Source organism: Neoarius graeffei, chromosome 9, assembly GCF_027579695.1.
Source record: "Neoarius graeffei isolate fNeoGra1 chromosome 9, fNeoGra1.pri, whole genome shotgun sequence".
In the NCBI taxonomy this organism is placed as follows: Eukaryota; Metazoa; Chordata; class Actinopteri; order Siluriformes; family Ariidae; genus Neoarius; species Neoarius graeffei.
The window spans coordinates 61,359,392-61,483,599 of record NC_083577.1 but is presented as its reverse complement, the minus strand read 5'-3'; the positions used below and the strand labels follow the sequence as shown (position 1 = coordinate 61,483,599).

The following is a 124,208-nucleotide window of genomic DNA, read 5'->3' as shown; positions in this document are numbered from 1 at the left end:
TGGTTATATCAGCTATAGATGAATGATGGTTCTTGATGCAGTGCCCTCTGAGGGATCAGAGATCACAGGTGTTCAGCTTAGGCTTGTGCCCTTACCCTTTATGCACCAAAATTCCTCCCGATTTCTTGAATCGTTTAATGATATTATGCACCATAGAGGGTGAAATATCCAAATCCTTTCATATTTTTCTTTGAGGAACACTGTTTTTAAACATTTCAATAATTTTCTCATGCATTTCTGTTGACAAACTGGAGATCCTCAGCCCATCTTTGCTCCTCAAAGATTAGGCATCTTCTGGTTACCAATTTTGTACCAAATCATGATTAGTCATCTGTTGACATCACCTGTTTCAAATCACATCATTATTTAATTGTTTTACCTCATTATTAGCTCTAAATTGCCCCATCCCAAATTTTTTTTTGGAATGTGTTGCAGGTCTGAAACACAAGAATGGATGTATAATAACAAATTAATCTGAACAGATAAAACATGAAATATCTTGGGTTCATACTGTCTGCAATTAAATACAAGTCAAACTAAATTTAGAAATCACTGCTTTCTTTTTTAATTGACATTTTCCATACCATCCCAACTTTTTATGATTTCAGATTGTACATATGAGACAATTATGGCATTTAAGGTTTGCATGGCATTTAGAATCTTGCTGGAGAATTGCACAAACACAGCCAATGCTTGTGCAGTGTTTAATTTTGGGCTGGATGTGGTACTGCTGTAAACTCTGATCCGTATCTTTTACATGACACACAGTATCATTAGGGATAAGTTGTGGCTGTGTTCTCACAGCCAGATTGAGATGAGTTCATCACCATCATTGCACAGCATTATGAGGCCAGATGAAGTGGTAGGTGTGGGCCAGCACCACGCCATTACTGGTTTGCAAGGTTCACATTTTAAAAATGAATGAAACCATGTGAATGTCTCATCTCATCTCATTATCTCTAGCCGCTTTATCCTGTTCTACAGGGTCGCAGGCAAGCTGGAGCCTATCCCAGCTGACTACGGGCGAAAGGCGGGGTACACCCTGGACAAGTCGCCAGGTCATCACAGGGCTGACACATAGACACAGACAACCATTCACACTCACATTCACACCTACGGTCAATTTAGAGTCACCAGTTAACCTAACCTGCATGTCTTTGGACTGTGGGGGAAACCGGAGCACCCGGAGGAAACCCACGCGGACACGGGGAGAACATGCAAACTCCGCACAGAAAGGCCCTCGCCGGCCACGGGGCTCGAACCCAGGACCTTCTTGCTGTGAGGCGACAGCGCTAACCACTACACCACGGTGCCGCCCCCATGTGAATGTTTCCTTGAGAATTAAGTAATTTAGGTAATTCTTCAAATGTAACAGTAAAAGTAGCCTGCATGTAAGTAATTGATCAATGCAATATATTTAAGCAATTGCACACGCGAGGGAATGCTGTAGTATTTGAATATCAGTACGGCTATGATTCGATTGCAGGCCAAATGCCATAGATAATCACAGCCGTGCTGATATTCAGTACAACAGCGCACCCTTGAGTGTGATATTGCTTTTATAGAACAGTTCTACAAACAAGAAATTAATATTGAATAAGTTACATTCTGGACACAATATGGCCAAATGTTACATTTATTTTTGCTCCGTGATCCTGAAGAAGCCACACTCACTTTATAGCACATCAGCTAACTGGCTGATGCTGATCTGTGCATTCCTGTTAATGGTGCTTCTGGAAACACTGGTGTCCCTTCTTCCTTTTCATTTTCATTTGACAAACTTTTATATTTTAAGTCAAAAGGTATGTTCCTGAAAAGTGTTAATTGCCATGTCTGTTGATGATGTCATTAACACTACCATAGTAACACTTGAGTGGCCCTACCAGGAGCGATAGCTCCCGCCAGCATAGCTCTCAGGATCATCAAGACACACAAGGATCCATCATCGCACAGTGCCATGTTCATTGGCTCAGACACGTCCTGTGCTGCATAGACGACCACCCCATAAGAGCCGCTTGCGAGTTTGATCCACCAGCAGTGGGATGGAGATGCCCTTGCCGCCGACCACGCACCCGTTGGAATGATGCTGTTCATCAAGACCTCTAGCAGATTAATTTGAGCCTAGAGGACGTCCCAGCACTCAACCAAGACTGTGAGAGATGGCGGAGTTTGATGGCACTGGTGGGCTCAACACCATGCTGGCATGAGGTTTAGGAGGGGAGGAGGAGGAGGGGATATTGAACATTTGTTCAACACATCTCATCTCATCTCATTATCTCATCTCTCATTATCTCTAGCTGCTTTATCCTGTTCTACAGGGTTGCAGGCAAGCTGGAGCCTATCCCAGCTGACTACGGGCGAAAGGCGGGGTACACCCTGGACAAGTCACCAGGTCATCACAGGGCTGTTCAACACATATAATAATAATAATAATAATAATAATAATAATAATAATAATGGGGCGGCATGGTAGTGTAGTGGTTACCACTGTCACCTCACAGCAAGAAGGTCCTGGGTTTGAGCCCAGCGGCTGGCGAGGGCCTTTCTGTGTGGAGTTTGCATGTTCTCCCCGTGTCTGCCCGAGTTTCCTCCAGGTGCTCGAGTTTCCCCCACAGTCCAAAAACATGCAGGTTAGGCTAATTGGTGGCTCTAAATTGACCGTAGGTGTGAACATGAGTGTGAATGGTTGTTTGTCTGTGTGTCAGCCCTGGCAACTTGTCCAGGGTGTACCCCGCCTCTCACCCATAGTCAGCTGGGATAGGCTCCAGCTTGCCTGTGACCCTGTAGAACAGGATAAGCGGCTACAGATAATGGATGGATGGATGGATGGATGGATAATAATAAGCTTTTATTTATATAGCACCTTTCAAGGAACCTGAGGACGCTTTACATAGTGAAAAGAAAAGTAAAACAGAAAGCCTGAGCAAACAAATGAGTTTTAGGTGTACTGGTTGATTCAATCGTGTACACCTGTAGATGAGTTAATGATTTGTATTTCAGAGCCACCGAGAAGAGGATAAGATCTGTTTTGGGTCTGGTTCCTCTTCCTCATACCATCTTTGTGACAATGTCTATTGCTAATGCAAATAAATCTGAACGGAACTGAAACTTGGTGTCACTGTTAAAATAATAATAATAATAAATAGTTCATAAAGTAGTAACATTTAGAGAAATAAAGTCGTAGTGTCTGATATTTCTATTTATTTATTTATTTATTTTTGGGTTACCTCAAATGTCTTGCTCACAGCCCCAGGTGCAGAATATGGGCGTGTCATATCTCTTCAGTGAGTGCCTCTGTGCTAGGGCTGCGTACCTAAACGTAACATCAGGTACAGGTACAGTGGTGCTTGAAAGTTTGTGAACCCTTTAGAATTTTCTATATTTCTGCATAAATATGACCTAAAACATCATCAGATTTTCACACAAGTCCTAAAAGTAGATAAAGAGAACCCAGTTAAACAAATGAGATAAAAATATTATACTTGGTCATTTATTTATTGAGAAAAATGATCCAATATTACATATCTGTGAGTGGCAAAAGTATGTGAACCTCTAGGATTAGCAGTTAATTTGAAGGTGAAATTCGAGTCAGGTGTTTTCAATCAATGGGATGACAATCAGGTGTGAGTGGGCACCCTTGTTTTATTTAAAGAACAGAGATCTATCAAAGTCTGATCTTCACAACACATGTTTGGGGAAGTGTATCATGGCACGAAGACAGGAGATTTCTGAGGACCTCAGAAAAAGCGTTGTTGATGCTCATCAGGCTGGAAAAGGTTACAAAACCATCTCTAAAGAGTTTGGACCCCACCAATCCACAATCAGACAGATTGTGTACAAATGGAGGAAATTCAAGACCATTGTTACCCTCCCCAGGAGTGGTTGACCAACAAAGATCACTCCAAGAGCAAGGCGTGTAATAGTTGGCAAGGTCACAAAGGACTGCACGGTAACTTCTAAGCAACTGAAGGCCTCTCTCACATTGGCTAATGTTAATGTTCATGAGTCCACCATCAGGAGAACACTGAACAACAATGGTGTGCATGGCAGGGTTGCAAGGAGAAATCCAGTGCTCTCCAAAAAGAACATTGCTGCTCATCTGGTTTGCTAAAGATCACATGGACAAGCCAGAAGGCTATTGGAAAAATGTTTTGTGGATGGATGAGACCAAACTAGAACTTTTTGGTTTAAATGAGGAGTGTTATGTTTGGAGAAAGGAAAACACTGCATTCCAGCATAAGGACCTTATCCCATCTGTGAAACATGGTGGTGGGAGTATCATGGTTTGGGCCTGTTTTGCTGCATCTGGGCCAGGGCGGCTTACCATCATTGATGGAACAATGAATTCTGAATTATACCAGCAAATTCTAAAGGAAAATGTCAGGACATCTGTCCATGAACTGAATCTCAAGAAAAGGTGGGTCATGCAGCAAGACAATGACCCTAAGCACACAAGTCATTCTACCAAAAATGGTTAAAGAAGAATAAAGGTAATGTTTTGGAATGGCCAAGTCAAAGTCCTGACCTTAATCCAATGGAAATGTTGTGGAAGGACCTGAAGCGAGCAGTTCATGTGAGGAAACCCACCAACATCCCAGAGTTGAAGCTGTTCTGTACGGAGGAATGGGCTAAAATTCCTCCAAGCCGGTGTGCAGGACTGATCAACAGTTACCAGAAATGTGTAGTTGCAATTATTGCTGTACAAGGGGGTCACACCAGATATTGAAAGCAAAGGTTCACATACTTTTTCCACTCACAGATATGTAATATTGGATCATTTTCCTCAATAAATAAATGACCAAGTATAATATTTTTGTCTCATTTGTTTAACTGGGTTCTCTGTATCTACTTTTAGGCCTTGTGTGAAAATCTGATGATGTTTTAGGTCATATTTATGCAGAAATATAGAAAATTCTAAAGGGTTCACAAACTTTCAAGCACCACTGTACATGTACCGGTACAGAGGTTTAGGTACAGGTCCGGACCTGTACCTGTACCTGAACAATTTGACAAATTAACATGTGTTCTTCTGAACTTCTTCAATAATGACAGAAACATTAATAAACTGTTGACAACTTGTCAGTATCTTTATTCAAAGAAAACCGAACATAACTAGGTTTCCTACCTCACTTCTCAGTCACCCTCTCAGTCTCACACTTAGTTAACTTGGGACAAAAAGTCATAAGTTGTCTCACAGCGAGACAACTTGCGTTCTGGCCCCCTGAAAGCTTTGTTACGTGATCCCAGACCTTACTGGTCTTCCCACGTGGCATGACAAACAAATTCACTCCGCGCAGTCCGCGGCCTTTAACTTACATGGCAAAATTACACAAAGCAACAAAGGCCACCAATGCCAGCAAAGATAAAATGGCTGACCTGCTTTTGAGTCTTTTTGACCAATCAGAACTCTGGATCAGCCAAGCTCTCGCAATGTCTCGTGAGACTGTAGCGAGAGGATCTCAAATCAAAGATGGCTCTGATTTCAAGTTTCAGCACGGCATTTTACGTCTTTTCCAGTGCTAAATTTTCGTCTTTGTGGTAGGGTTTACGCATCTTCAGTCACAAAATAAGCATATACTTGGTGTAAATTTATATCGGTACAGTACCGGTACTTCATGATCCGGTATTTTGGACCTGTACCGAATCGATTTTCACGGTACAGTACCAGTCACGGGCGATTGCTCTAAGACAACGAGGGAGGCTCAGCCTCCTCTAAAAATTCTGGATCTGAAATAGCAATGTTATAAGTTATAACATTGCTATTTCAGATCCAGAATCATAGAAATATATGTGCTCAACCCAACTACAGTGCGAAATCATTCCGTTATAACTTTCCCCAGTTCGCCTAATGTGTGCGTGAGTTTTTCCCCCTAGTGACAGCGCGATGCAGCCCAGCCTCAGTGGACTTCAATGGCATTTGGGAGCTATGCGCTTTTCAATATCAAAATGCAAGACGATTATTGGACAAATACTGCGAAAACGCCCGCCTACCGGACTCCCAGCCTCAGTGGACTTCAGTGGCATTTGGGAGCTATGCGCTTTCAATATCAAAATGCAAGACAGTTATTGGACAAATACTGCGAAAACGCCCGCCCACGGACTCTGAGCCTCACAGTGGGAGGGACATGGCAGTTTCCGCGAGGAGACTGGTGATTGGTGAAAGCGGCCGGATATTTTCTTTGATTGACAGCTCGTTTCAAATATAGACAGGCAGCGGTGAATTTCAGTTTAGTCCCATGCGGATTCGCAAGTGCTGTGGTGTATTGTAAGAGATCAGCTTACATTTTGATTTCATTCATTACATACGGTTTCTACCAGCTTTTTTAGTTTGTATATATTTTCATTGTAAATAAAGTGTAAATATAGTGTTGTCAAGTTTGCTATCTTAGTTCCAGAAATGTCGTTTATTTGAGTGACTGAACTTGAACTTGAGGGGGCTAGTCAGCTAGCAAGAAAGCTGCGCACGGATGCCAAGCATTGCTGATTTAATTTTGGCGAAGCCATTTGCCAGTCTTCCTTTCGAGGAAAAAATTAAAATTAAAGAGCAGGGTAGACCAACGCCTCAAATTGACTTGGTGAAAAAGGTAGGGAATAATACTCATTCCTTTCAGCTCTCCTGGTACGAGAAAGTGAATTGGCTAACAGCAAGTGACCCACATCAACAACAGTAAATAGGCTACTTTAGTAATATGTCATGGATGGACCAAAAATACAGAATCTATTTAAAATGTTTATGCTGATTATATTATATTGGAATATATATTTTTCTGGATATGAATTAAACACAGCTACAATTTGGAAAACATTTTTAAACAAAAACGCAGCCTCGAACATTTCACACTACAGACCTGGATTAAAAGTGAAGGGTTATCAAAATTGTCAATAAAACATTTCTCAGCCACAATAAGTAAAATATAGGGAAAGTGTCATTGAATGAAATGTGTGGCACCCAGCTCTATGTTTGGCTCCCCAAGGTCAGTGCTTGTGCCTATTCCAGAACACTCTGCTGTTACTGCTGAGGTTCCTGACAAAGAGCTGCTTTCAATAATGATCAATTTTTAAACAACATGCCACAATTTTAAAATATAAAATGTTAAAATATACCCCCCCCCCCCCCCCCAACACCACCATCATGTATATTAGACAGTAGGCTAATGGGCCAAAAGAACCTGTTATTTCACAGTTTGTGACCCTGCCAACAATCAGCCAGATCAGAGGCAAGAGTATGGGCAAAATTGATGTGTTTTTTTCTTTTTTCTTTTAAAATCTGGAAATATCGTAACCGACCAGCCTCCCCTGTTTGAAAGACTACCAGCCGCCACTGGTACCGGTACACAGTACCGGTACGCAGCCCTACTCTGTGCCCATAAGACTAACTCACAGCACATTTTGTTCTCGAAATAATTATATACATTTATTATTATTTTAAATATTATTAGTATTGTTATAATACTATTCGTATTATTATATTTAATAATGACGCTAAAACTATCTCTTTGAAGATTTCTCAGTTCATGAGAACAAGGACTTTTATTATAGCCCGACCAAAAATAAGGTTCCTGTGTATATTTCCATATTCCCGCCCCCCGCTCACTGTGATTGGCTGAAGTATGTGTTGGGCGGTTGATAAAGTCAAGCACAATCTGTGAGCTTGAGAGCTGAACAACGTGAGCTGGATGTTTAGAGAATAACTGTATCAAGTTTCCTTTTGATATGGATATTTTCCTGCTGACATTAATGACACTACGCTTTGAACAGCCTCTCAACCAGGTGAAGCTGGTTTAAATAGGAAGGAAACTAGCTTTATTTTCTGCCTCTGCTCGCCATGTGGAGCTACAGTTTCATGACCGAGAGGTTCAGCACTTCACTACAGTGAGGTAACAAGTCTGAAATAGGTGACTATGGTGGTTTACATGCTTTGTCATAAAGAAACTCTTATTGGATTGGATTGTATAGTGTTACTATACCGGATATGGCATAGCTGTTTCCATGATGGTCCCAGTGCTGGTTTTGTTTTGCTTTGTTTTCCCCACCCTGCTATACTGAAGTGTCACAAATCAGTAACCATTCAAACAAAATTAACCATTCCTTGTCACATACAGTGGTGCTTGAAAGTTTGTGAACCCTTTAGAATTTTCTATATTTCTGCATAAATATGACCTAAAACATGATCAGATTTTCACACAAATCCTAAAAGTAGATAAAGAGAACCCAGTTAAACAAATGAGACAAAAATATTATACTTGGTCATTTATTTATTGAGGAAAATGATCCAATATTACAGATCTGTGAGGGGCAAAAGTATGTGAACCTTTGCTTTCAGTATCTGGTGTGACCCCCTTGTGCAGCAATAACTGCAGCTAAACGTTTGCGGTAACTGTTGATCAGTCCTGCACACCGGCTTGGAGGAATTTTAGCCCATTCCTCTGTACAGAACAGCTTCAACTCTGGGATGTTGGTGGGTTTCCTCACATGAACTGCTCACTTCAGGTCCTTCTACAACATTTTGATTGGATTAAGGTCAGGACTTTGACTTGGCCATTCCAAAACATGAACTTTATTCTTCTTTAACCATTCTTTGGTAGAACGACTTGTGTGCTTAGGGTTGTTGTCTTGCTGCATGACCCACCTTCTCTTGAGATTCAGTTCATGGACAGATGTCCTGACATTTTCCTTTAGAATTCGCTGGTATAATTCAGAATTCATTGTTCCATCAATGATGGCAAGCCATCCTGGCCCAGATGCAGCAAAACAGGCCCAAACCATGATACTACCACCACCATGTTTCACAGATGGGATAAGGTTCTTATGCTGGAATGCAGTGTTTTCCTTTCACCAAACATAACGTTTCTCATTTAAACCAAAGAGTTCTATTTTGGTCTCATCCGTCCACAAAAATTTTTTCCAATAGCCTTCTGGCTTGTCCACGTGATCTTTAGCAAACTGCAGATGAGCAGCAATGTTCTTTTTGGAGAGCAGTGGCTTTCTCCTTGCAACCCTGCCATACACACTATTGTTGTTCAGTGTTCTCCTGATGGTGGACTCATGAACATTAACATTAGCCAATGTGAGAGAGGCCTTCAGTTGCTTAGAAGTTACCCTGGGGTCCTTTATGACCTTGCCAACTATTACACACCTTGCTCTTGGAGTGATCTTTGTTGGTCGACCACTCCTGGGGAGGGTAACACTGGTCTTGAATTTCTTCCATTTGCACACAATCTATCTGACTGTGGATTGGTGGAGTCCAAACTCTTTAGAGATGGTTTTATAACCTTTTCCAGCCTGATGAGCATCAACAACGCTTTTTCTGAGGTCCTCAGAAATCTCCTTTGTTCGTGCCATGATCCACTTCCACAAACATGTGTTGTGAAGATCAGACTTTGATAGATCCCTGTTCTTTAAATAAAATAGGGTGCCCACTCACACCTGATTGTCATCCCATTGATTGAAAACACCCGACTCTAATTTCAGCTTCAAATTAACTGCTAATCCTAGAGGTTCACATACTTTTGCCACTCACAGATGTGTAATATTGGATCATTTTCCTCAATAAATAAATGACCAAGTATAATATTTTTGTCTCATTTGTTTAACTGGGTTCTCTTTATCTACTTTTAGGACTTGTGTGAAAATCTGATGATGTTTTAGGTCATATTTATGCAGAAATATAGAAAATTCTAAAGGGTTCACAAACTTTCAAGCACCACTGTATAATTTCAGTCACTAATTTCTTTGCTTAAACACACCACCCTGGTTTTGCTTTTTTTTTTTTTAGACTGGATGAAATCTTTAAGCTCTGTCCACATCTGAAGGCTTTAGCTCTCCAACAGGATGGATGTCCTTTCAAACACCGTCTCCATGTCCAACCACATACATGGAGAAGACCTCTCATCTATCCCGCCTCCTGCCATGGCTATTGATAAACTCTTGCCTGCTCTCCTTGAGTGTTTTGGGATCATACTGTGTGGGTATGTTGCTGGTCGGGCCAATATCATAACTACTAATCAAGCCAAAGGTCTGGGGAACTTTGTGTCAAAATTTGCCCTACCAGCACTGCTGTTTAAGAACATGGTGCTGTTGGACTTTGGTAATGTCATTTGGCCATTTCTTTGGAGCATCTTAGTGGCCAAAGTGGTTGTGTTCTTCGTTGTGTGTGTCCTAACGTTACTGGTGACCAGCAAGGAGAGTCGATACGGCAAAGCTGGACTTTTCTCCATATTTGCCACCCAAAGTAATGACTTTGCCCTGGGGTACCCTATAGGTGAGTCACTTTTTTTTATTTTCCAACCAGAGCTAGATATTTTGTTCATTTATTCCCCCAAGAGAAATAATTGGTCCAGCCGTACAAGTTAAGCATTTACAAAACTTGAATGTAAAATAAAATATGAAGCACTCTGATTCATTAAGGATGTACAATTGTAATTTTCTACCTCCTACAACATGTATTATCTTGATATACTGCCCTCCTTTTAGCAATCAAGCCAACTTTCTATTGCCAACTTATGCAAAGGACCAAAAGCACAATGGCAGTGTGCTTTAAGACATGATTTGAGTGCTGTGTTCATATGAAAGATCTGAGCCGTCAGTTAACATCACGTTTTCATGGCGTAAAATGCATCCGTGATTTTAAAATTGAAAATCTAAAACCTGATACAGTATGTCAAACAAACATCAGCTCCAGTATGCTATACTGTCTATTATGACATCCTTATTACACACAGCTGTGTTGACTGGAGTGTGAGTGCTTACACCATATAGATCTAGTTAATCCCTTCTTGGTTTGTGGTTAATCTGTTGGATTGGTCTGAATCCTGTGACTTACCAGTTTCACATGGTTACTGTTTTTTTTTAATTCCTTCAGCTTTATGGTAATTTCCACCAAGATAATAAAACAGGATGTTGGATAGAAATCTTTTGCAAGAGCCAGGTCCATTATGTGTATGACATGTGTATATGTGTATGTAATTTGCTTACAGTTTGCCACTACTTCCTTCTCACTCTAACTGAGGTATAAAAACTTCCTCCACAGTTGAAGCTCTATACAGAAACACCCATCCAGACTACCTTCAGTATATCTACCTGGTGGCACCAGTCTCTCTCATGGTGCTCAATCCTATTGGCTTTGCATTCTGCGAGGTCCAGAAATGGAAATGTGAGCAACGGCAGCAGCAGAGTAAGCTGCATGTGGTCGGAGTGGTCTTTATTCACGTTCTCAAGAATCCCATTGTCTTCATGGTGGTAATTGGGATTGCAGCACACTTTGTCCTAGGCCCAAAGATCCCAGATTTCATGCAGGAGTTTGTGGATGGTTTGGCAAACTCTTTTGGTGGAGCAGCTCTGTTTTATCTGGGTCTGACCATGGTGGGGCAGCTGAAGAAACTAACCAGGTCCACTGTGGTGGCTCTCATACTGCTCATCACTGCCAAATTGTAAGTGTATCTAGTGTTTAGGCCTAGTGGTGTGTGTGTGTGTGCACGCGCATATGGAAGATGCCCAACATCTGACTTGTTTTTGGATATGACCCATAACCATTCCACCTTTTTATGCACAACTTCTTTAAAAGATGAAAGACAATATTCCCCATTCACACTTGCACCAAAAATCATTTATTTATCGCTATTACACTGTAATATGTGTATATACTGTTTTCATGTGGGAATGGGAGCAAAACAGTGAAATTGAAATATTAATCTATCAACTGGGGCGGCACGGTGGTGTAGCCTCACAGCAAGAAGGTCCGGGTTCGAGCCCCGTGGCCGGCGAGGGCCTTTCTGTGCGGAGTTTGCATGTTCTCCCCGTGTCCGCGTGGGTTTCCTCCGGGTGCTCCGGTTTCCCCCACAGTCCAAAGACATGCAGGTTAGGTTAACTGGTGACTCTAAATTGACCGTAGGTGTGAGTGTGAATGGTTGTCTGTGTCTATGTGTCAGCCCTGTGATGACCTGGCGACTTGTCCAGGGTGTACCCCGCCTTTCACCCGTAGTCAGCTGGGATAGGCTCCAGCTTGCCTGTGACCCTGTAGAACAGGATAAAGCAGCTACAGATAATGAGATGAGATGAGATCTATCAACTGGTGACCTAGAAACATTAACGATAATTTTTTGCCATGGCTCCAGTGGGAATTGGAACCAATGGGTTAATGTGTTGTGACCGGTTATGATGTTGCTGGCGGTGATCTAAATAATGATGCAGTGATATTTCAAGGGAACTACTGACACTTAGACAATCTGAACACTCGTATTTCATGAGTATGAGGCAGTACAGGTAGGTGGGAAAACACAGCACCTGTTATTGTACCATTGTGGAAGACTGTGCAGGAATGAAAGTTTATCTATCCTGTGATTTTTTTTTTTTTTTTTTTTTTTTTTTTCAGTGATACATTAACGGGTGTTGTGCATGAAATGGGCTACAGTGTCCTTGTGTTAATTACCATTAAAATTTATTGTTTGTTTTTACATTATTGTGCAGTAACATTTTCTTTCAAATCATGTACAGTAGGTTACAACTTTGTGGATTTCTGTTTTGCATTTGGAGAACTGGCAAGTTTCAAGTTCAGCAAGATTTATTTTTGTCTGGAAACAAAACTGAAACAAAGCTAAGTAAGCGTAACTTCCAGGATAATTTGTTGTCAATGGATGACCTGTTTGTGCTTATTCCTTAAGCACAAGTTGTTGTTGTTAGTGATTTTTGATTTTGTGAAGATTTTTAAGCAGTGGGTTTAGGTGAGTTGAGGCCTGTACGAGAAATACAAATGTGCTCTCCTCCGAAAAGAATAATTTGTCAATCTGTGTAATTCTCCTACTGATTTGTGTTTCAGGTTGATGTAAACATTTAGAGCTCAGTGAAACCAGTGACCAATAAAATACAGAGTATGGTATTGTTTGTGAAGAAATAAGCCAGAACTGTAGATTGAAATTTTTAGCTCTATCAACCCAAACCACTGATTTTCATTAATTTACTGACTTATCAGTTCCTATCATTTGTGATCGGAAAGTCCCAGCAAAAGTGGAAGGTAAGATGTATAAGACAGTAGTGAGACCAGCTGTGATGTATGGATTGGAGGCCGTACCCTTAACGAAGAGACAGGAGGCAAAGTTGGAGGTGGCGGAGTTGAGGATGTTAAGGTTTGCGATGGGAGGTTGGACAGGATAAGAAACGAGCACATCAGAGGGACAGCACATGTGGAGAGCTTGGGAATTAAGCTAAGAGAGATGAGACTGAGATGGTATGGGCACATCCTGAGAAGAGATGCAGAGCATGTGGGAAAGAGAATGTTGAGGATGGAGCTGCCAGGCACACGAAAATGAGGAAGGCCAAAGAGGAGATACATGGATGTAGTGAGAGAGGACATGAAAGTGGCAAGTGTGGTAGAGGAGGATGCGGAAGACGGAGCAATGGAGATGAAAGATCCGCTGTGGCGACCCCTAATCGGGATCAGCCAAAAGAAGATCAGTTCACCATTAACTTAATCTGTAGCATTTTGAACTTTTTCAACAGATAACCTGCATTTATGAGGATTGTTATTTTCAGGGATTTTTTTTTTGACAGATTGTGGTGCTATATATTGTATGATGACAAAAAAGCGATAGTCCTTCGCTCTGTGAACTGTGTGTCTGTTGCCCTTAGACTGGTGATGCCACTGATTTGTCGAGATATGGTGGAGGTTTTGGACAGGCGGAATATTAGCTCCCAAAACCAGAGCAGTCTCTCTAACTATGCCTTCCTGTATGGCATTTTCCCCACTGCACCCAGTGTGGCCATTTACGCCAGTCACTACAACATGGAGCTACAGGTGGTAAGTGCTTGTGTGTGTTTGGCGCTTTACAAGGCCACAAATATGTAGCTGAGTCATGCGTTCTACATATTTCTGTCTGTCTGTTTCTAGGGGAAAAAGTAGAAATATTAAAAACTGCAGGCTATACTAAATGGTGTTGTTGCCAGGTAATGCATTTATGGTAAGGATGGTTGGAGACCTGCATTATGTGGGTTAACTTTAGGTCACAGTGCTGTATTTTTCATGATCAGTACCATATGATGTGTGTATAATAATAGCTTTAGTTTGTATGGTCTGCTTGGAAGGTGTGCAGTCATCTTTGAATATACATGACTTTCATTTTTCCAGATGACCTCAGGGATGGTGATCAGCACATTCCTCTCTGCTCCGATAATGTATGTCTCTGCATGGCTGCTGACTATACCCTGGATGGATCCCAAACCACTAGAATCAGCACTACAAAACATTAGCTTTAACATCAGCATCGTCAGCCTAGTCGCTCTTGTGAGTAGTTCCCTCATACACAGAAGGCATACTGTTCCTTTCCTTTCTTTGTTCCATCCTGCAATTCTTCTTTTTTTTTTTCAAGCCAGATTGACTAATTCTGGTTTTGAGCTCTGTCGTCTAAAGTAATAGTACAGCATTCCTCTATATAATAACTGGATCTAAATTTATTCTTCATCAAACCATGACTAGTATTATAAGAAGCTATGATGGATAAAACTAAATAAATGCCCACTGTGTCTTTTGGACTATGAATTATAAAATGTATATTTTAAAAAAATAGTTTGAGCTTTGTTATGCAGCACTGAAGTACGTTTCTAATCCGGGGGATTTTGTGCACTGCGTTCAACCACAGGGGGCCTACACTTCCTTCCTCTTTTATACTATGCTGTAAAATATTGAGCACCACACACAATCAGGAAACAGAAGTGGGTTAATAACAAAAAAATAAATGTACTGAAGAGATCTCCACCCCAAGTGGTGCAGATTGTGCCACACGCTCATCATATAAATGTTCAAATCTGATTTTCTACTTCCACAATCTGTTACATCATGATGGGCCCATGGAACATTTGTATGGTTTTGAAGCATGTACAATGACACCTGAAAAGATAATAATAATAATAATAATAATAGAATATTAAATACATATATCTTCTCCAGTAAACATTTATTTTTCAAATATAAATGTATACTGCAGTTATGGTGAAGTGTGTGTGTGTGTTGCAGGTGTGGTGTGTTGCTGTCAGTGTAATGAGTAAGAAGTTCCGCAGACGTCCGCACATGTTTACTATCAATCTGTTTGTGGCACAGGTGAGGCAATGATAATCACCCTGATGTATATTTAATCTGACTTGCTGCTCTATTTTGACAACCGTTAACATCACTAACGTGTGTTGTGAAACAGAATATAATAGAAATTTGTTGTGAAAATATGACCTATGAAAGATTAAAATCAAGTATACCACAGTGCTGTTATTCTCAATCCTGATTGGTCAGAACAGAGGTATTCAAACGTTTTCCCCCCATGAGCCCAGCTTTTGGAGACGACCCCCCCCCCCCCCCCCCCCCAAAAAAAAAAAAAACTTTTACAAATCAGTTGTCTAATATCTGTCTTCAAACCATAAATGGTTTCTGACTGTCATAGGAGAGCAAAGTAAACAAGCGATGGTTTAAATCCCTGTCCAGTTATAATTACCATCAACGTTACACTTCATTGTAGGTCTGGCAGCACAGTGATGCAGTGGTTAGCATTGTTGCCTCACAGCAATAAGGTTCTGGGTTTGAGCCTCGTGGCTGACTGGGGCCATTTCATGTAGAGTTTGCAGGTTCTCCCCAAGTCTGCATGGGTTTCCCCCACAGTCAAAAGTTAGGTTAACTGGCTACTCTAAATTGTCCATGGTTGTGTATCTGGGGAGGCTGTGACAGGCCTAGCAAGCCGGTGGTAGATGAAGTGTGCTCACAACGCAGACTTACCAGAATTGCCCTACAGGGTGAAAGAAAGAAAATTGTAGGTCTGTTTTAATGTCAAATTTTTTAGCCTTTTATCTCTTTCGGATGGGTGGTGCAGTGGTTAGCGCCGTTAGCACTGTTGCCCAGAGGTGGACATTGTACTCAAGTTTATTACTTAAGTCAAAGTACAGATCCCGCTGGTTAAATGTTACTCTGATACAAGTGAAAGTTGTACAGTCAAATTTTTACTTAAGTTAAAGTACTGAAGTACTTGCTTTTAAAAATACTTAAGTATTAAAAGTACATTTTCTGTCAACACATTGTTATATTATTGCCACAACACTTACAATATCAAATGCCTCTGAAGCAACCGACTGGATTTACTGACTAGTTTGTAGAACCTGTAGAATAAACACCGGTAGAACTTTTCAAAATGAAATGCAACTGAATTGACAAACAGCCACTGTTACTTTCATTTTTTAAAAATTTTAACACTCCTACCCACCCTCACAAAGCAGCATGGTAGTGCTTTGACACCACTCTGGCAGTATGTGCACACGTGCATGAAGACAGTGAAATAGCTGTAAATGCAACGTGCTCAGAAAATAATTATGCTAAAGCATATTTCTGAAAGGACTTTAGATAAGTTAATGTTATACATGTTAGCGTAACTCTGTTTTTACATGCTAACTAATAGTGTCCAAGTTAACTAGCTATGTGTTAGCGTTAGCCGTGGACAAGGCTACGGCAACTTGGTGGGCAAATCCATAGAAAGGCATTTGACTAACCAAACTGCATAGCTATTGCAACGTTACCGCTAGCTCTAAAAGCACAGACAACTTCACTGCAAGCTTTCTCTTGGAATGAAACGTTTCCATACCTCAATATGCTTCCACAGGTTGGCTAGCGAGTTTTTGAAGACTGTGATGTGGCTCGTTTTAGGCAAACAAAGCAAACATTTAAAACTAAGTGAATCTTTATTCCTTTCAGAAAACTGAAACATGGGTTCGAGGTATGTGCATGTATTCCCCAGAACTGCCTCCTTCCATTCTGCCATCAGCTGATCGAGTTCAAATAATACTGCTGAGAAATCATTGAACTTGATTTTATAGTCTATGTACGTGACGTGACCCTAGTGATTACTGATAGGCTGTCTCAGTGTCACCTGTGGAAAAAAAAAATCACATTTTAGAAAAGAAAAGGGGGAAAAATCCACTTTCAAAGCTGCTTTATAGTAACAAGTAACGAGGACCTTGATAGAAATGTAGTGGAGTAAAAAGTACGATATTTGCCTTTTGAATGTAGTGAAGTTAGTCATAAGTTTCCAACAAAAATAACTCAAGTAAAGTACAGATACTCAAAAAGTGTACTTAAGTACAATACTCAAGTAAATGTACCTCGTTACTGTCCACCTCTGCTGTTGCCTCATCGCAAGAAGGTTCTGGGTTCGAACCACACTGCCAACTGGAGCCTTTCTGTGTAGAGTTTGCATGTTCTCATTGTGCCTGCGTGAGTTTCCTCTGGATGTTCCAGTTTCCTCCTAGATGCATATAGATTAGGTCAGCTGGCTACTCTAAATTGTCCATAGGCGTGAATGAGGGTGTGAATGGATGTTTGTCTCTGAGTGGCAACCTGTCCAGGGTGTATGTCACCTCTCACCTGAAGTCAGCTGGGATTGGCTCCAGCTTCCCCTGTGACTCTGATGGACAAGCAGTATTGGCATCTATAATAAACTAGTCATGAAAGTGTTCTGGGTTTTCCCGGAATTCCGGATTTTTAGATTTTCATGAAAATTCCTCCGGATTTTTCCGCTAATGACAATAAATACCCGGAAATCTGGATATTTGACAAAACTCTTGAAAATCTCCGGTTTTCCGAATTGAGAAATTTATTTTTCGGATTTTTCGCGTTCCTAGACGTGGCGTAATACTTCGCATCGTCCTTGCATGGGCGCAGTCCTTAAATAGCCCAAACATAGTGCATTGATTAAAGACAGGTGTTCTTTGTTAACGGTGCGCGTGCCGGAGCTCATTAGGCGCGTGCGTCCAAGGCGCGCCTTCAGGTGCACGTACGAAGGCGCACAGGACTGACAGTTCTGCGCAAGCGCAACACAATCGCACTAGAAAGCATGTTCAAACTGCCAGTGTAGCTGCAGTCTTTTTAGTTGCGAATTACGAGTATTTTTCTCTTGTGTTAATAATTCGCCATGTCAAAACAAGCAAAACTTTCCTCCTTCTTTCGACGTGAAGAGAGGTAAGCAATTTATTATATATATTTTTTTCCCCATCAAAGTTGCATTTTGTGGTTTCGAAGCTAAGTTTTAGTGCCGTTTCTAGAACACAACATCAAGGAAACGTGGAAGAAACAGCAATAATGGAAGAGCCGGTTTCTAAGCTGCCTAAAACTAGCAATGGTAATTATTTTTTGTTACATAATGTACTCAGGCTGCCAGTCAGTGTGTGACACACACACACACACACACACACACACACACACACACACACACACACACACACACACCCTCCCTACGCCCCTGATTTATATGAGAAATTTGGTATTCATTGGTGTGTTTTAAATTTACAGACAATACCAGCTTGTGTAAACAATTGGCTTCAACTTGCATAAATATGAATTGGAAATTTTTAGTTCACTTTAGCTTATGCAAACGCACAACTCTGCTAAAAGATTGAGCCTCGTTTATCAGTGTCCCCAACATTGAAACCTGAAAGCTTTAGAAACACTAACAGACCTTTACTTTTTAACAGTACTGTTTTGGGATTTTGCTGAGTTTATCTTCAACTGTCTGATTTTTTTTCAAAGTAATGAACTGTGTAGCAGGAAAATCACCGCGTTTTCTAAATGCACTCCTGAAAATTACTCATTAACTAGGGGAATTAAATTTGATATTTTTGACATGTTAATCATTAATGTACATGAAAGAAAGGCTTAAAAGTTATAACTTGTTTTAGTGAAAACAAGTACTAAAATGCACTAGAATGCAGGGTTTTGCGTGTTATGTTATTAAAATACTTTCAGGGGACATTTCCCCCCCCCCCCCCCCCCCATATCTTAGTTTGACTTTCAAAAGTTCAGGGTTTTTTTTCTTTGCTCCACTTTCATCTCTAAATAAACATAGTCACCTGATGTTCTATGCTTATCAGGTTTGAAATGGTCTTTATATATAAAACACACAGTGGTATGCAAAAGTTTGGGCACCCCTGGTTAAAATTGCTGTTACTGTGAACAGTTAAGCAAGTTGAAGATGAAATGATCTCCAAAAGGCATAAAGTTAAAGATGACTCATTCCCTTTATATTTTAAGCAAAAACTATTTTTTATTTTCGTCTTTTACATTTTCAAAATGACAAAAAAGGAAAAGGGCCTGAAGCAAAAGTTTGGGCACCCTGCATGGTTAGTACCTAGTAACACTCCCTTTGGCAAGTATCAGCTTGTAAACACTTTTTGTAGCCAGCTAATAATCTTTCAGTTCTTATCTGGGCATTTTCTCAAACTCGTCCTTGCAAAAGGCTTCCAGTTCTACAAGTTTCTTGGGCTGTCTTGCATGCACTGCTCTTTTGAGATCTGTCCACAGATTTTCAATGATGTTTAGGTCAGGGGACTGTGAGGGCCAGGGCAAAACCTTCAGCTTGTGCCTCTTGAGGTGTTCCATTGTAGATTTTGAGGTGTGTTTTGGATCATTGTCTTATTGTAGGACCCGTCCTCTTTTTAACTTCAACTTTTTTACAGATGGTGTGATGTTTGCTTCCAGAATTTGCTGGTATTTATTCGAATCCATGCTTCCCTCAACCAATGAAATGTGCCCTGTGCCACTGGCTGCAACACAACCCCAAAGCATGATCGATCCACACCCATGCTTCAGAGTTGGAGAGGTGTTCTTTTCCTGGAATTTGGCACCCTTTTTTTTTCTCCAAACATTCCTTTGCACATTGTGGCCAAAAAGTTATATTTTGATTTCATCAGTCCACAGGACTCGTTTCCAAAATGCATCAGGCTTATTTAGATGTCCATTTGCAAACTTCAGACGCTGAATTTTGTGGCTAGGACGCAGGAAAGGTTTTCTTCTGATGACTCTCCCATGAAGGTCATATTTGTTCAGGTGTCGCTGCATAGTAGAACAGTGTACCACCACTCCAGGGTCTGCTAAATCTTTCTGAAGGTGTTTTGCAGTCAAATGGGTTTTTATTTGCCTTTCTAGCAATCCAACGAGCAGTTCTTTCAGAAAGTTTTCTTCATCTTCCAGACCTCACCTTGATCTCCACTGTTTCTGTTAACTGCTATTTCTTAACATCACAATCTGAAGAAACGGCTACCTGAAAACACTTTGCTACGTTCTTGTAGCCTTCTTCTGCTTTGTGAGCATTGATTATTTTATTTTTCAGAATGTGAGGCAGTTGCTTAGAGGAGCCCATGGCTGTTGATTTTAGGGACAAATTTGAGGAGTCAGAGAATTTATACAGCTTTGAAATCTGCATCATCTGACCTTTCCTAACGAAGAATTTGAACAAGCCACAGCTCAATAAGCTAATTAAGGTCTGGAACCTTGGTAAAAGTTACCTGAGAACTCAAATGTATTGGGATGTCCAAACTTTCGCATGGTGTTCCTTTTCTTTTTTCACTCTCCAACTGTACAAAACAAAAATAATACACAAATCTTGCAGAAAACGCTGAAAAGAAATGTCGTCTTTACCTTTATGCCTTTTGGTGATCAGTTCCTCTTCTGCTCACTTAACTATTCACAGTAACAGACATTTTCAGTAAGGGTGCCCAAACTTTTGCATGCCTGTATATGTGTTTTTTATATATATATATATATATATATATATATATATATATATATATATATATATAATATAATATAATTTTTTTTTTTTTTGTATTTTTCATCTCACTTGTGCTCACCTACAATTCCTTCACACCCCACAGTGTGAATACCTCGAGTTCGGAAGGTGCTGATTAATTTCCCATAACAGCAGTAGTTCTGACTGCAAGGCAAATCCCAGGCGTATATTAATGTGTATATATATATTTTTTTTTTCTGTACTAACAGCACAGGAAATAGTATGGCATATGTAGTATAAGAGGAATAAAACGTTACAGAGCATGGCCTTATTGTAAAATAATCAACTTTGGCATGTTTATGGTACTCCGCTTGTTGGGTAGCATCAGACCACCCTGTAACTGATTTTTCTTATAACAGCATGTTCCATTGTGTTTTATTCCTTTCATTAATGCTTATATTTGTATGGTTCTTATATTTGTTTTTGTCACACGTGTGTAGCTGGGGGTGTGTGTCAGTATGATCGCTTGGAATTTTGTGGTGGTTCAGGATAACTACGTTGGTCAGATTTTGACCTTTACTGTACTCTATGGCTCACTCTACAGCACTTATATTTGGCCAGGTAAGACAAAGATCATGCGCGCACACATACTAATTATGCTCATTTATGGAAGTACTGTCGTTAGAACAATACACTGCAAAAAACTGAAAACTGAATTTGAGGAGAAAATTCCTTAATAGTAGTGAAATTATCTTGCTGTATGGACAGATAATTTTACTTGATAAGACATCTTGGAACAAGTTGGTTACAATCTAGAACTAGTTTTAGTAATCTTGGAGTTGGTGTCTTGTTTTCTTCTACACTGCAAAAATGATATCTTAGCAAGTTAGAATATCTTGAATGTAGTTGAAACGATCTAGCATTTCCTGTTAGAATAATACAAGACACCAACTCTGAGATTATTAAAACTAGCTCTAGATTGTAACCAACTTATTCCAAGATGTCCTGGTCAAGTAAAATTATCTGTCCATGCAGCAAGATAATTTCACTAGTAGTAAGGAATGTTCTTCTCAAATTCAGTTTTCAGTTTTTTGCAGTGTACGGCTAAATTTTCCACAGCTGATGTAAATGGTTTTGTTTCTTTTCTAAGGTCTGATAGCACTCTCTCTGTTCTTGTTGAGGAGGAATGAGGAGCTGAAAGTGCAGCCTGGTGTTTTAATGATTACTGGTTGGGGGTAAGGTGTTCTTTTTTTTTTTTTTTTTTTTTGTCGTTCCCCCCCTTATCTGTCTGTTTGTCTATCTGGTAGAGCTGCTACTACTAGGGCTCACACAGTTTTGACTTTTATTGACATATCAAGAATTATTATATTTACTATAATTATTATGGTTTGTTTTGTGTGGGGTTAGCAGACAGGTAAAACTGTTAGTTACTACAAATTGAAAACATTACCAAAGTGATTTGATTGGCTATGAGCTTTCAAGCAGTCTGCTGACTGGACATTCAAGAAGTCAGTATAGCAACCAAAGCAGGATCAGAGAAGTGTTGGAGTGGTATTCCACTAAAGTATGTGCATGTGTGTGTTTGGTTGTCTGTTCATTCTGCATCAGGCAACAGCATGTGTGTATATACATGAGGTGGGGCACCAAAATGATATCTTGCCTCAAGGGGTGTGTGTTTGTTGGGGGTGGGTGGTGTTGGCTATTTGTGCAACCGTCGCCTGCCCTTCCTGCTGAGTTTTGAGATAGTATAAACATATATTCTTAATTTTATTGGAGCTCATAATATTTTAATGCTCACTACATTTATAATTTGCACAGTCAAAAATATTGATAACATTAAAAATGAATACAAAGCACCACTTCACCATTTGTAGAAATATTACTTGTTTGTATTCTTGGTGTAAATGTTAGTGACCGCCTTAGCAAGTGCAAGTCACAGATGCAACACATAAATGCATAGTCATGTTCCTGTTCAGGTTCAGTGTCCTTTTATTTTGCAATAAAAAATGACACACCAAACGTCTACTAAGGTGTAGTGTGGTGGGGTGGCTTTTTTTCCCTTTTTTTTCTTTTTTTTAATTTTCTTTTTTTAATTTTTATAATGGCTGTTGGTTTGATACATTCAAGGAGAAGCATGTCTGCTTATGGACGGTACCAAGTGTCTTGTGTCTCCCATTTACAGAGTGCCATGTGTAGCAATAATTATCCTGCTCATGGTGGGAGAGAAAATGCCAGACACCATTGACTCTGCATTCTTTTTTGGCCCGTCACAGGTAAAAGATTTCATCTTAGATAATCTCATGACATGTAAGAATTGTCCACAGGCAGAACAATTTTGATTTTGATAATGGCTAGTTGTACACGATCAACCTACACCAAGAGCGTGGGCATACAGTAAGTGTTGGTTCACCATCTAGAAGCAATAACTGTGTTCAAGAAACATTAGCCTACAGGCATGATCCTTAGACACTAGCATTATTTTGAGCATACAGCATGCCTTGCCTTAAACTGATCACAGGTCCTAATTCCCATTCCTCTGTCTCTTCCTTTGTGGATGTAGGTTGTGTGTACAGTGATCGTATCAGGCGTAGGTATAGTTGTATCAGGAATTTCCCTCATGCTGCTCAGCAGAGGCACACAGGAATATCAAACCCTTGAGCATGCCACTGCGGAGGACCTCAGGACTGAAAACGATACACAAACCCAAAGCAATATTGAGCAGACCACCATAGAGGATGGTAATAGGAGAGGTAATGCACGTTATCTGTCATGTCGGGTAATGTGTCACAGTATGATCAATCTAAATCTTTTCAGATGAAGTGATGGTCTTTTACATTTGGGGCGTGTCACCACAAAATGAGACCAGTGTGGCAAAATAAGATTCTGAGGTATAGCGAATTGAAATGAGAGCGCATTTTAAAAAATGACCCACATATAAGTATTGTTGTATATTCTAATTTTGCCATAAATACATTCTTTAATCTATATTATTATACATCCAGGAAACTTTTTTTTTTTTAATGGAATAAAAACATGTATTCTATTCCCTTGAAGTGGGTTTCATTCATTTGGTTTGATGGCATGCAATATAGTTAGCATATCGCTTATCCTACATATATTACGTCACTCTACCCAATGGAGAATGAGCATTGAATGATTTACGATATTGCATGGCTGTCAAGATAATGACATCACACGTCCGAGATGTAAAACTTCTGCACTAGCGAGCGACTGTGACGATTTGTAAACAAACATGCCCGCCAGGTTTGCTTCATTAAATGCAGAAGATTGAGAGAATTTTGAAAGGGAAAGACGTTAAACAAACGAAAGGAATGTGTATGTATTGTAATAATAATAATATTGGCTGGCTTTTTTTCGTGATGTACAAGATATATTCCATTCAACTAGCATGATATTGAACTTGTCTTTGCCTTGTTCAATATCGTGCTAGCTGAATCGAATATATCCGATATACCACTCAACGCCAGCCAATGTTATTTAATGTATCTATCACCAAAATATTATACTGAAAAACAAACTGTAAATATTACTTTGTAGGCCAAATAAATGTGTGCTGTGAAATTAATTTGAATTTGCACATCACAAAGTTGACAACTGATTTTCTCCAAACTTGAGTTTCTGTGATGATGATTTGCTTAAACGTTTTAGCTAATTTCTCTGGACTGGCTACACTGAATTTAACAAATGACCCCTTATTTTAAAGATTTCTGACCAACTAAACTCAGTTCGTGGTGACGTCCCATTTGGTAATTAGATGTATATATTAGTTTTGCTCAAAGAGTGCTTCTTTACATATTTCTTTGGGAATTTATTTTGTTGTTGTTCTTCCAGGGTGTCAGGGATGTGAGTGTAACAGTTCTTCAATTGAGACTGTACCGAATAATATTTGCCACAGCCCTGTGGAGGACACACCATTTATACAGCCAGGTAAATGATCACTGCTTGTTTGGTTGCCAGGGCTTGAAATTACCTTTGTAGCTCAGAAGTTAGCGTGGTGTTGTGGCATGGTTTTGTTTGTTTTCTGTTTTTTTTTCCCCCTAGTCATGAGTTCTTTTATTTATATCTTGGTTTGCACTCATTTTGAATTTGGGTGCTGTCTGTTCCATCATGCAACTCCAGCTGTATGGCACCATATTTGGTTGAGCTAAGTGAGATCAGATTCATTTGTATGCCTATCTGCTGATGAGAAACTGGTAGGAATGTTAAACTGAGTGAAGAGAAATTCCAGTGAATCCTATCATAAGCGATGCATACAGTCATGTGAAAAACATAGAAATGAAGGAAGGTGTACTGTTTTTATTTATCAGGGCCTAAATTATTGTCATCCTCACCAAAATCTATAAGCAATCATATAATCTCAGATTTCAATATATAGTCATTTATTCCCAAAAAGAAAACCACCATTCAGAAACCAGGTGAGGGTTGGGGGGGGGATAAGTCCACCATATAATTGAGTTACCTGTAGAACCACTTTAGCAGGAATAACCTCAAGTATATGTTTTCTGTAGGCGTTTAACTGTCTCACACTGTTTTGGAGAAATTTTGGCCTGCTCTTCTTTACAACATTGCTTCAGTTTATTGATGTTTAAGGGCATTCATTTATGCACAGCTCTCTTAAGACTCCATCACAGTTTTCAATGGAGTTAAGCATTTTTCTTTTGTCATGACTGTAAATCTAGGTTATGTAATGCACACCATTTTTACTAGCAGCAGTGTAAGGTTATTCCCAGTGCTACATTAGACAGGTGTTTTATAAAGCCTGAAATTGAATTTATTTTATACAACAGTACTTTAATATTCTCGACTCTGATGAGACAGAAATTGTTGGTTAATTTTCTTTAACAGTGACGCTGGCTATTGTTAATGCACTTGTTCTAATACATTATCGTTTCGATAATAACAGCTCGTTGACCGAGATTGTATGGAGGATGTTGTACAGTGGCGTACAAAAGTTTGGGCACCCTTACTGAAAATGTCTGTTACTGTGAATAGTTAAAGGTCTCCTTGCATCATTTTTTTCATCAATTGTGCGGTGGTCTCTAGTATGAATGAATGCCCTGTGAGCCGGTTTTGGTGAAAAAAAAAAAATGCTGTGGTTCTCCTGTTTCAGGCTGTTCTAGTTTGGTGGAGGAGTGGGTGGCGGGAAAACGACAGGGTTTCAGCTCTTACTCCATTAATATTCATGACATGTAAACGTGTTACCTCTGATTGGCTAACAGCACTGTGACGCTACCGCCAGTGGGTCAGAACCAGTGTTGGGCACGTTACTTTCAAAAAGTAATTAGTTATAGTTACTAGTTACTTTTCCCAAAAAGTAACTGAGTTAGTAACGGAGTTACTTTGTCATAAAAGTAACTAATTATCAGGGAAAGTAATTATTCCGTTACATTTTGTTCCCCCTCAAAAAAAAATCAAATTCAATTAGTGTAATCATAATAAAAGTGAATGTTAAATGTGTTTAATGACTGAAATGGACACTTAACAGAACCAATTAGTAACGTTATCTACACTATATTAATATTTTTGTGGGACAATGTGAGATAAGACATCTATCAAATGTAATATATTTTTGTAGTTATTAAAATTGTTACTAATTACTGGCCACTGACGAGGACAAACGCTTTGTTCCTCGACATAATGTGCATTGCACGTAGACATTTTTGCCTTTTATTTCAAGTAATGAAAAGTAATGGCTGTATTTCCAATGTGAAAGCGCAGTGCTGGGCTGACCGCTCGCCATCGCTGTGTCTTCCGGTTGAAAGAGCGCGCAGTAGTGCAGTAGGCGTGGCCTACCTGCGTATGTTGTCCAAATCTACTCTGATTGGCTTACTGTGCCGTTGTCTCGCGTCTCCCCGCCCCACACTAAAGCAGAGTAAAGAAAGGCTGAACGAGCAGCGTGCCAGATGAGAACAGCTTTAATAAAGTAACGCATAGTATTTTATTGTAAGTAACGGGAACGGCGTTATAACGATGTAAAAAGTAATTAGTTAGATTACTCGTTACTAAAAAAAGTAACGCCGTTAGTAATGCCGTTTATTTCTAACGCCGTTATTCCCATCACTGGTCAGAACAAGCGGATGTGGGTGTCTTTGTAAAAGCTGTTTTGATTGGCTATTATGGTCTTGACCAATAACAATGTAGATAACACAAATTTTACGTCACATTCAACGAGATTTAAATGAGACTAAAGATGGCGACTTACAAATAATGTGTACACATCGTTGGAGTTAATAAAGTTTGAACAGCATGAAGGAACATACCCCAATCCCCCAAAATTAATTTAAAAAAATTCTCAACGCATTTGGCATAATATAAAAAGGTCGATTTTTACTCAGAAAAAGCGGAAATCCGCCGAAAAGCGGAAAACTCTCATCCCTGCCTAGCTTGTGACCATGTCATGCATGCTAACGTGGAGAATATGAACATGCTATTTTGTAACAAAAACCTTCAAACAAAAAGTTCATGTTTTACTTACAGCTTGTGAGCTGGTGGTTGATCGTTTTGACGGTACAGATCCAGGTATTAAAAACAACCTCAAAGCAAAACCACTACTGAAGGCACCGAAGTTTGAAAAGTCACTGTGGTTGAAATGATCAGAACACAGTACTAACATTGCATTATACTTTGCTGGTGGTGCTCCAAAGATAAATTCCAACCATTTCTTCTTCACCTCTTCTATCTCAGGCAAGAAATGCAACGTTGATATGCTACTGCCACAAATAACACCGGCACGAACTTGTTCAGACAAGTTCGTTTGTCTGAACAAACGTTTGTTTGTTTCCATAAAGAACTTCAAATTTTGATTCGTCTGACCACAGAACAGTTTTCCACTTTGCCACAGTCCATTTTAAATGAGCCTTGGCCCAGAGAAGACGTCTGCGCTTCTGGATCATGTTTAGACACGGCTTCTTCTTTGAACTATAGAGTTTTAGCTGGCAACGGCGGATGGCACGGTGAATTGTGTTCACAGATAATGTTCTCTGGAAATATTCCTGAGCCCATTTTGTGATTTCCAATACAGAAGCATGCCTGTATGTGATGCAGTGCCGTCTAAGGGCCCGAAGATCACGGGCACCCAGTATGGTTTTCCGGCCTTGACCCTTACGCACAGAGATTCTTCCAGATTCTCTGAATCTTTTGATGATATTATGCACTGTAGATGATGATATGTTCAAACTCTTTGCAATTTCAAACTGTTGAACTCCTTTCTGATATTGCTCCACTATTTGTCGGCGCAGAATTTGGGGGATTGGTGATCCTCTTCCCATCTTTACTTCTGAGAGCTGCTGCCACTCCAAGGCTACGTTCACACTGCAGGCTGAAGTGACTCAAATCCGATCTTTTCGCCCATATGTGACCTGTATCCGATCTTTTATTGACAATATGAACGACACAGATCCGATTTTTTTCAAATCCGACCCAGGCCGTTTGGATATGTGGTCCTAATTCCGATTCCTATCCGCTCTTTTCACATGCGACTTCAGTCTGAACCGCCAGGTCGCATTCATCCGACTTACACGTCATCAACAAGCCACAAACGTCACTATTCTGCGCTGAAGTAGGTGGCGGGTCTCTCAAAAAAAGTTACAACAACATGGCGCATAATCACGGGCGCAGATAGAGGGTGGGACTCGTCCCACCCAGATTTAAATTCACCTCGTTCGGTCCCCCCCACTTATAGGGAGGAAAAAACGTCTATGCTGTCTTTCTTTGCATAAGGCAAACCTCACGGAAAAATCAAAAGACTAATTAGCATTCGGTTTATTGAGGTGCACGGCAGTGTATACATAGTTGCAACAACTCACATAAAACAAAACAAAGACTGATATTCGGTTAGTTGAGCTGCGCAGACTGCACAGGTTGCGAGCTCGAACTTGGTTGCTATGGTTACTAACAACAAGTTTGACAGGCATATCGGGGTTGGGGTTGGTTTGCTGGCAGCTTTGTCCCCCCCAGTTTTTTGTCCCCCCCAGTTCAAAAAACGTATCTGCGCCCCTGCGCATGACATCAATGCGAGGGACGCTTCGGGCTGTGAAGGTTCTGAATCTTCTCAATGGAAGGACGCAGAGGTTAGGGAGCTGATTTCCATTTGGGGGATGCAGCTATTCAAGCTAGATTGAATGGGTCATACTGCAACCGGGCGGTTTTACTTCCGTAAACACTGGCCATGCTCATTGCGTGTGACGTCGTCGTATCCTGCAATGCGCATGCGGAACACTTTTAGGTCGCTTTTCGTTCATACTGAGGATCACATACAAGTCGCATATATTTGTTAATGTGAACGACCTCACAAAAAAATCGGATTTCACAAAAAAATCGGAATTGAGCATTAAGCCTTGCAGTGTGAACGTAGCGCAAGATGCTCTTTTTATACCCAGTCATGTTAATGACCTATTGCCAATTGACCTAATGAGTTGCAATTTGGTCCTCCAGCTGTTCCTTTTTTGTACCTTTAACTTTTCCAGCCTCTTATTGCCCCTGTCCCAACTTTTTTTGACATGTGTTGCTGTCATGAAATTTCAAATGAGCCAATATTTGGCATGAAATTTTAAAATGTCTCACTTTCGACATTTGATATGTTGTCTATGTTCTATTGTGAATACAATATCAGTTTTTGAGATTTGTAAATTATTGCATTCCGTTTTTATTTACAATTTGTACTTTGTCCCAACTTTTTTGGAATCGGGGTTGTATTTATTATTATTTCTACATAATTTTGACAGTTGTACCTTTTCTCAGTGAAATTGATTAATCCGTTGATATGGTGAAGAGATTTATTGAACACTTTTGGAAGGAGTCTCCAGAGTCAGCACTTTGTAACATTTCAGAAGTGACTCTGTTCCTTTAGGTTTTCCCCCCATTGGAAAGTCTAAGGACTCAGAGATGTGGACATTGTGCTTTTTGTTTTCTTTCCAACAGATGAAGCCTTTTTTTTTCTCATGATTTTTAAGAGAAAAACAGTTAGAAGCCAACACCAACAGTGTCAACAGGGATGCCTCCACAACTACCAAATCTAGTCCTTCTTGTTTGTAATTTTTATGGCAGAAATACACTTGCAACATAAAGAAAGCTTAAAGAAAAATTATTTCAGATACTCTGGTACTAGGTATATAATGTTTTAGGTTGTTAAAGTCGTCTTTATGTATGGGGACCTTTACTTACAGACATACATTTTAGATCTTGGTTCTAAAGGCCAGATTGCAGTTGTGTCCTCTAAAATAACTGTACTGTATTATACACACAGGATACTTTTTCGATGGAATAAAAACATATATTCTATTCCCTTCTAGCGGGTTGCATTCATTTGGTTTGATAGCATGCAATATAGTTAGCATATCACTTATCCTACCTGTATTACGTCACTCTACCCAATGGAGAACGAGCGTTCAATATGATTTACAATATTGCATGGTTGTCAAAACAATACGTTGCACATCAGAGACGTAAAACTTCCACGCTAGCGAGTGACTGTGACAATTTGTAAACACACATGGCCGCCAGGTTTGCTTTGTTAAATACAGACGAATTTGAGAGAATTTTGAAAGAGAAAGACGTGTTGAACACCCGAAAGGAATGTGTTCCTTTCAATAATAATAAAATAATAATAATATTGACTGGCTTTTTTTATGTAGTATATCAGATATATTACATTCAGCTAGCATGATATTGGACTCATCTTTGCCTTGTTCAGTATCATGCTAGCTGAATCGAATATTTCTGATGTACCACTCAACGTCAGCCAATATTTATTTAAATATTTGTTGTAAAATATAATGTTGCAAATGTGACACTGCAAGTTTAGTTACTGGTCTGTTCTATGGTTAGTGTGTGAGATGTAACCATGTTCGCAGATCAGTGTGGGAACTGCTGTGACTCCTCTCATTGCTTGCTGGTAGAAGAGGAACAGAAGCAGCAGACTGCAGACAGACAGGTTGCTCGACATGTACTGCTCTGTCTGCTACTCACTGTCAATCTCCTGGCTGTAAGTATAAATGACATCTCTGCTGCACTTCATGCTTGTTTTGCAAGTAGAAACCAAATCTTCTGCTAAACTGCATGGTGAGTTAATTGTGGATCTGTAATGGCGAGGAACTCTGAACTTGGACTGCAGATCTGGCCAGCTTCTGCTTTCCAGTAGGCAGTCAGGCGGAGACGTGGAGATGGTGGATATTCTGTCACAGTAAGCACACGAGTAAAATGGGGAATTTTAGAGGAAGTTAGGAGAAATGTAAAGCTTTAGTCTTTCTCCCAAACATCAGTTATTTCATAATTGCATTTACATGAAATTCATTTTCACTTTACGTCTGGGGAAAGCTGATTTTTTTTTTTTTTTTTTTTTTTTTTTTTTTTAGTATCTGCAAGTAGGCTTCCGGTAGTTACGCCATCTTTTTATCACTGATTTGAGTACTTTTTTTTTTTTTTTTTCCCCTACAAAATAAAATCAATTATATTCAGCACAATTCTAAATAGACTCTATCAGTCCTATAAGAGAGTTGGAGTTGTTACAACTTCCAAACAGAGAAAGAAAACATGGATACAATTCACCAAATTGGTGAATACATAGCAACTGAGTAAATGATATACATACAATTGGAGAGAAGTTGAAATAACAAAGTGTCATCTCATCTCATTATCTGTAGCCGCTTTATCCTGTTCTACAGGGTCGCAGGCAAGCTGGAGCCTATCCCAGCTGACTATGGGCGAAAGGCGGGGTACACCCTGGACAAGTCGCCAGGTCATCACAGGGCTGACACATAGACACAGACAACCATTCACACTCACATTCACACCTACGGTCAATTTAGAGTCACCAGTTAACCTAACCTGCATGTCTTTGGACTGTGGGGGAAACCGGAGCACCCGGAGGAAACCCACGCGGACACGGGGAGAACATGCAAACTCCGCACAGAAAGGCCCTCGCCGGCCACGGGGCTCGAACCCGGACCTTCTTGCTGTGAGGTGACAGCGCTAACCACTACACCACCGTGCCACCACTGTGTGACACAGAGTCAAAGACCAAATTCCCTTTACTAATAGTCATCCATCAGTATGGGAAAGATAAGAGAACACACAAACCAACTGAGGGAGAAGTGTGTTGACTTTCATAAGTCAGGGAATGGTTTTCTTAAAAAATAGCTACTCGCCAGAAAATGTCCATTTCTACTGTTCGGGCGATAATAATAATAAAAAAAAAAGTGGCCATCAACTGGAACTGTTACAAACTTGCCTAAAAGAGGACCCAAGCTTATTTTGCCCCCATGTACAGTGAGAATGGTAAGAGAGGCAAATAACAAAATCCCTAAGGATCACTGTTGGTGAATTACATGAAAAAGTAAAAGCTTGGGTTTTTTCCAAGTCTTCAAAACCGCAATCAGACTCCACCTCCATGCCAACAGATTACTTGGAAGGTATGCCAGAAAAAAAAATAATAAACACTCAAGTTGGGTGACGGAGATTTGGCATGCTTGCAACCTTGTTTTGGCTAGTTTCAGTTAAATCCTTGAAACTTATCTTTGCTTGCACATCTGCTCCCTGTTTTTCAAAAGGCTGTGTCCCGATCAGTAATTTTCTATCACCTGTTGAAGTGACCCTATCACACTCAGCTTCCTGAAATTACATTTTCCAATCGTATCCCAACACAACACTCTTTAATGTGGATATATACTCATGTTTGTCTTTCAATAAACTGAGAAACATCTCCATACAGCTGTATCTGCGTCAGTGCTGTCGCTCCTGGATCTGTGAGGCAGAATCTCCTAGGTGGCAGAGGAATAGATTTCTAGATCTCTCGTACTTTGTCAATTCAGTTTTCTTCGGTACAGACAAATCAAAACAAATCTGTGAACTTGGCATAAAAAGAAGGATTGCTATAATGAAAAGAACCCAATCCCAACTGTAAAATATGGTGGACTTTTTGTGATGTTTTGGGGCTGTTTTTCCTCCAAAAGGGTCCTGGAAACCTTGTTAGGGTACATGGCATCATGGACTCCATGAAATTCCAGGACATTTTAAATCAGAGTCTGGCTGTCTCTGCCAGAAAACTAAAACTGGGTTGTCATTGGGTCTTCCAGCAGGACAATGATCCAAAGCATATGTCCAAATCAACACAAAAAAGGTTAGCTAAGCACAGAATCAAGCTCCTGCCATGGCCATCTGTCTCCTGACCTGAAACCCACTAAAAACCTGTGGGGTGAGCTGAAGAGAAGAGTCCTTCTCTTGTGCACTTGGACCCTGGGTGATCTGGAGAGATTGTGTGAAGAAGAATGGTCACTGATGTCCTGCTCTATATTTCCCAACCTTATAAAATGTTATCGGAGAAGACTCGGTACTGTTTTACTGGCAGAGAGAGGTTGTACAAAGAATTAAAAGGAGGGGTGCCAATCATGGTGGTACACGTGCTTTTGTAGAAAATTTCTTGATGGATTTGTTTTTCAATGAATAAATTTGGTGGTGTGTGGGTTTCCCCCACAGTTCAAAGACATGCGGTTAGTTTAACATGGGGCAACCTTGGGCTGAAGTGCCCTTGAGCAAGGCACTTAACCCCTAACTGCTCCCCGCACACTGTAGTATAGCTGCCCACTGGGGGGGTGTTCACTGCTTCAGATGGGTTAAATGCAGAGGATGAGTTTCACTGTGCTTGAGTGTGCATGTGACAAATGAAGGCTTCTTCTTAAAAAATTTACTTCTGTTAAAGGTTGGATGTTTGTCATTTTTTCAGTGTGACATGAAGTGACTTCACCAAAAAGTGGATTCCCCCCCCCACACACACACCCCCCAACCCTTTACTAATTTTTACAAGGCGTGCCAGTAATCGTGGAGGGCACTGTATATGTAAACACACATTGTTTGTAGGACACACATTGTGTTTCGATCTCCATCATGCCTCTGATGTATTGCACAACAGAAGCTTGCAGTCTTCTGTGTTACTAAGAATCTGTCAGTATTGGATCAGCATTGGGTATTGACTGATACTCTGAACTGAAATCCATGTGCCTGTACACAGAACCATTCAAACAGTGTAAGCATTTCAAGCAAAGTTTTACCCCGTTTTACCTGTATTTCCTCTTTTGCCATTTTTATACGATAGAATTTTCTACGCAAATGGCATAAAGCAGTAGAATAGTCTCTGAGCATTTTCATACATGAAAATGTGTTGCATTTAAGAAAACATGACCTTAAAAAAAATCTTACAAGACTGATGATAAAAAAATATTTCCAGTGACAGTGTTGGGGCGGCACGGTGGTGTAGTGGTTAGCACTGTCGCCTCACAGCAAGAAGGTCCGGGTTCGAGCCCTGTGGCCGGCGAGGCCCTTTCTGTGTGGAGTTTGCATGTTCTCCCCGTGTCTGTGTGGGTTTCCTACGGGTGCTCCGGTTTCCCCCACAGTCCAAAGACATGCAGGTTAGGTTAACTGGTGACTCTAAATTGACCGTAGGTGTGAATGTGAGTGTGAATGGTTGTCTGTGTCTATGTGTCAGCCCTGCGATGACCTGGCGACTTGTCCAGGGTGTACCCCACCTTTCGCCCGTAGTCAGCTGGGATAGGCTCCAGCTTGCCTGCGACCCTGTAGAAGGATAAAGCGGCTAGGGATAATGAGATGAGATGAGACAACAGGGTTCGTGTTTGCAGTTAGTGCCGTCCAGACACGTAGCGTGGGAACCAAAAACCTTTTCCCAAAGACTGAAAGTCCAAATGCCATTCCAAAGCTAAATAAAATTATTTCTAATACATTCTAAGACAGTTCCTTCAGATGGATGGTTTCAACCCTCTTGCCTACCAAAACAGCTTTACGTGTGTGTGTGTTTTTTGTTTTGTAGAATATCTCCAGCTACCTCTGGTGGCTTTTCAGTCCAGTTCCAGGCAGACTCTACTTAGAGCTGCAATTCTTTTGTGCTGTGATCAACTTTGGACAAGTAAGGACGTCTGCTTTCAGTCTTGCATCAACATTTTTTTAATTCGATACTTACATTATATCTGCCTCTCTCTCCCATAGGGTTTTATATCATTCGGCATTTTTGGTCTTGATAAACATTTTATCATTATACCATTTAAAAAGAGGTATGCACATTTCACATTGCTGAGCTCGCCTTTAAGAGTGCATTTAATGCTCTGTGTTGCTTGTATTGGTTATTTGTACTGTGTGTTCTGTATGTAGGTTAGCACGTCTGATGCAGACTCCGGGACAGGAGGCAGCAGGTTCCACTAATGTGTCCGAGGAGATCAGACTCACCTGCAGTCAGTTTCTTAAGTACCATAAAGAACAATGTGCCCAGGACATTGTCCAGAAAAAGAGGTAGATATTTGCAATAAGATGGTTAACTCTGAAAAGGTTTTTTTTTTTAAACAAGGAGTAAGTTTGTTTACCAGAGCACTGTTGAATTCTCAAATCTTATTGGTCAGAAGGTGTTGCATTATTGTCTATAACATAACGGCTTAAAAAAAAAAAGTTTAATACCAAAAAAATGTCTAATCATTGATATGGTGATGTTTATTTACATTTATAGATAGTATCTTTGTTGAAGTTAATAAGGGGGGACAGCTTGTATTGTGTGTGGGCATTGTGTGTGTTTTGTAAAATTAAAAGCTCTGTAGGGCGGATTTTTTTTTTTTTAAATAAAGATCAAACAAAAAAGGTTGATGATGGGATGACTGTTATAGCTGCAAAAACGTAAGTGATTGCAGGAACGATCTTGTCTGAAAGATGTTCCATGACATTTAAATGCAACTATAACTCTTTTTAAAAATTTTCATTGATAAACTAAAAATTGTACCCTTTGGCAAATTGCTGTGGTACAAGATGGATTCTCAACCTTTTCTGCTTTGAGGCCCACCTATTCATACTTGTAACGAGTCGAGGCCCATTAAAAAAGATCCCCAATTATTCTGGCTCATCTATTCTATTAGAATCTAATAATCTATTGTGAAGTATATTAATAGGATGCAACATCACTCCCTGTTACAGACAGGAGCCCAGTAATTAAATAAATACAATAAAAACAAACTGTTTTTAATTGTAGGTATTGTATTTAAAACTGTATGGATGTGCCAGAAGCCAACATAAAATCAAGCATGCAGGGTATTCTCAGTCTCATCTCATTATCTCTAGCCGCTTTATCCTTCTACAGGGTCGCAGGCAAGCTGGAGCCTATCCCAGCTGACTATGGGCGAAAGGCGGGGTACACCCTGGACAAGTTGCCAGGTCATCACAGGGCTGACTCTCAGTCAAAAGGGATTAATGATCCAAAAGTGGAGTCTGGTCCATTAACACAAGAACTTATTGCCATGTTTGTGTACAGCAAACAAGCAAGTTATTAAAACCCAGAAGTACACTCAGAAGAAGTGGATATAGAAACCACTCAATGGGATGGATCTTTACACGCTAACAAAGAAGGATTTTTCCTATGAAAGAAAAATTTATTAGCTAAATTTGACATTTGCAGAATAAATTCTGATCCTACTGTGGCCGGAACTAAATACAAAGACAATAGATATGCATACTGTTAATTAATTTAATATGAAGATGATTAACAGATTATCAACAGATTTTAAGCTGTGTGGTTTGGGTGTATTTTTAGTCTTTTGTGTTTGTAATCATTTGTATCTGCACATGCACGACCCCACCAGCTCTGCTGATCAACTTAGCGTGTTTTAAATAAAGTTATTAATTCATTCTGAGCTGGAAAATTATCTGTCCGTTTAGTTCCCCGACATCTCAAACTACCTGGTGCTGCAGACATTGTTCTACATGGACAAACAGATGAAAACCTGAAAGAGCATGGAGGCATACAACTTTTTATATGTGGCTGGGTTAAAGATCTGGGGAGGAGGACACTACAAGATAAATCCTGTATCGTTTTTGCCCGGGTAAGGAGGAATTTCTGGGCTTTATGCGCGTCTTTGCGATGGTTGCTAGGACGTAGATTTTAGTATCGGGTGTAAACAAACCACAGCCACTCAATTCTCAATCCTCCATGCTCTTCTCTTCCAGCAGGCATCACAGATCCATATAACTTACCCACAAACATATTTATTTATTCTTCACACGGCACATGCACGCTCTTGCTGTACGTGTGGGCACGTGCGCACACGCGGGTTAAATGCAGCGGAGGAATGTGACAAAAAAATGAAGGCTTGTATATCTTAATTTACCCACAAACTTATTTATTCCACTTGAAAAGCGTACGTCAAACCAGCTACCGGATTTGGGACACTACGACATCCTGAACTATTTAGTATTTGGTTTCAAACTTCAAAAAAATTTGTGGCCCACTAGATTGGCGCTTTTCTAATTTTTCCCTATTACAGGCCCACTAGTTGAGAAACACTGGTATAAGAGGAATAAAACACTTTGCAGCATCCTGTTCAGGATGATAATACATCACAACACTTGGCATTTTGATTATTTTTCTAAAACAGGATGATCCCCAAGCTTTTTATTCCTTATGTAACATATGAGTCACCTTTTTGTTTTTCTCCAACATGATTATCACGTTATTATTTTGTCTCCATGGTGCAAACATATATTTTCATGCTTCCTCGTTTTTAGTTTCAGTTCTGCATTTCACTCAAGAGCTGTTTTCTTCTGAATCCCTTTATACTAATGCCTACCTCCATCCGTGTGTGCACGCATGTGCGTTTTTTTTTGCTATGCAGGTGTGGGGAGCACAGTGTAGTTCACACATTTCTTGGCAGTGAAATGGTGCTGTGGCTGCAGACTGTTGGATTGGCCAGTGACCAGGGGGAGGCACTGCTCTATGGCTCCCATCTGCTGGAAGGCGGAGTCATCCACCACATTACTCATGACTATGGTTTCCAAGACGACAACCTGCATTACTGTTTCATGGAGGGCTGCGTGATTCATCACTAAAGCCGGATGATATCGTACCCACAATAGACAAATGCTGGTTCAGATTTTAGACTGTTGAACGTAACAACTGACAAACTTTTAGTGTGATTCCTGACTTGGTATGCGTTATACTTGGTGTAAACTGGCTTGTTTACAGAAAGAAAAGGGATGCAGTTAACCAAGTGCTGCTTTGAAGAGCAAACTATATATACATTATATTAAGCTGTACAAAGGTACAGTGCACTGAATATTTTGAATACAATCCATCAAGACCATCAGAGCTTTAAGCAAGACATATACTGTAATAGTATATAAGCTGCATCATTTCTGCTAAACCTTAAATTTTATCAAACGCTCTGAAAACGGACCTCTTCTGATAAGGAAGGCTTTTCATCTAATTTTTCCCCATTACAGGCCTTCTAACAGATTAACATTCTACACTTGCAGTCAGAAGTTTACATATACACAGACATGAATGTCATGACAATACTGGGCTTTCAATTATTATTATTATTTTATTTTTTTTAAACTGAGGCCCAGCTTCAGCTCTTGGTAACAGGGTGGGCCAGGGAGATTTTATGAGGGGCAAGTTAAATAAACATACAGTATATCCTTGTGATGGTACTAATTTTTTCTCTCCTTTTTTTTCCCCCACCTCCCCCTCTTCGGTGGGGTGGGCCAGCCTTGTGTTTGGTGGGCTAGGCCTTCCCAGGGAGCTGGGTCCGTTTGAACTGTCCTTTTCATGTGGCAAAATGATTGTACTAACATTTGTCGGTTAAAAAAAAACAATTACTTGGTGCACAAGTTTGAATTTATTTTGGGTTTTCTGAAATCAATCAACACAGGGTCAAAAATATGCATACACCCACTTAATTCAGTGGTGCTAAAGTTCCCAAATGTCTTTGAACTTGCCAAGGCCTCTTTAACTTCCTGTTTCTGATCATGGTTAACTACAGTTGGTAGGTTCTCTGTGCCAAAATAAAAAGCATTTGGTTTACCACACTCAGTGGATTGACCAACACAAAGTACAATGGGGAAAGTCCAAGGAGCTCAGTGTAGAACTGAAGAAGAGGATCACAGATTGATACAACTCAGGAAAGTCTCTTGGAGCCATTTCTAAACAACTGCAGACACCAAGATCATCAGTTCGGACAACTGTGTGTAAAAGCTATCGGGAGCCACTTTGTCAAACCACTTTGCTGGAAGAAGACCCAAATTGTCTCCCTCAGCTAAGGGGAAATTGGTTCAGATGGTCAGGAACCACCAAGGCACAGGCCTGCCATGAACTGAAAGAAGCCCCTGCTTAAAAATCAACACCTTCAAGATTAAGTTTGCAGCTGACCACATGGAAAAAGAAATGGCCTTCTGGAGGAAAGTTTTATGGTCAGATGAGACAAAGATTGAGTTGTTTGGCCACAATGACCAGAAGTACAGAGGAGCACTGTACCAGCTGTTAAGCATGGTGGTGGTAGCATCTTATTCTGGGGCTGTTTTGCTGCCAGTGGAACTGGTGCACTGCACAAAGCGGATGGAATAATGAAGGAGGATGACTACCTTAGAATTCCTCAGCATAACCTCAAACCATCAGCTCAGACACAATTGGGTCTTCCAACAGGACAGTGACCTTAAAATGCACATCAAAGCTGGTTGTGGAACAGATAAAGCAGGCTTAAACTTAAAACAAGTCCTGACTTCAACCCTATTAAAATTACGTGGGCTGTGCTTAAAAGTCAGGTCGGTGCCAGGAAACACACAGGTTCAATGAACTCATCAATTCTACCAAGAAGAGCGGTCAAATATCCATCCAGAATTCTGCCAGAAGTTTGTTGATGGCCACCAAAAGCATCAAAACTTGCTAAGAGACATTTAACTAAATATTAGGTGTGCTGTATGCATAATTTTGACCAGCTAGTGGTTAGCGTGTCCACCTCTTGATTGGGAGATCACGAGTTCTACTCATGGTCAGGTCATACCAAAGAAAGACCATCATGAAAATGGTACCTACTGCTGTCTGGCGAGGCACGCTGCAATACAGATGCGAGTGGGGAGTCAAACTCTCACGGTTACCAGAGGACTAGCCCCCCACTGTAACCCTAGCTATGTAATAGGCGAGAGGCCGAGGGCTATGCGCCACATAGCGTGGGAAGGACTTTGATTTTATTGTATAATTTTGACCCCGTGTTAATTTCAGAAAATCCCAAATAAAACTTGTGCATCAAATTCTTTTTTTCCTGATGAAAGATGTTGTATAAATCATTCTACTACAAAAAAAGAACAGTTCAAAGAAATAATTGAAAGCCCACTATTGCCATGACGTTCATGTCCATATACAGTACCAGTCAAAAGTTTGTACACCCCACTCATTCATAGGTTTTTCGGTATTTTGACTATTTTCTACATTGTAGGACAATACTGAAGACATCAAAACTATGAAATAACATACGGAACATATATGGAATTATGTGGTAAACAAAAAAAAGTGTTAAAAACAAAATGTTTCATATTTTAGATTCTTCAAAGTAGCCAGCGTTTACCTTCATGACACTTTGCACACTATTGGCATTATCTTAACCAGCTTCATGAGATCGTCACCTGGAATGCTTTTCAATTAACGGGTGTCTCATCAAAAGCTAATTAGTGCAATTTCTTGCTTTCTTAATGTGTTTGAGATCAAACAGTAAATAATAAAAATACAGTAAATAGCCCTATTTCACAACTGTATGATGTCAAGAACCGCTCAACAAAGAGAAACATCCATCATTACTTTCAGACATGAAGTGTATATTCATTCATAAAAAAAATAAAGAAAAAACATCGAATTAGAAAGCGTGTCCAAACTTCTGACTGCAACTCTATAACCACAACTTCGTTCGAGCTGCCAGGAAGCACATAGAGGCTCATGCATGATTTTTTTGCATCGCTCTGATGTCACATGATTGGCTGATTAGATAACTGCATGTGTGCGCAGGTATACAGGTCTTCCTAATACAGTGGATGGTGTGTGTACACTAGTGACATATTCCTGAGGTCTTCCACAAAGATCAGTAAGAAAATGTTTATACAGAAACACTCAGGGGAAAAATAAAGGGTTTTTTTCTTTTTAAATAATATTCATTATTATTTCTGACTTTCAGTTTCAATTGAATTGCCATACATTGTCATTTATCCCATTATTCAGAGTTCAAAACACATTCGATAACATAACTATGTAAAACATTGTACGAGTGTGCCATACAGGACATATACTGTTAAGGTTTTACTGATCAACGACATTTCCTCTGAAGACCAAGGAAGCATTTGTTTGTGTGCGCACGCGCATGTGCGCACATCATTTAAAACCACCCTCTTAACAATTAAACCTAACCATTAGTTGCAGGGATTCTGTCAGCGTGTTAGTTGTCTGGTGTTAGCACTGTGTAACACCAGCAACATTATCTGTAAAAAACATATGACTAATAATATTTTTGTTATCTTTTTATTGGAGATACAGCTGTTTTCATGTCTACATTGCATATCACTAATATCTCAATTGTGCATCAAATAAAACCATTTTTTCCCAAAGTGCACTTTGTATAAAGTATGTATTCAATTTGTAGTAGAGGTAAAAATCATAACTGCCACTTAAACCTAAAGAAAAAAAAATAGTGTGTAATGAATTAACTATCAGATATCTTTGTAAAGCCTTTTTTAAAATTACTCATGCAGCATTTTGAGTTACTGATGGTCCATTCTTGCTGGGAAAAACACTTTTTGAGATTTTTATACCCATTTTTAACTATTGTCATCATGCTTATTTGTATAACCGGAGTAATTTCACACAGAAAGGAATGGCTATATATTGAATTATGTGCATTTGGATGACATGCAGTTAAGTACATTTGCTACTTTTTGTTTCTGTTCATCGTCAGTTAATCGTTTTAATTATAAAATAAGATCTAAAAGTGTCTCCAGGCTGTTTCAGACCTTGCTGTAAACCTTCAGCTCTTCCTCCACTGTATTTGAGAAGAGATGAACCACCAGAGTCGAGTCCTCCACACCTGTAGTTAAGTATTTCTCCATTTCTGCCATTTGTTGCTTCTCCAGCTCTTGCATTTTCTGCATGATCCTCTGACCTTTCTCCTAATTTAACAAGGAAGAGAAGGCCTTGGATTGCAGTAGTGGAAAGTAACTGAGAAGGCAGGGCTTTATTAATGTAGATAAATAGGATTTTCTTTGCTTTTGTTCTGGTTAGTTCTGCTTTAATATATATTTAATATTTCAATTCAACTTTAAAAAAAAAACATTAAGCAAGAGCTTAAATGTGGGACTATTATTCTCACAAAAATAGTCCTCGTCCGATATAGAGTTTTCCATTATAACCCAGAACTGGCATATTGTTTTCAAAGGAACATTATAACACAAATTCAGTAACTGATTTTAATTGCACGATGGCATGCTATAAAACTTGTCTGCTTATTTAATCACAGATGTTTACAACAGTTAGTAGAAAAGTTTACATTTTTAACAACTTACCCTTGTGCTGTCAATTATAGCAGCCACGACCTCATGTTTTATGAATAGGGGATGTTTACGGTTGGGTTTGTGCTGAAAGCGAGGCTTCTTCTTCACTGGATCATCCTCTCCAAAACACGGAGAGCACGTATGCTTCAGTGGCTTTATGTCTGCTACAAAGATAAACGGCTTGAAAACAGACCTGAACAGAAAAAAAAAAAATTGGATTAGTTTATAAAAGGAAGGTGAGTCATATTTTTTTTGTGTGTGTAAGTATATAGAAAACTTTATACAGAATTCTTATGTATACCCTCACTGTCCACTTTAATAGAAACACCTGTACATTCATGCAGCTATGTAATCAGCCAATCACATCACCGCAATGCCCATGATAGCCTCGGATTCCTGTTCTTGACTGACAGGAGTGGAAACTGATGTGATCTTCTGCTGTTGTAGTTCATCCACCTCAAGGTTCGATGTGTTATGCATGCTGGGATGCTTTTCTGTTCACCACAGTTGTAAAGATTAATGATATAAGTTCCTATATCCTTTCTGGCAGCTCAAACCAATCTGTCCATTTTCCTCTGACCTCTCTTATCAGTAAGGTGTTTCCACCCACAGTACTGCTGTGCAAACTACAGAAACTGTTGTGTGTGAAAATCCCAGATCAACAGTTTTAGAAATACTAAAAATAGCCTCAACGAGGCTGTAGTTCATACCGGCCACTGTTGTGTGCGAGTTTGAAATCCGATCGAAGAGTAGTGTTTAATGTGACGAGTCACCCAAAAATTTCAGACACCCATAAAATCATAAATACGGCAGGTGGCGCCACCATATTGACAACTTTTATGCACACCCACCTGAGGAACATTGTATACGAATTGGATCAAAATCCGATCAATCCTGTAGGAGGAGTAGCGATTTTTGCAAACTGTGGACGGACGACGGACAGACGATGCGTGATTGCAAAACCATCCCATCTGGTATTAACATGGATGAATTTATGCATTGGTCAGCTGTAGATATACAGGTGTTCCTAATAAGGTGAATGTATAGTAATAGTGAGTTTACAGTGCATTTCTGAACTTCAGTCATAAAACGTTTCACATATTAAACAAAAAGTACACCTCGTGCGTTTACATTATTAGGAACATTTCTGTAGTGTATTTATAATTATACGTTCAGCTAGATGTTTTCATAGTATTCTTATTCACTTGCAAGCCACTTTGTATAAAGATATTGTTCAGCAAGTAGAAGTCAACGCCAACAGCATTGATGGGAATTCCTCCACCACCAAGTCTTGTCCCTGTTGTGAATTTGAATGCTTCAAACAGAAAGGAGATTACTAAAGAAAACTATTTCAGACATTTGACCTTGCTGCTTAGATCAATTCCAAAATTGATCTGGTGGTTACAATGATAATTCCATATAAATCCAACAAACATTCAACCACTTGTTCTTGAAATACTGTAGTAATGAGAATTTTGGGTTGAAAGATGGATGGAAACATAGACGACCCTAAAACGCAATGTTTGAGGCTGTGGATTAAGGCAGCATTTGTATAAATGTACCTTTCTGGGTCAGGGGTAGCAGTGAAGTAGTGAACCCCAGGCAGTGACTGGTCCTTAGGAAGCACAGATACCATGCTTCCTGTTGTAACGAACATGCCTTCCATATTAATGCCACTCTCTTTATCTCTCAGTATATCCATCATGATCTCAGCAGTGATGTGGCCTGTAAGTGTGACAACACAATCTTACTAATACAGAATTCACTCACATCTACTCTGTGGAGATAAAATTCTATTATGCAGTAGTTTCACAACATATATAAATATAGTTGTTGTCATCATTACTGCCGAACCCAATCCAGGCTTGAGGCAAACCACGTTTGGTTGACTTGGCCAGAATTGCAGCAGTAGGGTGGCTGGATCAGTTCTGTACACTCACACACACATTCACACCTATGGGCAGTTTAGAGTAGCCAGTTAACCTAACTGCATGTCTTTGGACTGTGGGGGAAAACCAGAGCACCCAGAGGAAACCCACGCAGACACGGGGAGAACATGCAAACTCCACTGCCACTGGGCTCGAACCCAGAACCTTCTTGCTGTGAGGCGACAGTGCTAACCACTACACCACTGTGCTGCCCCCATAAATATAGTATTCTCTCTTTTGACAATGTTCTGAAAATCATACAGCGTCAATTGTGGTTTTCTGCACCAAATTTGTCTTGAAAGCTGAGACTTGCATCTAAATCTGAAAATGAAAGTAATCCCTGGCTGGAATATCAAATCACTGGTTTACATGAATACACTCATTCTAACTTTACAAAAACAGGTTTAAGAACACCGTGTGCTTCTTTAACTAGAAGGGCACTTGGTAGAGTGCATACCTCTGCCAAGTCACATATTAACATCAAAACCAAAATCACTTGAACCTAGGAGAATACTAAAGCTGTATACCAAATTTCATCAAAATCCATTCACTACTTTTTGAGTTGCATTAGGAACAGACAAAAATAAATAAAAAAGAAGCAAGCAAGCACGACTTTATTCATCACACACTTGTGAAATTTCCTCTCTGCATTTAACCCATCTGAAGCAGTGGACACACACATGCGCACACACGTGAGCAATGAGCACAGACACATACCCAGAGCAGTGGGCAGCCATGCTAACAGCGCCCGGGAAGCAGTTGGGAGTTCGGTGCCTCACTCAAGGGCACCTCAGCCCAAGGCCGTCCCATATTAACCTAACCGCATGTATTTGGACTGTGGGGGAAACTGGAGCACCTGGAGGAAACCCATGCAGACACGGGGAGAACATACAAACTCCGCACAGAAAGGCCCTTGCCGGCCGCTGGGTTCGAACCCAGAACCTTCTTCCTGTGAGGCGACTGTGCTAACCAAAACTGAATCCACATACATATCTGGATTTGCATCAAAATCTAATCAATTGTTCCTTGGCCCATGGCTCACCGTTCCTCAAAGTTTCATCAAAATCTGTTCACTACTTTGAGTTATATTGTGAACAGGCAAACAAATAAACAGGCAAAGACATAACCTCCGCCAAAAAAGTTGGTGGAGGTAATAAAAAAAAATGTTAGTAATGACAACTTACTATAGTATAAGAGGAATAAAACACTCTTGAACGTCACACCACCCCATTATTAATTATTTTCCTATAATAGCATGCCCCATTGTGCTTACTTCCTTACTTATCCTATAAATCACCTTTGTTTTTCTCCAGCAGCCTGCGTCCCTCACAGTAGCGGCCCGCAGTGGCCTCTATGCGTGCTGTACTCATAACAGAGTAAACCTCTGCAAAATTGAATGCCACCTTGCCGTCCCACCAGCCTTGCTCCAGCGCATACTCCCGCATCCTTGGGTGCTCCTTGTCGATTTTGGTGGTGATGGAGTACTGATTAGAAATATTTCGATATCCATCTGTACAGGAACAGTACAAAGATGATGTTTAGAATTTGCCAGAAGATAGTAGGGGAGAGGAGGGTTAGTTGGAACAAATTTCACAAAAATGCTCATTTTCAAAACAGTCATATTGAAAAATCTACTGCATGTTATTTTTAAACATATCTATGTTTTTTTTTTTTTGCGGTCCGGTTTCCATCAAATCGTGCACTCTGATTGGCTCGCGAGCGGTCCGGAATCCTACGGTCCAGATCCCGGTTACGGACCTTTGGTGACTCGCTTGTTCACAACAACAAACATAGTAGCAATTTTTTGTCAACATTTATTTTCGCAATTCTCAGTATAATAGCATTAATTTTACAGCATGGATAGTGATAATGACAGTGTTCACAGTGAAAGCGAGTTTTACTACCCTGAGGAAGATGAAATAAAAGAAAACATTTCAGGAGAAAGCCGAAAACCTGTAACTGTTGCTAACGCCGAGCAAAAACATGGCTGAATCCTGAATGACTCAATTTTGTATAAATAGGGGACTACATAGGTGGCAAAATGTAGTTTTTTTCTGGCCATGGAAGTGCGCTTGTATACCAAGGAGGAAGCCATTTGCATTACAGCTGTGAATGAGGATTCAAAATGCCGGCTCGCCTTGACTTTGTTTTCCCTTTCGGGCGTGCTTGTTTTCTGTTAGAATTTGGTAAAGAAAAAAAATAAATATATTATTTACCAGCTTAAGGTCGGTCCGTTTCGTGAAATACCGTGATCTCGGCCTTGAAAATACTGACCGAGGCCTCTGGGCCTCGGTCAGTATTTTCAAGGCCGAGGTCACGGTATTTCACGATACGGACCGACCTTAAGCTGGTAAATAATATATGTACAACAAATTCAAAAATAAAGTTCAGCAGAGGGCAAAGAAGTTCCTGAAAAAAAAATATTGTTCAATGTGATAAGAGTCAAGGTGTTTCAACTCACCCCACTGTGGGATGAGCTGGAACATGTCATGGAGCATGTTGGAACACCTCAGTCAGCAAAGGGAAAACCAAGAATTATATTGGTATATGTTCTGTTTCTGACCCTTTCTGCTACCTGGGAGTGGTCTTGATGGAAATACATGTGGAATAATTAAAGAGCCCAAAATTTTGACGTCACACCTACATATTTTTAATGGCCGTAGGCAAGTCTTGATCAGCAGTTTAACACTTGATAATCATTAGACTTCAGTAATTATCTATTAAACCATATTCATCGTTCCAGAACATCTTTAGGGGTCTTCCCACAGTCTGACTTGCTTATATAGTTGTGCATCTTTCTAGTGTCTGAAAAAAAAATCATGTTTTTTTTTTTAAAAGTGATTGTGCTTCTTGATCACGCCTATTTAAAAACAGAAAGCAGTTCAGTGTAATCAATTTTGAACATAAGTGCAGTAACATGAACCAGTTTCCTTGTGATGAATAGTGGAGTTTGTTGGAACATGTTCCAACTAGCCCCATGCTGTTATCACCTCAACACATGCAGTTTATACAATACACATTAGCACAGGCAAATTATTTGTTGCATTATTTTGTTTATATACCTCCACACAATAGGGTTCATTCATTGGTATCATGTATACTGAACAAAGCGGATATTCCAGCACAGTTTTTATACCAATATGGCTTAAGGGTAGTGTGATAAGCTTCCACAAGATGGCAGCAAAGTACTCAATAGGTTCTTTGAATCTTCTGGAGATGGTATGTTTCAACATACCCCGCGTTCCAACTAACCCCCCTCTCCCCTAATCCTACACTATATGGCCAAAAGTTTGTGGACATCTAACTATCACACTCGTGTGCTTTTTGAACATCTCATTCCAAAATTAGACCCCTTTTGATGTTATAATAGCCTCCACTCTTTTGGGAAGGCTTTCCATGAGATTTTGGAGCGTGCCTGTGGGGATTTGTGCTTCTTAGCGACAAGAGCATTAATGAGGCTCGGCAGTGATCTGGCCAAGAAGGCCTGGGGTGCAGTCAGTGTAACAGTTCATCTCAAAGGTGTTCACTGGGGTTGGGGTCAGGGTTCTGTGCAAACCACTCAAGTTCTTCCACTCCAACCTTGGCAAACCATGTTTTCAAGGAGCTTGATTTGTGTGCAGGAGCATTGTCATGCTGGAATCAGTTTGGGTCCATTAGTTCCAGTGACAGTAAATTTTAATGCTATAAAATACAAAGACATTCTATACAATTGTGTGGTTCCAACTTTGTGGCAATGGTTTGGAAAAGAACCACATGTTTGGGTGTCCACAAAAAAATTCTGGCCATTTGCTCTGTGTTGGATACCTTGTTGTGTTCTTGACAGGACCTATAGATTATTTGTGGAGACGAGGAGAAATATCAAATTAGGAACTAAACCAACCTTAGCCTTTGAGTAGACTTACACTATACGCTTGCTTGGACACATCAGCTGACCGATTTCTGATTTGTGAGTTGAGTCAGATGTGTTAGAGCATGAAAACTGAATTTTAAATTGTGCATTCCAGACAATTCTTCTAATTTGGCAATTCTGACTGTGGAAGAAGACAACCATTAATTCTGTTTTTATTTACTCTCAACTCTCTCTGCAGCCCAGTATTTCCCAGAGGTCTCCAGCACCCAGGCCTCAGTGCGGTCACATATGAGGAAGCTGTTATGGTAGAGAAGAACACATTCATCCTCCATGCAGTTGCCACCCTGCCCGTATTTCTCCAGGAGCTCCACTATCACATTCAGAGCCTTCTCTGCACTGTCTGCTCTCTCCAGAGCTAATCTAAAAACAGAACAGAACACCTATTAAATGTTAATTATTGCTGTGGGACATTAATGAACAATGTGATCATGTCAAAGAAATTATCATTGCCAAAAACAGACAGGATGTCCAATATTTTATTTGAATATGCGTACAGTGGACATGTGGAATTTAGGATTTTCTATATACAGATGCATCTCAAAAAATTAGAATATTGGTTAAAAAAAATAAAGTCAATATTTTCCATCAGTTATTTAAGAAAGTAAAAATTTAATATATTCTAGACTCATTACACATTAACTAAAATGTTTCAAGGATTTTTCTATTAATTTTGATAATTGTGGCTTACAGCACAAAGGATTTTAAAAAAAAATCTCAAAATATTAGAATATTTCATTTCAAGTGCTGGTGTTGGTCCACTGTGTTTTACCAAGTCCAAAGTCAACACAGCCGCCTACCAGGAGATTTTAGAGCACTTTATGCTTCCATCTGCTGACAAGCTTTATAGAGATGATGATTTCCTTTTCCAGCAGGACTTAGCACCTGCCCACAGTGCCAAAACTATGACCAAATGGTTTGCTGACCATGATATTACTGTGCTTGATTGGCCAGCCAATTCGACGGACCTGAACCCCGTAGAGAATCTATGGGGTATTGTCAAGAGGAAGGTGGGAAACACCTGACCCAAAAATACAGACGAGCTAAAGGCCGCTATCAAAGCAACCTGGGCTTCAGTAACACCTCAGCAGTGCCACAGGCTGATCACCTCCATGCCACGCCGCATTGATGCAGTAATTCATGGTAAAGGAGCCACAATCAAGTACTGAGTGTATAAATGAATATACTTTCAGATGCTGGACATTTCTGTACTGTAAATCCTTTTTTGATTGGTCTTAGGAACTATTCTAATAATTTTAGATACTGGATTTCTGATGTTCATGAGCTAAAAGCCATAATCATCAAAATTTTAAAAATGGCTTGAAATATTTCAGTTTGTGTAATGAATATAGCATACATAAAAGTTTACCTTTTTGAATTAAATTACAAAAGAAAATTTACTTTTTCACAATAGTCCATTTTTTTTTTAGATGCACTTGTACATTGAACACTTCAGCCGATTATGAGTCAGCTGTTATGGTTGTGTTAATTCTGCTAAATCCTCCATATATTTTTGATATTGCACTAATAAAAACATGCACGTCTTTTTTAAAGTCTGATTATCACCTCACTAGATCCATGCCCAGTAAAGCCTCCTTGCTGTCAGTGCTTTCTCTGCCCCACACAGCCTCATTTCCGATGCAGACTTGGTGCTCGTTGGCTCCCATTTCAGCTCCCCAGAGCCATGCTGGTCTACTCAACACTACAGCATGGGTATGGGCAGCTTGCTCTATCTCTATGTATGTGCACTGTCCAGTTGAAAATAAAAAGATGACAGAGAAACGATTATGAGTAAGCATCTGCATTCATCTGAAGAGTCATAATGCCTGTCCCATCACATCCCCCCAAAAAACAAAAACACTGCAAGGATTTTTCAACAATATTTTTCCCTGAACTATTCTTTATTTTGATCCATGATGTCCACATACATGGACAGTTCAGTAACATTTCATCTCATTCTCATTATCTCTAGCCGCTTTATCCTTCTACAGGGTCGCAGGCAAGCTGGAGCCTATCCCAGCTGACTATGGGCGAAAGGCGGGGTACACCCTGGACAAGTCGCCAGGTCATCACAGGGCTGACACATAGACACAGACAACCATTCACACTCACATTCACACCTACGGTCAATTTAGAGTCACCAGTTAACCTAACCTGCATGTCTTTAGACTGTGGGGGAAACCGGAACACCCGGAGGAAGCCCACGCGGACACGGGGAGAACATGCAAACTCCGCACAGAAAGGCCCTCGCCAGCCACGGGGCTCGAACCCGGACCTTCTTGCTGTGAGGCGACAGCGCTAACCACTACACCACCGTGCCGCCCTCAGTAACATTTATTTAATTAAAAAAAAAAAGATTAAAAAGTGCAATTTACAAGATATTGCATGCCACTCTAAGTCAGAAAGCCACCTAGAAATAGGGATATGTTCCTTTAGTAATTTTTGCATGAAATGGTTATTATGGTAGTTGTTAATAATAATAATAATAATAATAATAATAATAATAATAATAAATTTATATTATTATCATCATCATCATCATCATTATTATTATAAACAATCATATATTATTTGTTGTTAATAATAATCAACATCATATTATTGTTTGTTGTTAATAATAAACAATTTATTATTATTATTATTATTATTATTATTATCATCATCATCTTATTAATAATAATAATAATAATAATATGATGTTGTAGGTATAATAATAATAATAATAATAACTATTATTATTATTAAGAAGAATGGATAATTCTTATAATTAATTCATCATATAAAGGATTAATTGTGGTACCTCGACTTTTTCTCCAGGACTATAGTCTTTGGAGGAGAAATAAACCACCTCCTGCACTTCATCACACGGTCTGTCTGAGTTCTTGCCGAAGATGACGCGCTGTCCCTCTGAGGATGGAGGTAAAGCCACGAACGTGTCGCAGGAAGATGGCGTCATCATCATCCTGAGCGCTGAAAAATCAATACATCAACATGACCCAATTTAACATTTTATGGCTAAGTGAATTTATTCGCGTCATGTAATTACGCTCATCATGTAATCATTTTAAGTTCTTAAATGTTCTTACAATAATTATACTAATTAATTCATCATATAAAGGATTAATTGTGGTACCTCGAAATAAATATGCCAAATATATTATCTGATCAATGTTTATATATATGTCACGAAAATCAGAGAATGTCATGTAAAAGTGGTAATAATATCAAAGCACTCACCGAGATCAAATAACCTATCAGTCTACAGTGCAGAAATAAGCTGCTGTGGAAGAGGTGGGAACCTGGGCTCTCTTGGAAGAATCGTTTCTATAATGACTACTGTCAGACTTTCTGTTTCATTTCCCAACCAAATTTAACATCATGACTTTCTAAACCTGAACGGCGACTTTAGAGGTTAATCTGATACTGAATCATTTGGATCTCCGACGACGATATGAATACGTTTCCTTCAGCAGCTGTGTTTGTGCTAGAGATCTGCAGAAAGGTTCATTAACCGCTGAACGTTACCGCCCACTTAACCGGAAGTAGAATTTGGTCGACTTGTAAACAGTAGTAACCGGAATTCCGGTTCTTTTCAGTGAGTCAGATAATTTAACTCAGAGCTGTTTCATGCCTAATGAATAATGCCTATGAACAAACTATTACTCTGCATTCTCATGAACAAAAACAATGTTTTTGTATTGTATGTGTAACCTAATTTAATAGACTACAAATGCGCATTGATATTCAGTAAACACTCCTGAACTACAGTTATTTTGCCTGTTGTGTCTGTGCTTCAGTGCCATTTATTTAAGATTCAAATATTTTTTATTGTCAATTCACTATATATATATATATATATATATATATATATATATATATATATGTGTGTGTGTGTGTGTATATATATATATATATATATATATATATATATATAATGCCGTTTCTCTCTCACCTTACTTTGAGGACCACAATAGAAATAAGTATTTTTACTTTTGTGTTATCCTCCGCAATATTTATATTTATATTATATGTTCACATGTTATGTATATGTTTCTATTGCGAAATAAATCAATCAATCAAATTACTTGTAGAATCAGATTTTAAAAAATTTATATTAAGAAAAACAATATATATAAATATTTATAAAATATAGATAATATAGGTAAAAATACACTCTAAAATCAAACAGTGTACAAAACAGTAGTAGTGCAAGTTTGCATTTATTTATACTGTACATTATTTTTTTCGCGGTGCGGTTTCCATCAAATCCTGCGCTCTGATTGGCTGGCGAGCGGCTCCGTATCCTACGGTACGGACCCCGGTTACGGACCTCTGGCGACTCGCTCATTCACAACAACAAACATAGTAGAATTTTCTGTCAACATTTATGTTTTTTTATAAGATTTATTTATAAAATTATCAAAAATCTTGTAATTTTTTTTTGCCAGCATTTATCAGGAGAATAGCATTATTAATTTTACATCATGGATAGCGCTAACGACAGTGTTCACAGCGAAAGCAAGTTTTACTACCCTGAGGAAGAAGAAATAAAATAAAACATTGCAGGAGAAAGCTGGGCGGCACGGTGGTGTAGTGGTTAGCGCTGTAACCCCTTCTTGGTTAGCAAGAAGGTCCTGGGTTCGAGCCCCGGGGCCGACGAGGGCCCTTCTGTGTGGAGTTTGCATGTTCTCCCCGTGTCCGCGTGGGTTTCCTCCAGGTGCTCCGGTTTCCCCACAGTCCAAAGACATGCAGGTTAGGTTAACTGGTGACTCTAAATTGACCGTAGGTGTGAATGTGAGTGTGAATGGTTGTCTGTGTCTATGTGTCAGCCCTTGTCCAGGGTGTACCCCGCCTTTCACCCGTAGTCAGCTGGGATAGGCTCCAGCTTGCCTGCGACCCTGTAGAACATAGAGATGATGAGATGAGATGAGATGAGGAGAAAGCTAAAAACCTCTAACTGTTGCTAACGCCAAGCAAAAACATGGCTGAATCCTGAATGACTCCTATTTGTATAAATAGGGGACTACATAGGCGGCTCGGCTCGGTTTTCCCTTGCGGGTGCTCTCATTTTCTGTTAGAATTTGGTAAAGAAAAAAATAAATATATTATTTACCAGCTTAAGGTCGGTCCGTATGGTGAAATACCGTGACCTCGGCCTTGAGTACTTTCAAGACAGAGGGCCTCGCTCAGTACTTTCAAGACCTCGGTCACGGTATTTCACGATACGGACCTCCCAGCTGGTAAATAACATGTGATATATGTATATCTGTAACGGAGAAGGTAAATGATCCTTCTAATCCTTATGACGTCTCTGATACTGTATGCAGTCAGTATCAGACTTAACAAATCTGACTGCATGCTGTATCAGAGACGTTATAAGGACTTCGAAAGTATCTCTGCGTTCAGACACTACATTTTCTACATCTTCAAATAAATTGATGATGATGAGTTTATTTAGTAAAATAATGTACAGAATACAAGTAAGTGTACATTAAAATTCATGGATAGCACAATAAAGTGTAAACACTTATTTCCATTGTGGTCCAAGTGGCAAAAAAGGGGATGTGAACAAAAAAAAAGATGTACAGGATGTATACTAAATAAAATATTGTATAAACTAGAACATAATAAAAGGAGCTCATATACTATGTGAGTCGGCTCTCAACTGCCACTTAAAAGAACCGACTCAAAGAGTCGACTCTATAATGAACGATACATCACTAGTAAACAGGCCGTGTTGGTGAGAGTTCAACACTGTTGTTCTTTCTGTGGCATTTCCTCTGCGTTCAGCCATGGGGAAGTCGTTTGCTAATTTTATGTGCAAGAAGGATTTTCACCCAGCGTCAAAATCCAACATAAAGAAGGTAACTAAAGTTCAGTTAAAAATTTTTGAGGCAAACTAGTTAGCTAGCTAAATTAGCTAGTTAGCTAGAGAGGGGTTGCTAAAGCTAGCTTGACTTATTAGCATGGTACCGATGTGTTTCATAGACGTCTCAGCGTTTAATAACTCTGACATTTCCTCAGATATTAACCTAGTTTGGCAGCTTAGCTTGGGTTAATTATACATTTTGAATTAAGTTACCGATTTTTTTATTTTGAGCGACTTAACCGTCACTTCGAGCTGAAGTTATTTAATACAGCTCATTACCAATATAATTAGTTCATTTTTCAGTTACGATGGAATCAGAAAGACCAATATGGTGAAGGTAATATTAGCGTTTAAAATAATGTTTAGTCATTTAGAATCAGAATCAGAACCGAGTTTATTGCCAAGTCTGTTCTCACATACAAGAAGTTTGCTTTGGTGGTTGAACAGTTGTAATTTTTATCAATTATAAAAAACACAATCTGACTTTTCATTTTTATGCTGATGATTTGCAGATATATTTGCCCATGAGACCCAATGAAAATATGGCGCTTACTAAATTACTGGATTGTATTACTGATGTAAAGCAGTGGCTGGCACGGAACTTTTTGCATTTGAACGACAGCAAAACAGAATATTTTATTTGGCACGTCACCCACGTCAAATGTTTTTACAACAAATTTTGGTACTCTGGCCCCCTTTTTTTAAACAACCCTGTTTCCAAAAAAGTTGGGACAAAGTACAAATTGTAAATAAAAACGGAATGCAATGATGTGGAAGTTTCAAAATTCCATATTTTATTCAGAATAGAACATAGATGACATCAAATGTTTAAACTGAGATGTATCATTTAAAGAGAAAAATTAGGTGACTTAAATTTCATGACAACAACATCTCAAAAAAGTTGAGACAAGGCCATGTTTACCACTGTGAGACATCCCCTTTTCTCTTTACAACAGTCTGTAAACGTCTGGGGACTGAGGAGACAAGTTGCTCAAGTTTAGGGATAGGAATGTTAACCCATTCTTGTCTAATGTAGGATTCTAGTTGCTCAACTGTCTTAGGTCTTTTTTGTCGTATCTTCCGTTTTATGATGCGCCAAATGTTTTCTATGGGTGAAAGATCTGGACTGCAGGCTGGCCAGTTCAGTACCTGGACCCTTCTTCTACACAGCCATGATGCTGTAATTGATGCAGTATGTGGTATGTTGGAAAATGCAAGGTCTTCCCTGAAAGAGACGTCGTCTGGATGGGAGCATATGTTGCTCTAGAACCTGGATATACCTTTCAGCATTGATGGTGTCTTTCCAGATGTGTAAGCTGCCCATGCCACACGCACTAATGCAACCCCATACCATCAGAGATGCAGGCTTCTGAACTGAGCGCTGATAACAACTTGGGTCGTCCTTCTCCTCTTTAGTCCGAATGACACGGCGTCCCTGATTTCCATAAAGAACTTCAAATTTTGATTCGTCTGACCACAGAACAGTTTTCCACTTTGCCACAGTCCATTTTAAATGAGCCTTGGCCCAGAGAAGACGTCTGCGCTTCTGGATCATGTTTAGATACGGCTTCTTCTTTGAACTATAGAGTTTTAGCTGGCAACGGCGGATGGCACGGTGAATTGTGTTCACAGATAATGTTCTCTGGAAATATTCCTGAGCCCATTTTGTGATTTCCAATACAGAAGCATGCCTGTATGTGATGCAGTGCCATCTAAGGACCCGAAGATCACGGGCACCCAGTATGGTTTTTCCGGCCTTGACCCTTATGCACAGAGATTCTTCCAGATTCTCTGAATCTTTTGATGATATTATGCACTGTAGATGATGATATGTTCAAACTCTTTGCAATTTTACACTGTCGAACTCCTTTCTGATATTGCTCCACTATTTGTCGGCACAGAATTAGGGGGATTGGTGATCCGCTTTACTTCTGAGAGCTGCTGCCACTCCAAGATGCTCTTTTTATACCCAGTCATGTTAATGACCTATTGCCAATTGACCTAATCAGTTGCAATTTGGTCCTCCAGCTGTTCCTTTTTTGTACCTTTTAACTTTTCCAGCCTCTTATTGCCCCTATCCCAACTTTTTTGAGATGTGTTGCTGTCATGAAATTTCAAATGAGCCAGTATTTGGCATGAAATTTCAAAGTGTCTCACTTTTGACATTTGATATGTTGTCTATGTTCTATTGTAAATACAATATCAGTTTTTGAGATTTGTAAATTATTGCATTCTGTTTTTATTTACAATTTGTACTTTGTCCCAACTTTTTTGGAATCGGGGTTGTACAAAATCTTGGGGTAACGTTTGACAGTGGGCTTAAATTTGATAAACAGATTAGTTCTGTTGTTAGAACGAGCTCTTTTCAACTTCGTCTGTTGGCCAAAGCGAAGCCATTTCTTAGTTGGCAGCATCTCGAGAAGGCAATTCATGCATTTATCAGTTCGAGACTGGACTATTGTAATGCCCTGTATGTTGGCCTCAGCCAGTCTTCAATTTTACGTCTTCAACTTGTACAGAACGCTGCGGCCCGATTTTTAACAAGCACGTCTAGACGTGAACACATTACTCCTGTGTTGTCGTCACTCCATTGGCTTCCAGTCCGTTTTAGAATTGATTTTAAGCTTCTGTTGTTTGTTTTTAATGCCATCAATGGCCTGGCTCCCTCTTACCTGTCTGAGATTTTAACTATTCGTGATCATGGTAGGGCCCTGTGTTCTTCGGGTCAGCTTCTGTTAGAAGTTCCAAGGTCGAGATATAAACAGTGGGGTGATCGTTCTTTTGCTGTCGCTGCTCCCAGACTGTGGAACAATCTGCCCCCCGACATTCGCACCACTATTGATCCCGGCCTTTTTAAATCAAAGTTGAAGACCTACTTTTTTAGATTGGCATACAATCCTGACTAGGGGAGTCTTGTTTTTGAGGGGTGCTTCGTTTCGTCTGTTTTTATTTCATGTACTTCTGAAAGGCTTTTGGTAATCTGCAGTACAGTGGCACCTTCCGCAGTCAAAACCTGTGTTTTTATGTATTTTGGTGTTCTGTTTTATGGCTTTGATGTAAAGCACTTTGGGTACCTTTTGGTTATTGTAAAGGGCTATATAAATAAAACTTGATTGCTTGATTGATTGAGTTGAGATAAAAGCATAAAAAAGGCAAAATTAGTTATATAAAAAATAGAATAAAAAATAATAAGAATCTAAAATATAAAAATTTTGAAAAGTAACCACACTTAAGGGGTATGTGCATGGGTTGTTTTGAAGTCCAAGCTGTACAGTATGTCCTGTAATGTGCAAAAACAGATCACATGATGATGAAGAGTCATTGCATGAATGTGTGAGAAGAGAAATGGGATAGATAAATAAATAGCCAAGCTGTACAGTGTGCCCCGGAATGTGCAATAAAGGTTCACAGAATGAAGATGCATGACATGACCTTGAAATGTGCAAAATTGCAGTTCAGAGACGAAGTGCATTAATGTCACAGATTGAAAGTGTGAGGTTTGAGTCAGTGGGTGTCTCTGACCTTACTGATGAGGCCAGCTGCAGTGGGGAAAAAGCTGACCTTATGGCATAAGGGCTGTAGTTCTAATGGACCGCAATCTCCTACCAGAGGGGAGTGATTTCAAGAAGTTTGTGTTCAGGGTGAGAGGGGTCGGCCGTAATCCTTTCTGCCCTCCTCAGGGCCCTGGACTCATACAGGTCCTGAAGAGACGGAAGGCCAATCGTCCTCTCAGCAGAGCGAATGATTCACTGCAGTCTGCCCTTGTCCCTGGCAGTGGCAGCAGCGTACCAGACGGTGATGGAGGAGGTGAAGATGAACTTGATGGTGGTGTAAAAGTGCACCATCATTGTCTTTGGCAGCTCAAACTTCAACTGTCACAGGAAGAACCATCCTCTGCTGTGTTTTCTTGGTGAGAGAGCAGGTATTCATCTCCCGCTTGAGGTCCTGAGTGATTGTAGTGCCCAGGAAGCAGAAATACTCCACAGAGGTTACTGGGGAGTCAAACAGGGTGATGGGGGAGGGTGTGGCAGAGCTCCTCCTGAAGTCTAGAATCACCTCCACTGTCTTTAGAGCATTGAGCTATGCAGTTATCCAATCAGCCTGTCATGTGGCAGCAGCACAATGCATGCAATCTTGTAGGTCAAGAGCTTCAGTGAATCTTCACATCAAACACCAGAAAGAGGGAAAATCTGATCTCGGTGACACTGAGTGTGGCATGGTTATTGGTGCCAGACAGGTGGGTTGGAGTATTTCAGAAATTGCCGATCACCTGGATTTTTCCTCGCACGACAGTCTCTAGAGTTTACATGGAATAGTGTGGCAAATGGTGTGAGCTTCAGGTCTGTAGGCAGAAACTTCTTGTTTATGAGCAAGGGTCGAGGGGAATGGACGGACTGTTTTGACCTGACAGGTCAAACTCTGATAAACACTGTTTACAACCGTGGTGAACAGAAAAGCATCTCGGAATATGCTACATGTCAAACCTTGAGCCAGATGAGCTACAACAGAAGACCACACTGGTTTCCACTCCTGTTAGTCAAGAACAGGAATCTGAGCCGATGGCGGGGACGAGCTCCCCCACGCTGTCAGAAACAGCGGTACAGTAGGAGTCCATTTCTGTCCCCCAAGGTACAGTCTAAACTAATGTACTCCTTAGAGCTCATTATTGGACTTCATGGTAACTATCTGTTTTTTTTTTTATGGTCAAAAAGGTTCCCAATCAGTATAGAAATGGTACAAATAAGTACCTTGGAGGATACTGCCCCAGTGACAAGCCGTTGTACCCCGAAAGGTACAATGATGTACTTTTGTTTTCTGAGCATGCAGACTGGATATTTACACTGTCGCTACTCAACACTACACACCTAAATCATCACAATCCAGTGATGATTTAGGTGTGTAGTGTTGAGTAGCGACAGTGTAAAGTTAAAGAATCAGATAGCAAAGAATCAAACTCCAAACTTCAGACACTGAGCATACATGAGTAGTAGGTCGACTACTAGGGCTGTGCTGATAGACGATGCCATCGTCCATCGACGATGCCATCGTCCATCGACGATGCCATCGTCCATCGACGATGGTGGTCATCCATCACGATGGAGAGCCACCATCGTGATACCACGCCCCCTCCTGTCATAAACATGCATATATCATCTGGGCCTATTTAACCTAAAAAGTTAGTTTTTTTGTTAGTTTAGTTAGTTAGTTTTGTTTAATATATAAATATATTATATAACATATATAAATACATAATTATATGTCATTATAAAGTAATATCCTATTACCGCTTGTTCATGTAGGCTATGGTGCAGGGACGTGCTAGTGAACATACTGTAACATGTGGTTACACAAATACAGTATGCTACTAATAATAAATTTTGACGACTTCATTTTTTAGCCTACACTATACTTTTAATGTAAAATTTGTCATGTTCAAACAAATAGCCACTATTAACGACTTCAGTCGGGAAACATTGCACCTTATCAAACGGCAGTGAAGCGCAGACTTCGGCAGAAGTCAAATAACTTTTTAATCTGGTAAATAGGCCTACTTTCAGACACAAAATGGTCCACTCTAAGCCATAATGTCAAACCAAATGGAAGAATGAAGGTGATTCTGTGAACCGGTATTCGTGAAAAGATACAGTAGGCTGAACAACAAATCAAGTCTAACAGGAACGCACAAGCATGCGCTTAACGGTAGCCTACACAATTTAATTTAGGCATTAGGCATTAACCAGGCTTAGGCATTAACTTTTTATTGTAAAAATGCTACAAAATAAATAGTCATGAACATGATTTTGTAAACATATAATTATTTAAAGATGAACGATCAAGACGAAGAGAACCGGAACGTGCGCAGCACGAAATGCGCTCACAAAGTTTAACGTCGCCGGGCATTAACTTTTTACAGTGAAATTAAAACTACCAAATATTCATGAAGTCGACTCAGTGAGCAAAGAACAGTGATTAAAAAAAAACGAGAGAGCCTGTGTTAATACAAGAACAAGTAAATAAATAACAATAATAGTAATAATAAAAATCAAAATCAAGAAAACGCAGGCAGTCTGAAGCAATTCAACCTAATGGGTTAACAGTGCAATGGTCACCATGTTTAAATGTCGAGGTTTCTGGCTAAAAATACTAGCATGTTTACTTTGTCTGGTTTTAATGAGCTGCGGATTGGGGTAACTATACTACCCGCGGTGCTGAACACTCGTTCTGATGGAGTACTGGTGGCGCATATGCACAAATATTTATGTGCTAATCTTGCCATTAATGGAAGTCTTTTCTCGTTCCTTTTCCACCACATCAGTGGGTCCTCCCCCCATCAATGACAATTTCCTGCAGGTACATGGTCATTTCTGCCTCAGACTTTTCTTCATCAGTAAGCGTGGATGCTCTGGCTGCTGCTCTCTTCCCAAGAAGGCTGCCCAAAGACCCTCTCTTTTTCTTAGGCACTGCCGCGGCGCAGTCACCTGGTTCCTCCCCTTCATCATGTGACGGACCGGGTGTTGTAGCACCTGACAGCGACGGAACGATCTCTGTCACCATCTCTTCCATCAACTCAGATTTTGTGGCGTGAAGATCAAACATAGAAAATTAGGTAGCCTAAATTTAAAGAGATAGTAGGCTATGGGATATAGTATATATCACAATTCTCAGCGCAATGGGATTTTTTTTTTCTTTACGTGCCAAAGCCTCGGATGAGTATCTAATACTTATAATAATAATAATAAATTTTATAATGTGGTATTTAACCCCCCCCCCCCCCCCCCCCATATGATCGTCCATCACGATGTTTGCACTGTAAACATCGTCGATGCCAATTAAGGGGACATCGCACAGCCCTATCGACTACATTTGGGGGCAGTCAACAATTTGTAAGTTTCTTTTTTCTTTGCTATGCAATAATGAGAATAATGTGTTTTTTAGGTATGGATGGCAGAACAGAAAATAACCTTCGAGAAGAAGAAGCAGGAGGAGCTGATGCAGACTTATGTGAAGGAGCAGGAGACCTACAACAACAGGTTAGTCAAGAGCTGAATTTTGTTATTAATGGGCACACAACTGCATGTTTCAAAATGGTTGATTTTATGAGAGTGAAAATCTCTCAGGTGGACAAGTTTAACTGCCACAGTGTACAAACTTTCATGGTATTTAGGGAGAGAACTTCCACTGACATGCTAGTGTGTTCGGCATCAGTATGATATGTGTGGGATTTAAATGTTTCCTGGCCACTTCATCTGGCTCTGATTTACTCCTCAGAAGGTTGGGGATTCAATCTGCCAAGCTGCCACTGTTGGGCTCTTGAGCAAGGCCCTTAACCCTCTCTGCTCCAGTGGCACTGCATCGTGGCTTACCCTACGCTCTGACCCCAGCTTTCTAACAAGCTTGGATATGCAAAAAAAAAAAAAATTGCTCTGCTGCAGTGTATATGTGACAAAGTTGTTGTTGTTGTCTTCATCAAGTAGACCTTTTTTATTCATTTTATAGTAATATAGATTTCCTGTGCAAAATTTTTTGTTAAGCTTTCCGTAACATTGTTTATAGAAGGATTTGCCTTTGAGTACCAGAGATTCTTTAATATTATACATACAGGACACTTTTTCGATGGAATAAAAACATGTAGCTATTCTATTCCCTTCTAGCGGGTTTCGTTCATTTGGTTCGGTAGCCTGCAATATTATTATATCGCTTATCCTACATATATTACATCACTCTACCCAATGGAGAATGAGCGTTGAATATGGTTTATGGTTACGATGTTGCATGGTTGTCAAGACAACATGACGTCACATGTTGGAAGCGTAAAACTTCCGCCCTAGAGCGATTTGTAACAATTTGTAAACAAATATGGCCGCCAGGTTTACTTCATTAAATATGGAAGATTTTGAGAGAATTTTGAAAGAGGAAGACATGTTGAACACACAAAAGGAATGTGTATGTATTAACAACAACAATAATATATTGGCTGGCTTTTTTGTGGTATATCGGATAAATTCCATTCAGCGAGCATGATGTTGAACTTTTTGAAGACGAATTCAGTATCATGCTAGCTGAATGGAATACATACCATGAAAAAAAGCCAGCCTTTCTCTCTTTATTTATTTAATTAAAAAATGTAATTTATATTAAAAAATGTATATTTTAGCAGGCGTAGTGTGAGCATAAACTCTACTGCAGTTTCCTCTTCCCTTATTAAATACCTGATGTTGCCTGAAGGTGGCAGTGTTTGTCTTCTGTAGTGATGACCTTAATAATTTCAGCCTGATGTGTTTTAGACTGCTGATGGGTGATGACAGGGTGAAAAACGGCCTGAATTTTATGTATGAAGCTCCTCCTGGTGTATCAAAAGGTAATTAAATTCTGATCCTTGAGATGAAGCAACATGATTTTATAAAATTTTGTACCTTACTCTGTCTTTGTTTCTCTTTTCATGAAATCTCTCTCTGATCTTTGAAGAGGAAACCAAAGAGGTAAGTTGTCATGCTACTGAGTAGGTATTTAAGTCCTAATTTATTTTTAAAAAATGTTGAAATATTTTAGATAAAGTGGTTGATGTAAATGTGATGGAGTTGTGTTCTTATAGGAAAATAAATACTGACAGGGTGGTGTAGTGTGTGCTTCATGGATGACGCATCATAATTTTTTTTTTGCTCTTGTTACGTTTTATGCTGTGAAATGTTCAAACAAGTTATTTCCTATCACTTGTGCTGTAAACAATTGTTCCTTCAACAGCACCTCTCTTCATTTTTCTCTTTTGAAGTTAACAATAAAAAAAAAATGCTGGTCACATAACTGAGAAACTGCAAAATGTAAAGTCTTCTGTCTCAGAGACGTTTCTGTGCTGCAAAACTTGCTGGCTGTAACAAAGCCAGGAAGTCGAGACTCCTTCACTTAACATTACCTAATTTTGTTTGTGCAGAAAACTTCAATATCCTCAATCGGATATTTTTCTCTGTTAAATCATGGCACGTTTTTAGTCTTTTGTTCTTAGGCTTAAATTATGTGACGCTTCTGCCATACGACTCTCTGAGACTTGTGAGAATTTACTTTTTTTTTAAAACAACTTGAAGGCATTTTAAAATGCACAAAATGCCAGCAAAATTGTCATGGCACATTTTTAAGAAAAATCTTACCAAATAATGTTCACTTGAGTTGGTCAGTGTTATTGTACTGACGGTCCGGCAATTTATCATAAGTTTGATCGTTACACGATTTTTCACGTTATTCATATGACTGATGATATCCCCTAACCATAATGTTTTATATTTTCTTCACAGGAAGGAGAATCTGAATACAAGTTTGAGTGGCAGAAGGTTGCTCCTCGTGAAAAGTATGTTTTATTACTCTGTGTTCAAATGAGTAAGACTTAATACTCATGTCGTCATTCTCTGCTCTTACTTCCTCCTCTTTAGGTACGCTAAAGATGATATGAACATCAGAGATCAGCCTTTTGGGATCCAGGTTCGATTTTATTTTACTGTTTTCTCTATTTTGACCTCTGTACCTGTACTTTGTTATAATTTAGATCCATATAGATGTTTGTAAATAGAGCAGTTAGTGAATTTGGAATGTTTGTTCTGTAGGTGCGGAATGTACGGTGTATCAAATGTCATAAGTGGGGTCATGTGAACACGGACAGGGAGTGTCCTCTCTTTGGTCTGTCTGGAATCAATGCCAGCTCTGTAGCCAATGATGAAGCAGGTAAACATTTCCCCCTCAATACATAGCATTTTATGTACCTTTTCAATTATTACATTTCAAAAATGCTTTCAGATAGGCATCATTAACTGACCGACAGCTGTTAATCTGCTGTTGTTTGTAATGTTACAAATTCATTATTACCTGAAATGCTTGTGTGAGTGAAATACCTTGTACTGAATTTCTCTGACCCTGAAGATGGCAGTGTTGTCATCTTAGAATACATTATTAAAGGTAGATACCTTTCCTGTTCACCATGCTGAGAAGGCTGGATGGCATGCTTACTGTTGAGTTTTGTTGCGTTTGTGCAAACTCGACTTATAGCAGCAAGGCACACATATGCATAGTATAAATTAGACATCACAGCAAAATTTGCCTCAAGGATCATTGCCAGTGCTTTACTTGGGACAGTCATGATCCAGAGTCTCTCAAATGCCTCTCAGTGCAGGAAGCAGTAGTTGTGTGCTGAGGACTGTAATCAGAGTGTATAGCAGTACAGTAATGTGTTTACTCCTCCTGGGTCCAGCATGACAGTTCTCAGACTGGCCCTCCTCCTGAGCTGCCAGAAAAATTGCAATTATTGTGTATTCTGATTTGCTCTAACCACTGCTTTGGCAGAATAATACAGTGTGATTTGCCCAGTCAGGGGATGAGTGAGTTGATTTGGTGTCCCTTTCTGTTAACAAAGCTGCTGCTGAGCTCCCCTCTGAGAGGGATGCACACACATCAATGGGACTGTGATGTTGTGTTTTGTGCAAACAGGCCCGTCGATGCACCCCTCCGAGTTAATGGCAGAGATGCGGAACAGTGGGTTTGCGCTGAAGAAATGTGTCCTTGGGAGGAACGCCACTGTTTGTGATCCAGCACAGGTAATCTCCAGGTCCCCCGACCCCCTCAGGCTCAAATGAAACCAATGATATCCATGCCCGGTCCCAAGCAAGGAGAAGAGAGGGAGTGATTGCAGCAAAACGGCCAATTATCACACAGCGGCACAGGGATTCTAGTCACAGCAAGTTTAGTCAAGAGAGCAGGCTTGATGAGACTGACTACTGAAATTATAGGAACACAGGGGACCAGGAACATTGCTTATTTTGCAGCTTATAGAACTTGTGGCGCTCCTGTTTATTGGCCTTTACATACCCATTCAGGTTGCTGCTTGTTGATGTATGTTCATGTGATGAACAATTTTAAGTGTGGGAGTGGGTGTGGGGGGGCACGTTTAAGCTCCGTGGCGTAAGTGCTAAGGTCATGAATTTCTGTATTTCTATTACAGGGATTTGTGGCAAGTGAGGAAGATGATCCTGAAGTAGAGTTCCTTAAATCTTTAACCATGAAGCAAAAACAGAAGCTCCTCAGGTGTGTAAATATATTTATGCAACCAAATATGCTTTGTGGAAATATATCTGAAGCATGAAATTATTCTTTCAGTTGTATGTGTCAGTTCGGTGGATGAGTATGCAGCATAATAGACTAGCTAAATAAATACATTAATTGGGATTTGTAATTATTCCACTGCTGTTAAAATAGTGAATTAAAAAAATGAGATGCAAAACATATCATTTTCAAATTTTATTGTTCATTTATATGGTTTTGCATTCAGCTGTTTAATTTTCTTATAAATAGAATTCTCTCGATGCCTTAAACAATTTTTATTTATTTATTTTTTTAAAGAAAACTTGACCGGCTAGAAAAGAAAAAGGACAAGAAGAAGAGTAAAAAGGAGAAAAAGAAGAAACGCAAACAGAAGAAAAAGACGACTGCGGGTTCCTCTAGCAGCACCTCAGACAGTAGTAGCAGCTCTGAGTCTGAATCTGAAAGGCCCAAAGCTAGAAAAGTGAAGAAGGGCGGAAAGAATAGGAGGAGGGACTCATCCAGTGAGAGCAGTTCTGATGGTAAGAATGAAGGAAGGTCGAGAGGAACAAACAAGGAGCCTTGCAATAGAAATCGTGGTCAGGGTCCTGATTCTAAGCACAGCCGAGACAAACATGCACGTGCACAGTCAGATGAGCAGGACAGGCTACAGGAAAGAAGTTGGATGCATAGAAAAGAAAGTCTGCCAAATGAGAGCAAAGAGACGGAATGGAGGAATAAGGACAAAGAGAGAAGAGGGTGTGAAAGAGAGAAGGGTGAAGATCGAACCAGCAGAGATAGTGAGAGAAATAGGAGTTTGAGTAGAGAGAGAGTAAGGAAAAGGAGGGAGAACAGTTGGGAGAAGGAAAGGAGTGTGAAACAAAGAAGTGTGAGTAATGATCGAGGTAAAAATGAAAGGAGTCGGAGCCGGGATAGACGACAAGAAAATGAGGCGAGGATGAAAGACCGGCGTGATGGCTTTGAACGAAGTAGAGCTGGAAAAGAAAGAAGTAGGAGTAGGGAAAGAGTAAGGAGCAGGAGTCGGGAAAGAATAAGAGTGAGGACTGGGAGTAGGGAACAAGGCAGGAGCAGGGAAACTGTGAGGGAAAGAAAGGAACAGTCCAAGTCGGGACGATAAGAAGCAGTGAGGGAGAAGCAGAGACATGGAAATAACCTTTTCCTATTGGTGTAATTTACGATTTGTTTTAATGTGAAACTGTATTGGACATACAATGACCTGTAAAGTTTTTACTGCTTTAAATGTTAAGTTTTGTGCCTATCTTTTAGTTTTCAGAGTTTGTATTTGTGCAGTAAAAGTAGCTTGTATGTGTGATTTGAACCTTTTTCTTTCTTTTCATGGCTAAAACTTTTTTAACCAGAAGAGGGCGCCAAAATACTTTCGGACAAATGACAAGAACTCTAAAATTCTCATACATTCGTTCTTCTAACGCATTTTGGCTTTTTCAAAATGTTACTTTTCTGATTTGAGAATGAGACAATATCGTGTCTAAATACCGAGTTAGATATGTTTTTGCAGTAACATAAGGTGTATTTGCCTTCAGGCTAAACAGTTCTTTAACAAGGAAGCATGGGAAATTCCTCCACCCGTCCTTCATTGACATTTATGCTTTGAAGTTCAGTGATTTTTAACCCCAGAAGTTTCATAGAGAGCTGCTTTCCTTATATTGTAGCTCTTTCAGCATATTGGATATTATCCATTAGTTATTGTGGTCTTTGAAATGTATTTCTAGCAACATTGCATAAATGATTGTAATGATCACATGTATCCTAGTCCGTACTTGCACTGACCTGTAGATATGTGTTAAATTTGTTTCTATTTTTAATGTTCATTAACCAATCATAAACTGAAATATATACGTGAGCTTATATATTTTCCTTTGAGAAGTTTCAACAGGTTGCCTAATTTCCAACTCACACAGCACTTTGAGCAACGGCATTAAATATTCCTTTCGGGTTTTATTTTAAAATACACAATTAGAACAACACTGACATCTTTTAATGTTTAGTACGCTTCTTTGCAAAAGTGTTGAAATAAGCTTCTTGTATTTTGGACTTTCTCCTGACCTTCATGTTGCAGGGTTTCTAGAAATGCGCTCCACTTTCTTCTGGGCCGGGGAGTAAATATAAAGCGCTGAGAAGGCTGAGAGCTTCTTAATACAATGATGTACACTTTGTCACAGAAATACCCTCCATGGCATTTTCTCATATCATTTTTGCCTTTGTCTTTCATAGTTGTTCTGTACAGTTGGCCAATATTCATGGTGATTGTTCTACTTTCATCAGAAAACCCACACTAGAGCTACTTGAGGTAGCATCAAAGCACTCAAGTGCAAATGGTTTTTTTGTTTTTTCTTCCTGAAAGCAATAAAATAGCTTCCTGTTCAAATCAGCAATGTCCCAGTGAACTTATTTTCAAGAATATTTACCGGCATTGAAATAAACCCAGAGATGGTGCTGAGAGATAAAAGTTTAATTAATTGTTGCTCAGTTGTTTTTGAGAGAATTATTGGCTTGGCACAATTTCTACATGGGTGAACCAGTGCTGAGATACAATTAGGAGTTCGTATGCTTAAATTATTATTATTATTATTATTATTATTATTATCTCATGGGGAGGAAAAACAGGATGTCACTGGGATACAACTAGGAGTTTAGGTTCGTATTATTATTCATTAGAGATTTGCTCATCATGATAAAATAAGGTGTGTGATTTTGTTATTGATGGACACTTTCTTTTGACCCTGGGCTGCTGAGGACAGCGGTGTGAGCTCCTTGATCATTGATATGGCGCTCATCCTGCTCGTATCCCGCACAGACTGCGGCTCTTTGATCTGTCTTTATTGTGGCGCGCAAACAAAAGCTTGACTTTTTGCCTCTGTCTCAGCAAGAGCGCATTCTGCTAAAGCGGAACAAAGCGCTGAGTGACGGCGCTCTCTGTCCGCGACCGCAGGCGAGCCGCCACCTCTCAGTGATTCATTCTCGTCCGGCTCTGCTCTCCTGTTTGTAAATCTTAATGAGACCATATAATTGTAAAGTGTGCTTATGAATGCCTTCACGCCCAAACAGCGCTCATTTCCGCAGCACAGGGTCCGCAATAAACTCGCAAAGGGCATCACAGACAGGCTGAAAATCAAATTCAGGCACCTGGTGTTTGTTAAAATAAAATAAACTCGTCTCGTATAATTTACAAGACAACAATTTTGTTACCGTTTATTAAACACAGGGCAACACTCAGAATTAAAATTACTTTTTTTTTTTTAGTTTTGTTTTTATTCAGTCTGTTTCACCCTGCAAAATGTCAAATTATCTGATAATGGAACGATTTATTGTTGGGTGTATTTTGTCCTCAGTACCTATTGCGACCAGCTACCAAGCGTAGCCTACAATAGGAAATGAAAATAATTTTCGTCTATTGCCTTCTGGTCAATTTAACTTCCTCCCCTGGCTGAGACATGAAGCCCTCACAGGTTCCCAGGCTGAGTCGCAGCCTAATTATACCGCAGCTTCTTTCTTTCAGATCGGACGCTGCACTGGATAAACACAAAGGACTCAGAGAGCATCCTTGAACCCTTTCAGTACGCGGCCACTGATATTCAAATAACACCCAGCGACCATTTGACTGCACCGCAACAAGAGCGTTTTAAAATCACCATTTGCATATGGCTTTTCCCATTTTCCTTCTCAAAAGTGGCATCCAGAAAAAGGGCCAAACTGTTCCCATAACACCAATCAAGTGCTGCGCTTATAAAGGCTAAAAGCTGCTATAGACCATAGCACCCTCTTAAATGGACATTTTCCATTTGACATGCAAATGCAAGCAGTTAATTCGACCGATTAAAATAAATATTCAGAGCCCTTTTGTCACCGAGCCCCCTCGGAAAAGCGCTGATAAAGAGCGGGTGAACAAATGATGTCTCTGAGATTAATTAGATATTTGATAAGACACGAATCCCTAATCGCGGATACAAGACACATGGGGATGCGATGTGCTCCAAGTCATAATTAATACTATTTAACAAGATTTTCATTTGGGCGTAAAATGCCTGTTCCAGGGAATTAACTATTGATTTATTCCACTGGGAAACTGTGTCGATTTGGTTTGGCGCATGAACTGCATTACTGATAGAGTATTTACAGAAATACACATGTTCTCGGTTGGAAACACCAAACATCTCGAACGTTCAGAGGATCTGAATAACTCGTGAAGACATTTTTAGGAATAGGTTAATTATTCTCTCACCACTAATAATAATAATAATAATAATAATAATTTTAACCACGTGCATGAAAACAACAACAAAGTAGCTTTTGATTTTAAATACCTTTAATTACAAAATGAAAGCCTTATACGCGAGACTTTACAATTAAACATTTATTTATTTATATATTTATATATATATATTTATTTTTTTTAGCAAGGTAAAGAAAGGAGTAACTGAATTTTTAAATAGCTGTGTTACATACATACTGACATCCACAAAGTGCGTCGAAAGTAAAGAAAACTCCCTGAATTTCAGGATCCACCACGAAACAGTAATAAGGAACATTTACAGGGAAAAAATATCATGTTATTTTGTCCATATATCTACACAGTTTGCTCAGCTCGTTTCCAGCCGTGCTCGGTTGGATTCACTTTCTCCTGCGCACTGATCAAAATGAGATCTCACCTTTTAAGAATGAATACATTTTGGCTATCGGCTTGAAACGTGTGAATTGTCATTTTAGTCTTATAATAATCATATCTCCAATTAATGGGCCTTAATTTTTTTTTAATTGCATTTCCTATCTCAGAAAAGCCTAAAGTGTCACCAAAACGGTCCATCCAACTCCTGACCCGCGTCTTTATCCTTTAATTATAACCTAGCAGGCTTTCTTTCTTTTCTTTTCTTCTTTTGGAGAGAAGTTTTTGTATCGATAGCATTTTAATGTCATTCGCATGTTGGTGGGTTCAGGCCGCTCAGGACTCGTGATGAGCAGGAGATTGCTCTTTGACTGTGACCCTCGGGTTTACACCCTCCAAAATCAGTTCCGGGGACTCGGACCTGGGGGTCTCGAGGTTACTTGTGTCGGTGTCACTGTCGCTGCCTTTTTTCCCCCCACCTCCGGCCGTGTGCGTTTTGATGTGCTTGCTCAGGTGGTCGCTCCTCATAAAGCGCTTGTTGCACACCGGGCACGCAAATCTTTTCTCCCCTGTGTGGGTGCGAAGGTGCCTCTGGAGCTCGTCAGATCTGGTGAAGCGTTTTCCGCAAAACAGCCAGTTGCACACGAAGGGCCTTTCTCCAGTGTGCCATCTGAGGTGCGCTTTGAGGTGGGATGTTTTGCCGTACACTTTGCCACAGCCTGGGATGTGGCAGCTATGGAGTCCTTTTCTGCGCAGACTGGCACCGGCAGGCCCGAGCCTTTCCGCCTCCTGGCAGTTCGGGCAGTCGCATGTCGCCCTGCCCGAGTATCTCCTGGAGGATCTAGACGAGCTCCCGATTCCTGAACTGGCACCTGATATCATGGCATTGGCCGCTGAAGTGTCCGTGTACGTGGGAATGACGGTTTTGAAACCGTCCTGCGTCAACAGGTGCTGGCTGGTGGACAGGAGGTGGGACGCCGTTGGGCTGATGCCAGTCGAACTGAAAGCCGAGTGTGTGAGGCTCGAGAAGTCGGGGTTGTAACCGCCGAGCTGGGAGTGGATGGTCTGCGGCGTGCCTGAATGCAGTGAGCTCTGCAGCGTGCCAGCTGGATTTTGCACCTCGAGCCACGAGCCCGGGTTTGTGTGCACGTCCCACCACGAGGACGCGCCGTTTGCCACCTCGCCTGAGATCGTGGAGTGAAAGCCGGATTTGTACCACGACTCGTACGGGTGCGCCATGCCCACTCGTGGGTATAAAGTCTCGGCCGACGTGTGCACTTTGGAAATGAACGCCGATTGTCCGGATTCTTGCGAGGTAACGCTCGCCGAGTTGGAAAACAAGCTGCTGTACTCGGTGGAGAAAGCGGAGGAAGTTGGCGAGGTGGACGCCAAGCAAAACGCGCTGTTGCTCGTGCCCGTCGTGGTTGTTAGTCCAGAGGTGCTGCGGCTCGTCGCCACGCTGAATCCCGGCAAACTGGAGCCCAAATTGCAGCTGGATGAGGATCTTTTCCACGGATGAAATCCGCCTTTGGAAAACGCACTGGAGTCGGGTAAAGTGGTCAGAGGACTTGTGTTACCAATTTTATTACAGGTCGCAGCCAACATAGCCAGAGGGGTAGTTCCGAACCGCGGCTCTTCCTGTGAACATAAAACAACGAAGTTTGTCCATAACAATGCAACAATACAAAACAATACAGTATTTCAGGAGAAGAAAACTTTAAAAAGTTCTGGGAAGTTTTTAAAGCAATCTGAAGTGACAAAAACTTTTCTTGTTTTCTTATTAATCAAATAAATAGCTACAAATTGAGCAGACTTAAAAAAAATTTTTTTTCCAGTTTAACTTCCGAATTAAAGCCTGTTCGATCACAAGTATGGTCTGCTATTTTCTAATGTCCAAAACGCAACAAAAACATTATGAAGTTGCAGTGTCGCCTAATGAAAACAGAAATCTGAAGAAGAAGAAAGCTTCCAGTAAAAAAATGTCGACTTACCCCAAGTATAGAAGTAGCCATAACCAGTCCCTTCTCTGTGCTGAACTTTTCACGACTTCAGAGTTATTATGTTCCACTTTGAGTCGGACAGGACGCGGTTTGCTGGGGTCTCCACTCGGGTCCCTTGGCTGAGGCTTCACACTCTACCTAGTTGTAGAGAGCGCCTTCTTTGAAGTACAGCTGCCTGGGACACTCGACCAATCTGCGCAGCGGATACTTAAACGACGAGTCGAGTTCAGCCAATAAGAGACGTGTCCATGACAGAAATACTAAAGTAGCACGTCAATCAATAACCGAGGTACCGATCCCACTGTCAGGCGTCAAGCGATCTGGTATTTTTAAGTTTTTTTTTTTTTTTTAATATGTAGGCTATATGGCCATCAAGGCGCAGTCACTCCACTTATAATAGAGTAGAGCTCATATTGGTGTATAATAAGTCCGCGCTCTCTATGGTAAGCCACTGGTTTGTTTTTTGTCTGCATGATGTCTTGATATGTTTAATGCCATTTTCTGCCTTTCGCCTGCGACACCCGACAGTCTATACAGCAGGATAAGATTTATAGGTGACAGCAAATTTTGTATATGAAATATTTTTTTTAATATAATCTGCACACACTATTCTGTTACATTTTTAACTGAATATCCTAAAAACGTAAAATCGTTCAAAAGTTTTCCATGCATCATGTTAACTGTAGTAGGTAGTTTGAGTTTATAGACTTTTTTTTCTTCTTCTTGATCAATATTTACCACGGGTTCGAATAAGTGGACACTGATCGTACTTTTTGTAATTTGCAGTCACCTCAAGACAAACCTGGAGCAGGAAATCAGAGGGGAATTACTAATCTCACAACAGGTGTGAAAGATCATGGGTCGTGTGTGTGTGTGTGTGTGTGTGTGTGTGTGTGTGTCTGTCTGTGTGTGTGTGGGGGGGGGGGGGGGGGGGGATGTTGCACGCGCGCGTGCTCCTACAGATGCCTTTGGAAAAGCAGCGCGCGCGCGTCGTACAGGATGCGACTTTAAATCACTGACACTTTACACAATTCTACACAGTAAGAACATTTCAATTCTACAATAAATATGAATAAAGATTTAGGATGATCTGTAATCGAGACGAAGTAGAATTAAGAAGACTTACTGCGCACATGTCTCAGGATTTTGTTGTTGTTTTTGAAAAAATAAATTAATTAATGCAGGTATAGGTTCACCTGTCTTTCTGATGTTGTTTTTTTTAAATCTTTTAATGGTGATTCTTTTTTTTTTTGTCTTTTATATGAAAATCAAAATCAATGCATCATACCAATGTTTTTTTTTTACTTGTTAAAACATTTAAGAGTAATGGCATAATTTAACAATGGCCTGCTTTAGAGTGAATCATCATCATCCCTTTAAAAGTTAAAGCAATTTTCTTGAAAATGGCCTCGCCGAAAGCTGTGCATTACAGTATTCAAAATTGCCAAATAATGCTCCATTATACAGGCTGAGCGGTGCCAGGCAGCCCGGCCGCAATTTGCTCCAAAGCGCTTCGCTTTAAATCCCTCCTATGGAGAGGGGAATCTAAAAAGTTTATTCAAATTCGCATGACGGAGCCTCGAAAATTACTTCATTTCTGCAATTATAGTAAATTGACAGGCAAACAATTAACGCCATTAAATATCTGTTTAAAAAAAATAAGCGCCTTTGGCTGCAGTTAGGAAAAAAGTCTCCCTCTCGTATGCATGCGCAACTTTCTCTCTTGTGCTCCATGTTATACAGTTGATTGTTTTGTTTGTCTGTAATCAATGCAATCATATTAATATAAATTTCTTAAACGAATGTACTCCTAAATTTCATGTAGCAATTTGAGTATTAGCGATGCTGATCTGATTTCATGTAATCCAGCCTGTCTGCATCCATACGCGTAATTGTAAATTAAACCGAACAGGACCATCAGAACATACTGTAGATAAATTATAGGCTTCTTATATGATTTAAGGAGAGGCTATTTTCAGGATATTTATAAAATGTCAAAGCCATCGTTGATTAAAAAAGTTTTTAATATATATGATAATAAACATTGAAGTACTTTATTAATGTATGCTGTGAATATTCCTAGCATGCTGAATTTATTGAACTTGATGCATTTCTTTTAATTAGTGTATAATTGAAATTATGCCATGGATGTTATTACCTTGTGATATTTTCCTAAAGACAGTTTGGTCCATGCTTTGAAACAGCAGAGCTGTCAGCTGGTCTACCTGGCGAGCAGATTTCTGTGCCAATTAGAAGCCTATTACAAGTCATTAGACTGATCAATGTACCTTAAACAATGCGGGTGATTTATTTGGCAAGAACAAAACGTTGTGCATCTATTGTGGTGAGGCTGAGTGACGGTACACATCCATCACTGCTTTAAGCAGCTAAAACTAAATGATTAATTCGGATCTATTCGTTAAGGTTGACTCTTACAGAAGGTGCGCTGGTTCTGGATCATTTTAGCTCCGCTCGCTGCGTGTGTGAAGATGCGGGCTGGTGGGTGTGTGTGTGTGTGTGTGTGTGGGGGGGGTTCATACTAGGATTTTTTTTTTTTTTTGTCTCTTGCTGCTGGCAGTAATGTGTCCCCAGCCTTAAGCGGAAAAGCGCATTTGTGGATAGTTAACTAATCTGTGCAAACTTAAATCCTTGTTATCCACAGGTCCTTCAGTGCATCAGTTCAGACCCACCTGCTTGTTCCTTCTCCAAACCCACGAGATAAATACAACCTAAACCTGAACGATCACTTTTATATCACCTATTGATGATCAAACTCTACTGCACATATTATTATTATTATTATTATTATTATTATTATTATTATTATTAATTGTAAAAACAAGTAGTCAAATCTATGAAATGTTCATGTTGATTCAGTTTGGGCTCCCAGTGGCCTCACCGCGACGCGCAGCTCTAATGAAACGCTTGATTGTTCTGATGATGCATTTCGTCATCTGTGTGCACCACATCAGGAGTGTGGAAATGTGGGAAATCTTTAGTGTTTACAAACAACCGAAAATGTTGCATCACACCTTTTGCGAATAATTACATTCACACAACAGGGGAAATCTGGCACATTCTGTTATTTATTTATTTTTTTTAAAGGCAAGGCGCATTTGTCATAAATTAGTCTAAATTAATGTGCTGCTCAATGGCTTTTTAAATGTCATCAAACGTCAGTGTTAAATTATGAATGCTTTCATCTAAACTGTGTTGTAAGCATCAATTTCAGCACAAACTGTTAAGGGCCCGATAAAGAAAGCTTTAGGCACTACACAGTGGATGTTCGGGCTCCTGAATGGCACTGCATACCTGTAGGTGTGTTATAGGCCTCTTACAGAAAACTATTTACCACTTTGGTATAAAGCATGTTTGTACAGAATGAATGAGTCTTAAGCAGGGTGAATGTGTACGTCTTAGTTGTATGATACGCATTAATACCTCTGTCAAGTGAGATCTCTGCTTGAAGTTCCATACCAACTACATAGTACTAAAATAATGTACACAACACAGACTGCACATGATAGTGGCAGAGTATTTATACGGTTTAAATGATGGTCACTGGACCAGAGGTGCTATACACTCTTGGGGGAGAAAAAAAGGTTCTTCAAGAGTTCTTCAAGCGATGATTAAGAGTTCCCAGCTTCCAAGAAGGGTTCAACTTAGAACCTATGATGATAGAGAAACACTATTAAGTAGAGCTCCAGACAGGATCTTTATGGGTTATCAGAGAAACAACCGAAATATTCTGTTCTGACACAGAATGTTACTAATGTGGTTTTTTTTCTTTGTGTTATCTTTAATACCCATCATGCACTGGGTTCATACAATTATTTTGGGTTATATTGTGTACTGAATTACCATGAGTATTTAAGGAGTTAGTTTATTTTTAAACTGACATGCTGTGTATAAGGTTTGTGTGATATGTGTGTGGGTTCATGTTAAAGGGTGTGTGAGTCATGTAAAGGCAATTAGACACATTATACCGTAGTTTAGTGTTCAGGGTTGAATCATGGTGATGAGTATATCTGTCAGGTCTGGTTGGGATGAGACGCAACCTGTTCCATACTCACGCTTTGCCTGACTTCATGGAGCACATAGCACTGGTTTCAGTGTTGTTGCATCACACTGGGTTGGTGTCACTCAACAATACTTTCCTTCCCATAAGTCTGTCGAGAATCACAGCTTTGAGTCCCATCACTGAAAGTTTGACTTTATTTGATTACAAATTTGAATTTCTGCTGCTTGACTTCATTCTATTGCCTATACATGTCTACTGCCCAAGACTAGGCTACTAACATACAAAGTAATATATTAATATAAGCACTCCTTTTGTACATTTACAGAAATCTTCAATATTTAATATACCTCAGATTAATTATTTTTTTTAATGTCTGCTAGCACACAATGGTACGTTCTATTCTCAAATGAAACAGATCAACAGTGTGACTCAAAAAGATCAATATCTTTGAAAGGCAACCATTTCGGATTGAATGTTGAAAATGAAAGTGATTGTTTAGCTGCCGATAAAGTGATCTAAGGACACAATTATATATGGCATGTGCTTGATATGCTCCTAACTGCATTTCTTTTATCTTCATTAAGGGAGTGACATTTGCAGTAAGTTAAAGACAAACAGTTTGCCTGTGTCTTATTATGGCCACTAACTGCAAACTGTCATTTGGCATCAGCAAAACAGCTCTTGGCAAAGCAGAATGCTTATCACATGTCATCTGTGCATGGCAGCACAGAAATTACATGAAGCTCCTGCTCCACTCCCAGCTCCTTTGTACTCTCGACATCTTCTTTGTCTTACACAATTAAGGTGTTACACGGTAGAATAATTTAAATTGCCAGCTCTAAAATGGAGACCAGGGCTCTTTTTAAAAATAGCAGAATTTGTTTACTGATTGTATGCGGCTATTGACTTTCCCATTACATGAGAAGAGCTCTGATTAGTGGCTGTGTGATGCTCAGAGAGTGAGGCAGAGCGGGCAGGGTTACAATACCGAGCAGTTATTCTTATTGTTCTCTGGGCCTCTCTATCCAGGATTAATGCTGGACACAGTAATGAGGGTGTCACGGCAGGTCCGAAGCCATTTTCCAATAGTTGCCTGGCAGACGGCATCTGTGGCTCCTGAAGTCTTCTCAGACTTTGATGAGGCTCCCTACCTCTGTGACATTTCCATATGTTGTAGGGTAGTATGGAAGGGCATTTGTTTCATGTTTTTCCCTGGCTGCAAGTGAAGACCATTATTACGGCCCTGCTTGTAACAACGAGCTCAGGCAAGAAGGGATTGTTTTCCCCAGAGTAATATACATGCAGTGGAACTGGTAGAGGCAGACATGCTGAACGATTATCCAAAGCCAAGAAGCGAATCACAAGAGGAATGGTCTTGAATTTTCCCTGTTAGTTTGTTGTGTGTGGCAAAAAAAAAGCAATCTTGGTTTATATCTATATTATGCAGCAAGTAGAGTTGATAGCTAAATAAACCAGCATCTTTCTATAATAAGCACTTCTCATGAATACCAGCACATAAAACTGATACGTTTTCCTCGTGAATTTACAGCTCTCTGTCTTGACCTGCCATTGTTTTCCTAAAGTGGATTCCACTGAGAATAAGTGGTTGCTTCACCACTTAACCATTAACCATTTCAATCTTTCTTTTATAATTATAGAAATGTTTTATCCGGTGTCAGATGGTACATATTTCCACATCCAGGGAACTTCTTTTATTTTGTCTGATTACATGGTAGTGGGAGCACACACATTTTTTCTTGCTTCAGATGTTTGCCAAAATGTGTGGAGCGTGTTACAAAGAACAGAGACATGACTTATAGCTCAATTCCAATCGTGTGAATTGTGTGTTTTGGCAGTGCATTAATTCCTGCCACAATGGGGTTTTGCTTTTATTGGTTTGTGAAACTAGCATCACATGAACCAGAAAATCCTTCCCTTAATTGATTTTGATTTGAGCTCTGGATATATTTACGATGTTTAGCGAACAGTACAATCTGTAGTCCTGTGAGAGAGTGTTTGTCACCTGCATCTTTTTACTGGCTGAGAGAATTGCTGATAAATTAATGATAATTTTTTTTTTATTATAGAACAGGAAAGGACTAATGTTGCCTGGCAAACAGTAAGCCTTTGTAAAGTACTCCAAGTTATTTTAGGTGGCTGTACAGCCATGTTTTTGCAGACAGACAGCAGATCAGCAGTCTGATTGAAGCCAGGCAGCAATCGAACCAGATCTGCAGCTTGACGTTCAGCTGTTTGAAGTCAAAGAATCTTGGGTTGCTCAACAGTCCTGTGAGAGACTTACAGATATTTTTATATATTTTTGACCATCTAATGACTTTGAAAAATCTGTGTAAACAGTGGATTTACTTCCAGTGGAAGCTTCCAAAACTATTAGAGGGGATGCTGAAAGCTGATGCCTCAGCATGCTTCATGTTCTAAAAGCTTGCAGAAGGGGAAAGTTTCTTGCATAGATGCCCCAAGAGTGACGTGTGTGTGTGCGCATGTGCGCACATAAATGCAAACGATGTGAGGTGACAATACAGAAACAGAAAATATTTGTTTTGCATATCACTTATTCTATTCTATTTTATTTTTGTTCTGTTCTGTTCTATGCTCTTCTGTGCTTGTTTGTTCTATTCTATTCTGTTTTGTTTGCCAACACAAGCAGAAGACATTTGTCTTACATTACATATCACTTATTGTATTCTATTATGTTCTCTTTTATTCTGTTCTCTTCTATTCACTTCTATTTTCTTCTGTTCTTTCTGTTTTGTTCTATTCTATGGTTTTCTATACTATTTTATTCTTTTTGTTATATTCAGTTCTCTTCAATTCTCTTCAGGTCTATTCTATTCTGTTCTGTTTAGCTCTATTCTAGTCTCTTCAATTCTATTCAACATATTCTATTCTATTCTACATTTTGTGCTATAATGTTCTACTTTGTTCTATTGTGTTCAGTTTTGTTGTATTCTATTCATCAATTCTATTCAATTCTGTTGTATTGTGTTCCATTCTTTTCTGTTCTACAATACTATCCAATTTGATTCTCTTCTTTTCTTTTCTATTCTGTTGTGTTCTGTTTTATTCAATTCTTTTCTGTTCTATTCCACTCTTTTCTATTCTGCATTTTGTTCTTTTCTATTATTGAATTCTATTCAGTGTTTTGTTCAGTTCTACTATTCTATCCTATTGTGTTGTTCTACTCTATTAAATCCTATTCTATTTCATTTTGTTCTATTCTGTTCCATGTTGTTCAATTATGTTCAGCTTTATTCTTGTGCAGGAATACAGGTGGGACGGGTAGGACAGAGTAACGATTCATTTATCGCTCTGATTGAGTCGAATTGCTGAATTTAACCAAACCTGACTGTTGCCAGTAAGTCGTTTCTGCCGGTTACTGAGGACAAGTCCAGGAGGTATCAAGCTTGATCAGCCTATTCTATATAGTGCAGGAGTGTCCACTCTATAAACCACCACACGATCGCGAAGGCCTTATCAACCTTGGCAAGGACATGGGAGTGTGGCTTAGCAATTGCGACGTCCCTGTATAACCGCATTGAAGTCATATGAACGAATAAACAGTTTTATTCTGTTTTTTTCTGATGTTCTGTTCTATTACACTCTGTTTTGTTAATCTCTTCTCTTCTCTTCTCTTCTCTTCTCTTCTCTTCTCTTCTCTTCTCTTCTCTTCTCTTCTCTTCTCTTCTCTTCTCTTCTCTTCTCTTCTCTTCTCTTCTCTTCTCTTCTCTTCTCTTCTATGTTTTTCCTATCCTTGTTTTCCTTATTCTGTTCAGTTGTGTTCTATTTTATTCTGTTTCTGGAAGACTGCAGATTTGTCCTCACTTACTTAATTTGTTTGTTTTTCCAGTGTTTCCAGTGATGAGGATCACAGTTGCCCCATTCCCTTGCTTTGTCTGTAGGTCTGAGTGGTCTAAACCCTCTCCTCTTTTCCCAACTGCCTCAGTCTGGTATACATTTACGGTTTCTTTTCATCCCAACTTGTTATTCTTGCTCAATATCTGCAGCAGTCAAAATGCACAGCACAGCACAGCACATTTTAACATGGCCTGGATGTGGTTGATCAATTGAACCACTGCTGTTATACTTGGCGCCTCCAAACCCTCCTATTCACTAATCGCTAGTGACACCGGCACCTGTGTGAGGCTGTTCAGAGCAAGAAGCATGTGGAATAGTTGCTGCGAAATAACTTAGCCTCACAGAGCAAGGTTGTTATTTTACAGCAGCATATCCCTGATAAAGCTCCAGAAATACTGTTGGACAATCAGGCAAATCCTGCTATGTTTACTCAGGGACTGGAAATAAAAAACTATGTGCTGTATAGAGATGCTTTGCTGTCAATGGTTGGAGCCATAACCAAGTGTCTTGAATTACATTTTTTTCTCTGTTGTGGCTGTAGAGATATTATCATGCATTTTTATATCCCTGGCATGATTACAATCCATTTCCATAGATTTATTTTTGTAGCTGGCAACAATACTGTGGCTGTCTGTTTATTGTGGATCGACTATTTATTGTGGTTTACAGTGAAGGTTAACAAGTGCACTGTGTTGCTGTGTCATGTAAAGTGTTGTCAAGCTGTAATCCCAGTTTTCACTTTAGTCTCATCGAGTGCTCATCAACTTGACTACCTAAGTGAATTGTCACTTGGCTTCATTCTGAAACACTGTTCAGCACTTCAATGTGCCAGAGACTGTAGAGAGAATCGTGTCTTGTATAATGTGTCAAGTAGCACAAAAGAAACAGCCAGAGTGCCATATTAAAACAACGCTAAATTGAGAAGTTGCTAAATGAAAATATATGGTACCAGTCAAAGGTCTGGACACATTCACTGGTTTGTACCTGCTCATTCATAGGTTTTCTGTATTTTGACTATTTTCTACATTGTAGAACAATACTGAAGATATCAAAACTATGAAATAACACATGGAACGTATCTAGAATTACGTAGGAAACAACAAAGTGTTAAAAAACAAACTATGTTTCATATTTTAGATTCTTCAAAGCAGCCACAGTTTACCTCAACGACGCTTTACACACTATTGGCTTTATCTTAACCAGCTTCATGAGGTAGTCACCTGGAATGCTTTTCTATTAACAGACATGCCTCGTCAAAAGTTAATTAGTGCAATTTCTTGCCTTCTTAATGTGTTTGAGATCAAACAGTAAATAGTAAATAATAACAATAAATTAACTAGCCCTATTCCACAACTGTAGTAATCCATATTATGTCAAGAACCGCTCAACTAAGTAGAGAAACGGCATCCATCATTACTTTAAAGGAGAACTGAAGGCAATTTTTTTATTATCAAAATTCTATTTATCTCATTTTATAAAATGTAGGAATGCATTTCTGACAGCTATTTTGTCACTGCTATAGCAAGTTATGAGTGTTTGCAATACGCTATGTAATATATCAGTCCATAAGTCAAAGCAATGGCCGTAAACGAGATTCGTTGAGACCTGTGCGAGACATCATAGGACGGAAGTAAAATGTACAGCGGAAATCAAAGTGACCAACATTTGCCAATGTTGTCAAAAGACGCGCCCTCTTTCGAATGCTGATGTAATCAAGCCAGAAGTTTTCCCTGTGTCCGAAATCGCTCCCTACTCACGGCACTATATAGTGGGGACGCCATTTTGTAGTGCTGTCCGAAACCTTAGTGAGGATTATGTGGGAAATGCGCTCTGTATAATATGTATTTATCACAAAAATACATGCATACATTTATTATTTTGAAAACCCACAAGCCACCTGATCTGGCACGTTTTAATTGTGCGACAGTAATGATGTAAATACCAGCACGACGGACTAGTCCTTATCTTGTCGTCTTTCCAACTCTTCTCTACTCCATGTTGGTTCGAAGTCATATGGAATAATCTCCATCACTGATGAAGCTGGCAAATCTTGAAATTAATCTAAATTGGAATGATATGGCGATCTGGCCGCTGTGTAAACAGTTTTCAAAATGGCGGCGCTGACACTTCACGTTTGAAGTCTTGCACAAGTCTCGTGAAGATCACGCGGATAAGCAATGCCTGCCGTGGACCAAACGAACTACATTCAACATGGCTAAAAACCGAAAAGGCCGATAAGTGTAATATAATATGCCAAAACGAGTCACGATATAAGGTTAATAAAACCGAAAACGTAATTGAATAACACATTAATTAAGAAATAAAGCAAGTTTAAGAATGACTTCAGTTCTCCTTTAAAACATAAAGTGTGTTTTACTTCATAAAAATAAAGAAAAACAACTGAATTCCAAGGTGTGTCCAAACTTCTGACTGTTACCGAAGGTTAAGAGGGAACCCGTATGCTGTAGGATTGTTATTATATGTGCGTTATACTGCACATGCATAGACATAGATATTAGTTTAAGAGTGTTTTTAGCCAGCGAGCAGACAGAGTCTTTGGACAATGAGTTAGACATACAACCACATAAAAAGTCTGTTCAGGTTACAGTACAGATGATGCATTTACCCTCTCTGCAACTATAATGTGAAATGTGATTATAGTCACTGAGCAAATCTACTGTATTTTAGGATCCATTTGCAGACAAACAGAGATGGAGGAGGGGGGTCTGAATCCAGCGCTGTGTGTTTGTGCTTTGTGTTGAGACAGTCAGTGTTTAAAAAGAGCATTTTGATTTGCCTCCGATGGAGTATGCTCTGTCTGCCTCCACTCATCCTGGGTGATTAGACTAAAACATTTGCTCGTCTTGACTGGAGATCGAAGCAGCTTCACATAACGCTGCTTGATTGAAGGTCGAAATATTTTGAATTCTAATGGAGACTGTGTACATGAATTGCCTGAAATAGACTGTAGAATTTCAGCACTTCCTCCCCCTCAGCCACCCCTCCCCCCACCCCTCACTCTTCTCCTCTGTGGCCGCTCTGAAAAGAACGGTTGGGAATGGCTGTGGCTGATGATCATAGAATTACTGGATGGTGATTCTAAACCCCTCAAAGAGGAGTTGCTATGGAGATCTCGTTCCAAACTGTGAAATGATTCCTCGTTTGAAAGGCTGGGGAGAAGAGGGCTGAACACATCATTGTTCAGGTGGTGGTTGGTTAGGAAATTGCCGGTGCCTGAGCAATCAGTGCTGCTGCTATAGTTAAGGTTCTAAAACGGTTTGTTCTCTGAATGATGTGGGGCAACAGTGATGTGCATATGATGGTTCCTTTCAATCAGACTCCACTCAGACTCATGGGGTTGGGAGAAATGACAGAAAGAGTGGGCTCGAATGAAAGAGGAATGAAAACCATTATTGTCTCTCAAAGCTAATGAAATCTAGGCCTGTCTTGATCTATCTATTCTTCGCCTGCATACATCTTGAAGCTAGTCTGAAAGGTTATGTTCCCTATCAATGTATAACCAATTCCCACTGTTTGCCGCTTATAATATTATCTTAATTACACATTACAGAAATTGACCTTGGTACTCTTTGATGATTAATTTGTATTTTGATATTATATTGTATAAAGATTAATCTGTCAGCAATAGATGAGACATTCTGTAGTTATAAATGTTAAGATTTGTTACTGATTAGCATTATGCCTGGTGATATACACACGGTTAAATTGAACTAATTTTCTCTTTCTGTTATGAGGCTTCAAAGTGGCATGACATCGATTCATTTTATTTTCAGTATCAAATACTTCTGTAACTACAGCACAAGCAAAGCCAGTCCACCATAGTTGTGTATTATCTGATTATTTTTCTGCTCTGAAGACACAGCTGAATTGCTTTTTTTGACAGACTCATAAAGTAGCTTTTATGGTTGTCAATACCAAGGCAATTGCAGCCGTGTATTTGTGTAGAACCTCTTAAAAGTGAGCCAAGGAATGCTAGTGATATAGATGTTCTCTTCCTTTTTTACGTGTGAATACTTGCAAAGGAAGTCGACTGCCACTGAACACTGTAATTTGAGTGAATGATGTTGATCACATGATCTTCTAGCCATCATAAACAGACGATAGGAACATTTTCTGCATCGGTTGTAAATTTGTTATTTATCATTTCCCCCCACAAAATAGGATTCATGTTTTATCTTTTGGCTGAACCTTTTAGTAAAATATAAAATATTGAATGTGAAAGATTTAATCACGAATAATTTCTCATTCCATTTACAGGATGTAGTATAGGCAAATTAATTATGAATTAAAACCAGCTATTCCATAAACTGTTCAAGCAGATCAGGACTTTATACTTTTAATGATCTAGTCTTGAAACCTTATTATACCATTATATCCATTTCACAGTCTGTCCACATTACAGCACAGAAAAATGTGTATACCTAACAGCACTTTGTGAATGTGTGTTTGGGCATGTGTACACGCATGTTTTGAAGTCTATGTGTGTGTGTGCGTACTTGCACTCATTTGCCAGCACCCCTGTTTTCACTGAGAAATGATCCAGTCAGTCTGACTCTTTTAAACATAAACGCCTTTGTTAGGTCAAACAGTAAAGACACACCTGCTAATGAACTTTCCAAACATACAGTAACTAATACACAGCAGTAAAATGTTAAGTGCCAGATAGACTTGACTTCTGACGCTCCCCCTACCTCCCCTACATGCTTTTACAGTCTTTACTTGTGGCGTGCCATGGCGCCGCAGCCTCATAAGAGCGGTCTTTACAGAGGCCTACTCAGTCCTGTTGTTAAAGCATTTTTGCTTTGCTTTTGTGTCTTCTTTGCCTGCTATCTCTGTATGTCCTGAGGAAATACAACGTCCTGACATGTTGTAAAATATGAGATAAATGGGCATGACTCAAAATTGTTGAAGTTTAAAAACTCTGAACAGTTGTCACTTAATTTACTAATTAGCCTGTTTGAAATTTATAGTGTGTCAATGGTTCAAGCCTAGTACTTTTTCCTTGTTGTGTGCTTGTTACTTTTTCAGTACTTAAAAACAAACAACAAAAAAAAGACTCACATACTGTCTGTCCAGCTTGGTGGTGGAACTGTAATTGATCTTCTGTTTCATGCAAAGGACACAGAAGTTTTTGACACTAAGCACAATTAAGGGAAGCAGCAGGATAGCCACACACACACACACACACACTCTGTATATGTGGCTTAGGTGGGGTTTACATTAGACCGTATCAGCGGATCATCAGATTAACGTTTTTAAAACGATTCGCGTGCACACAGCAACGCCAATACACGATTCGCATGCACACAGCAACGCCAATACACGGATACGCTCAGCTCCGCAGGCATCCTGCGCTCCAAATCACTCCGCCCTGAACAGCGAGTGCCCTCTGGAGGGTGCGCACTCCGGCCCTGCGCAGCTCACAGAGCGCGCGAGTGAAGCGCACGAGCAGTGATTCGGGACTGAGCCGCTGTGTGTGTGATCCCAGTGCATATCGGGCATGCGCGTCACTTACCACTTGCAAGTGGAAGGATGGCAAGCCTAAAGACAATCATAACTACACAATGGGCAGTATTTGCATCAGTATTTGCAGTATTTTCATACTTTTATACTCTTTAATGAAAGGTGATACAAGGCGGAAGTCCGCGCCGTTTTTCAGCAGTCGCGTCACATGACCAACGCCAGCGAATCAGGAAGGTGGATGTCACAGTGACGTTGTCCAATGACGACGCCAGCTAGAGCTTAGCTCAACTTTTTTAGACACTATAACACAAGCACTGTCAATGGAACGGAGCCAAATGGAACCATCCATTGTTCCCAAAAGTGCAATGATGTACACAAGTCATGTTAAGAATTGATCTACTGAGCACTGCTCCATTTATTTTGCACAAAGTATTGCCACATACACAATACTAACAAAGCTAGTATTTGTTATATGTATCTTTGCTATTTCCTAGAGCTTTAGAAGACAGTAATTAGAAAATCAGGGCTTTCTGATCAGTTCATAGTCTTGTTTGAGTCTCCTGCAGAGGACAAGGCATTTAGAAGACAGCTGCTTCAACTGAATCAGGTCAGCTACTGAGATGAGTTTCACTATGTTCTTGTTACACTAGATCTGTGAAGTGTTTTTTGTCAGCGAAGTACAGTACAAGTCAAAAGTTTGTACACCCCTACTCATTCATAGATTTTTCTGTATTTAGACTATTTTCTACATTCTAGAACAATACTGAAGACATCAAAACTATGAAATAGCATATGGAACATAAATCAAATTATTTAGGAAACGAAAAGTGTTAAATAAAATATGTTTCATATTTTAGATTCTTCAAAGTAGCCAGCGTTTACCTTGATGACGCTTTGCACGCTATTGGCATTATCTTAACCAGCTTCATGAGATTGTCACCTGGAATGCTTTTCAATTAACAGGTGCCTCGTCAAAAGTTAATTAGTGGAAAATTTTGCCTTGTTAATGTGTTAGAGTCCATTAAACAGTAAATAGTAAATAATAAAAATACACTAAATAGCCCTATTCCACAACTGTAGTAATCCATATTATTTCAAGAACTGCTTAGCTAAGTAAAGAGAAATGACATCCATCATTACTTTAAGACATGACTTAATACGTGTCTTTTAATTAATAAAAATTAAGAAAAACCACTGAATTACAAGGTGTCCCCAAACTTTTGACTGGTATTTTATTATGAGACAAATGTATTTCTATGATTCTAAGAGTTGGACATGACCAGGTGAACTGTATATACGCGTATGAAGGAGTATAACTAGATGACCATTGAGTCAAGGCACTTTCAATGTTTTTACCATTTCCTTTCAAAGATGATGTCAGACAGGTACACTGTGTATTCTTTTAAATAAATATCTCAGCACCGCAATAAAACTTTCCATGTTGGTCACCAGAAGTTCCATTAAATTACCATTAAGTTCCTTTTGTTTCATCACAGGCTGAGATGCACTTTTTCAATCTAATTGGCATTTGTAACAAATAGAGAAACTTGGAGAACATTTAAAAGTTAATTATACTAAACTTCATCAAGTCAGTCACCTATGATTCTTGATAAATTTCCAGCACAATTAACTGCAGATCAAGTCCTAAGAACACTTTGTCCAAACCCAGAATTGATTCTGAATCGTTAGCAGGAGGTTGTCATCATTGCAAGTTTGCTTTCACACAGATGATGTGTCACTTCAGCTGTCTGTGTAATTTTTGCAAATGGGATTTTTTTTGCAAACAGTACAGTGTTGCTTGAAAGTTTGTGAACCCTTTAGAATTTTCTATATTTCTGTATAAATATGACCTAAAACATCATCAGATTTTCACACAAGTCCTAAAAGTAGATAAAGAGAACCCAGTTAAACAAATGAGACAAAAATATTATACTTGGTCATTTATTTATTGAGGAAAATGATCCAATATTACATATCTGTGAGTGGCAAAAGTATGTGAACCTCTAGGATTAGCAGTTCATTTGAAGGTGAAATTTAAGTCAGGTGTTTTCAAAGATATTTTTTTTTTTGGGCTTTTTGCACCTTTATTGGATAGGACAGTGTAGAGACAGGAAATGAGCAGGAGAGAGACGGGAAGGGATCGGGAAACGACCTCGGGCTGGAACCGAACCCGGGTCGCCCGCACCCACGGCACGGCGCCCCAACCACCCGAGCCACGACGCCCCCAAGTCAGGTGTTTTCAATCAATGGGATGACAATCAGGTATGAGTGGGCACCCTGTTTTATTTAAAGAACAGGATCTATCAAAGTCTGATCTTCACAACACATATTTGTGAAAGTGTATCATGGCACGAACAAAGGAGATTTCTGAGGACCTCAGAAAAAGCGTTGTTGATGCTCATCAGGCTGGAAAAGGTTACAAAACCATCTCTAAAGAGTTTGGACTCCACCAATCCACAGTCAGACAGATTGTGTACAAATGGAGGAAATTCAAGACTATTGTTACCCTCCCCAGGAGTGGTCGACCAACAAAGATCACTCCAAGAGCAAGGCGTGTAATAGTCGGCGAGGTCACAAAGGACCCCAGAGTAACTTCTAAGCAACTGAAGGCCTCTCTCACATTGGCTAATTCATGAGTCCACCATCAGGAGAACACTGAACAATAACGGTGTGCATGGCAGGGTTGCAAGGAGAAAGCCACTGCTCTCCAAAAAGAACAATGCTGCTTGTTTGCAGTTTGCTAAAGATCACGTGGACAAGCCAGAAGGCTATTGGAAAAATGTTTTGTGGACGGATGAGACCAAAATAGAACTTTTTGGTTTAAATGAGAAGCGTTATGTTTGGAGAAAGGAAAACACTGCATTCCAGCATAAGAACCTTATCCCATCTGTGAAACATGGTTTTGGCCTGGTTTTATTGTTTGGGCCTGTTTTGCTGCATCTGGGCAAGGATGGCTTGCCATCACTGATGGAACAATGAATTCTGAATTCATCTCATCTCATTATCTCTAGCCACTTTATCCTTCTACAGGGTTGCAGGCAAGCTGGAGCCTATCCCAGCTGACTATGGGCGAAAGGTGGGGTACACCCTAGACAAGTTGCCAGGTTATCACAGGGCTGACACATAGACACAGACAACCATTCACACTCACATTCACACCTACGGTCAATTTAGAGCCACCAATTAGCCTAACCTGCATGTCTTTGGACTGTGGGGGAAACCGGAGCACCCGGAGGAAACCCACACGGACACGGGGAGAACATGCAAACTTCACACAGAAAGGCCCTCGCCGGCCACGGGGCTCGAATCCAGACCCTCTTGCTGTAAGGCGACAGCGCTAACCACTACACCACCGTGCCGCCCTGAATTCTGAATTATACCAGCAAATTCTAAAGGAAAATGTCAGGACATCTGTCCATGAACTGAATCTCAAGAGAAGGTGGGTCATGCAGCAAGACAACAACCCTAAGCACACAAGTCGTTCTACCAAATAATGGTTAAACAAGAATAAAGTTAATGTTTTGGAATGTCCAAGTCAAAGTCCTGACCTCAATCCAATCGAAATGTTGTGGAAGGACCTGAAGTGAGCAGTTCATGTTAGGAAACCCACCAACATCCCAGAGTTGAAGCTGTTCTGTACAGAGGAATGGGCTAAAATTCCTCCAAGCAGGTGTGCAGGACTGATCAACAGCTACCGGAAATGTTTAGTTGCAGTTATTGCTGCACAAGGGGGTCACACCCGATACTAAAAGCAAAGGTTCACATACTTTTGCCACTCACAGATATGTAATATTGGATCATTTTCCTCAATAAATAAATGACAAAGTATAATATTTTTGTCTCATTTGTTTAACTGGGTTCTCTTTATCTACTTTTAGGACTTGTGTGAAAATCTGATGATGTTTTAGGTCATATTTATGCAGAAATATAGAAAATTCTAAAGGGTTCACAAACTTTCAAGCAACACTGTACATCCTTTAATTATTCTATGTTTATCTAATTTGTATATAGTTAATTAGTCAAGCTTTTAAGAGTTGCATTGTGTTTAAATATCAACTTTACTCCAAATATTGAGAAGACATGCCTTTCTCCACCACGTTATGTTCAACCAATCATGGCATTTGCTTCCTGGCCCTGAAGGCAGATCGCTTTCAGACATGGTCTGTTCCACACCTGAGCTCACTTGAAGCAAACCCTAGATGGCAGTTTTTAAGCTCAGTTCCTAGGATTGCACCCATGCTCAAAAACAGCTTTCACACTTGAACAAGCACAACCAAATGGCGCAAAATGGACTAGCGTCCAGAAAAAGGTGCAAGTGTGAAAACATCCCAAGGCTGATGGCTGTTCACAGACTTTTCAGATAACACTCAGCTATCCCCAAATTCTCCAGGATTCCATCCACCGGCATTGTAAGTCCAGTTCTCTGTTAGAAAATGATGCAGCATCAGACCAATGGACAGGCCCAAATGAAAAACCTTCACACACTTATCACCTGAGTTCATACCACCCATAATTATTTCTTGTGTACCAGTAGTGGTAGCCTTTGGCCAACACTGCCTGCAGGAAATACCATTCATGCACAGTGTGTACCCAGGAAACTTATCATACCAGTGGGAGCAATGAGATCTGCTCCCAATCTTTTTTCATCTGTCTCTGGGTGCACTTTTTATTGAGCTCCTAGTGTCAGAGCATAATATTAGTCATGTTTTAACAAAGCCTGTTTTATCCTATTTTTTAAAGTTAATCTCTCTCTCTTTTCGCCCGTAGTCAGCTGGGATAGGCTCCAGCTTGCCTGCGACCCTGTAGAATAGGATAAAGCGGCTAGAGATAATGAGATGAGATATTCTCTCTCTCTCTCTCTCTCCCTCTCTCTCTCTCATATCTTTGTGTCCCAGACATCAGGTGCTAGAAAAATGTTCCACCTAGTTCTAAAAGTTCCAGCACCCTAAATAATTTCTGAAAAGGAATTAAATAAAATGAATCTTCTTTTTTTTTTCAGAGAGTGGACATTTTCACTGTTTTTATTCTAATGTTAATTGATTTGGACAGGGGATATTAGTCTGTCCCAAATCTGGAGCACTTTCATGGAATAACTGGATGTCTTGTGAGTCTGGACAAAATCAGACTGTACCAGGAAATCATTTGGCTTCTATAGCTATAGCTGCTGACACCGGTATGGTGACTGGAGTTAGTGTCTTTCCTGGGCTGAGTATACAGAGATCACTTTGGTGGTGAACAGTTGTCCTTTAGTCTGGTGATTTTCCAATGCATCACTGGGTTCCAATCCATCTGATCATGGATTTCAGTGCATGGAAATGACTGGCTCTGATGATTTGGAGAAGTAGAAGGAAGAAGCTGATCAACTTTAGTGTACTTTCCAGGAGAGAGAGATAGAAAGTATATGAAAATTAGTGTCCAATAATTGGCTGACATTTTCAGTCGAGGAAATAAAATCCATAACTTGCTAGCTCCAGCTATTCCACCTGTATATCTCTTCTCACACTTGCAGAGTAGTGATCCTGGAGGCCTTTTGTATATTGGATCCCATGCTCAAGGCATATTTCCATCATTGCCTACATCCCTGTAAATGACCCCCTGCTTATAGCTGGATGAGCAAGAATGTTTGTGTCACAGATGTGTTCTCAGAAGTGTGTTTCCTGTTTCCTGTTTGTATTCATTTTAAAATCTTCTTCTAGTTTCAGTTCAGTTGTTCTTCCCTTTGCATTATATATATACAGTATTGTGCAAAAGTCTTAGGCACATGTAAAGAAGTACTGTAGACCAAAACTGGCTTAAGAAATAATGAAATGAAATGTTTTAACATAAAAAAATACTATAAACAGCAGTAAGACGACCATTTACTTTAAAAAAAAAAAGTAGTCTCAGGTACAATGAGTGCAGTTTTATAAGGAAATGAGCTGTCGGTTTTACTGAGCATCTTACAGAACCAGCCACATTTCTTCTGGACACTTTGACTGTCACACTTGCTTCTTAATTTTACACCAAAACCCAGTAACCTTCATTATGTTTTCTTTTTTAATCTGAAAAGAGGTCTCTTATGTAATATGCTGCTCAGATACAAACATTTATTTCCTGTGACATTTAATTTTGTGCTGGAAAGTGAACGTTTGGAACTCTAAAATGTTTTTCTACTGACTCGATAATGTAGAAGTCATAAAATAGAAATCTATAACAAAGTTTGTCTGAAAAAAGATAGGGTGCCTAAGACTTTTGCACAGTACTGTATTTTATTTTTTCACATCATTCACATGCCCTGTTAGTCTTCATCTTGCTTGAGTTGCAAAACTCAGGTCAAACTCAAGGACGCTTTATAGTCAAAACAGACACTGCATGACAACACAATGAGACAGACACGGAGTGATAACGCAAAGCGAAAAGGTGACATTTAAGATGACTCTTAAATTCTGAGATGGAGGAAATTTCCTTGAGGTTTTAAGCTGTATTAATAGAATGCTACTTGAATTCTGTGTTATTCTTTTTAATTCATACGTCTCATATCATCCAGGAGTGATTCACATAGCATTATTTTCACTTGAAGTTCAAGCATGAACAGGGCACACAATAGCACATTTTCATCCCAATCAGTGCCAAACTCGTAGCTGGCAAATTGGAGCAGCAAAACAATAATTCCCTTGATTAGCCCCTTTCTGTGTGCAGTAAGTGAACTGTTTATACTGTGGAGTACCTCAGAGAGACGAGAGCAACCAAAACAGGCTGATTAGGCACTGAATAATTGGATAACGTCATTTCAGCAGGACAACCAAGAGCCTGATGACAGCTCCTTCCAGAGAGCTCAGCCTCGGATGACACAAATGAGGAACAGGGCACTTTGACAAGAAATTTAGTGCTGTAGGTTGTATGGGTTTTGTATGCTGTATGTGTTTAATTATTGATATTGAAGAGCTTCTGTTTCATGATATCACGAGTGAGGAGTGGTTACATCATGTTATTTTGGATCTTAGAGGAATTTGAAGTAAATAAGAAATGAAGAGATTTTATTCCAAGTTGCAACTCGGTATTTAGGTGCTACTTGTGGTTTCTTGAATGAGTACTTTAATCCAAAATGAAATTTTGTTATAATGTTTTATTGTAGAATTATTTTATATCGGTGTATGTGAGCATGTGTGTCTTGGCATGCATTTGAAGAACACAAAAGGGTAGCACTTTTTGCAGGGTGGGGTTGATTTGAAATCCTGAATTATTTGTTTACACATATTGCATTTTCCTAGTATGGAAATCCAGTGTTCAACACATTTCAATATGCATTTTTTTAATCATTATTTTTTGCATTTCAAAGGCCCCTGTGCTATATTTTTTGCAAACAGCTCAAGATCAACATGAGTTTACGTCAACTTATTTTTGATTGCCTGTCATCTTTAGTTATATAGCTATAGCATGAATCATCAAGAGTTTCTCAATGAAACATTGCTGAAACTTGTTTGCCAACCTTATCATGGCTCCTGTGATGAATGATTGATATGTAGTATGTAGCAAGTTTCCTGAAATTACAGTTAAACTGCCAGAAGGAAAGTAAGGAACAGATGTGATGCAGAAAAAAGCAGATGCCTTACATACTGGCTCTTGACTTTCAAATCTGACATGTTAATGTACCTCTGAACATCTATGGAAAGTGAAATATAATGTGATAATTTTACTGCAAAGGATTATATCAAAACAATATTAAGTAACAGGTCTCACATGCTGTATATTTTACTTTAGGTGATATTTAATGCTTAATGAGAGCAACAGCTGAAATGTTTGCCATTGTGGATGTTCCACGTCAAACATCAATGTCATTTTTTATCAAACACTCTCTTTTGATTCTCATGTAAACTCCCTGGATAAAACAGCATCTTTCCACCTTAAAAATATTACTTTCCTTTGTAACTCTCTCTCTCAATGGAAGATGCTGAAATGCTTATCCATACCTTCATTATATCACCTATAGACTACTGCAATGGCCTTCTTTTTGGCCTCCAAGTTAGATCACTTGCTCGTTTACAATATATTCAAAATATAACAGCCAGACTTCTTACTCATACTAAATCTACAGCTCGCACCATCCATATTCTATACAATTGATACAGTCTAAATGCCTGTTCTACCACGAGTTGGCTGAGTGTTTAGCATGTCCATTTCTCGACCAGGAGATCGTGAGTTCTACTTGCAGTCAGGTCATACCAAAGACCATCATAAAAATGGTACCTACTGCCATCTGATGAGGCGCACCACAATACAGATGTGAGTAGGGAGTCAAACTTTCATGGTTACCAGAAGACCCCACTGTAACTCTAGCTATGTAATAGGCAAGAGGCTGAGGGCTACTCAAACGGAGATCGGCGCCACCCGATGTGCCTTGTGCCATGGGAAGGACTTTGATTAAAACTCCTGCTGTATACTTCTAAGGCACTTCATGCCTTTGCACCTACCTATTTACAAGGTCTGTTACATCCTTACACCACTTCCCACATGTTAAGGTCAACTGATGCCAGATTATACCCAAATATAGGCTTTCTTCCATGGCTGGTAGAGCTTTCAGTGTCACAGCTCCAAAGTTATAGAACTCGTATCCTAAAAACTTCAGGGAAATTTCCTCCATTTCAGAATTTAAGAGTCATCTTAGGTCTAAGCTTTTCTCTTTGTGTTATCACTCTCAGTGCGTTTACATGCACATAGAGAAAATCGAATTTCTGCCGTTGCTCGACTGAAATCGAAGTTCTAAATGCCATGGAAACACCTTAGCTAGGCTGAAATTGAACCGAACTTGATTTCTCGTAATCGAGCTACACGACCTAGATTATGCGATTTTTGCCGAGCTACTTAGTGCATGTATACCCTGTCGAGCTACGTAGTCGAGCTACTTACTTCAGCACTGCCCCTTCCAGAAGTAATGAGTGATGAGACCACAAGCGGGAAACACGACAGCTTCGGTCGGCATGACAACAGTAGTAGCGAGCAGCAGAAGAGGTCAGGAGGAACAAACGAAGAAGAGAAAATGGCGAGCAGAAACGTGCACTTCTGGAGCAATGAGGAGACAGAGTTCATGCTCATTCAGCTTAAGGAGTTGAATATATTAAAATTCATGGACGGGAGAAAAACGCGCAATGGAGAACACGGAACTGATAACTTTGTTTACACTCTTGAATAGCTCTTCTTCATGATGACAACCGGAAGTGTACCAACACGATGGGGCGTGTAGCGCCACCTGTGGCTCGGGTGCACAATGTACCTCACACAATAGCTCGATTTCCTTGTGTGCATGTAGGATTGGATTTCTCTGGCACCCCTGCTGGGAACCTTTGCTCGATTACCGACAGCAGCTCGATTTGGATGTGCATGTAAACGTACTGTCTGTATTTGTCTCGTTGTGTTGTGATGTAGTGTTTGATTTGAGTTTATTTGTTTGCTTGTTTTTGTTTGCTACTGTCTAAAGTATCCTTGTGTTTGAGAGAGTGATTTTATATATATATATATATATATATATATATATATATATATATATATATATATATATATAAAATCTCATTATCTGTAGCCGCTTTATCCTGTTCTACAGGGTCTCAGGCAAGCTGGAGCCTATCCCAGCTGACTACGGGCGAAAGGCGGGGTACACCCTGGACAAATCGCCAGGTCATCACAGGGCTGACACATAGACACAGACAACCATTCACACTCACATTCACACCTATGGTCAATTTAGAGTCACCAGTTAACCTAACCTGCATGTTTTTGGACTGTGGGGGAAACCGGAGCACCCGGACACAGGGAGAACATGCAAACTCCGCACAGAAAGGCCCTCGCCGGCCACAGGGCTCAAACCCGGACCTTCTTGCTGTGAGGTGACAGCCCTAACCACTACACCGCCATATACTAGTGCAGCTCAAAAAATTAGAATATTATGAAAAAGTTCAATATTTTCCATCAGTTATTTAAGAAAGTGAAAATGTTATATATTATAGAATCATTACACATAAACTAAAATGTTTCAAGCATTTTTCTATTTTAATTTTAATCAGTATGGCATACAGTACAAAAACATAAAAAAACCCATCTCAAAATATTTCATTTCGAGTTTGAGTAAAACAGTATGAACACAGTGTATCTCTCGGTCTAGTTCAGTACACACAACCACAATCATGGGGAAGACTGCTGACTTGACTGTTGTCCAGAAGATGATCACTGATGCCCTCCACAAGGAGGGTAAGCCACAAAAGGTCATTGCTGAAAAGGGTGGCTGGAAAAGGTGCACAAGCAACAGGGATGGCCGCAGTCTTGAGAGGATTGTCAAGAAAAGTTGATTCAATAACTTGGGAGAGCTTAACAAGGAGTGGACTGAGGCTGGTGTCAGTGTATCAAGACCCATCACGAACAGACATCTTCAAGAAAGGGGATACAACTTTTGCATTCCTAATATCAAGCTACTCCTGAGCCAGAGACAATGTCAGAAGTGTCTTATCTGGGCTAAGGAGAGAAAGAAATGGACTGTTGCTCAGTGGTCCAAAGTCCTCTTTTCAGATGAAAGTACATTTTGCATTTAATTTGGAAATCACGGTTCTAGAGTCTGGAGGAAGAGTGGAGAGGCACAGAATCCAAGGTGTTTGAAGCCCAGTGTGAAGTTTCCACAGTCTGTGATGATTTGGGGTGTCATGTCATCTGCTGGTGTTGTTCCACTGTATTTTATCAAGTCCAAAGTCAACACAGCCATCTACCAGGAGATTTTAGAGCACTTCATGCTTCCATCTGCTGACGAGCTTTTTGGAGATGCTGATATCCTTTTCCAGCAGGACTTAGCACCTGTCCACAGTGCCAAAACTACTACCAAATATCATGGTCAGCAAACCATTTGAATAGAATAGAATAGAATGACAATAAAGGCATTCTATTCTATTCTATTCTATTCTATTCTATTCTATTCTATTCTATTCTATTCTATTCTATTCAAATGGTTTGCTGACCATGATATTACTGTGTTTGATTGGCCAGCCAACTTGCCTGACCTGAACCCCATAGAGAATCTATGGGGTATTGTCAAGAGGAAGATGAGAAACACCTGACCCAAAAATACAGATACACTGAAGGCCACTATCAAAGCAACCTGGGCTTCAATAACACCTCAGCAGTGCCACAGACTGATCACCTCCATGCCACACCATACTGATACAGTAATTCATGGTAAAGGAGCCCCAACCAAGTATTGAGTGTATAAATGAATATACTTTTCAGAAGTTGGACATTTCTGTATTGTAAATCCTTTTTTTTGATTGATCTTAGGGAATATTCTAATAATTTGAGATACTGGATTTCTGATTTTCATGAGCTATAAGCCATAATCATCAAAATTAAAACAAAAAAGGCTTTAAATATTTCACTTTACATGTAATGAATATAGACTATATGAAAGTTTACCTTTTTGAATTAAATTATACAAAAAAAGGAACTTTTTCATGGTATTCTAATTTTTTGAGATGCACTAGTGTGTATATATATATATATATATATATATGTGTGTGTGTGTGTGTGTGTGTATATATATATATATATATATATATATATATATATATATATATATATATACACACAGAGTCATGTGAAAAAGAAGGAACACCCTCTTTCAAGTCTAGGTTTTAAGTGTCAAGACATAATAAAAAAAATCATCTGGTCCTTACCAGGTCTTAAAATTAGGCAAATACAACCGCAGATGACAAATAACACATGACATATTCACCCTGTCATTATTTATTTAACACAAAGTAAGTCAAAAATGCAGTAGCAGTGTGTGAAAAATAAAGTACACCCTTACTGCTTCCATAAAAATTATGAAGGCAATTAGCAGCCAAGTGTTGCTGATCAAATGAATTTGATTAATTGATCATCAGCAAGTGTGGCCACTTCTTAAAAAGCAGAAATTTTGGCAGTTTACTGGTCTGGACCACTCAGGTGTATGTTAACACAATGCCAAGGAGGAAAGACATCAGCAATGATCTTAGAGAAGCAATTATTGCTGCACATCAGTCTGGGAAGGGTTAGAAGGCCATTTCCAAACAATTTGAAATCCATCATTCTACTGTGAGAAAGATTATTCAGAAGTGGAAAACATTCAAGACAGTTGCCTATCTTCTCAGGAGTGGACGCCCCAGCAAATTTACTCCAAGGTCAGACCGTGCAATGCTCAGAGAAATTGCAAAAAACCCATGAACTACATCTAGGACTCTACAGGATACAGTTAGCATGTTAAATGTTAAAGTTCATGAAAATACAATTAGAAAAAAACTGGGCAAGTATGGCTTGTTTGGAAGGGTTGCCAGAAGAAAGCTTTTTCTATCTAAAAAGAACATGGGAGCACGGCTTAGGTTTGCAAAGATGCACCTGAACAAGCCACAAGCCTTCTGGAACAATGTCCTTTGGACAGATGAGACCAAAGTGGAAATGTTTGGCCATAGTGCACAGCACCATGTTTGGCGAAAACCAAACAGGGATATAAGCACAAACACGTCATACCAAACATCAAGCACAGTGGTGGAGGGGTGATGATTTGGGCTTGTTTGTAGCCACAGGGCCTGGGCACCTTGCAGTCATTGAGGCCCTGTCCACACGGCAACGGATTCAGGTGACTCCGATACAATTGCTTATCGTTTAGGCCTGGCGTCCACACGGCACCGGCGTTTTGGGTGCCCAAAACGCAATCTTTTTGAGAACGGCTTCCAGAGTGGAAAGATCTGGCAACGTTGCCGTTGCGAAGTTGTCTGGATGAGTAGAACGGATTTGTTTACGATGACGTCACAACCACATGACTGTGAGTGCTTCACAGTAGAAGTGTAACGAACTCGATGCGAGTTGTCAACAAATCCTATAACTTGGTTCATGAAACGCGCTTACAAAATATTTTCACTGTGAATATTTATTGTGTAATGGTGCAAAGTGAGAGAGAGAGAAAATAGCCCTTAGGGCAGAGTCAATCCCGCCAGCAAAAATAGGGAAAAAAAGGAGCGATCTCACCTCTTCAGATGTTGGTTTAAGTCCTACAATACATTCCTCAAAAAGGGCATAGAACAACAAATTAATCCATCAACGTGTAGCATTCAATTTATTCCGGACCATTAAAGACGCCGCCTTCCACGTAGAATCATACGTCATCCTCGCCGCCATATTGGATAGGTCAAAGCGGAGAATAAAATTGCCTCATTCATGTGCTGCATTTAACTGTACCAACAGGTTTACCGTCCAAATGAGATCACATGGGATTACCTTTCACAGGTGAGACTGGAAAAATACTTTTCATTGTATTTGGTCATTATAATGTAATTTTACGAACAGATTTTCCTGACTTTGTGGCTACTATGAAGTCTCGCGCATAATAGTTTATGCGCATGCATCCTTACTTCTTCTATTGCTCTGGTGTCTCCGAAGGGACCGTCTTACAGCGCCCCTAGAGGTGTGGCATGTGTATTGCATCGTTTTCAGCAAGCGTTGCGTTGCCATATGGACCTGATATTTTACTGATCCGTTGCCCATTTGGACGCAATATATTTTTAAATAACATCTCATTGCCGTTGTCGTGTGGATGTAGCCTGAGGCCCTGTCCACACGGCAACGGATTCAGGTGACTTCGATACAGTTGCTTATCGTTTAGGCCTGGCGTCCACACGGCACCGGCGTTTTGGGTGCCCAAAACGCAATCTTTTTGAGAACGGGTTCCAGAGTGGAAAGATCTGGCAACGTTGCCGTTGTGAAGTCGTCTGGATGAGTAGAACAGATTTGTTTACGATGACGTCACAACCACATGACTGTGAGGCCAAGTTTACATTAGACCGTATCTGTCTCGTTTTCTTCGCGGATGCACTGTCCGTTTACATTAAAACGCCTGGAAACGCCGGGAAACGGGAATCCGCCAGGGTCCACGTATTCAATCTAGATCGTGTCTGGTCCGGTGCTGTGTAAACATTGAGAATACGCGGATACGCTGTGCTGAGCTCTAGCTGGCGTCGTCATTGGACAACGTCACTGTGACATCCACCTTCCTGATTCGCTGGCGTTGGTCATGTGACGCGACTGCTGAAAAACGGCGCGGACTTCCGCCTTGTATCACCTTTCATTAAAGAGTATAAAAGTATGAAAATACTGCAAATACTGATGCAAATACTGCCCATTGTGTACTTATGATTGTCTTTAGGCTTGCCATCCTTCCACTTGCAAGTGGTAAGTGATATGCACTAGGATTACACACACAGCGGCTCAGTCCCAAATCACTGCTCGTGCACTCCACTCGCGCGCTCTGTAAGCTGCGCAGGGCCGGAGTGCGCACCCTCCAGAGGGCACTTGCTGTTCAGGGTGGAGTGATTTGGAGCGCAGGATGCCTGCGGAGCCGAGCGTATCCGTGTATTGGTGTTGCTGTGTGCACGCGAATCGTGTATTGGTGTTGCTGTGTGCACGCTAATCGTTTTAAAAATGTTAATCTGATGATCCGCTGATACGGTCTAATGTAAACCCCACCTGAGTGCTTCACGCCGGGTAGAAGTGTAATGAACTCGATGCGAGTTGTCAACAAATCCTATAACTTGGTTCATGAAACACGCTTACAAAATATTATCACTGTGAATATTTATTGTGTAATGGTGCAAAGTGAGAGAGAGAGAGAGAGAGAGAGAGAGACTCTGCCCTTAGGGCAGAGTCAATCCCGCCAGCAAAAATAGGGAAAAAAAGGAGCGATCTCACCTCTTCAGATGTTGGTTTAAGTCCTACAATACATTCCTCAAAAAGGGTGTAGAAGAGCAAATTAATCCATCAACGTGTAGCATTCAATTTATTCCGGACCATTAAAGACGCCGCCTTCCGTGTAGAATCATATGTCATCCTCGCCGCCATATTGGATAGGTCAAAGCGGAGAATAAAGATTCATGTGCTGCGTTTAACTGTACCAACAGGTTTACCGTCCAAACGAGATCACATGGGATTACCTTTCACAGGTGAGAAACAACAAATTAATCCATCAACATGTAGCATTCGGCGACACGGTGGTGTAGTGGTTAGCGCTGTCGCCTCACAGCAAGAAGGTCCTGGGTTCGAGCCCTGGGGCCGGCGAGGGCCTTTCTGTGTGGAGTTTGCATGTTCTCCCCGTGTCCGCGTGGGTTTCCTCCGGGTGCTCCGGTTTCCCCCACAGTCCAAAGACATGCAGGTTAGGTTAACTGGTGACTCTAAATTGACCGTAGGTGTGAGTGTGAATGGTTGTCTGTGTCTATGTGTCAGCCCTGTGATGACCTGGCAACTTGTCCAGGGTGTACCCCGCCTTTCGCCCGTAGTCAGCTGGGATAGGCTCCAGCTTGCCTGCAACCCTGTAGAAGGATAAAGCGGCTAGAGATAATGAGATGAGATGAGATGTAGCATTCAATTTATTCCGGACCATTAAAGACGCCGCCTTCCGCGTAGAATCATACATCATCCTCGCCGCCATATTGGATAGGTCAAAGCGGAGAATAAAGATTAGCTGCGTTTAACTGTACCAACAGGTTTGCCATCCAAACGAGATCACATGGGATTACCTTTCACAGGTGAGACTGGAAAAATACTTTTCATTGTATTTGGTCATTATAATGTAATTTTACGAACAGATTTTCCTGACTTGGTGGCTACTATGAAGTCTCGCGCATAATAGTTTATGCGCATGCGTCCTTACTTCTTCTATTGCTCTGGTGTCTCTGAAGGGACCGTCTTACAGCGCCCCTAGAGGTGTGGCATGTGTATTGCATCGTTTTCAGCAAGCGTTGCGTTGCCATATGGACCTGATATTTTACTGATCGTTGCCCATTTGGACGCGATATATTTTTAAATAACATCTCGTTGCCGTTGTCGTGTGGATGTAGCCTGAGTCAACCATGAACTCCTCTGTATACCAAAGTATTCTAGAGGTAAATGTGAGACCATCTGTCCAACAGCTAACACGCTTACAAAATATTATCACTGTGAATATTTATTGTGTAATGGTGCAAAGTGAGAGAGAGAGAGAGAGAGAGAGAGACTCTGCCCTTAGGGCAGAGTCAATCCCGCCAGCAAAAATAGGGAAAAAAAGGAGCGATCTCACCTCTTCAGATGTTGGTTTAAGTCCTACAATACATTCCTCAAAAAGGGTGTAGAAGAGCAAATTAATCCATCAACGTGTAGCATTCAATTTATTCCGGACCATTAAAGACGCCGCCTTCCGTGTAGAATCATATGTCATCCTCGCCGCCATATTGGATAGGTCAAAGCGGAGAATAAAGATTCATGTGCTGCGTTTAACTGTACCAACAGGTTTACCGTCCAAACGAGATCACATGGGATTACCTTTCACAGGTGAGAAACAACAAATTAATCCATCAACATGTAGCATTCGGCGACACGGTGGTGTAGTGGTTAGCGCTGTCGCCTCACAGCAAGAAGGTCCTGGGTTCGAGCCCTGGGGCCGGCGAGGGCCTTTCTGTGTGGAGTTTGCATGTTCTCCCCGTGTCCGCGTGGGTTTCCTCCGGGTGCTCCGGTTTCCCCCACAGTCCAAAGACATGCAGGTTAGGTTAACTGGTGACTCTAAATTGACCGTAGGTGTGAGTGTGAATGGTTGTCTGTGTCTATGTGTCAGCCCTGTGATGACCTGGCAACTTGTCCAGGGTGTACCCCGCCTTTCGCCCGTAGTCAGCTGGGATAGGCTCCAGCTTGCCTGCAACCCTGTAGAAGGATAAAGCGGCTAGAGATAATGAGATGAGATGAGATGTAGCATTCAATTTATTCCGGACCATTAAAGACGCCGCCTTCCGCGTAGAATCATACATCATCCTCGCCGCCATATTGGATAGGTCAAAGCGGAGAATAAAGATTAGCTGCGTTTAACTGTACCAACAGGTTTGCCATCCAAACGAGATCACATGGGATTACCTTTCACAGGTGAGACTGGAAAAATACTTTTCATTGTATTTGGTCATTATAATGTAATTTTACGAACAGATTTTCCTGACTTTGTGGCTACTATGAAGTCTCGCGCATAATAGTTTATGCGCATGCGTCCTTACTTCTTCTATTGCTCTGGTGTCTCCGAAGGGACCGTCTTACAGCGCCCCTAGAGGTGTGGCATGTGTATTGCATCGTTTTCAGCAAGCGTTGCGTTGCCATATGGACCTGATATTTTACTGATCGTTGCCCATTTGGATGCGATATATTTTTAAATAACATCTCGTTGCCGTTGTCGTGTGGATGTAGCCTGAGTCAACCATGAACTCCTCTGTATACCAAAGTATTCTAGAGGTAAATGTGAGACCATCTGTCCAACAGCTAAAGCTTGGCCACAATTGGGTCATGCAACAGGACAATGATCCTGAGCACACCAGCAAATCTACAGCAGAATGGCTGAAAAAGAAAAGAATCAAGGTGTTGGAATGGCCAAGTCAAAGTCCAGATCAAGTACCTATAAAAGTGGCCGGTGTGTGTGTGTGTATTTCCTCTCTCTCTCAATCACTGATCAAAATATTACAAATATTTTTTTTGGTTTAGAAAAAAAATGCAGTGAGCCTTTTGGGAGAAAAAAGAGTCTGCTCTTATTTCTGAGATGAGCCAAATGATCTGACTCACAGAAAGGAACCAGAATTCCCATCATTACCCATTAGTCCTTTCCCCCTGACTCTAAGGTCTTTGACTCTCACAAAATCAGTAACATAGGCGACTCTGTTTCCTTGCTGTTTGCTATTTACACTTACAAATACATGTAGATTTTGCTCACAGTTTGAGAGAATTAGATCTTAAGTGCATGTTTAAGAGCTTCATTATCTAATCACTTACCATTTACTCAGTTAATCTATTGCACAAAATTCAGATAGAGGTGATACAAGTCATACAGTTAAGTGCCTTTGTGTTGTACATTCCAGGATGCTTATGAATTAATGGCACATTGTTAGTCCTTATGATTATATCATATCTGTATCAATTTTATTCAATTCAACTTTAACAATGAAGATTGTGACAAAGCAGCTTCACAGAAATCTGGATAGAAAAGACTCAAAAAATAACAACTCAAAAATATTAAGCTGTTCTAATGAATGAATTTCTATTTACAAATTGAGTTCTTTGTCGACAATGTCTCCAAATACACGTGACAGATGACATACGCTAGTATTTTTCTTTATTCTTCAGGGTAGTTAGCAAGCTAATTAATTGGATTGTTAGCTAATTTCAGAACAACTAGTTAGAGCAGAATTGACTCTATAAATAGGTCAGATGAAGTAAACAGTACAAAACTGTGATGCAAATTGGCAAGGGTGTGATCAAAACACAAAGTGAGTTGATTTCTGTGATGACTTAGTGGTTTGGAAATGAGGGCTCACACTCTATTACCTGAACCTAGTTGTGGATTTTTATTTTTTATTTTTATAACAAATGCATTGGCTTAAAGGAATATTGCTCCAATAACAAAAAAAGAAAAAGTTATTAGAATGTTCAGTAAATATGTGACAGGTTGTAAGAAGGCGTGAAATGATCTGCTGTAAGACTTGCTTCATAAAGTTATTCAAACTCAGCTAACACAACGTTCCCAGATGGACTAAAAATGGCACTCAGGAAGAATTAGTGTTAAAGAATAAGTGTTAACTAAAATACTACAGCAACGTTTAATTTAATTTAATTTAATTTTTAGAAACGTTACATAAGCTATAAATACTGTCAGAACACAAAGGAAAAAAATGACAGATTGAAAATTTTTGAAACTTACAAGTCTAACATTCTGAAAACATTTGACTAACCTGTGCTGTATTAATCTGACAAGCATACATATTTCCTTCTTTCCTCATCTCCTTGTCTTCCCCTGCACTCCTCCTCCCCTGGCCCATTTCTCTCTTTTTCTGTAGCGAGTAAAAGTACCGGAGGGTCAGGGGGTTTCCTGCTGCAGAATTCATTAATAGAGAGATACTTAATCAGAAGCTGAACCCAGGTCACCACGCTGCACTAATGAAAGTGTTTCCACCAGCAGCTTTTCATCTGAAGTAATACTCAAATCATAGCACTACATACGCTCAGTGCAGCTCCCACACAGCACACAGCATGGCATTGTGGGAAAGGGCTGTTCAATGGCTGACCCACAATCCCGCAGTAGATATTAATACAGTAAATGTTTAGAATGTTCTTCGGTAGAGATCAGCACGTCTTTCTTTCTTTCTTTCTTTCTTTCTTTCTTTCTTTCTTTCTTTCTTTCTTTCTTTCTTTCTTTCACTCTACAGCATGGTGGTTTTACGATACCCAATTGTATGTGTCACTGTGACAGTAGCTCAGATGTTGTGGGTGTAATGAAGCAGTACAAGCTTCCCTAGGTGTGTGCCTGCATCTTAGTCTGTTTGTGTTCAGCCGGTTTGTCTCTCACGTCTTTAAATGCACAGATAAAAACCCCAGCCTGTGTTAGGTCGTGTGTTAGCCATGTTGAGGGCAGCGTCTGCTGTGACCCCGTTTGTAGACAGTAGCGGAAAGCGTGTGCAGGTGGGGGCTGGGACAGCTAATCCTGCTTTTCAGCCACCCCATTTGAGGCTGGGCACACGCAAACCCTGACCGCTCATTATCCTAACAAGAAGGCCATTTCACCTGCGACTGGGGGCCCTGCATAGCCCCTGTTAGTGTAATCTTCCTCGCACACACACGCGCACACACATAAGCTCTCTCACACACACACATAAGCACTCGCACACACACACACACACACACACACACACACACACACACACACACACACACACACACACACACACACACACAAACTCCACCAGACCCGACGCCATTCAGGACAAGCAGGTGGCCACTGACGCACATAATTGCAGACAATTTGAGGCAATGAATAAAAATGATCTACATTACTTCTTGCCGAATGTTGTATGTGCTTGGTGCCAATAGAAATCTATGGAAGGGCCTCTTTTAGATGCTGAAGAAAAGAGCCTATCAAAGGCAGTTCAGGAGGAAAGGGGGAGTAGGAGTGATTAATTTCTTAAAGAGTGAAAGAGAGATTTAGTACATTCAGCTGACTGGCATCTAGGAAGAAATGAAAAAGCCTGCAACAGAGAACATCTTTCATACTGTTTCCTCTGTATAATCTTCAAACTGTATGCATTACTTCTTCTATGGACTTTGCACATCTTTCTATAACGTTAAGAGGCTTCATCAATAGTTACTAATCTTGTGAGTTTTCATAAACGATGATCTCAGTGCGTGCAACTTATTTTTTGCCATATTTCAGCAACTTTTCCTACTGGACAGATGTGCATGTCTATAATTAATGTATTAGTGCATGCTCTATGTGTGTATACAGTTTCACATCAGCCAAAGCCTCTGTTAAGTTGATTGAAAAGTGTGACGTGCCCGATGTCAGAGCTGATTGTGTGCGATGAGGCGTGAGCAGATTCGTTAATTACTGACCTGAATGTGCTGATAATGCATTCACAGCTATTTATTATAATACGTCCAATTACAGCACCATACAAAGCTTCTGTATTCAAAGTCAAATTAGAGGGTATTTGTGTTGGTCACACCAGTCCATTAGAGATAACATGGAGGGAGAACTAAAATAAAGAAAACCACACACACACACACACACACACACACACAAATGCTTGTTTCAGAGCTGCTGTCCACTGAGAGGTGAAGACTCAGTCCATTGCAAACAATAAAACAGCTTAAATCCCTTCAGAATTCCCAAGTTCCTGGTTGCACGTGGGTGGGTTTGTGTGTTTGTTCATCAGTGTATGCGTGTGAGAGGATGTGTGTCTTTTATTAACACCTGCCTAGCAGAGCGATGCTGCACTGTGTCTGCTAGCTGATGAGCGCAACCTGGCACGGGTTCAGCCTGTGTCACCACCAGTTTGCTGTTTCCATTTCACACATGATTAATTTCTCTGAGAGGGAGAGAGAGAGAGAGCATTAGAAAAGACTGAGAGGGAGCTAGTTTGGAGTGAGAAAGGGAGAGAGACAGAAGGAGTGAGGACGGGAGAGAGAGGGAGAAGGAGGGTGGCCCATGTTCGGCCCACGTGGCTAAAAGTCTTTTAGAATTCCTGCAGAGAGGGCTGAGGGGAGAGTGAATGCAGCCAGCCGGGGATCACTGAGCCTTTGTGTAATTGAGGCAGCAGCAGCCTTCCTTTCCTCTTCATTTCAAAAGAAGCAAGGGATTGTGAAGTGCAGGGAAGGGCTGAGGGGAGAAGGGGAGGATGGAGGAGGGGAAGAAGGGAGGGAGAGGGCTGTTTCAGGGGCTGGAGGAGGGCTCTTTTTTATTTTTTATTTTTTTACGAAGGGGGAGGTTAAGTTGACAGGAACAAAAAGAATGTGTTCCGCTAATTTCTGCAGAGCTGCATCAACAATAATAGGCTCAATTTCTTTATTGCAAATTTTATAACTGGCTCCCTCCCCTATTTCCCACCCATTCCTGCTTCCAGAGCCTTTCACGACTCGCACACGCCTGTAGTCTTAAGCCACAACAGCTCCGAGCAGCACTGTGCACATCTGAGACCTGCTTCTACAGGACTGTTAATTAATACCTTACTGTAGCATATAGTCTGTCTGACAGTACACTGCAGAGAACCAGGGGGGAACTGAAGCCTTAACAATAACTTCCACTGCTCCTTAATCTTTTTATTCAAAGCCCCTTATTCAAACCCAGTTAACATTTAAAGAGAATTAGTACATGTGTTGAAGGTGTAGAACTGTAAATTTTCTGAATTTAACAAATGCATAAGTATGTTTGCCCCTCTCTCTCTCTCTCTCTCTCTCTCTTTCTCTCTCCCTTCTTTTCTCTGCAGGTGTGTGTATATATATATATGTACAAACGTGCACTTTAGCTGTTTAGGTACATGCGTATTTGTGTGTGTGATTCCTGTTATGCTCCTGGCCCCTCTGTGCTGTGCACAGCCAAGTGAGCAGCATTGTTCAGTACTGTATCAGCATGCCGTGCATTTAGGAAATAATTACCCAGGATCCTGCTGTTTTTATATTCTGTTTCATCTTCTTTAATGGCTGCTTCTTCATTCACCTCTAATCCCAAACAGGACATAATGTGCAGAATCAAGCACCGGCCTTCAGATGAAAAGGACCATGTTCGCCACTGTCCCCAGCAGAACAGAAAGGAGGTAGTTCTTTAATCTTCACTTAAAAATATTCATGGTCCTGTGTCCGGTCATATCATTGGTGCTTGAAGCAAAATCTCCAGTTTGGAGCAAAGTCTCTGCTCTGCAAATCACCAGCTCAAGTGCATGGTGTGCTTTTAGGGATATTTTCTGTATTATTTTTGAGCAAACTAATGACATCTGTGTTGATACTGATCTGAAGGGTTTATAGGCACTCCTGCCGAGCCGAGACAACATTTTCTTTTGGCTTGGCCTCGATTTTTCTCCCAGCGTGACCCTCAAGGGGAGGGGGGAGGCTGTTTGGTTGAGGGTTTGAAAAATCCTCATTTTAGAGAACAGCTCTTCGCTATGTCTCGAACAGATCTAAATGTTTGTAGTTTAACACACATAATAGATTGTCTTACACAAACTACACGAGCCCGGCATCTCACCTCATAAAAATACAGTACCGCTGCTCACATTCTATCATTATATCACATCATTATATGACATAATGTGGTTATTAATTCATGTTTTTACCTCTGTAAGTCATATATTTTAAATAGTTAATTTAGACATTTATGAAGTTATGGAAGTCCAGAAATAGTTTTTATTTAAAAAAATAAGGTGGTACATACATGTGTTTGCTCACCGCTCTCATTAGCTAAATGTCACTATATTATAGGAGAGCTATGTAAGGCCTGGAGCTATACCACATGTTATAGTGTTTCTCTTGTTTAGTTGCCTTAAGAGTGACTCGATCTCACCACACTGAGCCATCCCTGCTCGGTATTCTGTACTTCATTATAGTTCTGTAGCCACATGTTTCCTATTCCCCATTAAAATGTCTAAATTTCTTACGATATCAAAGACCATTTAAAAAAAAATAAATATTTGTTGACTGGAAGTCAACATGGTAATTCAAATCACATGGCAGATGCCAATTACTCAAAGGAAATGACTTTTTGAAGTACTCTTACAGCTCAGAAAGGCATCACAGGTAAAATATTTTCTTTTCCATTCTTATGCTGTATCTGAGTGAAAAGGTTCTCATCCCCAAAAGCTTATGGGTCAGAGAACTGACTTATTTAACCATTCACATTATATACCATTCACATACACATTATTTAACCATTGTGAATACATCATTGTGTCTTATTGTGTTTTTTTTTCTTTACAGGTATTGGACACATTCTGCAGAAAGTGTTATACAATATTACAGATTGTATTAAAAAGCATTATACTACATGAACCTGAAATGTCAAGATAAACATAAGCTTTTTACATTTTAGCTCACAGTTGAAGGCTGGATTTGCCCAGAGTTCTCACCACTGCCATGATGTCTATCAGATGCTTATAACTATAACTATATACCTGCCTGTGATTGGCTCATCTGTGTCTCATCACCAGCAGGAAACGACTTCACTTCCTTTAATAATGACTTCATACAGAATTATGTGCCGCCACAGTGTCTCCTTGTTTTATAGCGTTCTTCTAGTGTAAATGGTCCGGTTTATTCCAATGTCACCAGCACGTGTGCGTGCACACACACACACACACACACACACATGCGGAGACAAACTACTGAGTTCAAAACACTAGGCCTATGTCCCAAAAGTTCACTGATATTCAGTGATGTATCAAAAACTAGTATAAATATCATTTAAATGTTATGAAATAATAAATTTTTCCCTAAAACATATTTATGATTCAGGAATGCATAGCTATTAATGGAGGCACAAATTAAATCTCAATTTTCAGATTTGACATCATATGTTTCCTTCAGAGAGTGTCACCTCTTGATATTCCTCCTGATATGCAATCAATTCATGCTGTTCTCTGTGTCATGCATTGAAAAGAAGAAGCCTTTTTGTTTTGCTTTAAAAAAATAACTGAAAATGGCCTAATAATATAATATTTCATACTTTTTATAAGTTCTTATTTTTTTAAATTATGAAATACATTTACTCCCAAATAGTCAACCCATGCTTTTGTTCACTATATGTGTACAGTACTGTGCAAAAGTCTTAGGCACCCCCTTTTTTTCATACAAACTTTATATATTTCTATTTTATGAATTCTACATTATCAAGTCAGTATAAAAACATTTTAGAGTTCCAAAGATTCGTTTTCCAGCACAAAATTAAATGTTACAGGGGGGAAAAGTGTGTATCTGAGCAGCATATTACATAAGACACCACTTTTCAGATAAAAAAAAGAAAACATAATGAAGGTTACTGGGTTTTGCTGCAAAATTAAGAAGCGAGTGTGACAGTCAAAGTGTCCAGAAGAACTGTGGCTGGTTCTGTAAGATGCTCAGTAAAACTGACAGCTCATTTCCTTATAAAATTACACTCATTGTACCTGAGACTGCTTTTTTTTTAAAGCAAAGGGTTTTCTCACACCAAATATTGACTTTGTTTCATTTATTATGGCTTACTGCTGTTTATAGTATTTTGTTAATGTTGAAACATTTAATTTCATTATTTTTAAGCCATTTTTAGTCTACAGCATTTTTTTACATGTGCCTAAGACTTTTGCAGAGTATTGTATATCCAGCATACATATGCTCTGTAGTTGAGAAGTGAATAAACATCTTTGCTATTTGTGTTTACAATTAAGCAGCTTGGTTTTCTGGCTGGTAGCAATGTCAAACGAAGGAAGTTGTTTCCGTATGACTCCTCATGCCACTCCTCAGAGTCTCTCTGTCTGCATCATCCACCGCAACATAAATCAGGTGATTCATGACTGCTAGATGATCAGTCACCAATGAAAAGTCTTCTCTTCCATGTAGCGTGCATGTGCGTATTTGTGAGTCTGTGTGCTTCAAGTTGCATGACGGGCAATAAATCTCTTCCTTTAGCCTTTGGAGTGCATGAGTGTGTCTCAAAGCCGGAGTGGCTCGAGGCGCTCTGGCTTGAACAATGCTGAGATCAAAGTGTTGAACTTTGACAGCCAATGAGTGGCTTCCTATGGCCGAAGCAGCAGAATGAAGCTCACACCTGTACCAGGTGATTACAGGTAGATCTGCTTGCCTCTAATTGGACAATAAATGCAGCTCTCGGCTCACTAATGGAGGCAGTCAGCCTCAGAGACGCCATGCTGCCATTTGGCCGTCGCCAGCCCTACCTGAGTCTCTCTCTCTCACAGTAGAAGTGATGACATAACGAATGACCAAGCAGCGCAAACAACAAGATAAATTACAGTCCAAGTCTTTAATGTGAACAAGGTTGACAGATATGGAGAGAGCCATGCGTGCCTTAAGCTGTGCATTTGGAATTTAATGGCAGCATTTTTTGTCAGGTCTAAAACTGTATATATGTAGCTTTGTGTATATAACTCAGATTTGTGACTGAGAAAAAAACAAACAAAAACCTTTATAGTTTTTTTCTCTGTGTGTTGAGCATAGACTGCTGTAGACATTCTTTAACACCACTACCAGTGTGATTATTACACGTCTCCTGCACTGTGCACAAAGTTGGCTGTGAAATCGTGTATCTTCTAGTATCTAATCCAACTCAAAGAAGACTGAAGACCTTACTCTTCTACAGTGTCATTAAAGTTTGGACACATCTTCTAACAGTGGCGAACCATTACTATTAGAGCTGGGACTTCAGCTCAGCCAAACCTTAGCCAGACACACCAAAAAAGCAACAGGGCAAAGGATTTTGCAAGGGATTAGCAGCAGGCTGCCAGGTGGCTCTGTTGTGTGTAGTTGTCGATGTTGATTTTAAAACTAACTAAGTAAATTACATCAAGAAATGAATACTTAAGATTGAGTGAAAAATACTATGGTGAGTTTGCGTGGAAGAAGAGTCTGAAGACAGAAATCTTAGTTTCTCAGTCATTAGCCTGTGCTACTTGCTCTCGATAACACTGGCTTGACCGCTTTATTAGCATTCGCTAACACTACCGATGAACGCTACACCAGCTGGAAGGTGACTTCACTGATGAGCTGACGGTGCTGACTCGCAGTTAAGCTCACGTTGGCCTTCAAGAAGGCTGAGGGCAATAAATTTCTGGTCCTTCCCACTATAAATCAAAATCTGATTGGTGAATTCATCTGCCACTTCCTACATAAACATACACTGGTGGCCTTCTGTCCTGGCAATGAAGTCCTAACCAATGAGTGAGCCAGCTCTAAACTCTTCTTGGTCTAGAGACAACAAATAAAAAAATCTCATTGGATAACTCAATTTTAATGTTTTCAGGACAGTAACCCTTTCATTTCTGAAGCAAATCTGATGGAAAATGAGACCAAATTAGAATTAGAAGGCAATAATTATAATGAGATTATGAAAGAATGAAAGCAATTGAAAAATGAAAGAAATTAAATATAACATTTGAAATGCTGATATGTTTGGGCCTTCTCTGAAGGAATAGAAGGCCCTGACGGTTCCCCCCTGCCTTCTAATTCAGTGTTTTTTCCTTATTTTTATTAATTAAAAGACACTTCATCATTTTAAAGTGATGATAGTGTTGTTTCTCTTTACTTAGTTGAGTGCTTCTTGATATAATATGGATTACTACAGTTGTAGAATACGGCTATTGACTGTATTTTTATTATTTACTATTTACTGTTTGATCTCAAATGCATTAAGAAGGCAAGAAATTGCGCTAATTAACTTTTGATGAAACACCTGCTAATTGAAAAGCATTCCAGGTGACTACCTCATGAAGCTGGTTAAGAAAATGCCAATAGTGTGCAAAGCGTCATCAAGGTAAACACTGGCTGAAGAATCTAAAATATGAAACATGTTTTTTTTTAACACTTTTTTGTTTAGCACATAATTCTATACATGTTCCATATGTAATTTCATAGTTTTGATGTCTTCAGTATTGTTCTAGAATGTAGAAAATAGTCAAATACAGAAAAACCTATGAATGAGTAGGTGTGTCCAAATTTTGACTAGTACTGTATGTGACCTGGATGCCTCAGAGAATCCTGCATCGAGTAGCAAAATGATAGAGAAAGCATTTCCCTCCCTCAGACGCTCAGACGCTTGCCTGATTGCTTGCTTAAGGGCTTGTAGAGCCATGAATCTGAGTTGACTGGAGCTGAATCTGAAGAGATTGGTTTTGGAAGAACTGTGATTTTTCTCAATTTTGTCACTTTATTCTTTTTTTATTATTGTTATTTGTGTAGAGAATAGTGAATAATTGACATGGAAAATCTTGTCGTAAAATAAATCTGTTAAACCAGTCGAAATAAAATGATTTACAACATGCTTTGTTGTTGCATTGCTCATTTGTTGACTGCACATTTTAAAGAAAGGAGCAAGAATATTATGATTACTCAGTTGTGTGTGTGTGTGTGGGGGGGTATTTTTTGTAAGGATATTGTACATGAACTTGTCTATCTCTTCTAATATTTTAAACTGCTCTTCTGTTAAAGATGCTCCCTAATATCGGTTTATCTTGCTCCAGAGCATGAGGGCTGACAGGAAGTCAGGGGTTTGCTGTCGAAACCTCAACCACTGTTACTGCTGCTCTAAACATTCACTAGTGCATCAATTTACCACAACACACCGCAGTGACCCCCTACTCCAATGAGGAAGTATACACACACACACACACACACACACACACACACACACACACACACACACACACACACACACACACACACACACACACACATTAATTAATGCAGGGATCAGAGAACCAATACAGCTGCCTTTCATTCTCATTCTCTCTGTTGGAGACACTTTTCGTGTGTGTGTGTGTGTGTGTGTGTGTGTGGTGGTAGTACAGTAGAGGGCATGTGTGTGAGAATTTGTACATGTGCATGTTTGAAGTCTGTTGGTTTGGCGACTGGATGCTCGTTGGGATGTTAGTGTAATTGCGGTGGGGAGATCAAAGCCTGGCAAGACAAGTGATGTTTCAGAGGTAGTCTTTAACTATTTCTCTCTCTCTCTCTCTCTCTCTCTCTCTCTCTCTCCCTTCCAGCCATTGGCTGCCCCCCGCGCATCTCTGCTTGTAAAAGATGATTAAGGCCATGTTTGTCATGCCTTTATGGCATTGCGTGATAGGAAATAGCATCTAGTGCACTCTGCCATGAGCTCTTGTCCCACTGCATGGCCTTATACAAATTACCTGCTCCGATTTAAGCTTCCACAAGCCACCGCTCTCCAGTTAATTACACCACAACTATCTCGCCCTTAACCACACTAATATATTTATTTAGCTATTTATTCACCTCATTTGCTTAACTTGTATTTTTTCATCGTAATGACATTTCCATTTGGTTTATTGTGTTCAGTATGAATAAATGCAATATAGTCGTTGGTCAGAGATTTTAGTGTAAATTTTAAGAATCTGTCTTTTTAGAAGCAGTTTTATAATGCACTCTAAAGTCAATTGGAGCCTCTTGAGTAGGTGTGATGACCTTTAAGAGAAAAGGAAGCATGAGTGAGTCTAGCAGAATGCCAGAGTGCTAATGCCACTTAGCAAGTATCTTGGTAGGGTGCCTAAGTATGTGTGCACAAGCATGCGTGCGTGTGTGTGCATGTGAGTGAATGCACACACGTTTTTAGGTATATCTTGATGGGGACCAGATGTCCTCACAAAAATAGGAATATCTGACAATTTTGACATTGTGGGGACATTTGGCTGGACCCCTCAAGGATTTTTTTTTTTTTAATTTTGCAAAAACTGGAGTGTTGATTTATTTGCTTGTTTGTTAACTTGTTTGTTATATATATATATATATATATATATATATATATATATATATATATATATATATATATATATATGCTGAGTTAGATTTACACCACCGTGCCACCCAAATATAGGGTGACACGGTGGTGTAGTGGTTAGCGCTGTCGCCTCACAGCAAGAAGGTCTGGGTTTGAGCCCTGTGGCCGGCGAGGGCCTTTCTGTGTGGAGTTTGCATGTTCTCCCCGTGTCTGCGTGGGTTTCCTCCGGGTGCTCTGGTTTTCCCCACAGTCCAAAGACATGCAGGTTAGGTTAATTGGTGGCTCTAAATTGAGCGTAGGTGTGAATGTGAGTGTGAATGGTTATTTGTCTCTATGTGTCAGCCCTGTGATGACCTGGTGACTTATCCAGGGTGTACCCCGCCTCTCACCCATAGTCAGCTGGGATAGGCTCCAGCTTGCCTGCGACCCTGTAGAACAGGATAAGTGGCTACAGATAATGGATATATAAACTGGTCTCTCATTTGGGACATTATGGTCAAAAAATAAATTTTCTAATTTTACTTTTTTTTTTCATTTGCCTAACACTCAATGTTTCTTTTGTCATGTTTAATAAGAATAAAGATAGTATCTTGCTTTATCTGGCCTCCACTGTGGAAAATTTTTTTTGATTACAATTCAAATGCTTTTGTAAAATTGATTTACATATAAAATAACTACATCATGAAGAATTAAAGCCCCCTTCACAGATGAGTGAAAATATTGAATAAATTTCTTCTTTTTGATTGCTTGGGTTAAAAATGGCAAGTTATGATGACTGAATTGATTATTCACTTAAATATGAATAATATGATACAGTTTGGGTATTTGATATGGCGAAATAGGACACAATGGAAAAATCAAGAACACCCCGGAAAGATGAGAATAACGGCGGTGGTAAAAGAACAGCGACTGTACCGGCTGAAGGTCGTGCGGGTCTCTGCTGCGGCGCGCGAGCAACGGGACATCACTACCGCACCGGATGGAGCGTGAGGCGGGGGCGGGGCAAAATGACTGGCCGTAGATTCTATCAAAAGTTGGATCTAATTGACCATGGTTGCAAAATATTGGCCAAAAATACGCAAATACTACGAAATATGAAAGTAAGATTAAAAAGAAACATTCTATTACCTTATACTGCAAGACTAAAACAAAATAAAACTGTCAAAACTCACCTTTTCAGTGATAACATCCAAACAGATCACCCGCGTAACAGAGAGACCGCAAATGGAAGCACGATCAACTAACTGTTGGAGTGGAAAATTCCATTCTACACATGCAAATTGTTAATGTGTGTCCTTCCCCGCACACAAATAACACGCTACGGTAAAAAATAGACCACAACTCATTTTATAGCTCAGAAATTCATACAAGACCAGCTACCATTGTAACATATTCTGTAAGAAACATATTCTATACCTAACTTTCAGCTTTTGTTTTAAAAAACAAAATCGCAGATTTATAACTAAATGTTTATATGGCGTAGTGATTTTAAGTTACTACTTTTGGTGAGGTAGTGACCTTGACCATGAAGCTTTCCGTTTCAATCAAAACACACGATCATATTGGTTTTGCAGAAAATGGAGTTACAACGGTGATCAAATATTTTGCATGATGTTTTATTACGGTTATGATTATTCTGTGAGCGCACCAATCCTTAGGTGTATAAAGTTACAACTTAAAATACAATTAGTGATAACTGTAGACTTTTCAGTGGACTACAACCTTTTTAAGGGAATGCGATGTAGTCAACCATTTATCATGTCCCAGGTCAAGCCACCATTTTCCCACAAATTTGCAGAATTTTTGCCAAATTCTGAATATTCACATCAAAGATTTAGTTTTATCTGTATTATTTCTTTCATCATTTTATTTCAAATTAAAACCAACATCACCATTCAAAACCATATAGTTTATTGACTGTGAGTATATTTAGTGGGGTACCCCCACAGTACCCAGTTTCTGAGACAGACCCTTATTTATTTATTTATTTATTGTCAGAAGCTCTTCACAAGCACAGCAAGACCAGTGTATGTGTGTGTCCATCCGTCTGTCTCTCCAACATTCACCAGTCAGAAAGCAGCTGTGGACCTCTGCATTTCAGTTCATATAATTACTTTGAATTTGTTTACTTGTTGAAAAAAAAACATTTAATTGCAATTAATGTTGGTTTTTGTACACACATTGTGTCAGTGTTACCTCAGCAGTCTAGATAGCTAAAGTACTGAGCATTATTATGTAAATGAATGATAAAAGAGGGACAGCTAATTAATCATTACATTACATTACATGGCATTTAGCAGATGCTCTTATCCAGAGCGACGTACAACAAGATCATGGATTTTGTTCTTTATTTTTATTTGTATTTTATAGACTGAAATGCAGAGCTACACAGCTTTATGACTAATAAGTTCTGGAGGGGATTTGTGGGCTCAAGGCACATACTGGTGACATCAGATTGCAGTGATTGGTTACAAATAATGTTGAACCAGAAATTTTAAAAGGATATTGACTCAGACCCTCATCAAAGAAACTGGGTTGTTGACCTCCCACTGGCAGGATGTTGCAGTGAGCAGAGCCTTATAGGGTTTGACCTTAGGCTCAGGATACTGTCTGTGTGAAGATTCTGCTCATGTTCTCCACATGTCTGTGGGAGCTTACTCCAGCTAAACTGCTCCTGGGTGTGAATGAGCGAGTGAATGTCTATGTGTGTGTGTGTGTGTGTGTGTGTGTGTGTGCATGGCTCTCTCTCTACAATGGACTGGTGTCTCATCCAAGGTGTTTCCCCACCTCACACGCAGTGTTCCAGGGACAGGCTCCGGATACTGAAACCCTGACTAGGACAGAATAGTGACAGAAGATGAATGAATGAATGAACCACTACTATGAAAAGGAGTTTTAAGTCACATAAGATACTACTGGACCCGAACATGTTTGTGATAAATTTGTTAGTGCTACCCCTATAACATATACTGTCCTCAGTGGGCATTTTGGAGGAAAGAGACATGATCACATATACTGTACCAGTCAAAAGTTTGTACACCCCTACTCATTCATAGGTTTTTTTTTGTGTATTATGATTACTTTCTACATTGTAGAACAACACTGAAGACATCAAAACTATGAACTAACATCTCATCTCATTATCTCTAGCTGCTTTATCCTGTTCTACAGGGTCACAGGCAAGCTGGAGCCTATCCCAGCTGACTATGGGCGAAAGGCGGGGTACACCCTGGACAAGTCGCCAGGTCATCACAGGGCTGACACATAGACAACCATTCACACTCACACCTACGGTCAATTTAGAGTCACCAGTTAACCTAACCTGCATGTCTTTGGACTGTGGGGGAAACCGGAGCACCCGGAGGAAACCCACGCGGACATGGGGAGAACATGCAAACTCTGCACAGAAAGGCCCTCACCGGCCCCGGGGCTCGAACCCAGGACCTTCTTGCTGTGAGGCGACAGCACTAACCACTACACCACCGTGCCGCCATGAACTAACATATGGAACATATATGGAAGTATGTGGTAAACAAAAAAGTGTTAAAAAACAAAATATGTTTCATATTTTAGATTCTTTAGAATAGCCAGTGTTTACCTTGATGACACTTTACACACTATTAGCATTATCTTAACCAGCTTCATGAGGTAGTCACCTGGAATGCTTTTCAGTTAACAGGTGCCTCGTCAAAAGTTAATTAGTGCAATTTCTTGCCTTCTTAATGCATTTGAGATCAAACAGTAAACAGTAAATAATAAAAATACAGTAAATAGCCCTATTCCACAAATGTAGTTAATCCATATTATGTCAAGAACCGCTTAGCTAAGTAAAGAGAAATGACATCCATCATTACTTTAAGACATGAAGTGACTTTTAATTAATAAAAATAAAGGAAAACCATTGAATTGCAAGGCATGTCCAAACTTTTGACTGATACTGGATGTTACGGCACAGTTCAATCAAACTGACACTTTATGGAGTACAAAACCACTGGCTCTGGTCATGTTTTTGGAACTGCTGGCATTTGATCAATGTTTGGAGGTTTCAAAGAGATTCTGAAATGATGAATAAGGCTTGAGTTTTCATCATATCTTATGCAGGAATGTCTTTCTCAGCCTCCACCTCTAGGGAACTGTGGCATGTTGATTAAAACAATACAAAAAAAAAATACTTTTCCACAAGGAGAGTTCCTGTTGTCTGCCGGAGCAGCTATTGGGAGCCTGTAGCTAAAGGTTTAGTAATGAGTGAGACTGTAGAGTTTAAACAGAAGCAGATGCCACTAATGAAGTACGTACTCTCTCTCTCTCTCCCCCTCTCTTGTCCTCCCTCCCTCTGTGTGTGCACATGCTTAAATATCTGTTCTTGAAGACCCTATTGTCGGTAGATATCTGTGAGATCATGTCAAAAAAAGCAAAGTGTGTGTGTGTGTTTATTCTGTCCATCTGAAAGTGTTTGTACCAGCATTATCAGTAATGAGATCTTAACTAAGAGCGTCAGACCTGCTGTCTTTCCCTAGATACTGGAAACAGGACTCATTTGATGAGCGACGGTGCTGGAGGCCCTCTTGTTGTTCTGAGAAATGCTCCATCTGTGGGATAGAGACACTGATAAATGCAGTGTGCTGCTTGTGTATTACCTGCACTACCACCAGAGATAGTGATCAGAGGTTAAAGGCATTCAGTGGGATCAAATACAACCCATTAAATGCTTGTCCTCACAATGATCTTTGTTAAGAATCTCTTTCAAATCTTTAACACTTAATGGGTCTACCTGTCAACAAGATCACACCATTCTTTTTGTTTCATCTGGAAACGTAGACTCCTCATTGTAAGGTGTAAGGTGTATTGGCGACACACTGGGAAGAATTCTCTGAAAAGGAAAATTGACAAAGGTTTACAAAGGTTGTGGGAAAAGCTGTAAATCAGATTACAAAAAAAAGAACATCTATCAATTGTGGTAAAACATATGTTCTAATATCTGGGCTTTATGGGTAAACAAAAAGCTCTATGACTCAACTTTGTTCCTTCATATGTTATTCTTTAATATTTCAAAAAGGAAAGTCTTGACGACTGATCGTAGAGCTCTTCCTGAAAATCACTATAATTCCCATCCTCTCATTTTTTGATATGGAGATTCCATGTGTTTTTAGTCAGGCTAATGATAGCGTGCAATCGCCAGCACTGTGGTGAGCAGCTTTGTTTATTAGCTTGGTGATAAGGGTTATAACAAAATACACATGTCTGAGTCCTGGGTCCTGTGGCCTGCCAGTCCTAATGAGATAAATAAATGAATTTAGCACCGCCACATAGCGCTCCTGAAAGCTTGTTATCAGAGCAAGAGCTGTGCGCTAGAGCACAGGGCTGGAAGGGCGACGGAAGGCCTGATATACACATGTCCTTGATTACCGTTCATTCCTCTGCCTTTATTCTAATAAGTGACATTCTTTATACTCCGTCGGACGACTCGACAGTCTGACAGTGGATGAGAATAAATATTGCATGTGGTTCACATTAAGCTGTCAGCGCCAGGGCCAGGCGAGAGACGGAGAAATGCGTGCTGCAACACTTTCCCTGCTCTTGTCACAATTGTCACATCTTGATGATTCCCCTCCTCTCTCCTGCTCTCTCTGCCTCACATCCCCCCTCCTGCCACCCCCGACTCTTTTCTTTCCTGCAGTTACTTCTGCTGAGTGACAGCACGGTTGCCCTGGGTACAGAATTATTTTGGGAGAGGTATTCTTGAGAGGGTTATTGTTTTATTTCTTTTTTTTATCCCCAGTTCATTTTTGTCACAAATTGCGAGCAAGCCACACTTGGGCTATGATAATGTGGCTCCGGTCGTTTAGAGGACAACATTTTACAGGGAATGCTTCTGTGTGTGTGTGTGTGTGTGTGTGTGTGTGTGTGTGTGCGCACGCATGTTTTTATATACTACTGAGGACCAAATGTCCCCACAAGGATAGTAAAATCTGACAGTTTTGATTTGATTTTGTGGGGACATTTGGGTGGTCCCCACAAGGAAATTCTTGTTGCTGTTGTTTTTGTTGTTGTTGTTGAACAAAAAAATAAAAAAAAAATTAAAAAGCCAAAAAGTTTCCTTTTCATTACCAAGCTTAAGGTTAGAGTTAGGTTTAGGGACAGGCACAGCATTAATTAACTTAATTAATAATCATGTCAGTGGAAGATAGACAGACATTTGCCTCACATAGATAGTGAGACAAGCATGTGCATGTGTGTGTGTGTGTGTGTTTATATACTACTGAGGGTCAAATGTCCCCACAAGGGTTGTAAAGTCTGACAGTTTTGACTTTGTGGAGACATTTGGGTGGTCCCGACAAGGAAATTATTATTGTTGTTGTTTAAATAATAATAATAATAATAATAATAATAATAGTAAAAAAAATCAATACCAGTAATAAGGGCAATAATCACAGAAGGGACTGTGGGGAGTGGGATGGAGGGATAGCACTTGGTGGTCAGGAGGTTGTGGGGTTTAGTAAGAATGGGGATGAGTCATATACTGTCTTCAGAAGGTGACATGTTGTTACATATTTTGAAGCAAGTAATGCTGTGTGCTCTTCCCCAAATTACTCAGATTTGTATTTTCCAGCAGAATCATGAAGTCGATTAGAGATTGAAATGTGAGGCTGAAAATTTCACTGGTTTTAAATTAGATGTCACACACACCTGTCAGGACAGCCAGTTTTTTCTGTCTGCAGTTGTTGATGGTGAGACTGTGGGCACTGAGTCTGTACCAGGTCAGGATCTGTCTCTGCTTTGTAAGGAGATACTTCACCAATGGACTCTTTTAACACTACTGGGTTTTTGCTACTGGTTCACATTAACATTAGCCTTACACTGATAGCTGTGAATGAATTCTCCGATGAAGGATTTATATCCTTTCTTGAGCTTGGAATCCTTTGTTACTGAGTTTTCTCCAACACTTTAATCTCTGAAGACTGGGGGGGCATTCAATTTTAAACAACATGCTGTTAATCAATCAGCTTTGAAGCTAACTAGAAGTCATATAGCTCTGGGTTTTGGGGGAATTGACCCAATCATATTCTGTCATTAGGGTCTGATAACATTGTGATCCTAATTCTGATTTGCAGCCACTGTTCCAGATGTTTAGTTTGATTCTGATGGTGTTATCCTGGGTACAACGCAGTGCTGATCTGATCTCTGTGTTCTTTGTTGATGTTAGTTACAGGGTCAGTGAGGATCAGAATCAGCTGGTACTCGAGTCAGGGATAAACTCTTGGGTTTGTAATGCCTTAAAATGCAGTTGGGTTTCTTTGAGACTTGTCTTTAAGTGCATCCAGAACTTAACTTTGGATTTGCTATCTCATTTGTATTACTTTATTCTCTCTTTATGTTTAAAATTTTCTCTCATCTATTTTTAATTTGGATTCCTCTTATGAGGTGAGTACGTGCTCATATACATTTGGGGAATTATCTGTGTATTTTCTCATCTTTATTTTCAATGTCTTTTGGTTGATCTCTTTAAAAAAATCCTTTGCAGTGCTGGAACTTTTATGATTAAAAGCTGTGTGTGTGTGTGTGTGTGTGTGTGTGTGTGTGTGTGTGTGTGTGTGTGTGTTATGCAGATACACAGATAATGAGGTGTATTTCTGAGCTTCGTCAGTTTCTTTTAGTTTTCTTGCTGGTACTTGATCAGCTGCTTGACTGTAAAGGAAATACATAGTATGCAGACTTGTGGGAGAGAGAGAGAGAGAGAGCAGAAACCATTTCTTCTTAGGGCAGAGCTGGCATGCTGGCTTGTGTGTGTGTGTGTGTGTGTGTGTGTGTGTGTGTGTGTGTGTGTGTGTGTGTGTGTGTGTGTGTGTGTGTGTGTGCGTGCGTTCACAGGGTGCAGCGAGTGTCTGCTCTTGTGTCCTTGCAGCCACTCACTGCTGTGAGGATGAAAGGAGTCCCACTGTGCCCTCTACAGACCTGCTCACACTCCTCCATCAGCTCATCCCCCCTTCCTCTCATCTCTACATCCCTCCACTCACTAAGGGGGGGCTCACGTACTCACCTCATGCGCCTGGCACAACCAAGAGAGAATTTCAGTATTTTTAAAAAGATATAGCAAAAGAGAAACAAGAGGCAGTTTTTAAACAGAGGATGAAGGAGTTCAACTGAGAGCGAGATGGAAAAAAGGGGGAAGAAAGGAATAGTTGAGGTTTTGCTGATGAGTTGGTGGCTAGCACGCATGTAGACCAGCTAAAGCTCCAAAACAACAGCCTCTGATGCATCTAGAGATGAAGAGAAGTTGGGAGGAAGGGAACAGTAGTGAAGATGTATTGGAAGCATATCTGGTAAGGGCATGTCAGCTGCGGTCAGTGTTGATTTAGCATGGTGCGTCATCTGCTGATTTAGTTCTCTGATTTTTCTCGATGTTTTCCAAAGTGCGTCAATGCAAGAGAACAAAAATCAAAGCAAGAAAAGTGCAAGAAAGTTCACTTTTTTCAGCTTTGGTTCGTGCACAGTAGTTTGTTAATTTTTTACAATGACATGGCTGAGCATCCAGTTTAAATTCTGAGCACACCTTTTAAACAGACTCACATAAACATAACTAGGTTAGTTTATTTGACTACATCCTAAACAACTTTCTGCCACATTAAATATTCAATGTACTGTACATTCACTCAAATCAAGTTTATTTGTATAGCGCTTTTAACAATAAACATTGTCACAAAGCAGCTTTACAGAATTTGAACGACTTAAAACATGAGCTAATTTTATCCCTAATCTATCCCCAATGAGCAAGCCTGTGGCGACGGTGGCAAGGAAAAACTCCCTCAGACGACATGAGGAAGAAACCTCGAGAGGAACCAGACTCAAAAGGGAACCCATCCTCATTTGGGCAACAACAGACAGCCTGACTATAATATTAACAGTTTTAACAGGTATAACCCTCAACTGTCCTCATGGGGCCGTCCTTCACAGGAGCGGTGCGATAAAACTCCGACCAGACACAGGGCACCAGGATGGATCAAGCAGGTCCGAGGGGCAGAAGAGGCCAGCATCTCAGTCCCAGGATCAACATGTAACTCAGAGGGACAGATTGGGGGGGAGGGGGGGGAGAGAGAGAGAAAGAAAACACAGGTTGTTAGGTATGCCCTAAAAATGACAAGTATTAAATCTGTGTGGTAGGCTCGCAGACACGAGAGTCTTTACATCAGGCATAACACACAACAATGGCATGTTAATATGGTAAAAAATATCATGACCTGCTCTGGCTGGATGCTTGATTGGGTGATGGGAGCACACTCCTCAGCAATGATGAGATGCAGATGGGACCCTTAGGGCTGGCCAAGACAATTCAGTTACATTTCACCGGGTCTGGGACATGCGACAGAATGTCTGACAGCCGATTCCCTGCAGGCTACGATAGCCAGTCGAGGTCTCCACCCTCTCCACCAAAAGATTTCCTGTTGACTCCATGTAACTCAGAGGGACAGATTTGGGGGGGGGGGGGGGGGGGGAAGAAAACACAGGTTATTAGGTATGCCCAATGTCACCTGAATAAGTAGGAGCAGTATACATATTGCACCGAGTACAAGCAGGGACTCCAGCAAGTAACTATGACAGCATAACTAAAAGGAGAGAGCCAGAAGGTAACACAGGCATGAGGGAGCCCCGGGACATAAAGCAGCAGCCACTACACCATCAACAAACTCGAGTGAGCAAGCTAGTGGGGACTGACAGCATCCATACATCCCAGTTTACCAAAACACTCTATGTCTGAGGACCCTCCAGATCTACTCCTTTACCTCATAAACACCATTAACAAAAGGCTTGACTAAACAGATATGTTTTCAGCCTAGACTTAAATGCTGAGACTGTGTCTGATTCCCGAACATTACTTGGAAGGCTGTTCCATAACTGTGGGGCTTTGTAAGAAAAGGCTCTGCCCCCTGATGTAGCCTTCACTATACGAGGTACCAGCAGATAGCCTGCACCTTTTGATCTAAGTAGGCGTGGCGGGTCATAGAGGAGCAGAAGTTCACTCAGGTACTGTGGTGCGAGACCATTTAGTGCTTTAAAGGTCAATAGTAGTATTTTATAATCAATACGAAATTTGATTGGGAGCCAATGCAGTGTGGATAAGACAGGCGTGATGTGGTCATATTTTCTAGTTCTAGTAAGGACTCTTGCTGCTGCATTTTGAACTAACTGGAGCTTGTTTATGCACTTATTGGAACCTCCAGACAGTAAGGCATTACAATAATCCAACCTGGAGGTAACGAAAGCATGGACTAGTTTTTCTGCATCATGCAATGACATTAAATTTCTTATCTTTGCAATATTTCTGAGATGAAAGAAAGCTATCTGGGTGATGTTATCAATGTGAGTTTCGAATGAAAGACTGGGGTCAATAATCACTCCGAGGTCTTTTACTGCTGCACGTGAAGAAACAGAAAGGCCACCCAGAGTCACTGTGTAATCAGAAAACTTACTTCTAGCTGTAAGTGGTCCTAGCACAAGTACTTCAGTCTTGTCAGAGTTAAGCAGAAGGAAATTAATAAGCATCCAGTGACTAATGTCCTTAACACATTCCTCAATTCTATTAAGCTGGTGTCTCTCATCAGGTTTTGCAGAGACATACAACTGTGTGTCATCAGCATAACAGTGGAAACTAATACAATGTTTACGAATAATATCGCCCAGAGGTAACATATATAGAGAAAAAAGCAGTGGACCCAAGACAGAACCTTGTGG

At 40.1% G+C, this 124,208-nt stretch overlaps 4 protein-coding genes and 2 long non-coding RNA genes across 7 annotated transcripts; 3 read left to right on the top strand and 3 right to left on the bottom strand.

Moving 5' to 3' along the window:
• The first annotated feature begins 7,630 nt into the window (after positions 1-7,630).
• Positions 7,631-40,952, top strand: gpr155a (G protein-coupled receptor 155a). Of its 2 annotated transcripts, none has more exons than XM_060930031.1 (16): positions 7,631-7,877; positions 9,776-10,261; positions 11,030-11,429; positions 13,624-13,792; positions 14,120-14,275; positions 15,005-15,088; positions 21,026-21,146; positions 21,676-21,760; positions 22,708-22,798; positions 23,086-23,275; positions 24,378-24,473; positions 30,398-30,528; positions 34,363-34,458; positions 34,539-34,603; positions 34,701-34,838; positions 37,199-40,952. In XM_060930031.1, the coding sequence occupies exons 2-16, from the start codon at positions 9,832-9,834 to the stop codon at positions 37,410-37,412; spliced, it is 2,466 nt and encodes an 821-aa protein (XP_060786014.1). In that variant the 5' UTR covers positions 7,631-7,877; positions 9,776-9,831; the 3' UTR covers positions 37,413-40,952. The 2 variants fall into 2 exon arrangements, with proteins under 2 accessions (XP_060786014.1, XP_060786013.1); XM_060930030.1 differs by having other exon boundaries at positions 7,631-7,895.
• LOC132891908 (uncharacterized) lies at positions 16,686-27,341 on the bottom strand. Its single transcript, XR_009655383.1, has 3 exons — positions 27,022-27,341; positions 17,125-17,267; positions 16,686-16,892 (listed from the first exon to the last, which is right to left on the bottom strand). It is a non-coding gene; the product is annotated as an uncharacterized LOC132891908 (long non-coding RNA).
• On the bottom strand, positions 40,851-51,241 carry scrn3 (secernin 3). Its single transcript, XM_060930032.1, has 8 exons — positions 50,964-51,241; positions 50,527-50,696; positions 49,293-49,474; positions 47,890-48,089; positions 45,117-45,329; positions 43,454-43,616; positions 41,904-42,084; positions 40,851-41,510 (listed from the first exon to the last, which is right to left on the bottom strand). The coding sequence occupies exons 2-8, from the start codon at positions 50,686-50,688 to the stop codon at positions 41,349-41,351; spliced, it is 1,263 nt and encodes a 420-aa protein (XP_060786015.1). The 5' UTR covers positions 50,689-50,696; positions 50,964-51,241; the 3' UTR covers positions 40,851-41,348.
• Positions 51,242-53,443: 2,202 nt separating this feature from the next.
• cir1 (corepressor interacting with RBPJ, CIR1) lies at positions 53,444-67,063 on the top strand. The gene is made up of 10 exons (XM_060930029.1): positions 53,444-53,590; positions 60,532-60,626; positions 61,881-61,954; positions 62,062-62,075; positions 62,883-62,935; positions 63,018-63,066; positions 63,189-63,306; positions 64,066-64,172; positions 64,577-64,659; positions 64,975-67,063. The coding sequence occupies exons 1-10, from the start codon at positions 53,519-53,521 to the stop codon at positions 65,789-65,791; spliced, it is 1,482 nt and encodes a 493-aa protein (XP_060786012.1). The 5' UTR covers positions 53,444-53,518; the 3' UTR covers positions 65,792-67,063.
• Positions 67,064-69,092: 2,029 nt separating this feature from the next.
• sp9 (sp9 transcription factor) lies at positions 69,093-71,454 on the bottom strand. Its single transcript, XM_060930028.1, has 2 exons — positions 71,287-71,454; positions 69,093-70,933 (listed from the first exon to the last, which is right to left on the bottom strand). Exons 1-2 carry the CDS (start codon positions 71,305-71,307, stop codon positions 69,632-69,634), a joined length of 1,323 nt encoding a protein of 440 aa, XP_060786011.1. The 5' UTR covers positions 71,308-71,454; the 3' UTR covers positions 69,093-69,631.
• Positions 71,455-71,572: 118 nt separating this feature from the next.
• Positions 71,573-111,976, top strand: LOC132891903 (uncharacterized). The gene is made up of 4 exons (XR_009655382.1): positions 71,573-71,738; positions 72,082-72,139; positions 106,723-106,803; positions 107,960-111,976. It is a non-coding gene; the product is annotated as an uncharacterized LOC132891903 (long non-coding RNA).
• Positions 111,977-124,208: the final 12,232 nt, after the last annotated feature.

Bases quoted from the DNA above. Each gene is read 5' to 3' on its own strand.
- scrn3 (XM_060930032.1), bottom strand. From the start codon at position 50,688: ATGATGATGACGCCATCTTCCTGCGACACGTTCGTGGCTTTACCTCCA. The intron at 49,475-50,526 runs GTACCACAATTA...TCAACTGGACAG, and splicing joins GTCCTGGAGAAAAAGTCGAG to TGCACATACATAGAGATAGA. The intron at 48,090-49,292 runs GTGATAATCAGA...TTCTGTTTTTAG, and splicing joins CTGGGCATGGATCTAGTGAG to ATTAGCTCTGGAGAGAGCAG.
- sp9 (XM_060930028.1), bottom strand. From the start codon at position 71,307: ATGGCTACTTCTATACTTGGG. The intron at 70,934-71,286 runs GTAAGTCGACAT...TTATGTTCACAG, and splicing joins TGGCTACTTCTATACTTGGG to GAAGAGCCGCGGTTCGGAAC.
- cir1 (XM_060930029.1), top strand. From the start codon at position 53,519: ATGGGGAAGTCGTTTGCTAATTTTATGTGCAAGAAGGATTTTCACCCA. The intron at 53,591-60,531 runs GTAACTAAAGTT...TGTGTTTTTTAG, and splicing joins CAAAATCCAACATAAAGAAG to GTATGGATGGCAGAACAGAA. The intron at 60,627-61,880 runs GTTAGTCAAGAG...GATGTGTTTTAG, and splicing joins CAGGAGACCTACAACAACAG to ACTGCTGATGGGTGATGACA.
- gpr155a (XM_060930031.1), top strand. From the start codon at position 9,832: ATGGATGTCCTTTCAAACACCGTCTCCATGTCCAACCACATACATGGA. The intron at 11,430-13,623 runs GTAAGTGTATCT...TGTTGCCCTTAG, and splicing joins CTGCTCATCACTGCCAAATT to ACTGGTGATGCCACTGATTT. The intron at 34,459-34,538 runs GTAAGGACGTCT...TCTCTCCCATAG, and splicing joins CTGTGATCAACTTTGGACAA to GGTTTTATATCATTCGGCAT.